This window comes from Coffea arabica, chromosome 10c (assembly GCF_036785885.1).
Source record: "Coffea arabica cultivar ET-39 chromosome 10c, Coffea Arabica ET-39 HiFi, whole genome shotgun sequence".
Classification (NCBI taxonomy): Eukaryota; Viridiplantae; Streptophyta; class Magnoliopsida; order Gentianales; family Rubiaceae; genus Coffea; species Coffea arabica.
The window spans coordinates 6622989-6763280 of NC_092329.1; the positions used below are offsets into that span (position 1 = coordinate 6622989).

Genomic DNA, 140292 nt, shown 5'->3' on the forward strand with positions numbered 1-140292 from the left:
ACCGTGTAATTGACCGACCAGCACAAATTTTCTTAGTCAACATGGGAATTAAGTCAAGTTGAAGCAAATACAAGTCCGGAATGAGTGGCTTCTGAAGATGAGTTGATGATGAAGCCAGAAGAAGCAGCACATAGTTTCTGTATAAGTTAATGGCTGCGTGACTTATTCTGCCACTCACGACATTTCTCCTTTGCAGAAGAGTTTTTTTTTTCCCACTTATGTTCCTCATTGAATTGACCCTAATAATAATATATTCCAGACATATTTCACTATCCCATTGTCCTCTTTCCCTTCCACCAAAAAGAATCAATTATGTGTTAATCGAAGCCCTCTAACTATTTTGTTCTAATAAAAAATTTCACACAGGTACAATCCACAAGTGGAAATATTTTTTGTTTAACCCGTTTAAAATATGTTTAGAACCAGAGACTTAGTCCACGAATGGGAGTTTGTTTAATGAGATTCCTGTTTAGTTAGGAATCCTCCAAGAAGCAAATCGAAGAGGGAACTAAAGAAAAGGAATTACTCCTAAAATATGGTACATCCGCTAGCATATACCATGAAAAAGTAGATCGTCTGTGAGTAGTATTTTGATTTGTACATCCAAGTGCATGTAGTAGTGGATAACTTTTGCATTACTAGCATAGAATGATATTGCGAAGTAGTTACTCTTAACTTTTACAGTTTGAACAAGAGTGCTGTTGAAGGATCCTTGACTAGGAAACCCTGAGTGGTACACTTGTCGCACGTTTTATTGGGTACAAGTACAACATAAGGTTTACGAATACATATTTTTCCACAGCAAAACTATCACAAAGAACAAGAAAGGAGTACAGAAACAGTAGAATCACCCTAACAGGCACCGAACTAGTTCAATACAAATATTGGAAACCATACGAGGATAATTAAATTAGGTCAATAATGCACCATTTCTTGGAACAACCACAGCTGAGAGTGGCTTCTTCATCTCACTTGACAGCTTCAATACCTCAGTCAAATCAACTGGCTGAGCTTCATTGTTCTGAGCCAACATGAAATTCTGCACCAATTTAGCCACCCAAAGGCTCACAGTCGCAAGTCCTAGGTTCTTCCCTGGACAAACCCTACGGCCTGCTCCAAATGGTGCAAGCCTAAGGTCATTTCCTCTCACGTCCAAATTTACACCACCAGCCCATGGTATGAACCTCTCCGGCTTGAACATCCATGGCTCATCCCACACCTGAGGGTCATGTGTTATAGCCCACATGTTAACCATGGCAACTGTGTTGGCTGGTATGACCATCCCATTGCTCAGGTGGACATCATCCGTCGATAAACGGGCCCACGACATAAGGGGTCCTGGTGGATGCAGCCTCAGAGTCTCTTTGATCACAGCCTGAAGGTAGGGTAGCTTAGCCACGTCTGCATCTGTGACACTTTTATCTCCCAAAACATTTTTCAGCTCATTGTAAAGATAGGTTTGGACTTGAGGGTGCAAAACTAATTCTGCCATGATCCACTCAGTTAGAAGTGCAGTAGTGTCTGTGCCCCGAAAAATCATTTCCTGTAAATCATGTACATCAACAGGCAGCTAAATAGTCACTTGGCTAAGTGCCGAAGAATAAAATTTTGTTTCTTTTGTGTTGGTCACCAGCAAAAGAATCGAATTCTTGAAACCATACCTTAGGAACCAAAAATAAATTACATTTAGTCTAATGCAAATACTGCAACAACCCAACCTACCTAATCAGTCCTAAAAAGGTTAAGTTTTATTTTCTTTTAAGAAAGGTCATTTTCAGCGTGCTCTGGTGCAAAAGTCCAGGTATATACTGTCGAAATTCGTTAAGAGATAGAAAGTTATTTCCCAGGAAGACCTTCATGATCCCTTTAGAAAATTGTTTGCCAGTTGGCATTTAATTGGCATGAAAGAAATAATTTACATTATCAAACAGAAAAAATGGCATGCCATCTAGTAGTGGTAAAGAGAATTGAAATGCATTTACTAACCCATAGAACAGCGACCATATCATCTTCATCAAGCTTTTCTTCACCTTCTAGAGAGAGCAAAACATCGACAAAATCAGAATCATCGGAGACCTCAGACGACTTCCCAACGCGATGTTCTTCAATAATCTTTTTAACAAGTTTTCTAACCCGAATGACAAGAGCTGAACAACGTTGTTGAATGCGAAAAGGGTCATAAAAATTTTTCAACCAGGGCAAATGATCAGACCAATTGAATTCTCCCAAGAGCTCAAACCCTTCTCTGACCATTTCATGCAATTCTTGAGCCTCTTCACTAAGTGATGTCGTTTCATACCTTTTACCAAACACAATTTCCATTATATTGTTTAAGGAAGCTACTTGTAGGTATTTTCTAAGGCTTACAAACCCTTGCATGGTTTGCTCCTTGGAAATGGCCCTTAACATAGCTGCGCATTCTAGCTGACGTCCAGCTTCATGGGCTAATATGCGCTTGGGTGCAAAGAGGTGAGATGAGGCAATTTTCCTCAAAAGCCTCCAGTAGGCTCCATTGGGAGCGAAACCGATGGCTCGGCTAAACATGAGCTGCTTAGCCGACTGTTTTATGGGACGGCTGGAGAAGTGGGGTGAGGTCAAGATCTCACGAGCCGTTCGTGGTTCGGAAGCCACTACGACGGGAGTTGATCCCAAGCTGAACGCCATGAGTTGACTTGCACCATGGCTTGAAGCCATGCATGCAAGAGTTCGGTGAGCCAAGCCGTGGCTCAAGTTGAATAAGCTGCCTATAATTGGAAGGCCCCTGGGTCCGGGGATTGGAACTTGGCCTAACTCGTTCCGGCCAGCTCTCCATGCAGGCCCTCCAGAAGAGAAAGCCCAAGCAATGAGCCCTGCAGCTAGGAAGAACATGGCAGTAGAGAACAAAATCCAAATGTTGCATAAGTTCTGGGATTCAAGAATTGCTGGGAGTGTAAAGAACACCCACCAATTATCCTCCGAGACTGATGAAAAATCCATGTTTTTTGGTTGGTTTGAATGATGGAGTGGAAACGAAGAGAGTTTAATATGGAATGGAAGAGGATTTGTGGAAGGAAGATTGCGAGGATGAAGTGAAAGGAATAAGGCGGCAGTGCTGCTTAAATAGGAGGCATGTCGTGTAGTGGGAAGCAATTTGAATGGTTAAAATATTAGTACCATGGCTTTTATTTTTGTTTTCATTTTTTTTGGAAGAAAGGGTTTTTTTTTTTTGGGTGGGAGGAGGACTGAGGAGTGGTATGGTGCTCAAAATTGACTCAAATGACGTCCAAGCACACATTGGACGGACCATTAAGCGAATGGCTGTGTTTGAAGTATTGTTTACTCGGCCTTCGTCTCACCTAAATGAGTTTGTATTTGACCTTCCCTCATACTTTACAAATACCTCTTCACTTACTGATCACTTCTATACTTGGCAGAATACCCAGGAACAAGTTTTTATGTTTTCTTATTCTTAATATTTAATCTTGATCTTGTGCAAACCTATGATGCCAACATCTTATAGAATACTGCAATTTGGTAAAACTAAAGCACAAAGAATTTGTCAAATAATGATAGAATTCAGGAAAAACTCAGTTGGAAACAGTCAGCTAAGCAGAGTCAAGAGCGAAAGGGAAAGAACATTAGACAGTGAAAGAAAAGCACGCCCAAAAAAAAGGATCACATAGCTATCATGAGACATAAAAACTAAAAAATTAATGCCTCAAAAGGAACTACATGCCAAGTATCTTCTTAATCTTTTCCATGGACGGATCATCTAATTACCTGTGAAAACCTCTGTTAGAAAGAGTCTACGGAGCAGAGTCACTAGAAAATGGGAAGAAGTAACACAGGCAGTGGAAAGAAAAGGAGTACATTGGCGATCAAAAAATGTGAGACAAAAGTTTATGCCTCAAATGTAATTATTTGCAAAGTAGTAATTTCTTAATCATTTCCTAGGATGGATCAACTAAAATATTCCGTTCTTGAAAACTGACAATTTTCTTGGTAAGTTCACATTTAGATGTATACATTCAGCATCCAAAACGATTGGATTACTGAGTATTTAGAATAGTGAATAATGTGTGCCGGCTCTTTCCTAGTGAAGTACACACCACAGACACATCTCTTTCCTTGCTTACATCGATGATCTGCCGTCAAGACACGAGCATTAGCATTTTCTTTCTAAGATGTATTTCTGAAAGAATTTATCTACTATTAGTTTTCTATTTCCAGTTGGCTAGCCTAGGATAAGATGGAAAAGCATTCCAATGGGAAGTCCATTATCACCCTCTCAAAAGCTAGCTAGCATGGTGAGCTGTGTAATGGTTGACGGCACTGTCATTAACAATTGCATGGAACTCTCTCAATCAACTAATTGGTTGTATTTAATCGCGTTTGGTTTGCTTGATTAGTTTGATTTACCTTGTTAATGATGCTTTTTTGCTCTTAATTACCACTACACTGTCCATGGAGTTGGAGACTCGAAAATCTTGAAGAGACGATGATAACACTTAAAATTACTATTTGGTTTTCAACAAAGTCACTGGACATTAATTTCAATATTGGCAATCATTTAGTCATATTTATTTACATAAATATCTTAACATGCATGAAAACTTTCTTTAATAATCTGGTCTATCTCTCATACACACACACATGCACGCACGCACACATTAATTTAGGACCTCAAAGGGAAGAAATTAAGCCAAACCCTTGATGAAAATAGATACACATCTTATTGATTTAAGAGGATAGACCATTAATTTCATTTTAATATTTTGAGAAGAATTATTCGCATTATTTCCAGCATGAAGTGAGGGAATAATATTCCGTGGCAAATAATTTCTTAGAAAATCCCACCCTACTTTAATAACTTAGATCAACGTTTCAAATACTGGGATGTACGGACTAAATTTGATCAAAAACTGTACACAACTAAGTTTAATGCGAGCAAATGGCATGAATAATGGATAATTAATTAACATAAATAGAAAATTTCTAAAAGAATGATAATAAAAATTGTAGATAATAGAGAGCTAGCTGTGAGTTATATCATGACTTTCCGGTAGAGGATGAAATATAGGAATCTTTTCCACTAATTGTGGAGCTAATTTTTGTCTATGGTCTTTGCGAACAATAGAAAATGAGTTTTCCTGTAGACAGACAGCTGTGGAAAAAGAAACATATAGTTAAATATACATCTTTCTTGTCTAAATGAAGCCAAACGAAGAATGAGGTGCCTTTTCCTTAAAATGATGCTTATTCACTGTCACACACGCACGCACACGCACAAGTACCTCTGCATGCACAAAATGGCATAAATAAACTGCCAAATCCTAATATTAATTCAATTACTATCCTTTTGCTCAGAGAAATGCAGCCAAGCCAGTGTACAGTAATTAAGAACTGAGGAAATTTGTCGGTGTGTATTTTCACATTAATCTACCTATTGCGTGGCAAATAATTAAGGTATTAACATCCGAAGACTTTGCAGGCTGAAGAGACTCGATTAATTAGAGATATTTTGGTGCAACTATGGATATCGATATGAACCCTAGGTATGATCAGGTCGGATTACTGGTAAACACAGTACAGCTAATTGCTAATCACCAAGAAAGTTTAGGCACCGACCCCTTCGAACTTTGAATGTCACAGTACCCGTTGTGTTTAACCAGCTTCCTTGTTTCCTTAATTAATTTGACCGGTTGATGATTGGATATAAACCTGTCTACTGTCTTGAAGAAGGCAGATACAGCAATTAATTTTTGTTATAGCCATCACAGAATAAAGAAGTAATTAACTAATGGGCGCACTGAATAAGAAGTGGGTCTAGTCACTAGTGTTATTTTTTCTGTGGAAAAAAAATTCTAGTGAAAGTATTGCAATTCAGAGGGGCGGCGGGTGGTAGTTTTAAAGTATCCATAATTAATCCACTTTCTTTTTTTTAGTGTGCTTATCATAATTGAGCCATTTAAGGTGCAGTATTCGGCTACTTCACCTAGTAGTGTAATGCTTGTATTGAAATTTTTAAGAGATGAAATCTAAAAAGAAGTTTTTTAACATGTGCTCAATGGGCATTCGTTAACATATTTGAATTTCACCAAACTGATCATGTGTATACACGTATTAATAATTATTACTTCCCATTATATTTATACATACCTGAAGTATATCTTGATAATTGTCAAATGGGTACCCGTTAGACATAACCATCTAAAAATTAGTTACCTTTTAACGCCCTATGAGGTAACGATTAAATTGATGACCAAATGCAAAATAAAATAGGAGGTTTCGAGGGTTTGGATCGTCTCCTCCCAAGGAAATCAATTACATCACCTAATTTTGTTCACAGGATACTTGTTCAGACATTATGACTAAAATGTGTGTGTGTTTTTTGGTTATCCTGCGTTGTATAATCTTTAAGTGATCTACTGATCTCTGTTGTGGTCTCGTATAGTGGTGGCTAGAAACAAATGGAGGCAGACTACTGAGCTGAACTAAAAAGAAAGCAAAGGTATTTGCAGATCTTTTGCAGGAACTTAAAAGTAGCAAGTTGATTAGTCCAACGAAGAATAGTAATCCCCAGCAATCTAGGCAGCACAACACTTTCCACCCCGTTAATTACTCTCCTTTTACTAATAATTGTCCTCATAAACATTCATCCGAAAGCACAGAAGATCACACGATCGAGCGTTTCATCAATCTCAACCACGCAATCAGCACTTCACGCAAGCGCGCGCACACACATTTACAATTCCAAAGTTAGATCCCTAACCTAATACACAAAGTTTATCGTCAAAATCAATGTGTGTGTGCGTGCGGTTTGGCGGGAAGCCAGGAGGGTGGGTGGGGTGATTAATTTGCATAATCCCAATTAAACTCTCCAAATCCATATGCCGAATTCGTATCTTGCTTACGAGGCTTCTCGTTGTTGATGCAAGTGTTCGCCTGACCTCCATTCATTGTTGCATTTTCACAAGGTTAATAATTTAGTAATCTCGAAGATTTGACACTAATCATGCTAGGTCACTGATTTGCGCCGCCGTCCTATTTTGTTCTGCGAGCCTACGCTAGGAGCTGCACCGGGCTAATTGGTTAAACGAGTCTGAAATTATTAAGTACGAAAGTCAAAGAGATTTTGAAAAATTTTATGCAACTATAATGTTGTTTATTATAGTTTTTGTTAAATTTTGTGAATGTTTGTTGTCTTGGGTGTCTTGCATTTCCGGCTGCAACTGTTAATCGTTGGTCGACCGTTGACATGCATGCCCATGCACGCCCGTTTAGGTCGCTTAGTAAGAAGCAAGAAGCAAAAAAGGCGCCTTGACGTTCTATATCACATTATGTTTGGTCATATGCACGAGGGGGCATTGTCAAAACGAGGCAACAACCAAAAAGAGCCTTGATGTTTACTACTAATACAAAGTGGATCGGAGGTTCACAAGTTGAATTCTGTTCATTTCAAAGCGTTTCGTGTAATTCTTATTATATTGAGTATAAATTCGTACTATTTTATTATAATTATCATTTTAATTATACAAATTGACACATTTAAATTTATGCTTGACACTCAAATGGTATGAGTTTCTACTAAAAGTTGTAAGAATCTCACAAATTTATTGAATTCAACAGAACTCAACTTCTGAGACCTGAATTGTACTCTCTCCGTCCCATTTTGATAGTCCTAGTTTTTTTCTCACACAGTTTAAGAAAAAGTAGTTAATTTTGTTAGAAAAATAAATGCAAGTTGCTATTTTTCTAAAATACCCTTATATTAAACAGAGTACAACTTTATATTTATGGTTTATGGGAACTTGAATTGATGGTCAAGAAGAATCAATTCTCATTCGTATATCAATATGTTTTGGAAAATATAAATGTATTAAATGGGGTAGGTTATATTCAATAACAATCTATATTAAATAAGGTAGTTTATACTAATAACAACCTACATTGAATAAGGGTATTTTAGAGAAATTTAAAAATAATTACATTCTTCAACTGAACTACAATTTAGGACAAATGAAAACAGGACTATCAAAGTGGGACGGAGGGAGTAGTAAGTTTATTTATGGTGTTTGACGCAAATGGCAGATAAGCAATAGGTTGGGGCTTGGGAGATACTCAAGGAAACTCGATTTATGGGTGCACTTGCAAATTATTGCATATGATGTGGTCTATACACGGTAAAATAGTCATTGTAATTTATGATAATGTAAAAGAAAAATATGATATGTCATGTATATGATATAAAAAAATTATGTTATTTTGAAATAATGATCAACCATCACAATCATAAATCAGTCTCTACCCAAGTATTAACCCTTGTGGTCTTGGAGAAGTTCAATTTGGATCTTGACATTTGGTCATGCGTGCAAGAGTGTCTATGGTAATGCAAGTAGTTGTGTTTGCAGTACAATCAAATTTACCAGTATATCATAGTCACGAGTATCCTGTCAAATTGGTTAGCCGAACCAATATACATATATATATACACACACACACACTACCAAAGGAATTTTTTCTCATCGTCAACTTTATTCGAGCGCAAAACCATGGTTGTAATTGGTGGAAAGCATGTTGCCTAGCCAATCAATTTCTTGCCATGATGGGGAAGAAGCTATTCTTTAGTTCATCTTTGATCGTTGCATGAAGCTCTATCTTTGATCGGCCTATGGGTGTGTAGGAATAAAATTTTGTCTGAATATATAGTAATTTGCTTATCATCTGTTGAACATGCATGAAAAGAATGACAAATATCTCTTACAAATGGTTCCACATCTTGCAACAATTAATAAATTGCATTATCATCAAAGCGTGGTTGCAGACTCTATCTACCGAGTGATCAGTTCTGATAACGAATGATAAAATCTTATTAAAATTCGTAACACATTAATACAGTCACCTATTTTATTTTCTCATCAACTCTGTCCAAGATTACTAGCAGTAGACATATGACAGGACATCTCATATAGAATTAGGTTTTATCATTTTTGAGATTATCTATTACAGTTAAGAGGTCTTATAAGAAGACCACATTATCATAAAACATTAATTAATTTGCCCTGTGCAACAGTTGGTGAGAGTCGATCTTCACATTCACTATCTCCTCACTTAAAGAACTGATTTGCGCATGTAACTAGTTGCTTAATTGCTTATTAATTTGTAGATCTTTCTGTTCTTGTCGCCTCCATAATTAGGTATGTTGGGAATACAAAACAATAACTGATCAAAGAAGACAATGAGTAATCTTCAAGAAAGAGTACGATGCTAACTTGTATAGAAGATGTTAGAAGCAAATTCTCAACCAAAAAAAAAAAAAAGATTACAAGTATTTCTATGCGTTGAAGATTTACAATATTACCTTTTGTTTAAATATACAAAGAGTACTGTATAATAGGAATTCTTCCGATAATTTTGCTGTTGCAAGGTATTTTATTTCATATCTTATTAAACATTTTATGTTTTATTTGGTAGAATTCTCGTGTTTCTGTCTTACATCAATGTACTTAGACCATTATTTACAATTTGAACTAAAATGGCTAGCCGGCCACAAACTAAAAATTTTAGCTTCATTCCCATCAATGATTAAGCATAATTAAATACTTTCTCATGTAAGACATAATTTTTCTTGCCTTGCAGCAATTTCTGTAGGTACTTAATTTTCTGAATGCCGTCATCCTTCCCGTCTACTCTTGCTTTCTTCTTCAAGTATGGTCTCTTTGTTTTCCACCACCAAAAGCACCAAACTTCTTTTACGAAAACCGACAAATTGCTAGTGCCATATGAAAGAATTCTTTTGCATGACTTCTTTTTATATATTGGAACAACAGAATTTCTTGATGGAGAACGTAAAAAAATCAGCAAAAAGAATTGGCTGAAGAAACTTTGGAGCAGATTGCCCCAGTGCAATTTGCGAAGTGACAAGTCTAGCATGTCTTGCAAAAGCATGCGCTACATTATTACATATGAAAGAATTTCGTACGAATTAATCTACCTTTAGGGTCTGTTTGGTTGGAAGTAAAATGTTTTCCTTGGAAAAATATTTTTCGTGGAAGTAATTTTCCATAAAAATCATTTCCCTTCCATCATTTTCAGGTGTTTGATTAGCTTATTGAAAATATTTTCTTACTTCATTTTTCTGGTGTTTGTTTAACTTTTGAAATATTTTCACTTTTATCTCTATCTTTACTTTCTACACATTATAACTACATACTTCTTCCCATGCAAAATAAGAAAATTTATCTCATTGTTTAACTTTAAAAAATCTTGGAGAAATGTATATATGAATAAAAAATATCTCCTTAAGCAATAAACAAATTGCTGGCCATTTAGTGTCAAATATCAATCACATGCAATGCTTATTATGACATATATCTTGCACTCTCACTGCTGAAAGTTTCTCTAGAAAAGAATGTCCCTATTATACATAATTAATTATTAGCATAGGATGAGCAGGATGAGATTTTTTTTTTATTTTGAATATACTAGGGGGACGGTTGGGTTGGGTTGGGTTGGGTTGGGTGGCACGGGGGAGGGAGTGTAAGGAAGAGCTCTTGGGTTCGAGTCCTCCTGTTTACACTAAAAAAAAAAAAGAACATACTACAAGATGTTTTCAGTAAGTTTGGAACATACTACAGGAGGGATGCATGCATTTCGGAAAACAACTTCAATAAGTTTAGAAGGGAAGTTGTTTTCCATAAGATGAGTGAAAATATTTTACATAGGAAAATGTTTTTAGTAACTTTTGTGCAACCAAACACGGGAAATTAGGAAAATATTTTCCTGGAAAACATTTTCACCCGAAACAAACGGACCCTTAATGTGAAATACCTGCGGTCGAGAATTGAGGAAATCACTAGTATATATCTACTTTTTTTTCTTCTTTTCTTTTCTTGTTTTTCATAAGAAGATCAACTGCGATTCTTTATTTACTTCTCGATGACTCGAATTCATGACCTATTGTGAAGCGTCTTACCATATAGGTTGCATTTCATTGTACGTCCACTAGTTATCTATTGATCAGAAATTAGAGAGGGGTGATTTAAATAAAAAAAAAAATGGCCAAACGTAAGAACTCTAACTTTTGAATTTTATTAAAACACCGACTGAAACTACTAGATGGAGGGGACACAGGCCTTACACTCGAACAAATCAAGGACCATATAAAATGATTCACTAGATTAATATTACAGCTTACAATTAATGGGATTGCTTATAAAATAATGACCAGTATTTATCCAGCCCATTGGACTCCTAAAATTAGTAATGGGCTACTTGGAAAATTGGATTGTTTTAAGTTTGGTCTGAATTGATTTGCAAAAATTGCATTAGACAAAAAAGTATCTTACACTCAAAAGTTTTTAAAAAATCAAAGAAATTATTATTATCATTTATCAAAAATACTAATAATAAGGAAAAACATTTTAACGAATCATAATCAAACTTGAAAGTGGATATAACGGATAGCAATTTACCATAACACAAAGGCAGATAAAGATTGCACAGAACATTTCAATTGAGGCCATGTATGGTGTACGGGCAGATGCTTGAACAAACACCATGAGCCGCAATTCCGCAAATTTGAAACCATATTTGTCGCTTCAAATGGTAATCAGTTCCGGCCTTTTCAAGTTGGTCTTGACCCCGCTTCACCGGGCTTGAACAATGAAGCTCTCGTGCTCAAATTCGAGTTCGTACTTAATCTAGTTCGAATAAAATGAAAGCTAATTATATATTTTTTTTCAAATGAATAAAATAGGTATTTTACTGTAATAAATATAAAAGCACAAGGGACTTGCATTGTAACTTCACAACGAATAAAAATTTATAAAAAATATATATATTAGATTGATCCGGTTTGACGAATCAATGAATCGAATATTGATATTCAGTCTCAATTTGGCAAGTCGAATCGAGTTTTGACCGATCAGTTTGCAAGCGATCGCAATGCAGCACTAAGTACGGTATAAAATTTCATCTAGATTGTTTGTTGCATCAGATTTCTTACTTGAAGTATTGAATTGAATAACTTTTCACACAAATTCAATTCTAAGTAACCTAAATTACTCGTACACAATACATGTGCTAATATGCCTACGAAAGTTCATGACATTTTTATCCGTTAAAACCATACATGCCAAGCGCACATGCACAATCTTGACATAGAAAATGTAAGATAGATATTTATTTCATCGAATCCAATGGTTCAAGACAGGAATTGCTGCAAAAACAGTTCATGGCGACCAATCTAACACAAGGGAAATGTTCAAGGTGACAAATTGCAGTTTCTCAATCAGATATGAAGCACGGATTGACAATCTTGACAACTAAAACACAACTTCAATAGGCTCAAACCCCTTGTCAATAGAAGCCTTAACTGCATCAATAACAGCCTGTGTCTTTCTACTGATGTTTGGCCATTTCTTCTCAGGCTTTGAACCATGTAATTTTATACCACCAACCAAAGAAGAGAACTCCTTCACCATCAGGGCTTCCTGAGGAAGATCCGTTCCCACAATATGCTCATTAGGAGAAGGATCACACCCTATAGCGAGCTCAACAAACTTGGAATTTGAAGTCACATAAAATGGTGCAGCACTTTCTTGGTATGGAATGACAAAATCATGAACCCGAAGATTTCCATTTGTTCCAAGAACTGTGATGTCCATTGTCAAGTTGGTGATGAAAGAACAATAGAAAGTTGCAACTTTTCCATCTTCCCAGCGCAAGGATGCACCACAGGACAAGATCACGCCTGCTTCATTGAATTCAGGATCAGGCAAAGCTGTTACAGTTTTAGGGAGTTCGTATTCTGCAGCCCACAGAATTGCCCTAGTGCAATACCAGCCAGTGTCACCCAAAGCACCAAGTGCATCAAGATCAGGTTTTACTCTGATATCATTCTTGAGAAATTCAGGGCCCTCAACGTATGAGAAAATGCTGTGGACCTGTTGAAATTATGAGAACACTAACATCTATATATTAAAAAAAAAAAAAAAAAAAGGTAGTCCAATGGGCACTCCAATAGTCTTACAAAACAAAAAAGGAACATTAGCATCTGAAAAAAGGTTGTCCAATAGTCTAATTTAAGCTTTTAATTAGGCAACCACCGTATATTGTCAATTCCACTATTGGTCGCATTGTTGCTTTTGAATTCCCATTATTGGTCCTTTTGTTGCTTTTCACCCAATGTGGTACGTATTCATTGAGTGAACCTATGCATCAAGAACAAGGACTATTTTATATCAGTACCAAAAAAGTCATGGCTTAAAAACTCCAATTCTTGTAGTTACATCAACAATTAGGCAATAATTCATTCGTGAACTCTTGTATAACATGTATACGTCTTTAAAAGATCACATCCAGCTTGATTAAATTTGGATTGGAAGGACTAAATAATCAAAGAAGAAAAAAAAAACATGTAAATGGTATCAATGATCCACTTTTTGGTTCAAATTAAAACTACAAATTCAATACAACAAGCGAGAAAAAATTTGGCTGCTGTTCATGCCCCAGTCTAATTTTATTTCCCATGGTAATTTTTTGCACAAAATTGCCTAACTTGCCCTTCACAAATCCAGTGCAGTTTACATTAAAAGATTTTTTTTGGTTATTTTAACAAAAGTTTATGCAAAAATAAAGTGCGGGCTATGGCAATATCATGATAGAAAGAACAAAATTAAACACGCAAAAAGGAAAGAAAAAATTCAAAAAGAGGAGGAAAAAATTTAAAAAAAAAAATTACCGCCTTGAGCTGACCGAATTTTTGAGGATCAGAGAGAAATTCCCTCATCTGAGTGGTGCGTGGATGGTGCATCCACATGGTAGCATCCATGAACTGCACCCCACTCGATTCACAGGCCTCAAGAATTATATCCAGCTCCTTCACGTTCAGCGCCACCGGCTTATCCAAAAGCACGTGTTTCTTCTTTTGAGCCGCCAAAACAGCCCAGCGCAAGTGTAAGCTCGTAGGCAGCGGAATATAGACCGCTTCCACGTCCGGATCGTCCAACACACCGTCGTAGCTTCCATACACCTTGGCGGAAGCCGGGAAGCCGTTCTCTCTTGCGAAGCTTATGGCTTTCTCCAGTGAACGGCTCCCAATAGCTACAATAGTTGAGTTTGGAGCCAGAGTTATGGCTCGAGATAGTTTTCTTGCTATCTTTGCACAGCCTAAGATTCCAAAACGAACCGGCGGCTCGGCCATTTTTTCCGAATCTGTGCTTCTTTTTTTTCCCCCCTTTTTAATAGCTGTAGGCTGTGTGAATTTAGATTACTCTCAGGCTCAGCCAGCATCCATTGAAGCTTTATATAGTTGTCGTAGTTTTGCTACAAGTAGAGGGCTTCAAGTCATCGGTCGCAGGTCTAGCCGTGGCAATTCAGTCACTTCACTAAGACTCTTCTACGTGGAAAATGTTGCATTGATTGGCTCACTATGTAATTAATGTACTAGTATTTTTTTTTTTTGTTTTTTGTGACATTATATGGCAGGAGTAGGAGTTGTTTTGCTAAAAATAGTGCATTTGTTTCATCCAATGATAGTTCAATATCCATCGATTCGTTCAATGATGGTTCAGACCTTGTTTGAAAAAAAAAGTTTCATCAAAAAAATGTCTACATCTTTTGTAAACATATTTTTCAATCACATAAATATGGGAGAAGGGACCAACCGACCAAGTTCAAGTGGACCAACAGGGACTTCACCAGAAGAGGGGAAAGATCTGACTGAAACTTATAACAAACTAGATTTGAGGATAACCATTTCATTAATTGGCATGGTTTGGTTCTTTTCAAAATTTGGGATCATCTTCCTCTTTTGATTCTATGGGTAACTAGAGAGAAAACAAGACCTGAGAGCCATCCAAGTTTGTGAAAGATCTCCTCGCCTACAGTGAGAAAAATTAGGGAAAAAGAGAGGTGAGAATAAATCCCAAGATTAGTGCTTCTTGGATCACAAGCCTGAATTGTTTTTCGTGTCTGCAAACTTTTTTCAAGAGAGGCAAAGGGTTTTTCTCGACAATTAAACATTCCTAAACAAAATGTTAGCAGCCAAGAAGTATTAGTAAAAACGAAGCTTATTAAACATATGTTAACCATTCCTAAACAAATAACTACGTTGTTCCGCTGCTTAATTTAACTCTTTTCTCTTTCAGCAACTCAACTGTGTCGTCGCAGTAATTTTAGTTTTGACTATAGTGTTATTACATTTCATCTTGTAAACTATTTGTCTGAATCAAAATAGATCTTGTTGTAGAACCACAATAATAATACTGGTTCTTATTTTCGAATTGGGATTGCCTCGTAATTGTCCTGATACGTAAAAATCTGGTTCTCTAAACATCATAGGAGGTGAACGCAATTGCAATTTGCAACTAGGAATGTCAATTGAACTTTCTGAGTTAAGTTTGATAAGTCTCAGCTCGGCTGATAAATTATACCGGTTTTCAGGTTTCAAGTTTTGGTTATTTGAGTTGAAATTAAAAAGTTCAAACTTAGTTCACACTATAATATGAGTCTCGAGTTCAAATCGGATTTGAGCTAAACTCATATTTAAATGCATATTTATTAATTATATATAATATATATTTTATAATTATGAATTACTATAAATTTATATATAAATTATTAACATTATATGTTATAATATGTATAATTATAAATTATGGATATTATAAATACTATATATATATATAATTATACTCATATATGGGCGGGTCTTAATTGAATCTGAGTCTAGTATAACCCAACTTCGATTCACATTTAGTTTATGGCTAATATTTAAGTTCAAACTATGTTCGATCCAACTAAAATTTGTGCTTAGAAAACTTTTTTTGAGGTCAAATGGGTTGGATTTGGGTTAGCCCGACCCCATTTTCAGTGTATTCGCAAAGTTCTATTTACACGTCATTGGGAATATTACCTCCTATTTCCAAAGGGAATATTACCCCCTATTAATGTGAATTATCGATAAGGACATCATTATTATCATGCTAGATGAGAATTATGATTCTTGAGATGGAATCCAGCATGAGGTAAATTAATAGGAGTTTTGTGACGGCTCCGCTTCTCGCAAGGGCGAACCAGAGGGTTCAGCGGGCCGCATGCCCGACTCTCGCCGGGACTCAGTCGTTCACTACATTCCTCAAACATATTACAAGATAAAACTTCAAATATTACATCAAATTCTCCAATAAATAATTACATATCAAAAGCGAAGTGTCCATGCTTCCACTGCGCCACTCTGATCCTTGATACCAACCATTCACACGGAGAACTTTAATACAAACGTTTCCTTCGCCACGAGCCCTGTGGAAGGGAATAAAATATTTTTGGGGTGAGCTAGAAGCTCAGCGAGTAACCAGTAAAATCATTAAATAAATATATTTCACAATGTTGCATTTCGATCATTTCGATGATGTCATGATTCAGAGATCAAATGTTCGTTTAGTGCTCTCGTGAGCCAGGGAAATCATAGCACTTGAACACCCAACGCTCAAATAGATCATTTAACATTAACATTAACATTAGGAGGGAGCCCCTTTTTGAGCTCCGGAGCCATTTGCTCCACCATGTCACGAACTCACGAAAATGGTGGAGACGTTGGTGTCCAGCACAAGACTCCCCAAGAACTCATTAAAGCCAAATCATGTCATGAATCCACATGCAAGCACGCATGAGATGCAATCGAGTACATAATGCAAGAAAAATTTCACAAGTACTTTGGAAATAGTTTAGGGTCACTCACCTCCATGGCTCAGGAACCATCCATCATATAACATTGCCTTACTCAAATCCAAGTCTTAGATCACAAACTCAATGCAAACAAATCCCTTCAAAGTTCGGACAGCACTTCCCCTGAATTTGCTAACTTTTCCAGCCATCATGGCTTCATTATTTCCTCATCCAGTCCCAAAGGTACACACACAACAACAAGTTCATCCAATAGCCATTCAGCAAGCTCCAAGTAGTACTAGTACAAGTCAAGCTAGGGAAAAGTCCGGAAATGAAAGTTAAGCTCAAAATCAGAAAAATAGCTTTTGACATCCTTTTGCGGTAATGGCACCAAAGGTACTACGACTGTCGGATGAAGGTGAAAGATACACCGTTTCGAAGCTAAGAGATAGGGCTACAATATTGCAGAAGGTCACTCAACCCAGTTTCGAGTGTAACCAGGTAAAAAATGCAAGATACTATACCAGAATCACAAAAACAGATTCACAAAACGCATTCTAGCGGAAACATCATAAAGCAGGCTATTCAAATCCAAATCCAGAAATTCCAAAACCAGATGAAAGATAAGAAACAGGGGTAAATTTCATCAGAAGACCTCAACAACCAATTCGGAAGGAATTCCAGCCAAAACAACCAATTATAGGCGCAATTCTTACATTCGGGTAAAACCAGAACAGCAATAGTAATTTCGACTTTTCTCGTTCTACACTACTCCGATTGACCTGAAATTTTTCAGGCACCTCTAAAATGTCATTCCCTACAACTTTCATGTTTTAAGCCAAGGCCAATTCGGCCTCTATCTATGAGCTATAAATTCGGGCAGAATGCACAATCATAAACCCTAACTTTCCAAAATTTCTTCCAAAACAGAAATTGTTTGCAATTAACCACTTTTTCCACCTCATAGAGTCCTTAAATATCATTTCCAATCATCATATATAACCACACAATCATATCCATATGAAAACAGAAAAATCCCCAATAATTATAAAACTTCACCAATTCAACCAAAACCAAGATATAATCCATAAAAGTGCATCTTATACCACCACCAATCATGAATTGAACATCATTAGAGGAAGGAGAGGGGTCATTCACAACTCACCTTAGCAATACAAGAGATAGAGCAACTAGTCACCTTAGCTTTCCAAACAACTCCACAAAACACCTCAAGACCACTTAGCAAAGAGATTTTATGGAATGATTTGGAGTTTTATTGATTGGATTTGAAGATTGAGCAAGAAATAGAAGGAAGAAATTGAGAGCTTTTCTTTCTTTCTTGAGCAAGAACATTCGGCCAAGAAGCTTGCAAAATGAATCTTATTTTGATCAAATTTTTTGTATTTATTTGGTAAAGGTAAAGGTAAAGTCAAATGGTCAAAGTCCAAGATTAAATCACAAGGTGACACTTGTCACCTTTTTGGTTTAAAACTTATCTTTTTGTCTCTCCAATACAAATATCTTAACACTTTGTAAAATAATATCACTTAATACAAAATTCCAACAAGTTGTCAAAAATATAATGCATTTACCGCACTTGCGGGTCCCACGTCCAAAATACGCTTTTAATTTCTCAAAAACTAACTGATACTAGAAAAATCATTTTTAAACTATCTTTGCTCATAAACTTTATCTGGGGAATTTTTCTAATAAAGAAAATGTAGAAAAGGCGGGCGATTAAATAAAATAAACCCTAGAAAATTAGAAAATTTTCGAGTTCTCACACTCATACTTTTCGGGGCGTCACAAGTTTAGACTCTAGAGGCTTCTGTTGTTGCCAGTTGCAATCGCACCCAGTAATTTTTTACACTTTTCTGTAAAACCAAACAATTTTTAACAGATAATCTACATCAACTTTTGGAATTGCCAACACTAACCTTTGCTGTACTCGTGATTTTTTATATGTTTACAAAAGCAAATATTTCGACACCAATGAAGCTAGCTAAAGCAACTTTTTGAAAGCATTTTACAATCTAGCCTATTGCTTCTTTTTTTTTTTTTCAATCGTCATCCTTACTCCTATTCCTACTCTATCCTAATCTAATTACGGGGAGATCCAACTGGGTCTATGGGAGACCGATGGAGACAGAACCACCACCGAATCAGACAGGTGCACCACGCATCCGTTTGAATTTTTTGAAGAACCACAAATGTGGCAAATCAAACCTTACCTCCCACCCCAGCAAAACTTTTAAGGTGGTGGCCATCAGCCTAAGGCTGATGGTTCTAGCCTATTGCTATTTGGATCGGAGTTTTTGAGAGTTTTTTTATACCCAAAAAAAAAATGTACTATAACTAGTAAAAAAGATAAGTGAAGAATATATGAAGAGAATTTTTTTAAAAAAATTTCGTGCAAAACTCGGCAATCCAAACGGGAGCCTCTAAAACTTCCAGTACAAGTGGAGAGAATTGAACTGATTGTCATGACTCATGTGATGGTGACAACATCTGGATGGATGATTTTCGCAAAGCTGGCCGGAAGCAGAGGTCAAATGTGTCCGTTCCGTGCAGGCAGTAGCCACCATTATTATTAATTAATTAATCTTACAAAAGCCGGGGGGAGTAGTTGCGGGTCAATTCTCTCGTCCACTTCCAGTCTTTCTCCGGTATCCGGAGTCTGGCTAGAATACGACTCTTTGTTCTATCTATAGCGTTCGTACTTTCTTAACGGTTGTGCATAATCTCTACGAAGAGTTCAGTGAAGACCAATCAGTGTACAATAATTGTCCGTCAAAAACAGGAAAGGTTGGTCAAAATATACATCGATAATCCATACATTCATTATACTTAGCTTAATTACAGCTAGATTCTTTTTTTTTTTTTTTTGCTAGATTCATAAACGAATCAAAAACTTGACAAACAGTTTGGACTCAATTTGAGTTTGACTTTTAATAAGTTTGAATTCGAATCGAATTCGAACTTTTAAATATTCTACTCGTAAAACTTGAATAATATTTTATATTTTTTAGTATTTAACATATTATTAATATTTTATAGAAAATCACACATTTATTAGTCGGATAAATCTTGCATACATTGGCTATGTATATACTAAGGCTTTTGTTTGGATTGCATTTTTGTAGAAAAATTATTGTAACGATTTGATATATGTGAGGTAAAAAGATAATTGAAAAATATGTCTACGAAAAACTTAGCAATTTTTCAAGAAAAATTGCAATCCAAACACACCCATTATGTAAATTAATGTTCAAGAATGATTAATCCAAACACACCCTTATGTAAAATTTCAAGAAAACTTGTCTTGATACATGCTACATATGTAAAATTTAATGTTCAAATTTAAACTGAAATGATTTGGCATGCATCTAGACATATGTGCTAACGGTATAAGAAAAATTAATCGTTATTATTTTAGTATGTACATATTATATATATTATTGATAATATAATATTATAAATTAAAAAAGTTAAATAAAAATTCGAACTCTTGAATCAAACTTGAGCCATTAGATCATTTAATTGAATCGAACTTAAGCTTGAAACTTAAACTCGTATAGGGCTTGAGCTTAAATTCAAGTTTGGGCCCAAAAAGTAGAACCGAGCATGACAGTTTAAAAGTTCGAGGTTTACTGCCCTAATTACAGCATAGTTATGACTTATGAGATGATAAAAGGGCGTGCTTGGTAGTTCAGTACTAGAGGAATGTACATCCATGGCAATGAGCCAATAAACCATACAGGATCTGGAAGTCACTTTCTTCACCAGAATCACCAGCCTTTCGAATATAATTCTGGGGCTTGCACCAATATTGTTTTGGAAGTACATACCTGCAAATGATATCATTCTGTCCAACAAAATCCAGCAAGATACCAACACGTTGTAAGTTCCCGCTTCGTGAAGAAACAAATTTGACGCTGTTAATAAATCAAAGCTCGAAATGAAATCCAATGGCAAACAAAGAAGAATCTTCTTTACAAGGAGCAATCAACATCTTATTCAAGATAAATGCCCAATGGGCAACGCAATACAGTGCAATCAGCTAATAACTTCAACAGATTCAAAGCCCCTGTCAATCGATGTCTTGACTGCATCCAAAACTAGTTGAGTCTTCCTGCTGAAGGTTGGCCATTTGGTTTCTGGCTTTGCACCCTCAGCTTTGATGAGTCCAACCAATCTTGAAAACTCCTTTACCATTTGAGCCTCCTGGGGAAGATCTGTTGTGACAACATGCTCGCTCGGCTTGGGCGCCCACCCAGTCACAAGATCAGTGAAACCCGATTCAACACTGGTCGAAAATGAAGCCTTTTCCTCTTCAAAAGGGATAACAAAGTCACAAAGGTGCAGAGAACCCTTTGTTCCAATAGCAGTTACATTCATCGTCATGTTGGACAGGAAAGAGCAGTGTAAAGTAGCCACTTTCCCGTCTTCCCAATATAAAGAAGCTCCACATGATAAAACTACCCCCGCTTTGTTGAAGACAGGACCAGGCAATGCAATTACCGATTTTGGTAGCTCAAAATCAACAGACCACAAAATTGCTCTGATTGTGTACCACCCAACATCACCAAGAGCGCCTAGAGCATCCAGATCAGGCTTCACCCGAATATCATTTTCCAGGAAATCAGGATCAGCAGTAAATGTGAAGACACTGTGAACCTGCAAGGTTAGCTAATTAATAGAAAGCTAGTCCTTCTGGCAGGATTCATTTTTATTTCTTTCAGTTGGTGCATGTATCTACTAAGATAAGATGCCACAAACACAAATAACAATTCATTTATTTCCACAAAATACTCATCCCATCCATAATTCTATCACATTACTCCTTGTACCATTGATTATCTCAGAACCATTCCAATATGCATACAGACTCAAAATTTTATTTGCACTAGGAGTTTATTCTTCAAACAAAAGCTCTATATCTGCACCGGTGCACCTGGAATGAACCAGCCGGTAGTTCTTGAATTACCACTAAATCTGCTAAAAATCTTTCAAGCATTTTACCCCTCAAAGATCACTAAAAAACCAAAGGTTAGCGTGCGACATCACTCTTATCTGCATCAAGAAAAAGTAAATCAACCCCTTTATACCCGTCTAATGCTAATAGAAGTCGGGGGAGATCATTGCATCCCATCATACGGCAAAATAAAAGAGAACCAATATTACATTTGATCTTTCAATTAACAGCACAAAAATCCAACCTCTAATGATTAATTCCAGACAAAATTCCAATTATAACAACTAAGAGAGGATACTTTGATCATAAATTGCTGTACTTGAGAAAAATGCGTCCAAATGTTTGACTCAGACTGACAACTTTGTCAAAATCACACTCAGATTCTGCACAGAAAAAAGAGCAAAGAAACCCACAAACAAGACTATTCAATTTGATTAATCAAGATATCTAATCCCATAGGGGAAGAGAATATAAAGAACTGCTAGTGCTACTGAAAAATATTTGCTTGGGGGAGAATAAATTATCTATACCGATTTGAATTGACCAAACCGTTGAGGGTCATTTAGGAATTCTCTCATTTTAGCAGTACGAGGATGATGCATCCACATGGTAGCATCCATGAACTGCACCCCACTGGATTCACACGCCTCCAGGATCACATCAAATTCTTTAACGTTAAGGGCCACTGGTTTCTCCAAAAGCAGGTGCTTTTTCTTCTGAGCAGCCAAAACTGCCCATTTTATGTGCAAGCTGGTCGGCAACGGCACATAAACAGCGTCAACATCTGGGTCATCTAGAAGGGCGTCATAACTGCCGTATACCTTTGCTGAAGCCGGAAAGCCATTATCTTTCGCAAAGTTTGAGGCTTTTTCCACCGAACGGCTGCCTACGGCGTAGAGGGTGGAGTAGGGGGAAAGTGTAATGGCCCGGGAAACTTTCCGAGCAATATCGGCACAGCCCAGAATGCCAAATTTGATGGGGATTCCGGCCATTAGTTTTTCTAGGATTTTTGGCGTAGGGATTGAAATGATAGTCAAGTATTTGTGATAATGTGTGAACGGGGGAGAAGCGGATGCTTCTCAGGCTTTGCGGAGTGAGGGAGCCTGGGAGTTGGCAGAGAGTAACACAGCGGTGAGTGGAACCAGTGAGTAATGAGTGGGACAACAAAAGTGAGCAGTGACGTATTGCTGTTTGGATTTTGCCAAAATAAATATATAAATCAATAAGTTTTTTTTTGAAAAAAAGCAAAAGAAAAAAAAAATTGTGTAATAGATCCAATTAAACAGGGGCCATATTGCTGGGGCCTGCTAATCGTGCGAGTTGTCAGCATTAATTTATTATGATATCCAAATGGATTTGCAAAATCATTTGGATATGTTGTTTTATTTACCAATCATCCAATCGGAGGAAGAAAGGTTCAGATCATAAAGTCAAGAAGAGTGGAGTATAGGGATTTTAAATTTTACCTTCATTGCGAGACAAATTTTGGAAAAAAAAAAAAAAAAAAAGTCACTCATTAAAATGTAATCATGGCGTTAATATATTAAAAAAGCAAAGTTAATAAGGAAAAATTTATAAATATAAAATAAGATAATAATTGTTATTGTATATATTTATATAATAAATTAAGCGTGATATACATGTCTCAACAAGTGTTCATTAGACATCTGTTAGGGAAAAAAAAAAAGCACATGTTTGGTAACTAGACTCAAATGCCATGTTAGGATCTAATCAACAATGGCCATGTTAATTGAAACGATTTTTTTATTAATTTGAAACCACCTACAGCAATCCAACAAAAAAAAAACCACCTACTAATAAACAGTATGTTTTTTTCAAAGAAATCATCATAATAACAAAAACTGAACCTGCAATTTCATGCTACTTTTAGAGGCTTATTGACTAAGTTTACAATTCAAAGGTGGAAATGAATTCCAAGCAACATTCACAAAACTTTCAACCAGATTTTTGAAGGAATAAATTAGAGAGTACTCACTTCATACCATTGCCCAGGCAAAGATAGGAAGAACTGCTAATTCAAGATGGATGCCAAATGGGCAACAGGAAAAAGTATAATCAACTAATCAGTTCAACGGATTCAAAGCCCTTCTCAATTGATGTCTTCACTGCATCCAGAACTAATTGTGTCTTCCTACTGAGGGTTGGCCATTTCTTCTCTGGCTTCCCACCTTCAGCTTTAATGATTCCAACCAACCTTGAGAACTCCATGACCATTTTAACTTCCTGAGGTAGATCAGTAGCTACGACATGCTCATTTCGGTCGGCAACCACCCCCCTCTGAAGTTCAGCAAACCCTGGATTCTCACAGGTAAAAAAGGAAGCCTTGTCCTCTTCATCAGGGATAACAAAGTCATGAAGGCGCAGATATCCTTTTGTACCAACAGCAGTTACATCCGTTGTCAAGGTGGACAGGAAAGAGCAGTGGAAAGTAGCCACTTTCCCATCTTCCCAGTACAGAGAAGCTCCACAGGATACCAGCACCCCTGATTTGTTGAAAACAGGGCCAGGCAATGCGGTTACCTTTTTCGGTAGCTCATAATCAAAAGCCCACAGACATGCTCTGACGTTGTACCATCCAGCATCACCAAGAACACCAAGAGCATCCAGCTCTGGCTTCACCCGAACGTCATTTTCCAGAAACTCAGGATCAGCAGCAAATGTAAAAACAGTTTGCACCTGAAAAATTACAGAGTCAATCAACTATGCACTAAGATTTAAAATTAATCATCAGTGGTTGCCGCAAGGAAAGTGAGACCACTGAGATGAAACCTTGATTTATTGCAATAACTAATACTACCAATACTACTGAAACTTTTTGTGTTTATGTTCAAATATATGGATATCACCAACATATAACTTGCACCCACATACCAGAGAATGGACTAGCCAGGAGCATTTCTTTTCAACTACCAGTAATTCTGTAATCCAGCTTTACACTTAGAGCATTTTACCCTCGATGACCACGAAAAGTTCACAAAGCTAAGTAACATCCTAAAGTAACCGAGGAAAATAAAGGGTGATTGACATCTATACAACTAGAATAAAACCCCGTGTATTGTTGAATCCCAGTGATAGAAGACAGAGACATCTGCATTTTTCACTATGGGGAAAAGGGAGAACATCATAACTAATCAACTTTCACATGGGGTATCATGTAATATGGCAAATATAAAGTTCACCTAAGATGAAGGCTCAACGTTGCTGTCTTCAGCAGCTGAAAACATCATGACACGCATAAGAGGGATCAATATCATCACTGATTTCTAACTTTAGAACTTATTTTAACCAAGGCAACGAAGAACTAACAACAATATTAAGGGTTCGTTCCATGGGGTTACAATCACCTGATTGTGCTATTCTCAACAATATCTGTTTTCAGATGCTCTCGAGTTGGACGTCCGATTTTAGCTTATTTTAATCTTAAAAAAATGATTATGAGCTAACCCTTGATGCTTCTGAAAACAACAGTTTCAGGAACTAGTGTCTTTGAACTTCTACTGAACCTTTTGAAGTTCTGAAAGCAAAAACATTACTCTACCTACTAAAACAGGTTTTCCAGAATACTTTTCCATAATCAGCTTCAGGAAAAAAAAAAAAAAAACCACAATCTTGATTGACTGGACCAAGAGCATACTGGTACTTCAGAAGTATAACCGAATTAAGTAACAAAATAAGTCCAAATTTCTACTCAGATTACACGACTTGAAGTTAGGATCAGCAGGGAAAAGGCCCACAAAGCAAAACTAATTGATTAATTAGTCTACCTAATTTTAGGATGACAAAAAAGAAACTGCTAGTACTAAACAACATTTGTTTGGGGGAATGGAAAGTATATAGTATTACCGTCTTAAGTTGACCAAATCGTTGAGGATCATTAAGAAACTCTTTCATTTTTGCAGTACGAGGATGATGCATCCACATGGTACCATCCATGAACAGCACCCCGTTAGATTCACACGCCTCCAGAATCACATCCAGCTCCTTAACGTTAAGGGCAACAGGCTTCTCCAGAAGCACGTGCTTTTTCTTCTGGGCAGCCAAAACAGCCCATTTGACGTGCATGCTAGTGGGTAACGGGATGTAAACGGCGTCGACGTCTGGATCGTCCAGAACGGCCTCGTAGCCGCCATAGACCTTAGCTGAATCCGGAAATCCATTGTCTTTAGCAAATTTTGCTGCTTTTTCGACGGAACGGCTGCCTACGGCGTAGAGTGTGGAGTTGGGGGAAAGTCTTATAGCGCGGGAAACTTTCCGGGCTATTTCAGCACAGCCCAGAATGCCAAATTTGACTGGATTTTGTTCGGCCATGGATATTATTGAGGTATGACATGAAGAAGAAGAATAAAAATAAGGATTGGTAAGTGCTTGTGAAAATGCCGCAAAGAGGAGGGCTCCATTATATAGACGCCGAGAAAGGAGATTCCCATTTTGTTGGAGCCCGCAGAGGTCACTGCTATGAATAAGTGAGGCATCCCCGTGAAGCAGGCGTAGAACAAAAGATCTTCTGTCCTTTCCATTACAGAATTGTTACACAAAGGCGGGTCCTGGTAGGCGGCTGCGGACAGTCTTGGACAAATGTGTACTCTTATCCGTTACTCCTCCTGTCCTCCATCTAATATCTTCTCAATAGTGACGGTATTGCCAATAACAGCATAATAATTTTGGAGGTTGAGTGGATTTTCCAATGTAAAAGTGGAATTTTTATTTTTCTGCAATCTTTTTCTTTTCCAAAAGTACAAGTGGCATTCCTATTTTCTTCAAAAAAAAAAACAAAGAAATTTGGAGAAAGTATTGAAATGAGTAGCAGCTAACATAGTTCTTCAATTCAGTACAGTTAATTGTATTTCATCGGAGTATTACCTATTTGAAGGAAATATAACGGATAACTAAAAATTTGTTTGAGAATTGTAATTCAAAAACGTTTGGCTGGAAGTTTAGGGGTTTTTCAAGTAAAGATCTGAGCAGTGACGCAGTTATGTCGGTTGAATTTTAGTGATGGGCTTCTGGGGGAAAATAAATGTTAGCAGTGACATATTAAGTGTTTGGATTTAGAGCATAGAATAAGGCGCAATGTATTTGGATGGTCTTTGGATCTAAAGTTTTATGCTGGCCCATACAATTGTGGCTAATCGTTTTCTGAGGCTAATAATCTGTCAATCCGGTCATGTAAAAAAGGCCTTTTGATAAGTGACCACTAGTTGGGGAGGTCCCTTGAGTTGATAGGTAATAATCACAAAATCCAAAGGTCAGGACGGCCATCCTCTGTGCTACTATTCGATATCAAATCCAGTGTCAATCTCACTTATCACATGATGATAGAAGATATTTAAATAAATAGCACGTGACAAATTAAATAAACATGACACTTGTCATAAATATAGAAATGACATTGAATTGTCACTGAAAAAGTAGCACTGAAGATCCTGTATGTAGACGGCTGGTCACTAACATCTTAAAGAAGTTTCAACGGGGAGGAGGGTTAGGAACAACCGTTCCTGAAGGTTGATAGTCAAGATTTTACAATATATATACACACACACACACACACATATATATATATATATATATATATATATATATATATATATATATATATATATATATATATATAAGATTCAGATTGTACCTTGTACGTTATTTTTCATATCATGTGTGAGACACATAAAATTTTGTTTTATAGTTATACGTTGTTGAAAGTAAGTTACACCATGTGCATACAAAATTATATCTTGTGTATTTTGCAAAAAATCGACCTAAATGATTTTTCTGACAATCGTTTGGGCTAGGGCCTCGTGTCCTTTCAATGGGTGTGTTTGGACAGAAAATTATTTAAAATATTATTTAGAATAATTATTATAACATTTTTTTGTAATATATGTGACAAAAAAATATGTTGAAAAATGTGTTTATAATACAAAGAAATAATTTCTATCCAAATAGGCTCAATGCTTCTATGCTTCTGACGGCAAGTACGCTTTCAGTGTGCTGAGACCTTGGCTGCTCCGATGGGTGGCCGCAAAATTTGTCTTCGTCAAGTTGGATTGGAAAGGATGCAAATATGCAATTAAAAGCTTTGCCAAATGAAGAAAAGATTTTTATCTTTTGGGGCTTTTTGATTTCATATTTCCCTCAAAACTTGCTTTATATTTATGGATGGTAAGAAGTGACGTATTCTTTGATTCGCTAATGTCTTAATCTACATTCTTGGATTATCACAAACCAACTACTACTACTTAGTTTTTTTTCCATTTTTAATATTCTCCTCACCCTCTTTAAAATTCCTTCCGCCCAAAACTACTCTTTAAAATTCCTTCCATGAGTCTCTTGAAACTCCTCTTTCGTTTGTGTAATAAGCTTTTACATTTCTAAAATTTCCTGGTGGGGGAGTTTCTTTTTTCCTAGAATTTTCGTTCATTAGATAATGTCTTAATCCATGCTAAATTAAGTATTTCGTATGGCTAACAACTGGATTAGTCCAGTTGGTCAGGGTGTTGCCGTAAGGTGCTCGTGCTGTCAAGGTCAAGAAACCAACGTGACCAATAGAAGTTTTTCAACCACCGGGCTTTGGTCTAATAGACCAGTTAGGATCCTCTATACCACTATTCGGTGTCAAATTCAGTACCAATCTCACTTATCACGTGATGGTAGAAGAAATTTAAATAAACAACACATGATAAATTAAATAAATAGGACACTTGACATAAATATAGAAGTGGCACTTCAGTGCCACTAGAAAAGTGGCATAGAGGATCCCGTGTGCTGGTAGACACCCTCGCGAGGTTCAGTTGGGATCCTCTATTCCACTATTCGGTGCCAAATCCAGTGTCAATTCCACTTATCATGTGATGGCAGAAGAAATTTAAATAAATAGCACATGATAAATTAAATAAATAGGACACTTTGCATAAATATGGAAGTGGCACTGAGGATCTTGCGTGGATATTGAGGCATGGAATGGTTTAAAGGTAATTTTCCCTGATGACGGGAATGGGAGTAGAATTTTGTTTACTACTCGGAGCCATGCTGTTGCTTTGGAAGCTAAAAGCCTTACTTATGCTTTTCGTCTGCTCTCCAATGAAGAGAGCTATGAATTGCTCTCAATGAAGCTCTTTAATGGAGATCCTTGTCATAAGGAATTGTCCAGTATCTCATGCCGTATAGCCAGCTGTTGCAAAGGGCTGCCACTTGCATTGGTTCTGATAGCTGGTACTCCGAAAAGGACAAAGAGAAAAAAGGATTCTTGGAAACATGTTGCTAAGACGTTATTCAGGTCATTAAGCATACAGGAACAAATCCTGGAAATTCTTGAAGTTAGCTACAAGCGCTTGCCAGATCACTTGAAGCCATGCTTCTGTTATTTAGGAACTTTTCCAGAGGGCACAACAATTTCAGTGTCAAAATTGATGCGGTTATGGAATTCCGAAGGATTTGTGCAGCAGTCAAATTGGGGCCGCAAGAACTTAAAGCAAGAGGCAGAGAGTTACCTGAATGAGTTAATTGATAGAAGTCTTGTAATGATAGCCAGAAAAAGTTCCAAGGGAGGAGTCAAAGCATGTCGCGTTCATAATGTGCTGCATGAATATTGTACAGCAAAACTTGGGAAAAGACGATCTGTGACACGAGAAGACATTTCTCATGGAATTGCAATTCTTTTGGGTAGTTTCCGACTGCATGGTTTGAATTTTTTGCACATCTCTACGAACATCTCTTCATTGCTGTACTTTCATAAACCTGATGGAACTGAACTAGTGAGTTCAGGGTCTTTGCCTCCTCATGCTAGAGGCTTTCACTCTGAATGTGCGTTCAGAGATTTTCTTTCTAAGGGCAGGCATAATCTCTCCGAACAGATAGGATTAGGGTATAAAAAAGGGCTTGTGCATGGCACCAGAACTAGCCAAAGCAGGCACTTAGATTATGGTTCAATTCTCAAGTGCAAACACCTTAGTGTGTTAGACTTGGGAAATGTTCGAGTCCAAAGTAGCGCCGACACATCTGATCTTGTCAAGATAGCCAAGCTGGTTCACTTAAAATACTTGGCTGTCCGGATTCGTACAAATAATATTCCCTCTGATATCGGCAACCTCCGAAACTTGGAAACTTTTCTTATCAGTGGTGCAATTGGTAACGTCATGTTACCAGAGACTATTTGGAAATCGGCAATGGAGAGGGAGCTTATACTGGATCATTCTTTCTTCAGTTGCGAATATTACAGTCAAGAGTTTCTTGAAAACTGTTCTGACCTGAATAATTTGAAATCCATTTCCACCATTTCTATGCAACATGCAAGTGTTGAGAAATTCCTGAGGAGGCTACCCAACATCGAGAAATTAGGATGCATATTTTCAAGTACATGGAAGGATTACTTTCAAGCTTGCAAAATCCATTTCGGATATTAGAGTTTTTGTGTGAACTTCAATCGCTCAAGATGTCGTTCCATGCTTGGGCGCCCTGTCCTTGTATCTTTAGCCTCCCTTCAAAGCTGAAAAAGTTGACAATGTCGAACGCTGGCCTATCGTGGCATGAAATTTCAGTCATTGGCCAGTTACCAAATCTTGAGGTTCTAAAATTACTCGACAAGGCATTCGAAGGGCAGCAATGGGACATGAGAGAAGGCGAATTCCAGAAACTGAAGTTCTTGAAACTAGAATCTCTGGATATTGTACAGTGGAATGCAACTAGCGAGCAGCTCCCCTGCCTTGAGCAACTCGTAGTGCTAAGTTGTGAGCAACTTGAGGAGATCCCTTCTTCCTTTGGAGAAATTCCAACTCTACAATTGATTGAGATGAAATGGTGTGGGGCTTCTGCCACCATTTCTGTTAAACAAATTCTAGAGGACCAGCGTAATTATGGCAATGATCAGCTCAATGCCATTCTTGTTGGTCCCTAATGTAATTTTGCAATTTCTTTTTTTGGTTTGAAATAAATTGGGGGTGGCATGCTCTTAGATGCATGACGAAGTTTTGTACCATTTCAATCTTGTGCAAGTATTGTCAGTTGATGATACGAAATTAAAGTCGTCCATATTTTCAAGTTTTTGCGGAGTTTAACTTTCTCTGAATGCAGGATTTGACGGAGAACCATAAGAAGTCGAACAAAGTTGTCCATGACACCATACCATTACTAGCTCACTAGTCACTGCCAATCGAAATTAGTTTGGCCAGGAAAGATAATTGACGTGGAATGAAAGATAATTGTCAATTATGAACTACAGCCTACTTCAATGAATTGTCAAATTAATCTACATTTGGCACGAGTCCCTTTAAAATTAATTTGTATCTCATATACGTATGGAGCCAACTTTTAAGAATAGCTGTGATTCATGCTAAAGCTAATTAAGCACATTATTGTATCTTGCTAAATTACCTTAGAAGAAAAATAATAAAGAAGCATGGTATCTAGCTAGATTCCCCCCAAAAAAAAAGTATCTCACCATTTCACGTACTTTTACTTTCAAATTATATATATTTTTAAAACTTTAGCAATGAAAGAAGGTTTAAAGGATGACAATAAAAGTATGAATGTTTTACAAGGACCCTTCCATATGTTAAGAGAGGGGGGGTTCTCCCTCCACATGGTAGAAAAGAATAGAATGGAGACACCTTAGAACACATTCAAAACTTGTTCATGGTTGATGCAGCCAGCATATGCTCTCACATGTAGTTCTTTAATTTGCTTCCATTCACGTATGATGAAAAATAATTTGAACGGGTTTAACTTTCAACTGAGGTATTATCAATTGAATGACAAATTTATAAGAATCATGTGTTGGTGTACAATGTAAAAGAACCATGTAAGTGACCTATGTTCCAGAGACACGGTTTAACCCATGATAGTGATCGGAGTTAAATCTATTCAAACATTTTTTCTATAAAAAAAAAAAAAAAACTAAAAATCAAGAGCAAAATACAAGTGGACTATCTAAGTGATTGCCATATAACACCTCATTTGGTTTTCATGACCTCTGTGTTTCAATCTAGTGGATTTAAGCCAATATCAGTCAACACCAATCACCATATCATTTCAACTAATGGGGAAAATTTTTGAAATCGGAAGGCTAAATTTGAAAGGATTGAAGTATGGAGGGGTCAATTATAGTATCCCAACTTTGGGAGGACTAACATTTAATTCACCCTACGGACTAATTGCCACTTGCTGATTTGCGTTCTGCTTGAATAGTTCAGTAGAGACGCAGAGTTTGTTGTGCTGTAAGACCGCGAGAGAATATGTGTATTTTGCATCATGTCATAGACTTGGAAATTAAAAAGAGAAATATTAATGTTAAAGCACTTGATTGATACTCACAAAAATTAAAGTTAAATTGCCAAATTCAGAGATTGAAAGAGTAACGTCTTAACTATCTAATGCTTAAGGGGAACTCGGCTTAAAAGTAGATTCTTTCATATTAGCGAGTATTATTTTGTAATAATAATGATTAGATTACAAGCCAAACCCATAACGGTGAGATGAATTCTGACAAATTACAATTTACTGAACGATAGTATGCACAAATACGAACATAACAATCCACACATAGTTAAAGAAATGTTATTTACTTGCCAAAATCAAGACACGAAATCCCAACCTCAACCGCAAGAGTTTAAAGAAAGTATGAAAAAGATTTCATACTAATTTAAACTCAAATTAAATTTGACTCTATAAACATAAATTCTGAAATTTGATAAAACTAAGCTTAGCTTTCCCAATTTGATGAATACTTGTTTGGAACAATTATTTGTGCTTAACCCAAACAACAATTAAGGCCTTGTCTGGAAAGTCATTTTTTTCCAAAAAAAAAAAATTACGTTTATCGTGAATATGTTTCTTAATTATTTTTTTATCTCACATACATTATATCATTACAATATATTTTTTTTATAAAAATTCAAAAAAATAGCAATTCAAACGGACCAACTTTCAATGTTATAGATTTTCTCTAAATTTTTTTTTTTTTCAGCAAGAAACGAATGGGACTTAAGAAACGGGTAGAATGGGCAGGGATTTGAACCTCTGTTTTCAAACTCGGACCGGACCGGCCGGTCGAACCGGTTGAACCGGGAACCGGCCAGGTAGCCGGTCCGAGTCACATTAGAAAACCGGAAATTTAAAACCCGGTCAAAGCCGGTCAAAAACCGGGTTTGACCGGGTTTGACCGGGAAAAAACCGGTTTTTCCGGTTCAACAGTATTTTTTTAAAAAAAAAATTCAAACTTTTTAATATTATGTTTTGACCCCCTAAATTGTTAAAACTTATTGATATACCTCAAATATTTGATACTTTATAAATATTGTCCTAAAATTTGATGTTATTTTTCAATTAAATTCATAATTTTAATTCTAAACTTGTTAATATTTATTAAATAATATAAATTGCTACTTGATTGTTCTAATTTCTTTGTATTTTCTTGTTAAATATATTTGAAACATCAAATATATATGAATATGCCTTTATTAATATCAATATATTATTAGATATTATATATATAACATTTTAATTTTAAAATAATTTTTATTTATGACGTCATCCGGTTCGACCCCTATCGACCCCCGGTCGAACCCATTGACCCCTGACCCCTGACCTCGGCCGAGTCGCTATCCGGTCCGGTTCTGAAAACATAGATTTGAACCTGCAACATTAACATTATAGCTTGGCACAACTAAATTAGATTAGTTTAAGGTTACAAAAATGAGAGGATCAAAACACCCATCTGCTCCAGAAAGTAATCCAATTCTCGTCCTCGTCATCATGGGACTGAAATCCATCAAACAACGTACGTGTCATCATTCCATGTAAACTGGCAATGAACTGAAACGTGGCTGTTACTTGAACTGAACAGCGCCGCCGTACACAGTAGTACTGCTAAGACCGACCATGCACTCGCTCCGAGCAAATCAGTTCCAAAATGGCCATCAAGCACCAACCAACCATAAAAGCCCCGAGAAAACCTAATTTGAATTCAACCTAAAACTGGTTTAAAGCAGTAGTAACAAAAAGTGGTGGTGCTAATGTCGTCATTTGGGCCTTGGCAGGGCGGAGGAAGGCCGGATTTCGTTCCCTTGCTTTCTCCTCCTCGAATATATGGGACCCTTTTGGCTATGGTGACGACGGCTGGACCACCGGCAGGGGCGGCGGTGCGACCGGGGTGATGACGTGTCTGCTCTGGCTCATGCCAACGTGGATTGGCGCGAAACTGACCATGCCCACATCTTTCGTGTTGATCTGCCTGGTTATCGACTTATCGCTCCTTTCTCTTTCATCCAATTTTCTTTTTTCCCCCAAAATAAAAAAAAATCTTTAGTTTAAAATCATGTAGTTTAAATTATAGCATAACATCATTTAAATAGTGGTCTCTATTAAATATCTCTCTTTTTTTTTTCTTAATGTTTGTGAGCATCGTTTATAATCCATTTGCTTCAACTTAAGTAACATCATTTATTTCATTGGTCTAAATGATATTTCTCTATTATTGAGACTTGGATGTAATCCAATAATTAAGAGTTTTCATCCAAATTTAATTATAGCACACTCCACTTTTCTTGAGCACTTTATTCTTTCCATTTTTTTCCCAAATTGGGCACAAGAAATGTATTTGATGACCTCAATATTAGATAAAAGAGCAAAAAAATTTATTAGGTGAACTGATTTAATTGTAATTATTTTTTTTTTGTTTGGGGTATTTCATATATATCATATAAATGGTGAAAAACAAGGAAATTGAACAAACTTTCATGGGGTGTGTAGTAGGGATATGTGCAATATATTCACAAGGGTGCATGTTAGCAAGGTTAATATTGTCTAAAATAAATGGCTGCTTTAATATTTTGGTTGGGGTCAACAGGGCAGACTTGAAGGTGCAGGTGGAAGATCACAACATGCTGGAAATCAGTGGAGATAGGGTGGAGCGCCGCCGTCGAAGCTACCGGAGGAGGTTCCGGCTGCCGGAAAATGCTGATTTGGAGGGAATCAAATGTGGGCTTGAGAATGGAGTCTTAACTGTGACTATCCCCAAGAAAGTGACTCAGGAGACTTCCCAGAAATGTTAGATAGATGTTGCTTTGTTTAATTATCTCCACTTGTTGCTTGCTTGTTTTCTAGGTAATCAATCACTCATGTAATGTTATTTGGGACGAAGTGGGTAATCGTCCAAAGTTTGGGGGATAAAGTGGATTTAACCCTGAAATTAATAATCAAAGAGCATACGTAGGCCAACAAAACATTATCCTTATCCAAAGAAGGATCCGAAGTCACGCAGAGTGGAAAAAAATACTCGTGCACATTTCGTATTTGGACTTTTTTAGTGATGATCATCCAACCACGTACGTTAGACAAAGGAAATAAAATGCACCCTTTTTCTTTTTGAAGGAAATTATGTACTAGTAATTTTCTTACCTCAAGCTAGAAGCACCCGTCACGTTGAGAAAATGAAGCGAAAAGCAATAAATCTTACTACACAAAATATCAATTCAGTCTCCTTTTCTTGCACGTCTTTCATGACATATGGAAAGTTGCCCTTATTATTACTGATAATTGCACATATCTTTCTTCGTCTTTATACGGACATAATGATGGTTGCATTTGACAAATTTCAAAAAGCAGTAAAGTTCGTGAGATTATTATATGAGTAAATTTTATATATACTGATAGTGTATACATTATCACCGTTTGATTCATGGTATACATGCAAAAGTTGAATTTCATTCATCCAATTATCACCGTTTGATTCATGGTATGCATGCAAAAGTTGAATTTCATTCATCCAATTATCACCGTTACTGTCAGTGTAGGAAAGATTAATCCTTATTATATTAGTTCTATCATTAAAATTTATATCCATCTCTCATCGATTGGCTGTATAATTAAATTTAATATAACTAAACTATGTTATTAACCTTCGATCTAATAATCTAATGATATTCTTAAATTTTGACCATTTTCATTTTGATAAACTTACGCTATCCTGCTCGAAAGAAAAAGAAATCAGAAACTCTGGCTTGTTTTTTTTTCTTTTAAAGATCTCAAGCATTAATGTTATCCGCTAGAAATACTAGTGTAATTCAATTTTAAGTTCGCTTTCAAACGGCCTACTTCATTCTTTTGGCATTTTAAACCAACTTTGGTTGAATTAAACAATCTAGAAATCAAACGCGAAATCCATGTGCCGAAAATTAAGGTCATGCTAATCTTGCCAATTTGGCAATTTTTCATTCCTTACCAAAGACGGGTCGCACTCGTAAACGCAATCTTCCGCTCACTCTCCATAATCTAGCCACGTGGCATTCGAGGAATCTAACCAAAACCGATAATAAAATGAACAAAATTTAACCAACAGAACAGAACCACTCAGCAAAAGAAAGACCGTCGCAAATAATAAAACAATGCCACTGCTCCTCTCGCCACCTCAACAGCCGCCGCCGTTATCTTACTCTATCCGCCTTAAGAATGCGGCGAATTTGAACTCTCTCCGCCGCGTTCTTCTACTATCAACAGCACCTCATTCCTCTATTTCTTCTTCTTCTTCTTCTTCTTCTTCGTCTTCGTCTTCAGCTTCCCGCGCCGTGGAAAATGTGGATACGTTCACCAAGTACTCAGGATATTTATTCCAGCTGAGCTCCTCGGAAGCGGACTCGTTGACGGAGTACAACGTTTCGAAAATCGCCGGAATTTATCAGAAGAAGCCGCTCATTGTCCTCCGTCGCCTCTTCCAACTCGCTAGTACACTCGGGAAATGGTTCGCACTTCGCTACGTGGATAAACTCACCGAGCGTGCCGACCAGATGTTTGAGGTAGTTTTCACTCCAACCTATACTTATCAAGATCTGAATAACTCTTATTGAACATTTGAACCAATCAAATTCTTTTTAAAATTATTTTAAGCTCGAATTTGACTATATCAAGTTATATTGAGATGATAAAAGCTTATTTTTAATAGTTAACTCCATGTTGGTTTTTAGAATCCATATTTTATGATCATTCAAGTGGTAGCAGGGAGTGTTTTGTAGTTAAACTGCGTTGTTCTTTGTTTAATTGTTGTTATTATTGATTACTCAGGTTAGAGCAGAGGAACTGAGAAGGATATTGGTAGAGCTTGGGCCGGTATGTTCTAGACGTATTAACTTTTTAAGCAGAAATTTATGAATTTAGTCATGCGTCTATATTTTAATTCAGGCTTTTTTTTTCTTTTCCTTTTGTAGGCATATATTAAAATAGCTCAAGCTGTTTCAACTAGACCTGTAAGTGACACTTCTCTTTCATTACCATTGGCTTGGCTTCATTTCCTATTTAATTTGTTGTCGAGATTAAGTTGCTAAGGCTTCTAAACTTCTTGAATTTTTTATACTTGTGATTATTTATGATTTTGACTACTATGAGCACAAAAATTTGGTACTAAAGCTTTCTACATAGACCCCATGGGTGATGCTGATCATTGATGGCATAAATAGAGTCCTCAATCTTTATTTCCTTAAGCTGTGAATTTTTTCTGATAGTTTTTTTTTTTGCATTTTTCTTGAATTTTGACATCTATCATTTTCTTCTTCAGTAGTGGCTCTTGGATCTTCTTGAAGGAGAGTAAAGACAAACAAGTTTTTTTTTTTTTAGCAACACTGACCTTTTATTGATTATACTGAGAGAATGTGTGTGCACAAGGTTAATCCACAGCTACATCAGATCAACACCACAAACCCACAAATGCAAATAAACTCTAGTAACCTAAAAAAGATTTATCCAGTGGCAAATCCAATCGAGTGTTAGTTCCAATTTTCTCTGGTTTTGGGAATCTTTACCCAAGTAAGCACCACATGCTTCATACTCTACACAATAGCTGCCATGACACCTGCAGTAGAATGCTTAGCTTGGGATATCCCAGAATTTCAAGCTCTCCAAATTTCGTACACAGCAACTGCAAAAATCAGCCTCTTGAATTGGTGCGCAAAAGAAGACGGACAAGTAAAATTATCTAAGATAACTAATTAAACCCAGTGGTTCTCTGTGCAGGCTACATATGAGCTTGCTTCAGTAGTTCCTATGAAGTTTCTGAATACCATACATTGAATGTTTGGGGTATTTAGGAGATATTTGCATTTGGTTAGCAATCAGAGAAAAAGAATATAACAAAGTCGAGTTGCAATTATCAGAGAAAAAGTAACAACCAAAAGTTAGAGGCAATGTCAAAAGGAGAATTCTTCACATTTTCTCTCATTGATAACTGAGCAAAGCCATGATCTCAAACAGCTCCCAAGTGACAAAAGTACAAAGAGCTCATCTACTTTGTCAAACATGTCCAAACCATCTCCTTTATGTTTACCATCCAGAAATTACATTTTTCTGTTCATGTTTGTGTATTTAATTTGAATTTAAATCAATTTGAAGGTAGTATTGAAGCTGATAAAATGTGCAGTTTGATGATTCCACTAATTAGCAGCACATTGTTTGTAACCATTAATTTCTTGCAATTTGCAACTTAAATGAGTTCGTACAGGAGAAACAATGTTGGCCATACGTATAGAAGAATTAAGGTGTTTCTGTATTCAATCAAAATAGACTTGCATCAGGCCCTGAATTAAATTCATACATCATTTGGTGATGGTTTCTCGATTAGTGTTTCAACATCTCATGTTTGAATAAAAGAGAACAATTTGTGATAACAAATTTGATCGGCCATGTTTAGTTGCTTGAGCCATCATTTCTCATGTTAACACTACTTACTGTAAGTTCAGATACACAAAAACAACGTCCTCTGAAAAAGCGAAGAAGATAGAGAGATAGTAAAGGAAAGATAGTCCTCATCTTGTTCTCCAACCTGATACCTGCCAATTTGCAGTGGACATGCATTATTGGTTATTTAGTTCCTTCTGAAGGTGGAGTATCTTTGTTTAAGTTAAAGTATCCTCCTTGTTAGGAACACTCTTGAGTTATATCATATGTGGTGATTGCAAAATCAAAGTTGATTAAAAAAAAAGTGCATGCTTGTGAATTTCAAGCATTTAAATTATTATAAGCTGGAGATGTTTGAGTAGTATTTCATGATTTTGTTCAAGAAACAGCATTTCATACATTCTAGGTCCCCTGTTTTCATTCTAATAGCATTGTTGCATAATCCTGAAAGGGACTGCATTAATGTTATGCAACTACATTGTTTTACGATATTTTATTTACTTTATTTTAACCAGGCACATCTTACACTCTACTTTGACATATTCTTCCAGGATTTGATACCACCTTCATATTTGGATGAGCTCTCACTGCTTCAAGATCGAATAGCACCTTTTTCTTCTGATGTTGCTTTTGATATGATAGAGAGAGAGCTTGAGTTACCAATAGATGCTATTTTCTCAGAGATCTCGCCTGAGCCTGTAGCTGCAGCATCTCTTGGGCAGGTTTTCGGTTATTCATGCTTATTTGTAACTTATTATTTAGATTCTAACTCATATTGAGTACTTCATATGGTGACAATAACAAAATTAATGCTGGTTGTGGTTGTCCCTAATTTTTAACCGTATAACTAAAGGTTTGTTATCTTTTCTTTATCTTTGGGTCTGGAAAGGTTTATCAAGCTAGGCTTCGTTCTAATGGACAACTAGTTGCTGTCAAGGTTCAAAGGCCAGGAGTTCAGGCAGCAATCTCTCTCGACATATTAATTTTGCGTTACCTTGCAGGATTAATAAAGAGAGCTGGCAAATTTAACTCTGACCTTCAGGTAGTCTTTCGTGAAAGAGATAAATGATTCTTTTGTGTACAAAGAAGCGGAAAATATGTAGTTTGGTCACATGATCCTTGCATTTCCTAGGCTGGAAAGTCTACAACTAGTGTTGCCAGGCAATGTAGGCTGAATCCTATGAATTGGTGCATGTATTGTGGCCTTAGGAATACTTCCTGAAAGGAGGTCTTTGTGATCTTTTCTTGTGGAGGTTATACCTCCTTATATCTAGATCCACTTGTAATTAAATTACAATAAATTTAGTTTTATTAGTGTAATATAGGGGTTTGACTGTCTGATCTTCAACTCGTAGGGTATCGTTGATGAGTGGGCATCAAGTCTTTTTCGGGTATGTATCCATCATTTTACACTTGATTGCTCATATGTAGCTACACTTCCATGGTTGCATGTATGTGACTGCTAGTTAGGGCATTCATCCAAATTCTCAGTGCTAAGACAAGTTTGAAGGTTGAGACTAAATGAATCTCCCAAAAGAAGTTCGCAGTTAGTTGCCTATGGAAATAACCTTACAAGATGAGGTAACTTAAGGAGTCCTAAGTTCATGCACGTGAACAGCATTCTTACTTATTAAAAGTGGCTTGAGTCAAAATCTTATTCACATTACGGCATCTTTTTATGAGGGGTGAGCAGCATTAGAGTGAAACTCCTATTTTGTTAGATCAAGGTAACTTATGGTCCATGCAATATTGTTCCTTTCATGTGTAATTTCAGTGTTCAGAAGCATTATTCATTTAGAAGAAGGGGAATGGATGATTTATGATCCTTTTAAGCACTAATATGAATAGAAGTTTTCTGTTATTTGAATAGATGTATCTCATGTAATTTGTGTATAAAAATGGAATCACTTGCTGCCAAAATACTATAGCAGCCACAGTTATCATACCCTGAATCACTTACTGTTTAAATACCACAGTATTCAGGCTACCATACACCATGTTTTGTTCTCACAATTTAAATTCTGCTTGTTAATCTCCATCACAAGATCAAAAGAGGAATATATTCTTAGGGCTTTGTATTGAATACAGGTAATCAAATTGAATGCAGGAGATGGACTACATACGAGAAGCCAGCAATGGAGTTAAATTCAGGTACAAGGTCAATTTCGGCAAATATGAATTCCAAAATTTTAACTCATAATCATATTGCACTTATTATGTGTATATGTATCTGTATGATGCTTCTGGAGTCTCTTTTCAGCTCATCATGAGAGCTCGTTTTAGCTTTACAGGCTAACATGAAACCTAATCTGGAGCAGGACCCAATGAATCATCTAACTGTTGAAAATCTTTGCATTGCGATTTATGAATTAATCAGGGTCGTCAGTCAACTCTTTCTGCTAAGATAAATTTGGCAAGTATCTGTTGGATTCTATAACCGTCTCACAGTATCTTATGTCTACGATGCATTGGAAAAAGTTTCGCCTTTCAACCCCTTCTTGAAAGAATGTGTGTATAAGTATCTAAGTTAATCTTTTCTTGTGACATAATTTTTTGTTTTGGGGTACATTGCTATAACGCTGACCAATCTGTAATGTGATGTGGTTGTATGGTTGCATGCCAATCAAGAGTTATTGCTAGAAATGTTGGCTGTTATAGTCAGCTTGATTACGAATGGAACTGATATATATTCAGTCAACCTTGGTTTAGTTTCTATTATTTTGTATTGGGACTGGGCTTTTTAGTCATATTTGAGCCATGAATCTCACGATCCCTTCTGAGTTCAACCTCCACAGAAATGCCTAGTTTCTCACTCATTTGTCTTATTGGTTGATTATATTGACCATATTTTCTGTCTTTGTATGTTTTAACTATTGCCCTGTTGTGCTATGCAGGCAATTATATGGTGGAATAAAAGATGTTGTAGTTCCCGAAATATTTATGAATCAAACAACTCGCAAGATCCTTGTCATGAAATGGGTGGAGGTAATATTGAAGGTCCTTGTCACAACTACCATTGATTTAGCTCGTTTTAACAAACCAATTAAGTTTTCTGCTAGCCACTGCATAAAGAACTCAGAAATTTGTTGGGGCATAAAATTAAAATAAAGAAAGGGGCTCAGTAGGAAAGCCCTGTTTGGAATTCACTAACTTTCTTGGTCAACATTAGCTTCCTACTTTAGTCCTCAATAAATTAACTGCAGAACCAACCTAGCTATTTACAAGATTCGCCCCTGGCCACCCAATAAAATTACTTCTTGCTTCTAGTTTGCTTGGTTTTTGGGTTGTCTAGAATCACGTTTTGCAAGAAAAGTGCCTATCTGGTCGTGCTTCTTCTCACTTGACATGGAGCTACCTTCAACAAAATTTGCATTATCTTAGGTCATCTAAGACTTGACATCTAGGACAACTTGTACGGGCATTTTTATTTCATTTGTTACAAAGTTAAGGCATTTTAGGATCAGGCTGAATGTTTCTGCTTGCTCATATAGCTAACTATTTATCTTTGTTCTTCACTGTTAACCACCAAATCCATACTCTGCATTTTAGAACAATACCTCTAGAAAGGGGTACTATCATAACTTAAATGTTAAATCATACATCTAGACGTGTTGTTCTCATTGTTTATTCCCAGGATTACATAGTTCAATATCTGTTCACTTGCTAATATGAAGGATAAGTGTCATATAGTATAATTTATGCATTCATCTTCCAAAACTAGTTCAATATTATCCTCGTATAATTCAAATTTGGTGATCTCTAGGGACAAAAGCTGGCCGAAGTGAAGGATCTCTATTTGGTTGAGGTCAAATCACGAAACCGTTTTCTGTTCTCTTTTTTTTTCCCCCTATGTTTTCAGATTGTCTGCCATATAGCACAATGTTGTAGACCTAAAAGCCGCACTCTGAATTCACACAGGTAGGAGTTTATTGCTCATTCAATCAACTTCTGGAAAGAGGGTTCTATCATGCAGATCCACATCCTGGAAACTTACTTCGCACATATGATGGGAAACTTGCATACTTAGGTACTCTCTTGAACTTACATCTATTATGAAGCATATTAAGATTTAGTTAACACAACTAATGGTAAACGGAAATACATAATGCTGTATTTAATTGCCAATAGCTCCTGATTTTCCTTTTCCTTTCCCCTTTTTCTTCTCGTGTTTAGGTTTTAACATTATGATTCCTTGTGTTTAGGTTCTAACATTATGATTTCCCTTTTTTCTTCTTGTGTTTAGGTTTGAACATTATGATTTTGCCTGTTTAGTTGCCTTGATTGAAGCTGAAACCTTATTTTGCCATTCTAGTGTAATCATAATTAAATTTACTGCTTAAACTAGTCAAATTAACTTCCCTGTATTTTCAACTTCAGACTTCGGTATGATGGGTGAATTCAAACAAGAACTTCGTGATGGTTTTATTGAAGCTTGTCTTCATCTTGTAAATCGTGATTATGATGCATTGGCCAAGGACTTCGTGACTCTTGGGTAGATGATCATGTTTTCATTCAATTGCTGAAGAAATTGGTTCTACCCTTGATGGCATTGATTAAACACTGTTTACTTGTTTACTTGACAGACTTCTTCCACCAACTGCAGACAAGGAAGCTGTTACAGTGGCACTAACAGGTTAAAATTTGCTTTTCATAATGTGAACTCTTGTGTATGAATCTGAAGAGGTGACGTCAATATATTATGTATGGGTTCATTGATAGTTTTCCGGCCTCCGTAGGTGTTTTTCGAGATGCCATTGCCAAAGGAGTTCGCAATATAAGTTTTGGGGATCTTCTGGGAGATTTGGGAGTTACCATGTAAAGTTCTGATTTTGAGCCTTTTATTGAATAATTACATGTATCTCATCGTAGGAAATCACAAAATTAGAGAATAGACTTGTACTATTGACTGAAGAACTAACCTAGCATTTTGAGTTTCACTTCCGTTATTTAAAAAGAAAAAACAAATCATTTAACTAGATGGTGATATTGTGAAATGGTTGTTCATGAATATATATATATATATATATATATTAGAGATTCCTTTACATGAAAGTGTTCTTTTCAATCAATATTCTCTAGGTTGCATGAGAGTTGTGCTAAACATGCTTCAATGTTTTTTGTATATTTTTTCCCATTTGATACATTGGTGCCTAAGTTGAATATGCAATCTTCAGCATACACCTTGGATAAAAGTCTGAACTATGAACCTGCAAAACGATGACATTTAAGTAAAATCCGTTGTTGTCCTTCAGAAAGCATACCTAAATATGTTCTTCTTTCTTTTTATTCTGAAAAAAATCATATATGGTTGATTTTTTCTTCTCATCATAAACATTGTTTCAATAATTGGCAGGTATAAGTTCAAATTCCAGATACCATCGTACTTCTCTCTTGTCATTCGGAGGTGCCCATCTTTTCCTGTTCAATTCTAGCAGAATAGTGTCACTATACTCACTAGAAAATCAAAGTAAATAAAGCAGATGTTTGTTGTAAGAATTTCTTGTTCTTTTAGCCCCGTACATCCTTCTAGTAACCTTAGGAAATTGATTTCCTTCTAGCTATTTTGCATTTTAATCCACCATCCAAATTCATTACTTGTTTCCGGCAAACTTCCAGCCTTGCTGTTTTGGAGGGCATTGCTATCAGCTTTGATCCAAATTACAAAGTTTTGGGTAGTACCTACCCATGGATAGCCAGGAAAGTACTGACCGACAGCTCATTAAAGCTGCAATTGTCGCTTCAAGCTATTCTCTATAAGGTAAATTTGTGGATACAATTCCTGTCTCTGCTGAAGATGCAATCTAACTGTATGTCATTGTTTTATCTGCTATATCATCTACCACCGCTTTATCCTTGTCAAAACCCACAGCCTGATTGACTAATTTTCATGTCAGGATGGTGTGTTCAGGATTGACCGTCTGGAGTCTCTGGTCACAGAGGTGAGATGGTTGCATGGGAATTTTTTTGCCCTTAAATAGATTTTTTTTTCTTTGAAAAGATTAGTTTTATTCATTTCATGTCTCTAAAGCAAGTTGTCTGCTGACCTCTCTTTGTCCCGATATTTTCTGCTGAATCATTGGCTAATCTGCTATTGCCACTAAAGATTCTATTTGCACAGTAATGTGGAGCATCTGAAGAGTATTCTGCTTTTGTTACTAATTTTTTGACTGAAATATTCTTTCTTTAGTTCCTAAATTTCATTATTCCATTCTATTCCCTCTCTCAGTTTGGTATTTTCATACCACTAGCTAATTTCTTTGAAAACCTTGAATGCTTTGGCAGTCCCTACGTGCTCGGACAGAAAGATCGATCAGAAAACAAATTGAAGATGGTGATTCCCATATTATTGTCAAGGAAGTCCTTTCCTTTACATTGACTGAAAAGGTTTGTTGCTTGTTCATGCATTATTGCCGTTGAAGGGACTAGAATTTTGCTATTCAGTGAAGAGAAAGGAAAGTTAACTTACTAAAAATTTTGCAGGGGGCTTTTGTTAGAGAGATAATTCTTGAAGAATTTGCGAAGGTATAGTAGGTTAAAGGATTTTTGTTTAATAGTTTTCTGATGCATATAAGAGATGGAACCAAGGTAGCGGATGGTCCATGAACATTTATATCTTGATTAAAATACAAAACCCTTCTCCAATCCATTACAGCAAAATAACAAACAAGAAGCTGAATTTTCTCCAAGCATGTAAATCCAACAGCTTAATTCACAGTGTTGGAGAGCCTTGACAGTCTTTGTTCAGAAAGAGGAAAGTAAAGCTATCATATTTTTTCTTGTGTTTGAAAAATTGCACGCATGCAGCAATTTATAGCATCTTTAAAAGATTGGTTCACCTAATCACATTCTGAAAGAGCTTCTGCATTATGGTTCTAAATCCACAAGATTCTAAACTGCCAAATAGTTGATGGTGTTAAAATTCTAAATCCACAAGATTCTGCATTGGTGTATAAGAACTACTTTTTCTTCTGTATCTTAACATGCTGCTGTAGATGCCTCAGGTTACTGATAGTCTTACGAATTTTTCTAGGGATTGGATGCATTTGGACTTGCAACTCTTGATTCTGTAGCATCTTCACTTACTGCAAGAGTCCCATTCTCTGGTTCTCCATCATTTTCACTAATGACTGATGAAGATAGTGCAAATTTGAGAACATTGCAGCGCCTTGTGTCGTTGCTATCAGGTCTTCAAGAGGATAGAAAAACTGGCCTGGTAAGAGATTTTCATTTCAATAGTTTAACTAGTCGAAAGTCAAATCATTACTCATCTGTTAAGTAGGACTCTAATGATAGAAATGAATGAAATGACTTGCACAACTGCGCGTATATCAACCTCTACAGGCCTCTGTGTACATGTTGAAGTGTAATGATAAGTTTTGGTACTTGCGTTGTGGGGAGAGAGAGAGTGTGTGTGAGGGAGAGACAGTTTTTATGTTTTATCATAAGTGTGTTTTTCTAATCAAGCTACCACCAAATATTTGAAAATCTTTTGCTCAAATATGTAACAGTGCTGCAAGTGAAAAAGCAATATGTCAAGCCATCTTCATTGATGATGCATAACTTTCTAGTCCTTGAGAAGTTGGATGTGTGACCATTAGAATACTTCCTATAGTCACTTCACAAATTTAAGCTGTTGCTTTGATACTTTTGGAACCCCAACTTCAATTTCATCATGATTATAACCGCCGGTGATTATGCAATTCAGTCTGTAAGAGATAGCTTAAACATGGATGAGAATGTTAAACTTGATTATAATGTGCTGTATTACAAGGATGAATTAATCAATCGAACAAGTTATTTAACACTGCTCATTGAGCAAGTGGAATTCATTGTAGCCCCACATTTGATTTATAATTTTTAAAATTTGGTTTTAAATAAGAATGTTAATTTAGTATAACATAAGGGATGAATTCACGACTGTGTCACAAGAGTTAATCCTAATGAAGTGATAATACTCTAGCTCATAAAACAGTAAAATAAGAATGAGCTACGACTTAGGACCCACTAAGGCCAGACAATATGGTACAGGTTTTCTCTCACGAAATGTTCAAATGTACTAACATGTCCAGATGGGGCATTTACATAATTTTTTGCAGGTCAGTGCTTACAATAGCCGGAAAATATCTTCAAATGGAGATTCCCTGGTTCTTTATCAATCTGTATCAATTGAGGAATTAGGGCGATTCCTTGCTGTCCTCCCGGAGGTAATTTAGCTCTTCAAATCTGAATAGACACGTGGTCAAAGGAATATCATGGCTGTGTCTACCTACAGGATACTAGTAATGAACTCCCAGATATTAGAAGCCTCTCATTGTTATGGCTCTCACAACATTTAGATATTCTTTTCTTTATGAAAGTGAGAAAAGGGGGGGTTAGATTCCTTGACTACTTATATTGTTTGCATATAAGTGAAGCCTTCCAATCTTATCAAAAAATCCCGGGCCTTTGTGATTGTTCATTTAGTATATCCTCGGATTACATTTGCTGATTAGCGTGATTGGTTTTGGGTAATATAAACTTCTATGGGAAGGAAGTTCTGATAATTATGTTCCACACCTTTGGCAGCTCCCACCAGATGTGCAACAACAGTTACTTCGGTTGCCAGCTGACCTGTTTGCCAAGTTGGTTTCTCGTGTTGCTGCAAGAGCACTTCGGAGGGTTTTCTCGTAACATCAATCCATTATTTATTGATTTTTTAATGGGAAAACCACATGATATTTATGCTTCTGCTGCCTTTAGTATTCTTTCACAATGTATTCCCAAATTCTGGAATGGGACGTCATTCAAATACAGGAAGAGAGAGCGAGTACATGTTCTCTTGAGTAGGTGGCAAAATGTAGGGCCACCGCCTTGCGTAAATTCAAAGGTTTAACAAGGAAAAACAAAATAATTGTATACAGGAGACTTCGAGGCATTGAGTCATTGCTGCATGACTCCATTATTTTTCAAATGGCTCCCAGCAAAATGCTAGTATGTGATTTGGGTTTGTTTGGATTTAAACTTATTTGCAAAATAGTTTTTAGTTGCTTCATAAACACATTTTTTAATTAATCTTTTTATTTTTCTAATTACATTTTTATCGCACATACATCACATCAAAAAAAAAATGTTACATAACTTTTGCAAATAATCTCCCATCCAAGCACATTCTACTTCTTGCAATGTTTTGTCCATAGTTATAAAATTCGGTTCAACCCGACAATCGAATTGTCTAAATTGGTGACTAAGCAATAGGATTGGGTTGGGTCATTAATTAGATCAGACAAGTAATAAACTTATTGATCAGTCAATTATTCAGCAGTTCAATCGGTGAATTGCAAAAAAAAAATTGTCAGTTGAACCGTTAACTTAAAAATGTTATTATTTTTGTAATTTAAAATATATTATTACATTATCTAATATAAATGCCGTCCAACCTGCTATTGAACCACCCAATCCACGGTTGAACTGATCACCTCATTTTATAACTATAGTTTTGCCTATATCTGCTTCCGCGAATAACCCACACATACATAAAACATTAATAATATATGTAGAATGTAATGATCTTGATACCAAATGGAAATATGCTCATGACGTATAGTTAAAGTTTACAATACCAGAATACCAGTTTAAGTTTGGTCTAGTCGATAGAAAGAACAAAATTACTAAGAATTCTTCCCCCTATCAGGTTCAGAGTTCGAATATTGGATCATCTGATAGTTGAAGATAGAAAGGGTGTGGAAAGAAAAAAAGAAACTTATTAATCTTTTAACTGGTTAAAGGTTTATATTTATTGATAGCGACAGCTCATGTAAAGACTTCATATGTGAACAAATACTAAGAAAGGTGTTACTTACTAATTCCGAATGTTGCCCCCTTTTTTTTTTTTATAAATGGTGTAGCATGCTCTGAATTGATCTTGAAGCGATTTTTCAAATCTGTAGTGCATGTACGAGTCAGGCAACTTTTCCACCTAAACTGAAACAGCTTTAGGTTTTGGTTTTTCAAATTTTTTACGTCATGCTGTAGCGCATTATTGACTAGGTCTTTGTTCATCTCCTGATTTTAGTAGGTCAATTCTCGTGCCTCAATTGACTTTAAAAGCTGGATAACATTTGCATTCATAAAACGGCAGTAAAAGCAAATTCCAGAAAGCATCTTTTTGAGAATATGCTCCTAGTTTTCTGCTCAAATAAAACTTTAATATGTGAAAGGATGTTAAACAACTAAGCGAGACATGATGATATCATCGAAAATACTAGGAAATAATAATAATGATTCCCCAAAATTAACATCTTTTTTTTTTTTTGCTGGGTAAGATATTTATTGATACCCAAAGGAGATACAAAACTACAAGGGGCATACCCCAGGAAATACAATCACAATAAACCAGTTAGCAAAAGACTGCTACAGATCCAATTGCGCAATGGTCCATGCATTATAACCATGGCGACAGCTTTTACAAGTTGGAACAACAATACATTCTGCCCAAAACAAAGGACTGCCTGCTTCCTTAGCTGTAGCTTGTGCATGCAACTGAGGGTTTTCTGCTTCAAGCTAAGACACCAAACTTGACTGCAATAGTAACACAAACGTCCATCCATCAAAGCCTGAAGAAAGCTAAGACAAAACCTGGGAGAACAAACAAAAAAAAAAAATTTTTTTTTTTTGGCAAGTCTTGCAGCAGACAGTCAAGATTCTTGCCGAAAGTGGGCTCAAGGAAAACGTATAATGAGCATAATTAAAATCAGTTTCAAAGATAGTCAAGGAAACATGAAGATCAACCCAGATTTGTATCAGCAAGAGGAACTAACTAAGATAGAGATTAAGTATCCTGGTGGCTGATTTTCAGTTGTTATAATATATAGTAGCAGCATCAGCATGAGATGGTAACAATAATGTGACTACTGAAATCGGAAGTGGGAACAAGGATACCGTAAGAGTAAGATCAACTTCAAAAGATACTCGAAGATCAACTTAGAAACTTCAACTAGCAACATGAATTAAGGTCCAGAATGCGCACTGGACAGGCTAAATTACATTTGAAATGAGAAAAAATGAGCTGTACTGCTACTAGCATAATAATGCAGTCAGTTCTTACTAAATTTTTCTTTTACATTCATCTGTTTGTGCTTTTCTATTCCTAACAAGTTATAGCTAGTTGATCAAGAAAGGTCCCCCTAAAAGATACACCAAAGAAACGAGTAACAGAGACCCGGACATCTAATGTACTTTTTTTTTTGCCCTTTTCTTCTGTTGCAAATATATCATTAGCAAACTGAGAATTCCGTACAAGGTAAACCATTTTGCTCTACAACCCCATGCTTCCATTTGATGCCCCTATCAATTTTGCAGCAGTTTACATGTGGAAGTATACTCAACATCTTACAAAATTTCATTGTGCATATGATGTAAGAAATTCATAGATGACTTCACTGGAGAAATTACTTTCTTTCGCAAATTTTGAAGACAATGTTGCTGAACATATTATTCTTTACCATACAAAGATTTTGCGCAAACATTTCAGAGATGTAAAGCTTGAGGATAGACTATTAGACAAACAACCCTAATAAGCTTTAATGGAGATTGGAGCTTTACCAAATGATTGCCTCCTCAATTCATAGCTTGATCTAGGTTAGAAAGACGAAGATACGTTAGTACACAAAATGAATGGACAGGGAATAAACGTAGGAGCAAACTATTTACAACTTCTCCAAATAACAATCAAATCAAGTGAAAGACGACAACATTTTCTGCTCTCGCTAATCTCCTTTAGCCAAAGAAGACCAAGTTCCTTGAGCCCAAACATCCTCGCCATTTTTCTCGTAGCACTTGCGGACTTTGCTGCTGGCAGAAGCTGTTGGTGTAACATCGTACTCAACTAGTCCAAGTGTTGGGATAGTACAATAAATCCCTCATCCTGGGAACGCTCAAAGCCTACTGATAAATCATATAATGATAAACTACAATTTTTTGAAGAAATGCAGATTCCTTACAATGAGACGGGAATTATACAAATTCATCTTTCTAGTTACCACATGGAAAGAATGCTATGCTAAAGTAAGACAAAATTGCTGAGTATTGCTGAGTAAGACAAAAATGCTAAGATAAAAGAATGCTAAAGTAAGACAAAACAGGGCCACTGTTTACTCTTTGCAATTCCTGCAGACGAGGGGCTGCCAAGGTTTAAGAATTATATGATACGAGATTCTGCAACATTCATAAGCTATGTTCAACTTGTATAAAACACTTTTGAGTAAAACCAGCAAAACTTCAATTTACATTATTACTAGGCTATGCATCTTCCCAGGACTTTTACAGATGTTCCTATCAACATCCATAAGATGGCACATAACAGACCAAGCAATGAAAAACAGAAAAATCCACTCTTACATTTGACTGAACTACTTGAAGTTGCTGAGATACTACCTGCAGCAACATTCGTGTTTTTACTATTTATTCTTACCCTACTAAAGCTAGACATTCGCTCAAAGGCCCGATTCGCACTTTCTGAAGCTGAAGCAGGAGTGGTGGGTATAGACTCCACAAAAGACCAGAGAGCAGAAGAAAACCAAGAGTCTGTACCATCCTGTTTGCCACTCTGATTTTGATCAGCTCCAGAACCATGATCGGAAAAGTTACCATCATAACCCATACCTAAACATGCCAAAACTTATGAATATTAGCAATTAAGTCTTACACCACAGTAAAAGCAGAAGAGCTCTTGAAGCTGGCTCAAACTCTCCCATATCCACTTGGGCAGTAGAGTTTTCACCAAGTTGAAGATGACATGGTCTTCCCATACCATCCATCTGACCAAGAGCTCTATAAGATTAGCCGAGAAAGACAACAGTTTTTGTACAAAAATTAAAATACGTAAATGAGACTACAGATACTGATGCCAACCAAAGATGTCAACACTGAATTTGGTTGTTCTTGCAGTACCTGAGATTGCTGGCTGTATGGTCCCCTGATGAGCTTCTGTTGCAGCAAAGACACTGCTCCTTTGATCATGTGACCATGGTTGAAAACTCACCTCCTCTGGATTGCTTAAATAAGTCTGCTCACAGTTTATAGTTTCCGTTAAACCATCGTTGAAATAGAAACTTGAAACAGGATCCACAACTTCAGTGCCCATATTATTCATATAAGGTTGAGCAATCTGCCCCTGTTCCCCTGTTTCAAACTCATTAAGAAATAAGGGTGCATCCTTATACAGGTCAAGCTCGCTCAACCCATCGAACTCATCAAACTGCAGATTTTCAACAGCGGATTTTCCAAAGGCCTGAACAGTTGGTTGTGGACCAAGAAGATCATCCATCTCTAGAAAATCTTCCAGGAAATCCCCTTCAACCGCATGAGGAGCTGATGCATAACTCTGTGGAACAGATGTGACCTCAGATGCCTCGTGCAACTGTAATTGAGATGTACCTGACTGTGTCAAGTCAAAGCTAGGCTGCACATTGTACTCCTGACAGGCTGGGTGAACAGCTGTGCTTTGATCATGTAAATTGACTTCCCGTGAGGATTGATCCACTAGATTACTCTGGGCCTCCTCCTCGCACAAGAGCTCCTCTAAAGAATATCCATAGTCCACTGCAGGAGATGGAACAACTACAGGCTCATTTGCCATTCCATTCATAAACTCCTCGAAATCATCTAAATGGGACTGCGGCTGAGACACAATTCCATTCTCACTAACAGGAGCTGTTTCATTAACCAGCTTCACAGGATTCTCCTGGTCGTTGTGGTCAATAAGTCCATTGGTCTCACCTCCTTCATCATCCCACTCCTCCTCCTTAAAAGGTGCACCATATTGTTCACCATTCTTTGGACCTGGTCCACTCTTTTTATATACCTTGTAAAGTGCATAATAATCCTTCACAGCCTGACATCTTTTTAGCTCTTCTTCATCCAAGGTGTATTCATGCATCACCCAGTCTGTTCGCACACCTGAAGGTGCACGACCTTGATAGTAAACCAAGGTTTTCTTCACCCCAACATCACGAGCATTACATGTAATTATCCGATCTTTCCCCGTTGCTTTCCAGTACCCACGCCTGGTTGCCCTGTTGGACCTCGCTCCATTGGGATACTTCCTATCTCTGGGACTGAAGAAAAACCACTGCCTGTCCCCAGTTTTTAATTTAGACAATCCTGCAATCAAATTTACAAAAGTAATGTCAGTAAATTCTTCAGAACTGAAAACCAATTTCAAATCTACAACTCATTAACCAATAAAGTAAATATCCTCAAACATTTTCTCAAACAAACTGAAGATGGAAAACTTAAACCATTCAGAATATTTATAGAACTTGTTCCATGACTAAAACACTGCAGAAGCTCAGTCTGCAATTAAAGTACAAGACCTACAACCATGCATCTACCATGTTAATTATCAACTTATTGAAAACAAGGAACAATAAAGGAGGCAGATAAGCGGCCCAGCCAAGATTTTAAGTCCTAATAACTACTAGGGGCAGGTTCATGGTCCATATTCTAATAACCAGGTCTCAAAAAATAAAATAAAATCCATGCATAGATAACTGCACTTAGGATGCAGCATCAATCCTATCACTGCTCCTAATTTAGCTTTTGTCAGAAAGCTAACACACAGATGAAGCAAATATAATCCCTTGATAAAGAGTTTAACAGAAGACCGACTGACCAACCAGATACATGTATAAAACCAAAAACAAAAACTGTCAAACTTGAAAATTGCCACCACATGAGCTAATCACACAAAGCTTCAGCCATGACATTTCCAATCAAAACCATTCAATGACTAACGAGACAATGGAGAATCAACCAACCAACAAATATTTAGTTCCAAACAACAGTCCAAAACCATTTGACAATCAACAAGAGTACACGTGGACCATAATCCCAGGAACAATCCAAAGTTTCAAACACAAACAACCTATGAACCATAAATAACCATTGATCTACTCAGATATCACACATAGCACACAATTAAACAGAACCCACATGAAAAATCAATCGACGCACTCAAGTCAACCATCAAATACACCCAAGACATTTATCGAAACCCCCAAAAACACATCAAAAGCCTCCCTCAATCATGTAAACCCATCAGACAAAAAAAAAACACCAAAAGCAGAAAGCACAACCAAAAATTGAACGGCCAACCCGAATGACAAATCAAGTCAACGCAAGAAAACCCCTATGAGCAAAGCTAAACCAAAGCAGGAAAAGAATAGTAGTCATATACCAGGCAGCTCTTCTGGGTCCCACTTGTAAACATCAGTCTCGCCGATGACGTCGAGCAGATGAAACCGGCGACACATCTTCTTCTTCAAATAGTAGAGGACCAGCTCTTCATCGGTGGGGTGGAACCGGAATCCGGGTGGAAAAATTTTACCACTCCCAAAACAAGACGAGATTTCCTCTTCAATTACCTTCATCTTTTTGGATCTCGCTTTAACAATCAAAAAATTACTCACTACTCTGAACAAATAAGTTCAGAATTAAATATATAAATTGAATATTCTACCGATCAAAGGACAAAAATTTGGATGAATGGATGAAGATAAGAAGGAAAACCCTAAAGGGACCAAGGCGACGACCCAAAAGGCCTTGCTTGGAAGAGTAGAAGTGATGGAGTAGTAGAAGAAGGGCGAGAAAGAAAAATGGGATTTAATCAAAAGAAGGAATAATTAACAAGAATAAAAGAGTTGACGGGCTTTGGAAGGCTGAGGGGGTAGGGCCGGGCTCCCTCTAGGGGAAGATTCCAGGAATTTGGGTATATGGAAAATGGTGATCAGGTTAGGTTTGAACGGATAAAAATGAGCATGGGTGGAAGTAGCAGGGGGTTTGAAAGTGGACTTAGAGGGACTTTCCCCTTTTTTGTGTGGATTTTTAATTGGTTAGTCCATTAGAAAGTTCTTCAATTTTTCTTTATTTTCTAAATTTTTTCATGTAATTGGAGAATTATTTTTTTTACAATTATAATTGGAGATTTTGTGTTAAGGGGATGATAAAGTGAGAGTGAAAAATAGGAGTTAAGAACTTAAGAATCAAATTTGATAAAATGAATAATTATGTTTCGAACCACCGGACCATTTGTCCAGTGCCCACCAAATGGATCTTTAGAGGTGTCAATTTGTCCCAAGTCCCAATGGATTACCCATGTTCATAGGGACTTTGGGCGGGATGAGTACTGGAATTTGATATTGGATTTACAATGGGACAAATCCCAATTGTATCCATTAATTGATGGAAAATTTTGGAAAAAACTTGGGTACTCATTGGGCTCAAATAGCAAGGGCCCAGTTTGGATTAGTTATTTTTTGGGGTGTTTTTGAAATATTTTATTATAGCAGTGTTTATGAAAAATTTTTACTATAAATTTTTTTTGAAATATTTGATATACTAATATGGATGGGATGTTTTTTTAGTTATTGTATATTACTATAATATTGTATTTCAAAAAAATTATTTTTAAAAAAAATAGCCAATCCAAAGTGAGTCTTAGATTCAAAAATTATCTTTAACAATTGTTATAGTCATACCAGCACATATAATCTAGAGTCTTCCTAGTCATTATCCACAAGAATTTCCAGCATTTCAGTCAGTTTAGACCTGTCATCCTTGGACAATGATGAGGATAAATATTCAACACCCTAAGTGCCTTGGCCATCTTTATATGTGTTGGAATATGGTTGTATATCTATCTTTTCCTTTATTTGTTAATCCAATTTTTTGTGGGAATCATGAGTATAAAGCACTTGCATGTTTATTTAATAAGACAAAAAGAAATTTAATAAATAAAAAATATTAAAGTTATATAAAAAATTAAAAATGAATTAAAGGAAAAAAATATGTAGAAAATAGATTTGGGTATTGGGCGGGATCAATCTAAACCCATCCTAAAGTGATTCTGCCCAAATTAGTCCCAAAACACATATGGATAAGGTTAGACCCAAACTCATATGATTCGGTTACATCTCAAATCCAAGCAAATCCCGCCCATCCCGCCCATTTTGCCACCTCTACGGATCTTTAAGTCCCTCTTGGAATGCTTTTTGGGGGGGGGGGGAATCAAATATTCTTGCCAACAAGCGTCAAACATTAGTATTAGATGTGTATTCGAGTCGAGTTAAACTTGAGTAATATTCGAGATAAAATTACTAAACTTGATCTCGTCTACCTTACTCGAACTCAAGTTTAATTAAATCTAATCAAATTTAATCAAGTTCAATCGAGTTTATTCGAGTCTAATCAAGCTTCAGGTTCGAGTTTAATTAAATATAATTAAGTCAAATCAAACTCAATCAAACCTATTTGAATCTAATTGAGCTTACCTAATAAATATTAATTTTTTACATATAATTTTAAATAAAAACATACAATTGACATCTTATAATAATAAATAGAAAATATATATTATAAAAATCTCAATTAAATCTGTCGAGATTTGAGTACAAAAATTTGGAACTCGATCTCGACTTGTGAATTTGAACTCGAGCAAAACGAATTCAAGTCAAGTTATTGACCGAATAGTTCGTGAGTTCAAGTCGAATTATTTGATTCACCATTATCCCTAGTCAGGATTTCTTGACTTCTCAAATTCAACAAGTACATTCGTTTGGTTCAGCAGTGGTTCCCTTTGGGTTTCCAGTGGCTCTGTTGGGTAATGTGTGGACAAAAGAACAATAACTAGTATGTTCCGGACAAAAGTTGGCTAAGTTAATATTGACCAACGAGAGATAAAATTGTCCGTTAAGTAAAAAAAAAATTTGCCTCTTAAATTGTGTTCTGGTACCAGCAATTAGGGGTGGCAATTTTCGACACGACCTGAAAACACGACACGAACCTAACACGAAATTAATGGGTTTGGGTTGAGGTTTCGGGAATTCGGGTCAGAATCGGGTTGGACCCAATGAACCCGAAAAGAAAACAGGTCGATTTCGGGTCAACCCGTGGTGACCCGATATGACCCGTTTACGAATTAAAAATAATTTAATAAATATAAAAATAATTTTATCTAACTAAACTAAGTTATTCTTTTTTTCAAAGGCATTAATTACTTAATCCTAAATGAATTTATTTAATTTGTGTGAAGTTGAAATTATTATATTTGGACAAATAATATATTATATTATTTTTTACTTTTATATTGTTTTAATTTATTTTATATTTTGTTTGGGATAAAACACTTTTACGGTGTTTAATTTATTTTAGATTTGGTTTGGAATTATTTATTTAAATTTTTATTACTTGATTATGTAATTAGTTTTGTGAGAAATTGATTTTATTAGAAATTACAGTGATAAATTAATAAATTAAAATTAAGTTTCGGGTCATTTCGGGTCGACCTGCCAACCCGCAAACCTGAAATTTTCGGGTTCGGGTCAGCATACCTGACCCGTCACGGGTTGGCGGGTCGAGTTCGGGTCAACAGATTTTCTGCCGGGTTGACCCGGACCCGACCCGCCAACCTGATTTGGACCCGAATTGCCACCCCTACCAGCAATAGCTGGAGTTGGAAAATAAACCTAGAATAGGAGTATTCAATTTGAATTAAATATACGTAGTGCACAATGCACAATCATAGTACTAGGTGAATGCAACGTGCCCCAAAACAGGGAGAATTGACTTGCTGAAAAAAAAAGAAAGAAATCCATAATACCTAGGAAATGTCTACAGCAGGCATGATTTTGATTTGCAACCCTCTGTGAATTTTATAAGAATTTTCTTTCCTTTGCCACTAAGAATTACGGATTATATGTTAGTTTTGGACCACTATTTTTTTTTTCGTGGAAGAATTGGACCACTAATAGTTTACATGACCATTTTCCTCCCAAAAAAGAATAGTTGGTATGGCCATTTGGTGTTCTTTATTGATTGGACTTTAGCCAATCTATCTAATCCCGTTTGGATTGCATTTTTCATGATTTTTCATAGAAAAATTACTGTAACGATTTGATATATGTGAGGGAAAAAGATAATAGAGAAATATGATCACGAAAAACGACACAATTTTTCGGCAAAAAATGACAATCCAAACAGGGCTGAACTGCTTTTGTTTTCGTACAAATTAATTTTATATAATTAATCCTTGAAAATTAGATTTTTTTTAAAAAATAAATCATGTATTCTCGTTTGTTGTTACAAAAGCTATTTAAATGTATGCATGGGTGTTCTCAAAAGAAAAAAATAGAACCCACAATCAGACTCCAAAAGTAGTATGATACAGCCTTTAATTTGCATTTTTTTCGTCCCCGACAAATCTAAAATCAGAATACAAAAAGTTGAAATAAATTTTAAAAATGAAAAGCTGAAATAAAATCATAGAATTTGCTGAGAATAAAAACGAGCTGATCGAGTACGAATAGGTATTATTGATTGATATAAACACTTTAAAATTTTAGAAAAGATTGTAAAAAAGAGAACAAAATCACTTACTAGCATAATGGTTTAGAGTAAGATAATTAATATAGATTCCAACCAAGTAAAAGCCTAGGATTAGAAGACTAGGCCAAAAACAGAAGAGATCACGGTAAGCTTATTCCCCCAAACCCATGCTAATTTTTTTTTTTTGGTCAAAACCCAAACCCCTGCTATTCAAAGGTGCCACTCATCATTAATGTACTTTTATATGGTAAAATGCTGGTCAAAGAAGTGGTTTAACTGGCATTTATAGGTAAATTTAAGGGTTTAAATGTGATAAACACCATTATCCTCGTAATAAAATATTCATTTGGAATTGCTTTGTTACTCTTTTTAGGCAAAATAAGTAAGTAAATAGATAAAGCCCTTTAGATGAGGGTTTGGTTGGACGATAAAATAGTACGAGGGATTATAGATAGAAAATTCTAGTTCAAAATTTATTACTTAAAAAAAAAAAAAGAAAACATTATTGACTTTGCAATGTGGGTGGTCCTCATTCAACGATTTCTCTTCTCGTCTTTCTTCCTTCCTAAGTTCACGCATGTCCATGTAATAAATAACTTTCAACTATAGCAGCCTAAGTGGCTAACCACTGAATTTTCATCGTATTAAACAAGTCAATCAGTCAGTTATACGAATTTCACTGAACTTCTATTTTTTACTAAGGTATAATTTCAGAAACCTCCCTTGAAGTTTTTAACAATTTCATTCAGCTCTCTCAAGATTTTAAAAATTACACGTGCCTCCCTTATCATTTGAAATCACAATACTACCCTTAAATATTTTAATAAAATTCCTTTGTTTTGTATGCTTATATACTTAGAATGACTTTTAAAATTATTATTTTTCATTCTTTTTCCCGCTTATTCTTTTTTTTTTTTTGCCAATAGAGCTATAGAACTACTACTATTATCTCTAACTTCTATTATAACCAAACGTCGAACTATTGATTTTTTTTATGAGTTAACTTTATATGCAATTTAATGTTTTTACTGATCTTTGTTTTCTATTTTTTGGTATTAAAATTAACAATAAATAAAAAATAAATAGCCCAAAATCACTACTAAATTATGATAATCCCACTATTCAAAAAATTCATAAATCCTAAATGAATTATTTCAACATTTTCTTTTCTATCTTATAAATCTAATTCATAATAAAAATACCATTAAAAGTATCTTATCATAGTGATAAAATTATTATTATAGTTATTTATCAAATAGTAAGTATTGACATGAAAATTTTGGCGCCTTTTCCTTATAACTATACTAGATAATCTTATAATTATATGGGAAAATAAATTAAAACTCATTACACAAGGGCATTTTTGGATATTCATTTAAAAATTTGATCAATTCAATAATATTATTTTAAGATTTTATTACAAAAACTATCAAATCAAAGGAGGTAGGTATAATATTTCAAATCTCAAGGGAGTTTAGTGAAATTGTCAGAAACCTCAGAGATGGTTTCTAAAATTATCCCTTTTACTAAAACAAATTGTCTATTATTAAATAATGTTGTTGTAATTAGCTTCATTCTTTCTTGGGTTTTCTTTTTGGCAAGACTATCTTCCTCACGCTGATATGAACGTAAAGGACGGTAGGTCGACTGTGCTTGTCAGAATAGAAGAGTCATCATTATAGTTCTCAAGAGATGTGTGCTCTAAGGAGGAGGACCCTTCTAGGAATGTGCAAGGATGATTGTGACACTTGATTTTGATCTGCTTCATCTCCTCTTGTTTAGATAGTTATGGGCAAATCTGATGATGGCATATATTTTCTTTTCTTTGGGTAGAAATCCGATAGCCTATTGAGAGGATCTTTCTCTGATTTCTCCTTCTATCCATGGCCAGCCTGGCAATGGATCAGCTGCCTTTTTTTGGATGGTTGAAGCAAACAGCCCGCCTTATTAACATATATAGCTAAATGTGTGAATGCCATTCCCTCAAATTGAACTCAATTGCTGATGTGGCGCTCTCCCATTGGTCAATTGGTGGTAGTCCTCCAATTGATTCCAATTTGATGAGTTGTCGTTCTCTGATTCGTCGATTGGTGGTAGTCCTCCCAATTGCATATGAAATTGATGAAGTGGCGAGTTTTGATTGGATGAAAAGTGGTAGTTCTCTAATTGCATATAGGATTGTACTAAAATTTTGCTTCTTTCTTTTTTATCCAACAAATCACATTAACAAAAAAATTGGATTCCTTTTTTTTGTTGTCCATCAAATCACATCTAATTACCATTCTTTGCACTTAATTGTTAATAGCTAATTTAATGTCATGTTTTTTGTCATACAACAAATCACGTTTAATTAACAATTTTTTTGCAATTATTAGCAAAAAATTGACTTCTTTTTTGTGGTGGCCCAAAAACCACCTTTAATTATCAAATTTTTTTCTGGCTGTCCAACAAATCACATCTAATTACCAAATTTTTGCAATTAATTGTTAATAACTAATTAATAATGTCAAGTTTTTGGTCACCCAACAAATCATGTTTAATAACAGTTGTTTGGAATTATTAAAAAATTGGCTTCTTTTTTTGTGGTTGCACAAAAAATGCATTTAATTATAAATTTTTTTCAAATGTCATAAAAAATGTCCTCTTTTATTTTGGGTTGTACAACAAATTATAGTTAATTATCAATTTTTTGTAATTAATTGTTAATTAATTAATTAATTAGAAATTTCACTTTCTATTGCCTAATAAATAACATTTAATTGCTAGCCTTTTGCAATTATTAACACTTTTTTTCTGTTGCTAAATGAACCACATCTAATTACCAACTTTTGCAATCAATTGATAATTTTTTTTGGAAGTGAATTGTCACTTTTTATTGCCTAGCATATAACATTTAATTACTAGCTTTTTGTAATTATTACCTCTTTTTTTGGTTACCAAATAAATCCCAATTATTTGTCAACTTTTTTGCGATTAATTGTTGATCTACTTATTACCTTTGGAAGTCTTTTATATTGAAGAACTTTTTACCTTTGGAACTTTTTTTTGCATATGGTTTGAGGATTTATGGGTCTTTTGCCCTTTTTACTTTTGATCAATCAAACGGCATCGTATGCTGATGGATCTTCAATCCTTTTTCTTCCGCTTTTCTCTCTCTCTCTCTCAGTCAAACGCACAACTATCAGTCAGTGTCAAGAACTCTTGAAGACCGATCCCTATTGCTGTTATCCTCCAGACAAAATTCCATCTTCGTGAGACCCATAGTTCTCCCCTGAATTTCTGGCATTTGATTGTACTTGAAACAGGTTGTAATCTCAATTGGGGTCCAAATTTTTTTTCTTCTGACAGAGTTGATGGACGATGGGCTCAAGAATGCAAAGCGACTGGTAATCTTCCTCTCCTCCCTTTGTCGATTTATCCCTCCTGTTCTCCTTCATCTCCCTCTCTCCATACCTCAAGTAATTATAGCTGATTTTTTCTATTTCTCTGCCATTTTGCCTGATATTTCCTTGGCTAAAAACAATCAATTCTTCCCCCTTCTTTTTTTTTTGGTCCTTTTCTGAAACAACGAGGAAGTGAAAGGTTAATATTTCATCTCTACTGTCTATATGAATTTGTAGAATACAGATATGGTATTTTTCTTCCCCTTTCTTTCCATGGTTAACGTCTTTGTTTCGTTTCAGTTTTATCATTAAATTTTTATTTTTAGTTTCAACAAAAACCTTTTAATATGGTCGGAGATGGTGAATAATTGATGATTAGCTGGCTTGTAGATATTTATTTACTTTATTTTTTGTACCTACTTGGTGTTTTATTGTCCCATTTTTCTTTCCATTTTTGCCTTTCTTGGATTTCTTCTGCAACAGGGAGGAAAATTGGCCACCCGTGAAAGACAACTGCTGAGGGGAAAAACGTAAGCTTTGTTCTATCATTCTAATTTAATTTTTACTTTAAATTGCTCTTTTCAGAGCTCAAATGATGGTATACTTTTCTTTGGCCTTTGGTCTTTTCAAACCTCGTTTGAGTTTTCTTTTTAGTCATTTTTTTGGTGTCTTTCGTGCAGGTGTTTTGTTGATCTCTTGCTCAGAAAAGCAATCCAAATGGTAACCAAAAAGATTCACTTGTTTAAAATAGATTTCTTCATCTTCAAAATGTCTTTCTATTTGCTCCAGTTCTTCCGATTCCTTTTTCTTCATTGGGTTTTCAACATTTGAAGAATGAATAAATTTCTTCTCTGAGAATCAGGAACTTCCAGGTCACATTGGTCATTGGCCAAAACTTTGAGTTACAAAAGATCGTGTGATGCTATTCTTTTGATTGCTTTGTGTTGAAATTTTTTGTTTTAGTACATAAATTGTCTCTTGGTAAAACCTCTTGAATATTCGTTTTATGAACCTTAAGTGGATATTAAACTGAGTATCTTGAGCAATATATTTTTTTGTTACAATGGCAATCTAAATGGTTTTCCTATTTGTAGGTGGTTAAAGGTTTGTCCAAGACGAGGATTCTCAAATATTATATTCTAAGCACCTGCTTGAAATAATAAGTTACTGTTTTAATAAAACACCTTAAATTTTCTATTCCTTGATCAAAAAAAGAATTAAATTGCTACATAATTGTAGTTTTGCCTCTTGAATCATGGACTACGATGTTTAATAGCTTGGAAATTCTTATTAGGAAAATCAGTTTTGGTTAACTTAAGTCTATATTTACAAAACATGATTTTCTCTTAGATTTGTAACATTTCAGTAAGATTAAGTCTGGAAAACTGAACCTTATGATAGTTTTTTTACTTGTAAAAATGAACTTAATTGAGATAAGCCTAAACAGAAAATTTTGTGACAAACATGAAGACGGTATTCCAATTGATAGGTTCAAAAAGGTGAATGTGATGCAGACCTTCAATTTATGTTGAAGTTTTTTATGCAGGAAAGAACTTAAAGGAAGGGCATGTTACTTTTGAAGAAAATTTGGTAGAACTCCTAATTTGTTTTAACTGGATGGATAATTTGTACTAAATATAACACATTTGGATGTTCAAATATGAGGACAAGATGCCTCTACTTTGAGATAAATGGCATACAATTCTTCCTAGAATTTGAGAATACAATCACTTCTTTGACACATCCAACTATTTTTGGAGAGGTGTTTTTGGAGTCATCTTACCTCAGATTTTTTATGAGAAAAATTGACAGAAAGACCTCAGAGCCATCTCTCTCCTATCTTTTGTGTCAAAAAAAAATCTCTCCCATTTCCTTTCTGTGCAAAAAGTAATTGTTTTCCTCTTTGCTGGCGAGTTAAAGTACTGGGAGTTACAAAACCAGAGACCTTCCCTCAAATTCCTGCAATAGAGGAGTTTGGCTCAATGCTAACAAGACTAATCAATTCCCATCAAATAATTTTCCATATCTCAATCCCCTCCAACTCAAAGTTTCTATTTGAAAAGTCCCTTCTGTTCTTATCTTCCTTTCTTTCTCTCTAAAAACTGCTGGCTTCTCCACTCTTGTTCTATGTATACTTTTTCTCTTGATTAAATTTTATTTTATTCTCTAATAAGTTTTATATGTTTGCTACGGGTTGAGAAATAGGGATTTGATACCAAGTATGAATGATTGGAAATTCTTTGCTCAAGTAAATACTTTTAGGATCTCTGTTTTTCTATTTTTTTTTCTTTCTTTTTACCCGAAGTCAACTGTAATCTTCTCCTATCTTTACTCCTCTTTCATAGATGTTCAAGAAATGGACTATGGAGAGGACAATCTGCCTCTTATTGAAGTATTTCCTAAAATTCCAGTGTAAGTCATGATTAAGAGGTTGTCAGGTCTTTTTAAGCAACTCCATTAAGTAATTATCCTTACTTAAGATCCAATATTTTATGCTTTCACTTTTTTGCATTGAAACTTGTGATTATTTCCTTAGATGAAATGGTTTAATTTCTTTCTTTTTTTTCATGTTCATAGAAATTTTTGTTTTCCAGTTGATATTGCCAATAACTCTTTATAAGTAAAAAATTCAAAGTAAGAGGGTGTGGATTGACTGTTTCTGTTAAACTCTCTTAGTTAGTTGGTAATGATTTTGTCATTTTTTTTCTTTTTGCAGCCAGCTAATGCGCTTTTTGGACAACTTTTTATAGCTCAGGTGAGTGAAATTCCATCTTGGGGTCTTTTTTCCTTGGATTTGGATCAAAATTGTTTGATTAACGACTAGAATGTCATGTTTGCTTTGCTAAGCATGCTATCTACTTTATTTATTCAATGCTTAGGGTTAAATTCTAGGCTGTTAATGGTTGAAGTAGTTAAATTTCAAACCATGTAAGGTTTGTGAACCATTAAATGAAAATATTGAATTCTTGAAAGGGCTGTGAAATCAAAAGGGTCTTACTCAGAAAGGAGAGGAAAACTTGTGATATTAATCTACATATCATCTTGCTTCATGTAACTATAGACTTTTATTTTAATGTAAAAAAAGCAAGGAAAAAATGGTGGGTTGTATATTTCATTTACAACTGTTAATCATGTTGAAGAATATGGAGAATAAGTTCATTAATTTTCTCTGAATCATTCTCATGTTATTACCATGAGGTTGTTTTAATTATATTCTTCATTTGGCCGACGCTTGTTTACACTAAATTTTTGTTAGATGAAGGAAGAACGAAATAAGGAGGCTACTTTTCTTATTTCAGCCTTCAAGGTATGTGCAGGAGTTATCGTTTCAGTGTTTTTGTTCTCTCTTTGCTTTCTTTTTTTTTCAAATTTATTTAGCAGTTTATTCTTTGCACAACTATTGATGGATTTTGGGTAAGTCATTGGAGGCTGTTTATGGATTTCAAGGTGAAGAAGTGGATAAAGAATCTAAACTGACACCTTATGGTGAAAAAATTAGTCGAGATATGTGGTGATGGAAATATCACAATTAGCCTGGCACTATTGTCTTTGAGCTACTGGAAGATGATCAATGTGGTTCTTTACAAACTAAAATTGAAGGATATAGCAGTCCAGATGCCAAGTCAAACCCTTTACAAGACCCTCGAACTAGCTTTGGATTCGGAACGCAAGTCTTGGTTTTCTTTTGAATTGATGTAGTTCAGAATTTGAGTTAAATAGGTACTTATTTACCTTATGCTATCCTCGGTTACTTGTTACTTTTTCTAAAGAAACTTAACTGATACAAATTCCCCAATTTATTGAACCAAAAAAATTTTTGCTTTTGTTTTTAATTGGACCTATAATACAAATTTCCCAATTTAATCAAGATCTAAGAATTGTTACATTGCAGCCCTGTTTCTATTTCAAAAAGGCATATTTATGGAAGCCTTATGGAATTGTATTAATAATTTCTGCATTAAAAGCTTTCAGTTGATCTTGACTTTACTGATTGGTCCAAGATTGCATGTAATGATCTTATGCCTTTTCTTAATGAAGATGATGTAATCCATGGGAACTTCAACTTGCTATTTCATTGATAGTTTAAATAGTTCATATCAAGTTGGTCGGTGGTTTACATTTTTTCTTGGTTTTAGGTATTCCTGTTAGCTTGATTTTTTCTTGAATTCCAAGTCATCCTGTCCGCTCATTGCCTTTCTATTAAATGATGGAAACCACATGGATGACTTGATTGTGCTTGTTTCCAAATAATGTATAGGTATTACTGTCATTCTTGATGAATAGCAAGTTTTCGCCTAAATTCAACATCTCTTGGTTGAGGACTGCATGTGCTGAACCCTCTTAGGTTCATTTGCTTTCATCCCTCAAATTTCTAAATCCCTTTGCATTTCCTTCACTCGTTGTTTTTTGAATAATCACTTGTTGCTATGAATCATATAAGTGCTTACTGAATTTGCTTTTGAAATTTTGGGAAGAAAAGTGAGAAAGTTGATGAATTGCTTGAGTTGGCTGGCTACTACAAGACTTTTCTCATGAATTCTTATCAAGAAGCAAGGTATGGTTTTGCAACCACAAATAGTTTGGATATGAACTATTTTACTATTTGCTATCATTTATCTTTCCCTGGTATAGTGATCAATAATTGTGAGATCGATTGGCCTCTTTACTTAATCAATAATTTCTTTTTCATATTTGTTTCCCATGGAAATGTTTGTTCTTTCATTTTTATTTCTCAAATTTCAATATTTTTGGCTTCAAAACTTATCACATATTTCGTTCCTATTTTTACATGGTGTTATTCTTAATTTTGTCTAATGTGTAAAGTTTTGGTTTCAGCATACAAGAGCTTAATCTACAGTTGATTTTGACACATACAAGGCCATGGCAGTAAAGAACGTCATCACCATTGCATGTGCACATCAAGCATAGCTACCAGCAAATTGCATATTTTATAGCGGAGAAAGTAGTTTTTATTTGCTTCTTGCTGGGCCAATTCTAACTCAATTTATACTGTAATATTATATTCCTTTTAGTTCCATCAGAGTAGTTCATTTATTACTCTGTCCAGATTATATCTTTAATGATACATAAAATTCATATGGCTTAAACATAAAATTGCATTACCTCTTGTGCAGGATAAAAACATGACAGTAGGAGATTATTCGAATAAGCTCTGGGAAGAGGAAGACAAATAAACTCTTGAACGATATTCGGCATTGTAAAGAGATTGAGAAATGCAAGCTTGAGCCATAGTTAGTAAACACTTAGTATCCAATCATGCATACAACTTGTAATAATTTATAGAAGTTTTTTTTAAACTGTATTCTTGATTAATATAGTTGGCCTTGATTCAACATATTTGGCCAATATAGTTTTATAACTTATTTTAGTCATTACTCCTAATTATGGATTATCTATTTTGTTTTAAAAAAAAACTATTATAATGGGCTTTACACTGGGCATACTACCTATTAATTTCACACCGCGCATTGCGCGGTGATCCCCTCCTAGTAGGTTATAACCGCATATAGACAAAGTCAATATGCATGCTAGCTGGTCTCAACTATCACAACGTTAATTTTCAATTTATGTTGCTTGGATGATTTTTATCAAATCTAAGTGGTAATTGATTGAGTAAGTAGGAGTACTTAGAGCCCCTCACTCACAGGCACCTCGTTTGGTCACGATTGCTTCCTTAAGGCCGTTGTTCAGCCACTCGCAAGGATTCGAACCCCGTGATTAACGTGTTCGGAGGGATGGGGCCTCTCCTTCCGGGCCGAAATGGGATTAGTCGGACCCCGTAAGAATTGACCCGGACACCCATTCCGTCAGCCAAAAAAAAAAAGAAAAAGTAGTAGTACTTAGAAAGTTAGAATAGTATTGTATGAATTTTTTGATAAAAAAAAAAGTTTAGATAATTTTAATCTTGTCATAATCATAATCATGATTCAAAATATATCTCTAAAACTCATATATTTCTCTTACGAAATATTTAGACAGTATTTTATGTTGATGTTCACATTTTATACGTAAATAAACACTTAAATAGATTTCTTTTCTTTTCTTTTTTCAAAAACAAAAAGAAAAATCAAAGATAATGTAGGTTAAAGGAATGATCTTTACCCTTCAATTTTGTGTCAAACTTGAGATGGAGATGTTTGTCTCAAGTTGTACTAGTACACGATTCTTCTTGTCTTTGACTCAAAACTTTTTATATTGACTTAAAACGTTTTGGGGAATGAATAGTCCTTTTCAATAAATACTTGTTTATGAAAAGAATAGCCCAATCAAATTAATAATCTCAATTTCTCTTGTCATTTTGGTTGCTTCTACAGCAAATTATTATGTAGAAATCAAACAATTGTTATTACTTTCTAATAATTAAGTCAAATTATTAGTAGTTTAGAGTTTCACCAATAATCAGAATGTAGATGAACATAGTTTAGTAACAAAAAGAAGATTATTCAATCTGGATAGATTATTATACTAAGATGGACAAACAAAACCAAAATTGACCTCTTTTATCCTTCCTCATGAATAATACTCACATTATCATCCTCAAAAATTAACGTTCTGACTCATGAATTTATATTTTGAAGGAAATGATAAAATATTTAGGATTAATCTTATATACATTGTTATTGTCTACACCGTCACAATTAGATATATGATACATGTGTAAAATTTAAATTTGAAATTTGAAACTTACTTTTGTGTCATCTATGCAATCGTGATAGTGTATACATTGACACTGTCTATAAAATTTATTCAAATATTTATATAAATATATAAAACATAAAAGATAAAAGAATTTCATGAAAGCTTGCTAAAACTACTGAACAAAAAGTTGAAATAAGAAACAAGAATCAAGAAAAAAAAAAAAGAAAGAAAAGAATAGCAATCATTAGTTTTGCTCTGGTCCAGTGTCCAGTGTCTCTTCGTCCTCCTTCCCTTCCCAGCCCATTTCTCCATTTTTTCTCCAGCGAATCTCCTCACTTAACTACTCCCTATATGCAAGAATCTCACAACTGTCATCCACATTGCCTCTCCCAGAAAATTAATTCCTGAAACACCAAAAAAATAAAAGGAAACAGATTAGCCTAGACCAGATCTGTTTGACAGAAAATTCCAGTATCCTACCTGCTCATTCATCACATATGTAAGTCTCCAAACTTTTAAAGTTTGAATTTTTGCATCATAATTGCACATCCCGGATTTTTATTTATCCTTTTCTTTCTTTAATTTTCAGGGTATACGTTAAAACTATCTGTAGTTCTATGTATGCATAGATCTTGGGCTTAGAATTGCCAAAATTGAGAGTATCGAATTGAACTGGGAAAAGGGAAAGAAAAAGAAAGAAAAAAAGCCTTGTATTATATTTAAGGTTTAGAGAATGGTGTTTTGGGAGGCGTATGTGAGTGATGAATCAATGGGGACATTTGCTCCAATAGTGGTGTATTGGCTGTATGCTGGGTTTTACCAGCTGCTTCCACCTCTAGACAAGTATAGGTTGCATACTAGAAAGGAGGAAGATGAGAAGAATTTGGTGCCTTTGGGGTCAGTTATTAAAGGTGTCCTTTTGCAACAGCTGGTTCAGGCTGTAGTTGCAGAATTGCTTTTTCGGGTAAGAGCTTTTCCGTTTCAGTTTGTTTCCATTTGTTTCTAATTCTTATTAATTTCAGTTATCTATTTTTTTTTTCATTCTTGATCTTTGGACTGTATTCTTTTGTTGTTGTTGTTGTTATAATGGTCTTCAAAAGCCTCATTAGCTTAGTAGGAAGAAGGTATAATGTAATGCAGTTACTTTTCCTGCCATAATTCTGTAGGAGTAATCGAGCATTATTATGTTAGTGACCATTCTGATGTCTTATATTGCTTTAAGGGATGGACATTGGTATTGATTTTTCTTCAAGGAAAGATGAGATGATGCTGAATATTTGAGGTCAGAGTTGGTAATTTCAGTTAATATTTGATCTAAAAGGAAAGAGTTTGAGAAGTTTGGTTATTTGACTTTCATGAATAACTATGTTCAAATGGCTATTTCTGAAGGTTAGACACAAATTTCGAGGGCTTGCTCTGGCAGCCCTCTGGTTCTGCTAGCTATCCAAAAGGGAGTGCTCAGCCTGATTTGCCCAATCATTTGACCATCTCATCTTAGGGAAAGTCAGATGAGCTTAAACCAAAATGTTTCTGAACTTTTCCTTGCCCCCAAACGTACTTCTCTTTTTCCTTGTTTAACTTGAGTAAATTAAGTCCGCGGGCAAATAGCTGTACATTGGACAATTGTCATCCTGAGGTTAGCGTTTACTTCTTATCTTTGTCCAGATTCGGAGTTCACAACCGCCTTTGGTAACCTTCCTCCATTATTCAGGATGCCCTTATTCATTATTTTTGAATTAAATGTTACGCAGTTAAAGTTCCTTGCGTTTTGTGCTCCATTATCTACTTATGCTCTTCGTCAAGTTTGCATGTATGACCTGCCACCTCTAACAGCTTACCTGAATTGGTCATTAAAATCTAAAGTACTAGTAGCCAATATGTCCTTTAATGGAAGAATCATGTTCACATATGCTAATAAAATTAAATGTGTTTGATTGTTGCACTGTGTTCCTTGAAATACTTGGACAGTTTAGCATTAGATAATCAATATCCTCAAAAGAAGCTGGAGATTTGTTTTTGATGGGTAAGAAAAATTATCTAATCAGTTGTGCATGAAATTGATTTGTCTATGATAAAATAGGTTTAAATTTTTGTTGGATAAAACACCTGATAGTATAGTAAACGACAGAGATTTGAACATCCTTGAAAAGTTATCTAGTTATGTCAAATTTTAATGGGAAACAGTGGAATATTTTCCATATAGCATCAATTTAAGTCTTAAAGTGAATTTATGTTAAACTGTGTAAGAGTTAAAGAACATATATGGCAGACTCGCACTCTTAGTAAACAAAATTTATAACAGCCTATTACTTAATGAAGGCCAAGATGATTCCCCAACGAACAGGCAATGAGTGCCATAACAAGAATACATGATCAGATTTGCGACATCTTTTATTTTTATACAAATGAAGGTAAAGGCCCAAAAGAAAAGTAACTTTACTTGGGTGGTTACTGCTTTGGAAACTAACCGATGAAGAATGTGATAATCAGTCTATATTTTGTACAATGAAAACCTTAAAGGGATTTCAACTGGATTTATCTGGCGCGTTCACAGACTACCAATGGTGGAGCTGCATCAGTGCAGCTGCCCCCCCCCCCCCCTCCCCTCAAGATATTAGAAATTGTTCTAGTCTCCCTTTTGAATGTAAATTTTTGAAGAACTATATCATTATGAGAATTAGCTTCTGCCCATCTTTCTGAAATTAGAGAATGTTCTGTTTGCTTGGTTTGAAGTTGTCCTCCAGTTTTGTGTCTGGGGGTTTGGGTATACGTAAAGGTGCGGGATCAAATAGAATGCGATGGAACTTCTAGAAACTGCAAAAGGAAAGGTAGTTATAAAAAGTGCTTATCGATATAATGCATCTGCAAGCAGATACAATAGGAAGATTAGCTGCTAATTGGTATCATTCCTGCTACCTTTTGCATTCTGATACCATTGTCAAGTGCCATCAGTTTCAAAATTTCCCTACTATATTGGTGAGAGACGATGAAGCTCCTATTTTCTACTGCAAAGATTTTAAAGCTATCTGTTTTAAGGAACTTACTCAAACCATACTTGAGTATGTTAAAATAAAATATTACTGTGCAAATCAAAATTGGCATTTAGATTCGAAAAGAGCTCTTATGTGACTCTATAGTTTCTCAAGCAATCCTCATCCCCCAACCCCCACCACCACCACCAAAAAGAAAAAAAAAACCTATTTAAAAGGAAAATGAATGATGAAAGTACCAGAAATGGCTACTTTCTTTTCATGGTAGGGGAGGAGTAAGAGACAGAGAGGAGAGAGCAACTGACCTTTCATTTCTTCTTGTGATCCTTTAATCTTGTTCTTGATGATCATTAAGAAAGTGAAAAATATTGGTTTATCAGGCCGTAAAGATGTTTATAGTGGTATCATGTAGACTAAAAAACATTTTCTGGTTTTATTGATTATATTAGTGTACTTTCTCAGGAGATTTGATTATGAATGCTAGAATCTTTATACCTATCCCCTTAGAAGTTCTTCGGTTCACGTATTAGTATTCCTAATAGGATGTGTATTTCCAAACCATAATGATGTAAAGTCTGTTGTAAAACTACAGCACAATGTCTAATGACCAACATATGTGAACAACTCATGGAAAGTCAAGATTATGTTGCTTTTCACCTCTATATGTGAAAGTTAGATTCTTACCCCTCTTTTTGTACCAGAGAAATGCCTCTGGTACTTTTCACCTCAATATAAGTCCTCGATCTGTTGTTTGGCTCATAGAATTACCTTGAATTGTTTCATGCATTTATATTCAACAACTAATCCCTTTTACCTTCGTTGCAGTTGACCTCAAATATGAATTCATCTGGAATCATAGTTCAGCCTTCAATTTTTATCCAGATTGTGCAGATAATCATTGCAATGCTGGTTATGGACACATGGCAATATTTTGTGCACCGGTACATGCACCAGAACTTGTTTCTATACCGACATATCCATTCCCAACACCATAGGCTGGTTGTCCCTTATGCCATTGGGGCCCTGTACAATCACCCACTTGAAGGTCTTTTATTAGACACATTTGGTGGTGCTATTTCCTTTCTCATCTCAGGAATGACTGCAAGAACTGCTGTGATATTCTTCTGCTTCGCTGTAGTGAAAACTGTGGATGATCATTGTGGACTATGGCTTCCTGGTAATATTTTCCATCTACTTTTCCAAAACAATACTGCATACCATGATATTCATCATCAACTCCAAGGCACAAAGTTCAACTACTCTCAGCCATTCTTTCCCATCTGGGACAAGCTTCTAGGAACATACGTGCCATACAGACTTGTCAAGCGACCTGAAGGGGGTTTTGAGGCCAGACTGATCAAAGACTGATTGCATCATTTATTCAGTTTGTTATGGTAAAAAGCTTGCACAATTTGGACCGTGCGACAACCTTGTAAAGGCTGCCTAGATGATTTCTAAGACAATTTATTTGAGCTCAATTGAAGCTGCCAGCTCTTATGCAGTGATTTTGTTTATTCCTTTTCCCATCTCTTAGACTAATTCCCTTCTGCATAGATTTTCAGTTCAAGTTCACTAACCTACCTTTAAAGTTGTATGTTTATCCCTGAAGCATGTGTTGTGCAGTATTAGTTGTTCCATCATTCATAACTTGCTCGTACTCTGGCAGGTTGACAGTTCTATATTGCAGTTTGGTATTTGTAGGACCTTTCCTTGCAGAGGCAGGAACTGTAACTAGAAAGTCTGATGATATTTACATTAGATGTAATTGTGGTGTTTGCCTTTTAATCGCAAATATATTTTTTCATTTTTTTCCTCCTATGTTTACTTTTATGCTAATATTTCTTCTTGTCATATGCACGTCTTTTGTAGTATATTACAGGACCTTCCTCGATCCTGTTTTGTAGAGCTCTATAAGCCCCTAAGTAAGTTCTCTTTCAAAGACTAAAATGTGCACCACTGAGCTTATAGTATATCCCTGACAACAAGCCTCTCATTGGCACAGCTGAGTCACTTTCTTGCAGGCTTTGCTGAAATGTTCTGAAGTGGATCATTGTCCAAGCTTTTCGAAAATTATTGAGCCCCTACTTTCTTTTATTTTCATGTGTACAAGATTTTCTTCTTTAGGAAAACTGCACGTAAAAACAAATCACCTGAATCTTTTGTGTGTGCATGGGGGGAACTGGAGGGAGGGGATAATGGCGGTAGGGAGCAGCAGCCCACAGCTTCAAGTTTTATTTATCAGTAGCCAATGGTTATGGCCAAATTCTTTTATTATTTGATACAAGTCGAAGTTTTTCATTTTTCCTGTCAAAGTTAGGTTATTGGTTATACTTTCGACAGTAAATTTCAGAAAACTCTGAAATCTTTGAACTGATCTCTATTCAAATTTGATTTTCAGTTTTTCCATATATCATATACATCTGCACCTGTCAGTGTAAAATTTCTATACACTGCACAAAATATTAATCGTATCTTTAATATCATTTAATGTCATCATAACATGGTTAAGCAATCAATTCCCTTTGTGTCTTTTTTTTTTTTTCCCAATTGCAAGAAAGAGGGCATTGGCAGTAGTAACTAAGCAGAGGGTAAGATTCAACAACACAGAAAAAAAAAATTAAAGAGGAACTAATAACGCTTCTTGTCACGAACAATTTTTGGAATAAATTGGGAAACAATCTCTCTTTCGATGAAAACTTTTAACACATAGAAAGGAAAGAAAACTAGTTCAATATCCTGATTACGTAGAGAAAAATCCTGCTGCAGGCAAGTTCTAGACTTTCACAAACTATCATTAATCCTCACAACTTTCACAGCAATTTCCTGTTAGAGTTTTTGTGCTTTTCTATATACCTATTAGAACTAAATCAATATTACAGCACTAATAACCGTCGCTAATGAACTTTGGAAACAACGGGGATTTGAAACAATTTGAAAGGGGACAACCTAATGAACAGAAAAATATACCGTCAAGCAATGATTCCACTTTGAACCTCTAAAGTTTTAACTAATTCCACAAATACTGCAGGCGCTTAACTCTCATTTAAATAGGGATGGCAGCGGGGCGGGGTTGGGGTCCTACAAACTCCCCCCGCCCCGCGTAATAAAAATTTGTTGTATAATTTTAGTATGGTTAAATTTTAGCAAATAATCAAGTACTAAAATATCAATACATCATCAAATTATTATTCATTGTAATTTTACAATTGAAACTTATAAAAACAATCAAATAAAAATTATTTGAATACAATCCAACATGATGAAATAAATATAACTAAAGTAGTCAAGTTTTCACTTTTGGCACAAGTACAATCACTAATTCATTATTGTGCTTGTGCTTTTTTTAAGAAAAAAATGTTATTGTATTAAGTGTAATTAGGGATTTAGTATAAATATATTAGTAAATTTAGTATAACCAATTAATAATTTGTATTAGTACACATATATAATTATTAGTATAATTAATAATATCAATTATATTATATATACTAATAAACATTATATAATGCATATAACTAATAATATCATTATCATAAGTTTGTAACTAATTAAATTATATATTATATACATATATTTATTTTATATATTTATTTTTTTAAAGCGGGTGGCGGGGCGGGGGATGGGGCGGGGTACACTCCCCCGCCCCCCGCCCCGTTTCTAAGCGGGGGGAATTTTTTTTCCCCCCGCCCCAACCCCCTCCCCATTAGCCCCCCGCGGGGCGGGTGCCCGCATTGCCATCCCTACATTTAAACATTCGACAAGAGATTATTTTAAAAAAATTATTTGAAATAATATATTGTAGCATTCTTTGTGATACGATACAATGTAAGTTGAATAAATTTTTTTTTTTGATTGCAAATGATGCTAACCAAATGAATTCTGTGCGAAATAATAAAAATGAGTGTTTGATGTATGTATAACAAAATAGTTGGCAACTGTATTGAAAATCATAAGTAATATTTTAGAGTAATAAATATTATATATTGTGAGATAAAAAAATAATTTAAAAAGCGTAATTTATAATACAATTAAAATTCAAAAATTAAAGGTGACAATTGTTTGAATTTTGAAAACATTGAAAGGGGCATGCAGTAATTAGCCCTAAAATGGAAGCGTAAAGTTGTGAAGGCGTACAGGAAAGCATCTAGAGCTTTCCAGCTTCCACTGCTTTTCCTTCAATATTTACCCTTTTGCGTCTTCGCAATTATAAGTTCCCTCAACTCTTCATTACCCATCATCCTCATAACCTAGTTTAACGGTACAACTTCTCCTACCACAGATCAACAATAGCAAAGATGAGGTACAATTATCTTCTCCTTTTGTCCTATTCTCTTTTGTCAATTGTGTACTATTTTGCTTTTTTTGTTTTGTTTTGGATTATAGTTATTTTTTCCATTTTGTGTTCTTTTTATTCTACTTAATTTTGTCCTGTACTTTTAATTAGTGAAGTGCATTTTTTTAGTTCATTAGTTTGGTGGTTTTTTTTTTTTGTGCCGTTCAGTTTTATCTCAAGTTCTAGTGGATGTTCGAGTCAAAACCCTAGGGTTTAAGACTGCTACTTTAACTCCAACTGAAGCAATCAACTCTTTTCCCTGGAGGGTTTTCATTTGCTGTTTAGTTTGTTCCCCATCTGTTTGGAATTTTAATGCAACAAAATGTAGCGATGACTTGGGGCTTTAACTTGTGAATTTGCGTTTGGGGAATTTTCTGTAAGGTTTTGATGTTTTTCTTCGATTTAACTGAATACGTTTTGGGATTTGAAATCCAAAATAGTTGATGAATTTTCTTGCATGTTGCGATTGCGGGTTGAATGCTGTTTGGATAGGGTTCATGGATAGAGTTTGCAAATGAATGGTGATATCTTAAATAATAGTGCGGTGGTGGCCTCCAACCCAGGGCATAGAAACTGAACCAACTAGGAGGTTTTGTAGTTTCAAAAGGTTTATTAAGGAGACTACCATGAATGTTAATGCTTGTATAGAATTGAAAATATTCCATTCATGTTGTTTTATAACCTGATTCTGTATGGTGGTGTGATTAACGAATACCATTTTTCTTGCTAAATAATTCATTAATGAGCACAGCCTGTGATTTTCTATGGGAGTTGTTATGAAATTATCTAAAATAAGCACGACTCACTTGGTGAGGACTTTTTACTTGTTATGTTACGTATTTACATTTACTTTTTCTTATTGATTTTCCTTCCTTTTTCGGTGCTGATCTATATTAAGAGAGTTTGTGTTCTTTGTACAGCCGACATCCTATGGTAAAGTGGGCTCAGAGGTCTGACAGGTTGTTTATAACTGTTGAGTTACCGGATGCTAATAATGTGACACATAAGCTAGAGCCAGAAGGAAAGTTTTTGTTTTCTGCCACAACTGGAGTAGATAACACGCCTTATGAAGTTGAATTCGATCTTTTTGACAAGGTCGATGTAAATGTAGGTGTTGCAAAATCTCTCACTTTGCTTCTTGTATATATACACATTGACGAAGAATGACAATATTTTAAAACTATGTCTTTTAGGAGAGCAAAATTAGTGCTACCTCCAGGAACATTTGTTATCTTGTAAAGAAGGCTGAGAATAAATGGTGGACTAGACTCTTAAAGCAGAGTGGAAAGCCTCCTATCTTTCTGAAAGTTGATTGGGACAAATGGGTGGATGAAGATGAGCAAGACGAGAAAGGTAAATGACAATCCTGAATCCTATATCTCCCGCTCCTTAATTGGTTCCCATTGAAGATATCTCCTGCTTGTTATTTGGTAGTCATGGTTGCCTTTTTATTTTCAGTTGGATCTGACATGGATTTTGGTGACTTTGACTTCTCGGTAAGTATCAAACTAGAATATGTCATGAGTGATTCATCTATTGTTTTTTTGGATATTAACCTGCTTCCATATGTTCAGAAATTAAATATGGGCGGAGGTGGAGATTTTGATGCTGATATTGCTGACAGGGATGAAGGCAAGTGTTCTTATGTTGAACCTTTTGTTTATATAAACTTGCTGAACGGCTTTTGGTTGACAATTGTGGTTGGTATTATGAACTTGCAGGAGATGATGACAGTGACACGGAGGATGAAATTAAGGAAGAAGGAGCTGCAGCTAGTGGTGAACCACATACAGCACCTGCTAGCAGTGAATCAGAAACAAAAGCTTGAAAGGACGGGGAGGAGCAAGAAACTTGAGAGGATCTGAGCATGTCGGTCTTGGTTTTTTTTAAAATTTATTTAGTCATATGACATATGCTGGGATACGCCATCGTTTGACATGTTTAGCTTGTGTGCTTGTTATGGTGTTTTGAATATAATGAATTTAGGCCTTTTAACATGAAGTAGGCTTGTATTAATGTCACTAATCCACTGTGGTTATACTGCTTGTTATACTCTTGAGATCATTATCCACCTTCTTCCTTCTTCCTTCTTCTGGCTCAGACGAAATTTCAGATCATTATCCACCTCCTTCAACATATGGAAATTATTGTATTGCTTTTGTGATTTTTGCTGGCAATGTGTTTTTGGGTTCAACAGCAGGCGTTGCCTTTTGAAGATTGAACTGGCTTACGCCTGACCCTTTCTCTCCCTTTCTAAAGCCAAAGACGATACCATTAGTTGGTCATCGGATTGATAAAAAAGAGAAAGAATAGGGCAACACTTGGTTCTAATCTTGAATTGACAGGTGCTGTTTTAACTTCTAACACGCGGTAAGTTTTTCAAGTGCTCGTAACTTGACGTTCATAACTCGGATTGGGAATGGAAGAAGATGGCAAAGGCAAAAGACAATCAATACCAGTCTTTAATTAAAAAAAGTAGATGTGCAATCGAACTTTTGTTCCTTCCTTGCACTAGAGTCTCAAGAGTGAAGACACGAAACAAGTGCTCATTCGTCTCTGGACCATGAAGAAAGAGAGAGCAAGCAAGCCTACATGAATACAGTGCAGTTACCCTTTCCAAATAATGGTACGATCGCACTTGATAGTTTTGCCCCCTTCTCAGACTGCACTTCTCGATTGACAGAGTAAAAAGAATTAGCCTAATGCTATTCAGCAGTTGCAATAAGCTTCTTGCGAGGACCTGCACTTGTTCTGAAATGCTGTCTGTATATCCATCAATGCATGCGTACGTAGGTAGGTATGCATAAGAGCTTATCATCTGCTTCCAAAATTGTAGTAATTCAATCTTCAAGTAACAAGAACTATCCAGGGACACTTGTACAGCCCACAGACGAGAAATTAAAACATTATGCATTTCACCAATAATCTCTACAAGTACAAGAGCCATTCTTGAATTTGTGAAAGCGAGTTCTGTCACGAACAATAATTTCCCTCTTATAAATCTTCGAAATGAGTTTAATCGCTGTATGACAGTCTCCGCATATTCTTAGATTCTTGTTTACACTAATAGGCACCTCAGCGCTAGTGCTTATCAAAGCAAAGGCCACAGCCAACTTCTCACTGTGATAACCCAAGACATTCTCCTTGTCCTCATGACCTATATCGTGCAACACATTATTGGTCTCTGGCACATATCCGCATTCACTAATCCTAAACCTAATCTCATCAAGCTTCTGATAAATATCCCTCCAATTGGGATGGCTCTGATCACCGTTAATAAATTTATAGATCACACCACCAACTTCAGTATAACTGAATCCTGGTATTTTTTTGACAGCCCTATTTTTCATGGCTTCCCTCACCCTCCCCACATCATTCCACCTCCCATGTGAAGCATAAAGATTCGACAGTAACACAAAGTCCCCACAACTACGTGATCCCATTTCTACAAGCTTCCTGGATGCTTTCTCTGCCATCTCCACATTCCCATAAGTTTTACAAGCCCCTAACAAAGTTTGCCAAAGCACAACATCTGGATATGTGGGCATTGATGCTATAATCTTGTACGCCTGCTCCAACCGTCCTGCTCTTCCTAACAGGTCAACAACACTACCATAATGTTTCACATTTTTATCCACCCCACTTTCCTCCATTGACTCAAACAACTTCAACCCTTCATCCACCAACCCTGCATGGTTACACGCGCACAATGCTGCTAAATAACTCACGCTATCCGGCCCCAAACCATCTCGTTCTAATAGCTTGAACAGCTCTAATGCTTTAACTCCATCCCCATGCATTGCATATGCCATAACCATTGTATTCCAAGTAATAAGTGTTTTCCTACATTTCATGCCACTGAACACTTCAAACGCCTTGTTAACAAATCCACATTTCCCAAACATGTCAATAACTGCATTGCAAACGTTTACATTGTCATCAAGCTTTTGATCTCTAATATAATCATAAATCTTTTCTCCCTCCTTAAAAGCACCAAGCTGTGAACATGCAGATAGTGCTCCCAGGACGGTAACCTCATTTGGGCTCAGCCCATTCTCCCTCATCCGCTTAAAAAACTCTAGAGCTTCATTTGGTCGGTTCCCCTGAGCCATCCCAGCAATCATAGCATTCCAACTCGCAATATCCCTACTAGTCATTTCTTCGAACATAACCGACGCGCAATTCAAATCCCCACATTTTGCATAGGCATCAAGCAGAGTAGTCTGCAATAAAACATCAGCACCCACCCCAAACTTGACAATCTCACCATGGAACTGAAGGGCTTCAATCCGGGCCAATGCGCGAGCGCAGGCCTTGAGGGTGAAGGAACAAGTTAAGGCATCAGGGGTGCAACGGGCACGCCGCATGGACACGTAGCAAGTGACTGCATCTAGCGGTTGGCGGCTTTGGGCGAGGCCGCGGATAATGGCGTTCCAATCATTGGTGGCAGGGTGGGGGATGTGGTTGAAGATAAAGGTAGCGTAAGACAGGCTGCCGGCGGAGGAGGTGGCGCAAAAGTCAAGCAGCTTTGAACGGGAAAAGTAGGATTTGAAAAGGCCGGTGGTTATGAGGTGGGCTTGAAGTTGCTTGATGTGTGGTAGGGAATTGCATTTGGTTAGGAGCTTTTCAGCATAGGCCATGCAACGAAAGAAGCGTCGTTGTGAACTTGTAGCCGGAACTACGCAGAGCGAATTTTTTATGTTGCTGAAATCCCAAGCACCACATTGATTTGATCTTGAGGCTCATTGCAATAATAATAGGTCCAATTTAATGTTTATATGTAGATCTGAAAACTCTCTATTTTGAGCGAATATAAAGATTGACTTCGGTCTCCTTTGAACAGAAAGAGTAAGGACTTCCTGTTCTTTTTCATTTCTTTGACGATTCAAATTTCAAGTTTACGATTGCAATTTATGGATGTATACACAGATATGGCCTGGACTGTGGACATAAAATCTAAGGTCATTATAAACATCAAATTTACTAATAATCAATAGTATTGACAACTTAACAACAACAACATTGATGTAATGCATATTTGTATGATTCTTTGATCTGATTAGAGAATTAATCTTGTTCAAGGCAGAGGAGTTGCTAAGGATATTGAAGTACTAAGGATCGCCCCGCCAAATTTCCAATAAATAGATGAGTAAACAAATGGACATATTCAATGAAGTATGTTATACTCTAGAATCAAGGTCAGAAAATCTATTTGACGGTAAACAAACTTCTCTTCCTCAAATAACCGCAGATTTACGCCATGATTAATCACAAGAGTGACCTACTACCTACTACTTTTATAGAGAAAAATGAGGGCGAAATGGTTTACTAGAATTGGTGGAAGACAATAAATTTATAGGGTAGTGTCAAACTATTGGTACAGATGAAGAAAATCCATGTGCTTAAAAGCACATATAACAGAGGCAGAAAAGAATCTCAGCTATCAGGGAGTCTCATCTGCACCAGTTCAGCTGGAGGCCGCAGGGTACAAACCATTTCTTTTGTTTTCCCAAAATAAACCTGCAGATTCGTGAAGATTTAACATTTTAAGTTTTGTGTCTTTTGAGCAAACCAATCAACAGAAGAGACATTTAAGAAATACAAATATCATGACAAGAACTGAAGGTAACAAAAATCTTCTGGTTCATGTACACCAAGAAAATGACGAGTGTTGATGACCTATTGTAAATAGAATTGCTATACCTGATCCAGAGAGTTTCTAAGTTTTCCCTCCATTTCTTCAATCATTTTTCCCATGTTGCATAAATGACCTTCTGCAACTGAGAGGTCCATGTTCATCTGTTGCAAAATGAAAGACAGTCAAAATCATGATATAAGAAACCTGCATAAAGACCCCTTCTCATCTCTTTGCATCATTTTATACACCTGTGGGATGAACTACGTCATAGCCAAAATGTTTGGCCAAAAAAAAAAATTTTCAAACAACAAATAGCAGTAACTTGAACCTCATAGCTTAAATACCAATTTTTACGGGAGGAAAAATCCAGTCATAAATATACAACCAAATGCAAGCATTAAGATTAAAATAAAAGATATTCCAGTCATCACAACAATAATCATCAAGCCCAAACAATCGTATATAAATTACCTGTCTTCTAATTGATCCGGACAAATTAAAGGTGCCTGATGACTCATCATTTGTGGTCAATGACAACATAACTGTACTTGTCAAACAGTAATGGGCTTTTCCTTCTTCCTCGGGACCCACCTAATTCATATGTATGAGATTTACAAGAGGCATGAAAGAGTAAGAAAAAAAATGAATGGGGGCTTGCTCCCTTTTAATTAATTTATTCATTATAGAAGGTTGCGGGAAAGAACTACCTCAATAACGTGTATGGCATCCCAAGCTCCTTCCTGCAGGTAACCTCTTTTACCATGTGCAGTCTTCGAGCCATCTTCAAGATATTTCAGAAATCAGTTCAAAGAAAGAGCATTTCCCTTCTCCCTACCAATTCAATAGAAACAATTACCTTTCTTTATTAAGAAACAAGCTACAAACCCTTCATTTTCATCTTCCCATAGATATACGGATGAAATTCCACCTTCATAGTACCTAACAACAATTTGATCAATTGAAGATCAAGCTCTAAACAGAGTCAAGATACTATTTATGGCTTGTCCTTTCATGAATCATCCAGAACGAGAAAGAATCTTGCACAAAGCTACTATCAAGGAAACAATTTCTCCTGGGTCTTTCTCAAACATGGAAATTGTGGGGAGCATGGTGTCTTAACATAGAACAGTTCTTTTATTCTCTAACTATAGGATAAAGGAAAAACGAGATAGGTAAAGGTTCTCACTGCTCACGATAGATAGCAAAAACTTCATTTGCTTCAATCTCAAGTTTTCTCAATTCTGGTGATGGATGAGGTCCATCTTCTAGTGGTGGATGATATTTATTTGACCAGGGCGACCTGCAAGTGAAACCAGGGATTTGTAAGACAGTACTTCAGAATATAAATTTACAATAAAAGCTAAAAGACAATATCAGCAAAGGGTTGAGTAACTGAGTTATGCATCTTCAAAAGCCCGATAAAATTCAAATAAGGTACCTAATGCACACTTAATATATGGACTGATGGGGCTTGTCTAGACATGTTACCATCCCAAATACTAAGCTCTAGAACTGGCAGTACAAGAACGTAGATATTTAACCATAGGAAAAACAAAAACTGTGTACTCAGGATGGCATTGATAATATAGATGACAAATAGCAAAAGCAACCAGATACCTTGGACAGGGCATTTAGAACAAATGTCAACAGAGTAATTTCCAATCTGAAGTGTATAATATTCCATTTTATAACAGTGCAAGATAACAAACAGGGAACTTTACCTGTAAGAGTCAGCATCTCTGTTGTATTCACACAATATGAACTCTTTCCCACAGTCCACATCACATAAAACCTGTCTTTCCGAGTAAATGATTAGCATTTGTTCTAGATGAATATAAAGCCCAGCAATAGAGAAGCACCAAATACCTGCATAAGAACAGCAGCTTATAATAGAAAGAACTTGCAAGATGAACTCTTTGCAAAAAAGAATGGCATACTGCAAATTGCTCTATTCTAACAAATACAGCTTCAACCAAACTCTAAAACATCTTTTACTAACCAAAATAACATTTTATTGAGCACGATAAGATTTACTTGAAATGCATGTTCACGTAGAACATCTTATATTAACCAAAGAAGAGCCTTAATCCAGTTCAATTCAAAGGCAGTATTTTAAACTTCTCAATAGAACTGAACCACGAAATTGCATTCAACCTACCCTTAAAAGACAGAAACTATCACTAGAAACAACACACAATGCCAATAATACGTCCATTCATTTTGCTCCTCTTTTAAGTCAAGCAAAAAGCTACATTCTTTGAAGTTAGAAGAGTCTCTGCTTACTACTTACTCAACATGAAGCAAACATAGCCACAGAAAGTGCAGGAAACGAGCACAGAAGATTAAAACCCTAGCAAATTGAACTGCTCAGAAGGAATAGGTGTTCTCATTTCAACCTAATCAGCCGTAAGGCCTCACCAAAAACCACAGTTAGTGTAAAAGGAAAAGCATAATTAACACAAATTAGTTGCAGACTCCATAAAAACAATGACCCCCCAAATAAAAACCAGTAAATACTTCAATTATCTTCATATATTTTTCACCACACAAAAGAGGGGGTAAAAAGCAAAATCGGAATGACCAAATGCAAGAGAAATTTTACCTGGAGAGGCTGATCGACCTGAGAAAGGAGATCGGAGGAATGGTGAGGCAATAGGCTGAGCAGTGCAGAAAGCGCCGTTTCGGTATGCTTGGGCGGAATTCTTCTCATCAACCCCATTGCCGCCTCCATTTTTCAAAACCAAAACCACCACCTCCACTTTCTCTCTCTACATTCAACTGTATTGCTTAATAGCCCTGTATGTACAGGTAGATAGAGAGAAAAGTATTTTGCTCTTCTTCTTAACCACCCCCCCCCCCCCACCCACACAAAAAAAAAAAAAAAATCAAAATCGTCGTTTTGTTTTATTCCAATTATTGTGATTTTTAATTTTCGGCGATTTGTTTGATCCGAGCTTCCCTCGCGGGAACCATTTTAGTGGAGAGAATGCTGCTTTGATTACTTGGGAAGGTTACAAAGAGAGCCAGCTTCAGCCTAGTTATTGGACATTTGGACCCCTGTTGATTATAATGGAAATTCGTGAACTTCTTTTTATTCATTTTTCTTCCTACTTAGGAGAATCATATTTGGTTTGGATGTTGGTTCTGATTTTATTTCTCTTTCTTTCCCTGAGAATTTAATTTTCATTTTTCAGAAAAATATTATTGTTTTTTGGAGTTTTTTTTTAAAAAAATGTACTGTAATGATTTAATACATGTTAGGAAAAAAGGTGATTGAAAAAATATTTTCATGAAAAACATATAAATTTTTGAAGAAAAATGGCGATCTAAACATAATAGTTAATTTAACAAAAAAATTTTCAACGAGAACATATTTAACGTCTTTCTTGATTTTTAATATTAATAATCAACTTACCATGCAAGTTTTTTTTCCTTTTAAAAGTGAAACAACGAGCATTTTTTTTTTTAAATGTTACTTCGTTTGTATAGAGCACTCTAGTCAATGTTTAGCAAAAGTGATGCATTGATTAGCTAATCTAATTGGCAACGTTGCAAGTTAAAAAAAAAAAAAACAATTTGTAACTGGTCAAACGATAATCATTTCAATCAAAATTATTATTATAAGCACTTGTACAGTATCGTTGGCAATTATTATAACCACCATTTATGTTAATGACTTTTGGCTAAGGTCATATGTGAACCCTCGTGCCAGTTATCATCAATCCACGGCCACCATTGGGTGATGGTGAGCTGTTTTGGGACCTATTGGCTCTACTTTTAAGCAAAGATATGATAGCTGTTATGGACGTGAGCGTTGTCAATGAGTGACCATGGAATAAGCAATGGTTGAAAATGAGACGAAGAGGGTTTCAAACCACACCTTTCTTTTGGAGTGTTGTCTTGTTGGACTTGTGCCCAAAAGAAATGGGATATTTACTGAGGCAGATGAAAGGTGCTGTTTATGTTACCTTGACTTGTCATCGGACTAGTCATTGTCGCAAAGTTGTGTAAGACCGTTAAAAGTGCACATCCATCGAACATTTTACGTACGGCGTAACTCTATTTACACATGATATAATTTATTTTCAACAATGTGTAATTTTAAAATAAAAATTTATAAATTCCACACGTGTTATTAAAAACGAGATATAAAATAAAATCTCGCACAATTTTTTTTGGCCAAATTCTAGCCGTGAAGCAAAGTTCCTGCCCCCTCTTCCATTTAGATAGGAGGTTGTCTGAAATATTTATTTGAAATAATTATTGTACCACTTTTTATGATGTAATATATGTACGATAAAAAGATAATTGAAAATTGTTTCTATGATAAAAAGGCAGAACAAAATTTCAATATTTTTTTTTTTTTGCAAATCTTGATAACAAAACAAACCCTGAAATTTAACTTTTAAGAGAAAATTTAAATTTGATGAAAGTAAATACTTGACTAATAGTCCAAGAACTGCTAATCACTTGTAACCGCACAAGTTTTTTTTTTTTTTTTTTTTAAAAAAAATCATTTAAATAGCAGCAATTAAAAGTACTGGATGCAAAACAAGCATTAAGAGAAGCAGCAGCTGCTTGTTCGGTGTACTTATCTAGCTGCACGAGGATCCGCATACCTGTAGATGACAGACACTGCCTACGGAATTTTAGGTAGCTTGCCCGCTTAACCCAAGTTCGACTTTAACTCTCTGACAAGAATGCAGATATGACTACAAAGATTACACTACATTTGGCACCAAAGGCATTAGAAATTCGAAGTACTCTTTTTTAAGTCACTGTTACGACAACAGGATAACCAAAACTAGCAAAAGGAAACACGAGCGGACGCTTGAAATTCTGCAGTCTGGAATAGGCTGGCGGGGAGAGTGTGCGTGCGTGCCTGTGAGTCCGCTAAACTTCTACCCTCATGTTTTACCTGCAGTGCTAAATTTAGCACGCCGCTCTTCATAGGAAGCTGAAAATGTTTCTGTAGTATTAGTTAAAAGGCAACAACAAAAAACTTCGAGCACACAGCATATGCTACTAACATCATGTGAAAACGGAGAGAGGCCCATGGAAAGAAATATTTTGTCATACGTCACTAATAGAGCGTATGCATGAATATTAGCTAACCTGTCAACTAGAAGATGGCTTATAAAAGAAGAATGAAAACAACTGGTTAGCTTATTAGTGTTCAGATTGACATATGTTCAACTGCATTGGTATTGTACAGATTAGCATGAACTCAGGATGCTACTCAAGATTTGTGCCAGCCATATAACCAAAGAAGTCACCTTACTTCCATTTTCTGATAGAATGGCTAAAACCACTAAAATAAAGTTTACATGTTTATGCATCTATATGTTGAAAATTGTTTAGTCTTTTCAACCTTTTTTTTTTTTTTTTTTTTAAGTTAGTATATTTGGGTGGGTGAAGCTAGGGATGACTGGTTGATCCACTGCACAATAAGCATACGCCGCATTATGAAACAAAGATCTTTGATGAATTTTTCAGTTATTGACATCATGAACGGATATCCCTCCAAATAAACTTGATAGAAATGATAAATAAGTCTAGGTTTAATTGTCAAATAGGTGTGTAGACACACAAATATGCGCAGAGAAAAAAGGTGGAAACTTAAATGTCAAATGCATTCTTTTCCTCTAATAAAGTCAGATATTCCTTTGAAGCGCAAAGAGGTTATATAAGATACCCAGGGGTTAATTTTGAAACTCGCATCCATGTTAACCAATAGTCTTCCTTCTATTGTATTGATTTGGCTTTTAAAAAACTAGGCTGGTTTTTTTTCTTGTTTCTCTTTCCAGCAATGAATCAGAAGTGCTCAAATTGCACAAGGAAAGAAGGTGCCAAGTCAATTCAAGCGACCATATTTATCCACTAAAATAATAACTTTAAAAGTGGCAGACTATGCTACAGGTTGGGAGATAATGGAACTTACGTTCGGTGGGCCTTGACATGATGGGAACATAGACAGCTTTCCTATGTTTCAATCTAACATTATTCAGCAAACTGTCATCTGAAAAATGAAAGTTAACTAAGTAATATAACCACGGTTTGGAGTTGTTATTAGGGAAGAGGAAGTAAGAGGGTTACTCAAATCAAACCAGTTTCAATAAGGGAACAGCTCTGTAAAGCCTCATCATATATTGCAGCTTGAAGCTTGTAATTAAGGCATTCCTTCTTCAAGTGCTCATCCAAAGCTTGTTTAGCACCTAAAAAGAAACATTTCATGCTAAGCAAACAAAATTTCCAACACCAACGGTGTTTAGGGTAAATAAATTTTAAAACCAAATACATCGTCGGCTATCATCAGTAGTTCAACTGAAGATGAGTCATGTTTAAAGCACCTTATTGCAGACAAGTATAAGTGAAAAGTTTCACACTTGGATTTCTTTTAGATGTGACAATATGCCTTGGTTCAGCAATGCAGAAACAAAATACTACAAATGTCATAACATACTCTTTAGTGTTAAGTAGCCAAGCTGCAATAACACGCTTGAACATGAACAAGTATGACACAAAATGTATTAACTGGAGCTGAATTAGCATAAAAGAGTCCAGCAGTAGTTGCATATATGTAAAGATAAAACAAGTAGTCCTCAAGTAGCTGATCATGTAATGCTAATCCAGCATAAAGAATTCCAGCTCTAGCTGCATAAGTATCAAACAATAAAACTAGTAGACCTCAAGTACCTGATGAACAAATGAATCTAAGACCTTCAAATTCACAAGATTGAAGAACTAGTGGAATTTCCGAAGCCATTGTGTATTGAGGTTTCCTTGTTGTCTTCTCAATATCAAGTAATAAATCTATAACCTACAAGATAATGCTGTCAGAATGCCTTCTAATTGTAAAAGGTTCGACAATGGAACTCAGTGTATCCTGCTGAATCCCATCATCAGACTCAAACCACATCATACTATCACCAGCACCATTTGAGATTTAAGAAAATTCATAACTTTCACACTGCATGTTTTTACGCACATTAGGAGTTTCAAGGCCTTCTCCGATCAGAAATAGTAGAGCAGCCATGCATCGGATTTGGTGCCACAGGAAAGCACTACCTTTAATTTTTATCGCCCAGAGTTCATTGTCCTCAAAACTGCAAAATCATGGGGACAACAGTCAATGTGACACAAGGTCTGTGGATAGGCACCAGAACTAAGAAAACAATTGTGAGCTTAACTCTCACTTATGGACTCTAATGAGCAAAATAAATGTTCCAAACATACATCTTATTTAAGTTTGCATTCGGTATTTGGGTGGTTTGCCAAGGGGAGTACAGGGATGGACATATAAGGTGAATTCATCCAAACTATAGAGGAAGAAGTGATGCCTCACTCAATGCAACAAGACTTAAAATTATACAATGCCAGTGACTTTGAAACAAAAGATAGCCAAACTAAAATCCCACACACGAATTTGCTACTTCTGATAGCAATATACTCTTAAAAAGTTCCTTCAAGACCTTCAAGAAGCCAAATCCAATCAATCCGAGGGTATCAATTTTGTATGTATCAAAGTGATATTTTTCATTTCCAAAGGAGATGGGACGAATAAGGTTCTTCTACCTGAGGAAATGACATTAAGCTATACCTTTAGTTAAAAATACTAATCTCATTTCTTTATATAAGAATATTTTCTTTTGAATATCTCCACATTTAGTGCAATACCTTTCTTGATGTATTTTCAAAATGCCTTAGGGAGTGCAATTGTTTTCTCCTTCCCCTCAAAAGCTACTACAGAACTCAACTACAGAGCACCATAGAATGTATGAATTTGAAGTAAAAGTGGAAAATTTTTACATTCCGTCGTTCCCTTTTCATACTATGTTGGAGTTCAGACTCAAATGCATACAGGTTTTCATATACACTCAAAGCTTCAAAGACAGCACATGCTTCATCGTTCTATGGAATTAATATCATTTCTTACATATGGATGAAGTATAACTCAAAGAAAATACTCAACAACCAATCAAGCAAATGAAGTATAGATCAAAAATCTTGTACTATCTAAAATTAATATCAAGTTGATGAGAACAAATGCACTTTACATTCTACTACAAAAAAAAATGAGGTGAGAGCCACGGGTTAAAGAGTCAAAAGAGTTAAGAATACACAACCTTTCACTGCAATGGGAAATCTCAAATAGCGTGATGCAACGTCTGAAATTGTGTACATTAATGGCATCCATCTTGCAAAAGTTTCGGAAATCATGCTCACCAAGAAATTTCTTCCCAGCAGTCTCCATTGCCTAGTAAAACATGGTATTGGGAAACATATTCAGAATCCTTCCATCCAGCACAAGGAGCAAACAGCTCAAATAAGTCTCAGAATTTGGATTCAAGAAAATGGCACACCATTATATTAAGATTATCCCTCCAAAAGAAGTACTTATATTGTCTACTTAAACAGCTGAACCTGGAGAACAGCACCAAAGAAATAATCAGAGCAAATTGGGCAGCACGTGGTGTAGAGTCCAATATATTGTCAATTTTGAAATTCCTTGAGATAAGCAAGTTACCATTCAAGGATGGATATTATTGTCCTTGGAATAGGTCCAAACCAAAAAATGACAAGAAAAGAAACACAACTCCCTCTTATCTCCCCCACACACAAAACAAAAAATAGACAAATAAAAAGAGGAGAAATGAAGGCAAGAACAAGAACAAGAAATCCCAAAATTTTTAACCCTCTCTTCTTAATTAAAGCTAATTAAACCTTCTGCATTATTATGTTTAGGCCTTAAGGACCACAACAAGCATAACATTCAGCCAATTAGTTCTCAGCCCTTCATCTCATGCAACATAGTGACATCCTGGCACCCCTAACTTTGTTGCATCATGAAACATGGAGTTAATGCCCATATACATTCCAAATCATCCAATAGTGAGGGTGCTGTTATAGCCACAGAATGGACATAAGAAGCGAAGACCTATTCAGGCCATGGCTATCCTCATATTTCATCTCTTTTATATTGGTCACCATACGATCTCACCCGTGCAAAGCATGGGAAACGTTGCTGTTTTCATGTGCCTGTTCATAACGTACTCAACAAGGTAAATAAATAGTTGCAAATTATTTGAATTCTCAGAAATCCTTATCATGCAATGAAGCCCTTCAACTTGACATGTTCCAAATGAGAATAATTTTTTTTTAATAAAAATACGCATAAAAGTGTAGACCATAGCTTCCATCAGAAAGAGAGAGAAGAAAGCGAGCTTTGCTGAGCTGTAATGACCTTGCACTGAAATCAACTGGAGCAGGAGACCAACCCATAACTTGAATATCTTTTGGAAGGACTTTATTAATCATGCCAACATAGTCCATTTCTCCTGTTTATTAATCATTAGAAATGCTTATTAACTGGCAAGGAAACATATATAGCTAGAAAGGACGTCTACAGTTTGACATTAAGAGTTCAAACTAAGGTGGTATTAAGAAATGATTGCATAAATGAAAAACCTATATCCCTCTTTTACGAGTAAAACTCTTCATTCTATTAAATTTGACAATATTTTGACACACCCAAAAAGTAGAACTTTCCTTCAAAACAAAGAAAGTAACATAACGATCTTCTAAAAACTTGATTCTAAGGTACGATCAAAAGCAAATACTATTCTTTCTGATACATAAAAAAAAAAAAAAGCTGACCACATGATTCTTCCGGCCAAATATCTCCAGCATATTCAGTGTTCCCTCTTGTTTGCTTCAGGTTTGACCGTAAAAACAGAGCAATTACCTGCATCCATATACTTTGAGCTTTCAACGAGTAGAACAATTAAGTGGAATACCACCTTCCAACCAAGAGAAATTGGATGAGTAGTTAAATACAGAAATAAAACAGAGAGAGGTCTTCCAGGCGAAAAAAAAGTAGTCAATCAAAGATGTGGAACTTTATTCAGATCAGGAGATGAACCACAAATGTCAGATATATACAGTATTCTTTACAAAAGTCTGATGTAGAGCCAAAAATATTTCTGTCAAGCTGATTGACCTGTGAAGTGGCCAGCCAAATGAACAATAAGATAATTTCTTCCTTTCTCCTTTTTCTTCTTATTTTCTTTTTTTTTTTTGGGGGGGTGGGGGTGGCACTGGCAAAAGAGGGGAAATATAAAGTAGTTTTCACATTATTTGTGTGACTATTTAGATGAAATATTTTGCCAATCTTCCATTTATCACACTGAAATGCAGCTATCTGTTACTAAAAGGTAACTTGAAGCATTCTAAAACTTAAAAAGGTCAGACAATATGGAGACAGCTATACAAGAACAAAGTGCTTTGAGACAGCTGGAGTCTCATTCACAGAATCATAGCAACAGATGGAGCAAAAGGATTGACAACATACTTGCCCAGTAGAAGAAACTCCTTTGTCTGTTCTACCGCATCTTGAGTATTGTAGTCCCTTCTTGTCTACTCTATCAATGAGCTTTGTCTTCTTAAGAGCTCTAAAAATTTCCGACTGTAAAATCACAAAATTCAAAAGCTAACTACTACATATAAACCACAATCCAATATTGTCTATCAAGTAGTTTCTTTCCCAAAGTGTGCATAAATGGAAAATATCAGGAAAGAATTCTAAAGGAAAAGGAGAAAGGGATAATGCAGCATAAAAAACAGCCTTTTCTACTCTTAACAATTGATAGATCCAAATTCTAGTTCAAACATGCAGCGTAATTGGCCTCAAATGGCAGCAGAACGCTTCTGTATGAAAAAGCAATTTCACAGTTGTTTTAACAGGGAACAATTGCCAACATAGAGCATATTTCAGAAGAACCATACGGGGGATAACCAACCCAATCATTATGGATATATTAGAAATCAATCTTTCTTTGCACTGAGTGGAACTCAAGATTCTACAGTGGACCACAAAGGGTATGAAGTGCAAAACTTGGAAAAAGGAAGGAAACACCCATCATCTTTCAATTATTTGCTGTAAAATGGTAAAGACAATATGCAATTAAACCATCCCACAGCAATCATGCGTTGACAATTCAATATCTCATCTTCCTAGACCTTCCCAAATTAATAATCTATCAATGACAATAAAAGCAATAAAAGCAGTAAAAGAAAGAAAGATGAAAGAAGATGAGAAAAAACAGATTGACTTGACTCATGGATAGAAATATGACAATGTCAATTAAGGAACATGAATCATCAAGTGCTGTTGAAATGAGGAGAATGACTAGGAAAACTAGTGAACACACCTCCACAGTTGGATCCATGTGTGCCTCTGAAGCAAAACCATAAAACCTAAAAGAATCATGTCAAATAGTTATGTTCAATCCATTGCTCATATACAAACATACTATTACGTATACTTCCTATATGGTAGGTAAGAGAAAATTTAAGGTAAAGTGCACCACACCAGATCTAACAAACATACACTTGTAAATGACTAGTTCCTTTTTATTTCAGCCAAGCATTTACACAATTTCCAGCAATAACTCATCAATCATTGTATGGACATCATTTGACAAAAAAAATATTGTATGGACATCAAATTGATTCTTGAAACCACTTGACACAACTTTAGACCGCAGATGCACCAATAAGATTGACTATGAAAAACATGAAAGTATAGCTTGTGCATAGCTTTATAAGGGAATAGTAGAAAAAGGTCTCCTGTAAATATGTGTGCTATTATGTTTTCATTTTTCTTTTAATAGAAGAAATGAAATAAGCATCGAGTTATATCCATCCCTGGAACTCGTACCTCTGACCGAAGTACATAACTTTTAAAGCAACATATCTCCTGGGGAATTGACGCACACCACTTGTCTGGGGACCTGTGTCCAAATATTGAATCAAATCTTATTGAAGAAGGATAAGATTTCATCACACTGCCAAACATGCAAAAGAGGGCCGATGCATCCTAATTGATTGAGGTACAAAAAAAAAAAAAAAAAAAAGCCCTGAATATTCCTGCTAAAGATTCCTTTACTTCCCCGTTTAAGGATGTAACTAGGACAATGAGTTGGATTTCAGTGCTTAATTTCCATAATGGAGAACTGAAGACTATTTCACTGGGAGGTAGTTATATTTTAGCTAACATTGTAATGCATTTCACAGCGATAATTTTGAAATATCATCCATCACAATGAATAATCACAGAAAATAGGAAGAGGAAAAAGAGCATTATTCAAACTTAAAATGCAGAAACCTGAATCTTTCTTCGTTCCCCCTTTGTAGGTTGCCAAGTCACCCTCTATTTTTAATTCCTCTAACTCCTCAGCTACAGCACTGGCACTAACATTTTCCTTCCCCTGCAAAGTCATTAAAAAAATCCCACTTCAATTATTCACCTATATACAGAAACAAGGGTAAAATAAAGAAAGAAAGAAAGAAAAGAGGATTGTTAAAGTAAAGCAAACCTTTTGACAATGGCAATTTGATAGCAATGACGACAACTTAGCCTTTTCTGATTCTAACTCCTGAGTTTTACATGTTGCAGACACTTATAGTAGACACAAAATAGGAAAAAGAACAGCAAAAAAGAGCAATCAATTAGTATTCTGACTTCTGGGTACCTTGACTCTTTTCTGGAGAGAGTGGAGCTGTGCTTGTAGAGAGCTGATGAGGTCCACATCGGAGTCGGAGTTTGCGAGATCCATCGTATGTTGCTGTGACTGCTATCTTTTGAAGTTCAAGTGTTCGACGATATGTTTACAAGGAAATGCCTCTATGAAGAACAAGAAGTCAACAACAGAGTACCGGAAGTAGGCTTTTCAAATGTTTGAAAACTGGCGCAAAAAGCTTATATGTATTTCACGGCTCAAGGATGGAGCATAGAAGGCGCGACCTGTAATGCTGAGCTACTTTACGCCTTTGGGTCAGTGGTAGAAAGGCGTGGCTGCATTGATCATTTTGAAGTATCTTCTAATAGCACATAATTCAAAATTGGTGTATTATTGTTTAAAATTTGACACAGCATTTGAAGGGTTTTTTTTTCCCTGAAAAGGCATTTGAAGATTATTCAAGAAAATTCATACCACATTGAGACTTTTAATTTCTCTTTGGTTATAGAATTCCACTATTTTATTTATTGGGGCATCCAAAGTAGGTATTATAATTCCTTTTCTATAAACGATTTCATGTATCAAATTAACTTATGTATCATAGTGTGTTGATATCTAGTTTTTTAGGAATTTATATGTGTCATAATGTGTGTTTGATGACTTATTTTAAATTTTTAGAAAACCTAAACTTAACAATCTTGTAGTTGTGTACATCACTAGAATATTGTAAAAATATGTCTTTGAGCACTTAAAATAGAGAATATGCTTGTATTACATATCAAACATATTTATCTTGCAAATTATTTTTTTCAACTTTATTCATCTAGAATAATGATTTACAGGTATGTTATATAAAATTTGGCTACATGTCAAGGATTGCTTTTTCTGGATATACTCGAACCGAGAACTAGATTGTGTAATGATGATACTAAAAATGAATATTTTCCTAAAATGTATGATCCTTTTCTTAAAAGGTGCATATTGTGGAAGAATCAAAACTATACTTTCACTTTCTAAATTGATTGATTGATATTCTATCAATTAGTACTAATTACTATTTCCCAATGTTATCTTCGATACTAAGGTTCCGTTTGATAAAACTGAATCTGAATTCTGAAGTTTGAATTCTGAAATCTGAATACTGAAACAATTAATTTGCTGAATTTTAAACACTGAAAAAATATATATGAATGTTTGAATTTTAATGCTAAACTTATTTATGTTGTTTGATAAATATTTATAGCTGAATGTTTAACAAGTTTAATTTGACAATTTTGCCCTTATATCCTTTCATTCAAAAAAGAAATAGAATCTATGATTTAATTAGTTTAACATTGTTAGGTATGAAAATGACAATATTTATTTTTAAATCAAATTAATATAAAAGATGAAATATATTATATGAGGAGTATGGAGAAGATGTGAAAGTCATTAAAAAGGGAGAAAAGAGAAACTAAAAATCGTTAAATAGAGAATATTATGTTGTTTAATTAGATAAGAATTTTGAACATAATTAACAAACAAGGGTAGATAAGATAAGGTAGTTGAAGTAATTCTATTGATTCTTATTAGAATTAAACATTCAGTTAGGATTCTTGTGCTGAAAAAAATACACACAGGTTCAGCACTGCTTAACAAGTTCAGCAAATAGATTTTTCTTTATCAAACACTCAAAACATCTGAATGTCTGAAAAAAATTCAGATTCAACACTTTTTTATGTTATCAAACAGACCCTAAATAAGATTGATATTCTGATTGATTAGTTGATATTCTATTGCTTATTTAATTTCGCAGAGGTTTATTAATGGCAAATACTTGGCCATAATTTGTGAAGAAGGGGCATAGTATTAGAGCATAACCAAGTATTTGCCTTATTAATTCGTGAAGAAGGGCATTAATTTATAGCCAAGTGTAGAGCTCAATTACCGTTTAGAGCTCAATTACCGTTTCAGTTACTTTGACCACCGAGTTTCCCGGGCATAACGTTTCAAAGGCCATTCCCAAAGTGCTCTCTCATTCGTTGGATGAAACAAAAGAGAAACCTCAGTGGTCTCCGTAGGATAACTGGACTGATTCCAACGACCGATTCATAACTCCCACCGAAATGCCTAAAACAACTTTCTTGAACCCCAATAAACTTGTCAAACAATAATTTGTGACAGAACTCTACACTGTCCAAAACTAGACAAGACAATTCTCCAAAATTCTCCAAAACCTCATTGAATTGGTGAGCTTCACTATTTCCTTTTCTTTTCCTACTATTTGTCCGTGCTCATTTTCTTTATGGCAAACTTGAATTGTGACTCTGATTTTGTAACTTATACTTTGTTTTCATCTCGAATTAAGAGAAAGTATAAAACACATATGTTTTTGGTGGATCCCAGATAGTATTTTCTTGAAATTTTTTGTGCACCATTTCCTTTCTGAGAAGTTTGATGCATTATTCGTTACAGCATAATTTCTTCTAAAAAAACAGTGAAAGAAAGATTCTTTTGGTAGGAAGTAAAAAGGTTCAAATGAGACTGCTGTTGAGAAGGAACAGAAAAGGATGAAATCTAATTTCATCCATTTCTATGAAACAGTATTCAGGGGAAAGGCTGCGCTGTTTTATGTGTATGCAATACTGTGTGATTGGACTGGAGATAAAGCAGTGCCTCGACGAAAACATTAGTACTGCTATTCTGAATTCTGGAACATGATTATGCTTTAAAATTTAAACAGTTGATGCACTCGATATACATCCTTTTTATTTTATTTTTTTGTCTCCTTTTCTTTTCTTAATCTAAGGATACAAATTACAGATATGTAGGAGGGAAGAGTGGTGAAATTTTAGTAATGTAGTACAGGAGAAGCAGGGGAGGTTGAGAAAACAAGAGAAGAGGAAATGAAGAAGAAGTGGATGTGCAAGAAATCGACTTCCCAATATTTTTCTCCTCATTTTTTTGCCCTGAAGTCATTAGGTGTTCGATTTCATTGATCATTTAAAGGTGGATCTGAATATGAGAACTCATAGATGACGTGATAGTAAACAATATGTAGCATACAAATGCTTAATTTAGCATCAGTTTTTCTTGCCATTTATCAGCTAGAAACTGCACGAGTCTAGTAAGTGCTTCTGATGTTGATAATGCCTGTTAATTTCAGGATTCCAGGGAGCCCGGCTTTCACGCCATTCCGGCAGTGGAATACGCCTGTCACTGGTGCTATATCAATTTTCTCAACTACTTCCTGTAATTATTGTAATCTTCACCTTAATCACAGCCTAAGTGAAGTCAGACATTCCAAAGACTCAGCTTCCTATTTTCTCAGGAGATACTTAAACTACCTCTGATTTCAAGATTCTGAAATCAAGTTGAACGTTTGCTAGCTTTATATACGCTGCAAGTCGACTTGGTTCTCTCAAGTTGTTAGTGCAATCAGAACTCACCCTGATGGACTTCAGTGATGGGAATATGTCAAAGAAGCACCGGGAACAACACCAATCAGCTTCGGAGAGTGTAGATCTTTTATCTCTTTCCACTTTGCAGATATCCACATCTCGAAGGTCACCACGATCTCCAAGGTCTCCAAAATCTCCAAGTTCACCACGATCACCTAATTCTCCTAGATCTCCTCATGGTAAGCATGGGACAAGCAAGAAAAGTCCACTCAAAAATCTGAGACAGTCACATTCTAAAGGAGATGGCCGTCCAAAAAAAGGTTGGAACATAATTTTTTCTGGCGTTCTAAGTTGAATCATGAGTTCATAACTTGAGGACAATCGTTTTTAATTTTTACAGTATAATTTGAATGAAAACCTGCTGAAAACCTTTTTTTTTTTTTTTGCATGGGGCAAATCACTTGGGTGATTTTAGTAGTGCATTAGACATTTACAATAGCATTTGTTATTTCTCTCTTGCTTGGTTCTAGATTATTTGCTTTGTGATCAATTAATATATGCGGCTTCTATTGGTTAGACACTTGTTAAAGAAATTAGGCTTTAAAGCATGCTTAAAGTTATTCCCTTCATACTTCGGATCACGCAGGTGGTTGTGGAGGAAAAGGAACATGGGGGGGACTACTTGATACGGATGATGGCCATGTCCTTGACCCAAATGATCCAAATTACAGTAGCACTGAGGTAACTGCCTTTATAATGCTGCATATTGTATTGTAGATCAAATTCTGTTCTCTGTCTCCACTCTTCAGTCCACTAGTAGTGTTTTGCCAGTAATCGTTAAATTCTTGATGCCAATCATGAAATGAAATTCTTGGTTTCAGGAAAATGAGCAGTCATTTGCTACAAAAGTAAATACATCATTTGAGGAGTACAAAAAGAAGGCTACCATAATAATCGAGGAATATTTTGCCACTGATGATATCACCTCAACAGCCAATGAATTAAGAGAACTTGGAATGCCAAACTATGATTTTTATTTTGTCAAAAAGCTCATCTCTATTGCAATGGATAGGCGTGATAAAGAGAAAGAAATGGCTGCTGTTCTCTTATCCTCACTTTATGCTGACATTATTGATCCTCAACAGATGTACAAAGGTTTCATTAGGCTATTGATGGCTGCTGATGACTTGATTGTAGATATACCAGATACAATTGATGTTCTTGCATTGTTTCTAGCTCGTGCAGTAGTTGATGAGATACTTCCTCCTGCATTCTTGACAAAGGCATTTGCGTCCTTGCCTAATGACTCAAAGGGATGTCTTGTCATCAAACGAGCTCAGAAGAGTTACTTGTCAGCCCCTCTGCATACAGATAGCATAGGTCGGCGTTGGGCAGGAAACAAGAATAATACGGCTGAAGATTTCAAAAGCAGAATTAACAATCTATTGACTGAATACGTATCAAGTGGTGACAAGAAAGAGGCTTACAGATGCATCAAGGATTTGAATGTGCCTTTTTTTCACCATGAGATAGTCAAACGAGCTATTATAATGGCAATGGAAAAGCAGCATGCTGAAAGCTACCTTCTGGACTTGCTGAAGACAGCTGCTGAAGAAGGTCTTATTAATTCAAGCCAAATTTCAAAGGGATTTGGTAGAATCATAGACAATGTAGATGACTTGTCACTCGACATTCCGAATGCTAAAAGGATATTGCAGTCATTGATTTCCAAGGCAGCATCAGAAGGTTGGTTGTGTGCCTCTTCTCTGTCAGCCCTGTCGCTGCAGCCTGGAAGGCAAACAATAGGAGATGGTGTTGTAAAAGCTTTCAAGGTGAAGGCCCAGTCAATAATTCAAGAGTATTTTCTCTCTGGTGATATTTCAGAAGTAATTCACTGTCTGGAATCAGCAAACAGCTCCTCTTCAGGAGAACTGAATGCGATATTTGTCAAGAAGCTAATTACTCTAGCCATGGATCGGAAAAATAGAGAGAAAGAAATGGCTTCTGTTTTGTTATCGTCCTTGTGCTTTCCAGCTGATGACATTGTGACTGGATTTGTGATGTTGATAGAATCTGCAGATGACACAGCCCTAGACAATCCTGTTGTCGTTGAGGATCTAGCACTGTTCTTGGCCCGAGCAGAGGTAGATGAAGTCTTAGCACCACAAAACTTGGAGGAGATTGAAAATCAATTTTTGGGGTCAGGCTCAATCTGCAATAAAGTTACTCAAATGGCAAAGTCCTTGCTGAAGGCTCGACTTTCTGGGGAGCGGATTTTAAGGTGCTGGGGTGGTGGAGGAAGCTGCAGAAATGGGTGGGCAGTTGAAGATGTCAAGGACAAAATAGGAAAGTTGCTTGAAGAATACGAGTCTGGAGGGGACACGAGGGAAGCTTGCAGGTGCATTAAGGAGTTAGGGATGCCATTTTTTCACCACGAGGTTGTTAAGAAATCACTGGTGATTATTATGGAGAAGAAGAATGATAGGTTGTGGGGTCTGCTTAAAGAATGTTTTAGCATGGGACTAATAACCATGAACCAGATGACGAAGGGGTTCATGAGAGTGGCTGAATCTCTTGATGACTTAGCTTTGGATGTACCGGATGCTAAGAAACAGTTCAAACATTATTTTGATCAGGCAATGGTTGAAGGATGGCTTGATTCATCATTTGGTTTATATCGATCAGAACAATCTTTGGAGAATGGATTTTGTTAGTGCTATGAACTTATCTTTGATCTTAGTTAATTAAAGGAATTCATATGTGTAAGAGACTGCCCCACTCTCACTGATTCTCAGCTAAGAATCACAGGACAAGATCTAGAACAATACTGGATTTATGTTTTTTCTCCTTATAGTTTCTGTTTTATGCTCGGATACTTCTTCTTTATTCTTGTTTCATGGTTTAATTGCGAGGATTTGCGGAGTTACCTCTACAACTAGACTGGAACATAGGATTTTCACTTTCTTTTCTTGTGTTAAATTAGGGATGGAGATTTAGACTCTGGATTGTTGAATTTTCTTCCCAGGTGGTATGCTAATCAGATATCTTGAACCTTTAGCATAAAAGTTGGCACTGTTGCTGTTTAAAGTTCAATATGCACCAATGAAAAAAAATTAAATTTACATTTGCATTTCTGGCAACTAAGGATTGATTATCTACTTGATCATTATGTCACTAATAATAGAAAACTAGCAAAATGAGGAAACACCTTATTCTTTCCTGGTAATTGATCTCCAGAAGTATAACCGTAGAGCCTAATGCATGGTTGATTTCCTCCAATTGTTTGTGAAAGCAGGCGTCAGCGTCAAAGCAAACTTGACACCTTTGCTCCCTAGAAAAGATGAGGAGAACTTAAATTAAAGTTTTGTAACCTTAAACACTATGATGGAACCTTTTTTCTTAGAAAAAGTGTAGTTGCATCTTTTGAAAAAGATGATGCATCGAAATCAAGTCTTAACATTTTCAGCAGGTAGGAGATTTCTTTCTTTCTTTCTTTTTTTCCTTTTTTTGGGTGGTGGTGTTGCAGTTAGAACGGTTTATTGGCAACACTAGTCATAGTAGAATAATTATGAACAATATTTTGTCCTTGGAGGCACCCTGCGTTTTTCTTTCCAAGAGATTATTAAATTCATTGGAAATTAAACAGGTACAAAGTACTTTAATCGGATGGATTTTTATAATAAAAAACTTTAGTCCTGCCTTAATACAAGGCAGGCGGTTTATAATTCTTTTTGGAATACTTGTTAACTATTTTGACATGTGGATGAAAGTTATAGATCCTTCATAAAAATTTGCAGAAGCTAATTGCAAGGTCCTAATCTTCCCGTATAGTAGATTCACTGTTGACAAACGAAGCAGTTATACAATTCAAAGCCTAATGCATCTCCTTAAAACAATTGTTGAATCGTGTTATATATCTAATTCACCCTCTTCCTATCTATAATCCTGGAGGGGATTGCTCAAAACTGTTAGATTGAGAAAAAACAAAAGCTTCGGGTTTTGGCGGAGCATCAGGTGATTCTTGAGCACTTGGCCCTGAAGGAACAAGCCTCTTAACCTTAAATGCAGGAGGAGAATCCGGTCATTCTTTTGGATTTGGTCCCGAAGGAACAAGTCTCTTAACCTTAAATGCAGGAGGAGAATCTGGTGTTTCTTGCACATTTGGCCCTGAAGGTACTAGTCTCTTAACCTCGAATCGACTGGGAGGTTCAGGTGATTCTTGACCCTGAAGGAACAAGCCTCTTAACATCATAGCTCGGGGGAGAATTTGGTGATTCTTGCGCGCTCGGCCCTGAAGGAACAAGTCTCTTAACCTCGAATCGGCTAGGAGGTTCAAGTGATTGCTGACCACTTGGCCCTGAAGGAACAAATCTCTTAACATCATAGGGCGGGGGAGAACTAGTGATTCTTGCGCGCTCGGCACTGAAGGAACAAGTCACTTAACCTCGAATCAGCTAGGAGGTTCAGGTGATTGCTGACCACTTGGCCCTGAAGGAACAAGCCTCTTAACATCATAAGGCGGGGGAGAATCTGGTGATTCTTGCGCGGTCGGCCCTGAGGGAACAAGCCTCTTAACATCAAAGCTAGGGGGAGAATCTGGTGGCTCCTGGGGATTTGGCCTCGAAGGAACAAGTCTCTTGACCTTGAAAACATTTGCTTTTGGGAGGGAGTTGATTGCAGGGGTACCTGGTGAAGTTTCTGGATTCGGTCCCAAAACAATGCCATTATGAACATAGAACTTTTTTATCCCCCAAGAAACTAAAAAATGTGAAGGAAAAATATAAAAAATTTTTTTTTACAGAAGAACACATGCATTAATAAAGTTTTAAGACTTGTAAGATAAAAGAAAATGCAAAAAGAGAAACGATAAATTAAAGCAATGGAGTATACAAGTGAATCATATAGCATATTTTAAGTTCTCTTAATTAAACAAATTGTATGTGTGTGATTTACTAGGTTCTCCTTTTCTTTTATTTGATAAATAAATTTAACACACTTTTTGTGACTTTTGGCACGATGGTGATTGGTGAATTACATTATTTTGGCGACAGAAGAATAAATGTCATTGGAAGATTTGTAATATTTACTTTTAATTAGGAAAAATGTTAGGTATGTCATTGAGGCCCCTTTAAAATAGTTGCGAAATATCAAAAAAATTAATGCATTTATTAAGAAGATTCTTTCTTATTCATAATAACGTGAACAGCCCATAGAAATTTCCTTATAAAAAAAAATAACACATGAGGCCCTTCTTAACCCCTTGGCCAAACCAATAAATGCTCTATAAAAGATATGCATAGTAGATTAAGAATCAATGATGATCGAGAAATTTTAGCAAATTAATTAAAAGAATTATTATTGCAAATATATTAAAAGGGAAGGTAATAAAATAAAAGTTATCCACGTTACTCTCCAAGAACTAATACTGCACAATCTAACATTCTCGGCTGAAATTGCCATTAATTATTTCTGATTTGCTAATGTAATGTAGTATAAGTTGGATTTTTTATATGTTTTCCTTAGTTAATTTTATATTTCAAAAAATCTAACACATGAAATATATCTTGATGAGTATCCGTTAGATAGGCCGATTTTCTTTATTTGGATTGTGCAAAATTAACAAGTTGATATATAATACAACTTTGGCGCAGAAGGAACTTCATGATCAACCTTTGACTTATCCGACAGAGACGTGCCTCTAGGAGGAGTACCTGGCGATTCTTCAGGATTTAGGCCTGAAAGCATGCGATTTCAACAGCGACCTGATCCGACGACGACCGCCAGGTGACTTCTCTGGATTTGGCCCTCCAGGAACAAGTCCTCCAACCTCACAGGCATTGGATTTTGTTAGGGAACCATGTGTAGGTTCTGGCTGCTCAACACTATCCAGCTCTATTCGAGATGGCCATTGCACCATAATGGGGTGGAACCAAACATATCAGCAGAAGAATCATTGCTGTAAACATATGGGATTTGACTTCGACAAGATCCATTGATTTACACGGAGCTCTTGCCTCTTTCTTACCTTGTCAGATTTTTGTAGCTGTTCTTGCCAAGTTCACCGTCTGATGGTAAAAGTTTCTAAGCCAAAATGGGAAGATCTGCTTAGGGAAATGCTTTCAAGTTATATATCTCTTCACTTACCAGTTACCATACAGTAATTGGAAAATAGAATTGATTTTATGGTTTTAATCACTACTATCACCGTACAAAAACGTACGTATCTACCGTTTATGCAAACTCACCTTACTACTATTATCACAATCATTTCCCAAAATGTGCCATTAATTATTCCTCTGTCATTTGTTCACCATAAAGCCAGTTCCACCCTTTTTAGCCAATCTAGTTTAAATTTTTTTTAAGATCTTTTTTTTTTTTTCATAACTGCAAGCTGTGTCAATCTTGATTTTGGAGTTTTAAGTATTGAATCCTAATTAATTGCTTCCATTTACTATTGATTTGATTTATGCTATAAATTGCTTTATGTTCCACTTTACAAATACTAATTGAAACTTGTTCCACGTTTGCTTAGTCTCAAATAATTTATATTTAATCCACGAACAACCACTACTACCGTCTATCAATTTCTTTGCTAAATATACATTTTGAGTCAAGTCAAATTCCCCCAAGAATGAAATAGAGATGGGAAAATGCCAGTTTTTACTCTTAAAACTCTGGGTCATGAACAAATTTTATCATTGCACTTTTTAGCATAACATTTTTAGTATTTGAACTATCAAATTTTGATCAATTTTATCCTCAAATGGGAAATTAATCAATTTAAAGAAAATTTAGAGTTGCGAATAAAGGTATTTGAGTTGGGAAAGTGAACATATCTATTCAATTTTGCTGATTTTAAGTTGTGTAAACCTTTTTAATTAATGGGCAAATTTTCATTCAAATTGATTAATTATCCGTTTAAGAATGAAATTGATCAAAAATTGATAATTCAAATACTAAATGTGTTGCTCCAGAAATTTCAAGGATGAAATGTATCCGTGATCCAAAATTTAGGGACCAAAATTTGCATTTTCCCAAACAGAGACGTAAAATATGAGTAATTGTTCACCCAAAAAAAAATGAAAAAGAAAAAATAGTAGCAATGTTAGTTTTACCACCTCTCAGCTTAAGTGGGCCCCCGCACGAACCAATTCGAAAGGCTTTATAAAGTAGTGACAAACAGAAAACTCCTCCTCTCCGACATCGGCTTGCCGGCAGAAAAATAATTTCGGATGGGAGAAATCGAAGAGGAAGCCGCACCAGCAAACGCCGACGAGTCATCACCGTTATTATCGGACCCGAATTCTCCCCATAGGATCCGGTCGGTTAGAACGAAGGTGCCCGAGGTCGAGGTCCACCTCTATAAGCTTGGGAAAGGCCCCATCGACGTCTTCAAGTCCAGCCTCAGTGGGTGGGACCAAGACCAGTTGGAGGTCCGCGATATTCTGGACAAATATGGGTTCAAATCCGTCTATGCTTTCACTCCTGGGTCAGGTCGCGGAGCCCCGATCCGATTTAATCCCAGAAATGGCAGATCTTTGCTTTCTTACAAAGATGGCTCCGTTGTTTACCTCGATGGACAACCCAAGGTAATTTAAACTACAATTCCAGTATTACTCTAAATTCTCGTGCATTGCTTTTTGGGATTTTTAAAATTTTTGTTGTTATTAGTATTATTACTATTTTCATTTTGTGATTGATGCCTTGATGGGCAGTAAAATTTCGTATAGGCATGAATTGGGATTTGAAATTAAACTGAATTTGTTACTGTTCTGGATGTGGTGTCTATCTTATCAAGCATCAAATTCGAAATTTTAGTGTTAAAAAAACCATGCTAGAATAGATAGTGTTTAGCTCCTTAATATGTGTTGACAGGTTGCAGTGGAGTATAGCGAATGTAATTTGGGGAAGGTTGGCAGATAATTATGCAATTGCTATCTTAATGAATAATTTGATTGATGATTCTTTAGAAACAAAATTTCAAATAGTCTAAATAGCTCAATGGGTTAGAGCTTGGGCCTACAATGAAACCTGTTTTTTGGGTTTTAAAGGGCAAAAAAAAAAGAGAAGAATTTTTGGAAGGGGAAGCATAAACTTGGGAGGGAGAATAGGGAACAATGAGGAAGAAAGGCCCTTTAGCTACTGGGTAATACTTGACTCTCCACTAAGAAGCCTCTGTTTTGCAGCTATGCCACATTTACTGAAGGTTAATTGGAGAATTGTTGGCTTCCTAAAGATTATTTTGACCTTCCTTCTATTAACATGTAGATACATGAACATTTCAAAATCTTGGATCGATATGTTTGGTTAGTATCCTCAGAATTGCATAATACAATTTTTATTTATTCTAATTTCATATTGTTTCACGGAATATTAAAATTAATTTTTTTTATGAAAATCAGTGGATCAAGAGACTGGAAAATAAAAAAAATAAAGAGAGAACAGCGGTGCGGTTCCCCTTCAAAGAGCAGAAATCAAGTAGAAGATTCAACACCCCCGCCCTTTTTTTTTTGGGGCGGGGGGGGGGGGGGTGCATAATTGTAGTCGTTTTTAACCTTATGGTCTTACCTCATCTATTCATGCTTAAAAAAGTTGATATAGCTTTGAAAATCATTATTCATGTGTGCTCTTTTATGAGACTCTTATGGATAGGTCACTCGTGAACAAAAAATTTCTGCAACTTAAGTTTCTGGTTTATGCGTATCATCTGGTTTCTTAAATTTAAATTTTCTTTCAAATGGTTTGGGAACTTCTCAAATGCAGAATTGACATGTTACGTGGCCAGGGAGTTGAAATGATGTAAAAAAGTTTCACTTATATAGGACTACTTTGAAGATGGTGGCGTGTGTCTATGGCTAAGTTGGAAAAATGGTTCTACATCAACTTGTTTCATTCTAAATGGAGCTAGGGGTGGTCATACAAGCCTCCTTTGTGCTAGGACAAGGAGTAAAATGAAACATTACTCGAAATATAGCAACAAATGAAGAGAAGTAAAAATAAAAAAGATGCCTAGAGTAGTGCTAAATATCATTTAGTCTTGTTCAACTTGGAGTTAAATTTTCATGTTCAGCTTTTGAACTTCCGGTTGTTCAAATTTTGATTGTTATTTATTCTAACCATGAAAGACAAATCCACATTAGATTGGAGATAGGGGCATGATTGAGGGGAGTGGGCAACAACCTCTTTCTCTGTGGAAGAGGAGGAGGGTGGGGGGGGGGGGGGGGTTGGTCCTGTGGTGAATTGAGATGGTAAGTGGACAAGCACCTCTTTTCTGGTGGGAGAGAAGCAGGAAAATACGAGGAGGACACAATAGGACCGACTTGCAATTTCTTGATCCTTAGACATTTTGGGAAGGACATAAGTTGTAGCAATGGTATCTCGTAATAAAGCTCTTAGTTTGATGTGCGGTTGGATAATCATACAGCCTTTAAGATGTAATCTCGTGATTTCTTTTCTCTTGCAGGATACATTTCTTGTCATACCAAAATGTGGTATCTGCTAAAATAGCATTAATAGCATATGTAGCTAACGTTTTCATTTTGGCCATATAATCACCAAGGAGCAAAGCTTTTCTTAACTTAAGAAGAGAGCTTTGCTCTGTTTCTACCTTCCCCCCCAAATCATACTGAAAATTAATATTTGGTGCTTTGCTTTTTGAAAAACTTCCCATATGAATTTTGTGTTTTTTGTTGGAATCCATGCGTTTGCAATTGTTTTTTGAGTGCTATTCATCTTGAACATCTGATAAGCATGAAACAGATGTAATAATTAAGGATTAATCTTCCATATACTAACGATTTATACACTTTCACCATTGGATGCATGACACATAATTCGAATTTGAATTTAAAACCTAAATTTTGCATGTGTGTTGTGCATCTAACTGTAATAGTATATACACTGTCAGTGTGTATAAAATTTACTCAATAATTAATTGACATGATGCTTTTATAACATCTTATTTCAGGACTCTTTGGTCAAACCAGTTACGAAAATAGTGTCCGGGGTTGCATTTATAACCGCTTTGATAGTATTTGCTATCAAGGAGGCCCCGCCAGATTGGGCAAGTAAGTTGAACCTTTCAGGTGGTCGTATTCCCCCATGGATCCTTGCTTGCGTGGTTATTGTGTTCACCCGCATGAGGAAGAGAACCAGGGATTTTCTGGAAAAACGTGGCAGATGAATTGAAGCTTTCATGAGTTTAGGCAAATTTTATTGGCGCGAAAATTTTCAGTTCTTAAACATTTCCATGTTCCAGCTAGTACTAACCATCACATGGTGCTGTTGCTTAGATTTCCTCAGAAAATACAGAGAACCTTCCCCTGTTGCACTCATTTACGTATAAATAACTAGTTTGGGTACTTGCAGATTGATAATTTATTTTTTTCCCCGAGATTAATAAGCAGAAGAAAAGTTTAACCACTTGTGCTACTTTAAAGGTATTAAGTTGATCGATAATTCTTTTATGCCACACTTAACCGGTACATAAGCATGGCAAAGGCAATCAATCATGCGTTAATAATGGCAAGAAAATCGCGAAGCCATTGGAATCTCAGGTTCGAAACCTCTCACTTGAAAAAAAAAAAAAAGGGGGGGGGTTGATGATAAATTGATATTCTCATGATTGAAACGTAATAATCACTTTCAAAAGGATCTTAAACCTGAACTATCTCGTTGGTATTGTATTTGCCCTTTTTAATACACAGGATGACACAAGTGAGGTGGGTTCCTTTGAAGTATAACTTACACTAAGGAATAAGGCAAGTACTTACTTGCCTTCCACATTTGGTATAAAAAGAATGGAAGTTAAAGCATAATGATAATGCATTCATCCAAATCAAGTGCCTCTTTTATCAATTATTTCTAAAGATCTCAACAAATGTTTAAGTATTTCCTTCTACGAGTTTAGGAGCAATATTAATCGGTTAATTGTTTATTTACATGCCTTGTAAATTTTATTTTTCCGCTTAGTATCGATCATAATGAAATTGCTTCCTACAAGTTCCCTACGGGCTTGTTCTTGATTGATCACTTTAACTAATTATAGATTCTGATTAGTTTAGGATAATTAGTTTTTGTGATGTTCTTAATTAATTATATATATTAATTATAGAATTTTTAATGATAAAAAAGTTAAATTTATAATCACCTAAAGATTAGTTTTTTGTTGATTCTAAATTTTTACGCAATCAATTTCTATAATCAGATTTTGTAACAATCGAGAACAGGGCCTACACATAGAGCTTTCCTCTGAGAGTCCTGAACCGTAGCTAATAAGGCCCTGAAAACGTCATTTTCACCTATCGTTCTTAACTTTAACAATAATGGTCCCCAATATTGCTCACGAAACTGGGTCTTGGGAATGCATTCTTTGGACCTACTGGGAATGATACTGATTTGATCCAATCAGATAACTCATCAATTCTGTCTCAATGTATTTGAAGTCATTGGATTACATGTCTCAGAATGCTAAACAATTGTGTGTATTAGAAGTGTTGGGCTATACGCACCATTATCTGAAAAGTAAGTTCGGCCCAAATAGCTAATTTACTCTTAAGTTGGGCGAGGTCTTTGTCCTTTGTTTCTCCGTTTGATGAATTGCAAATAACTCCCCTCACAAAAAATATTCCTAAAATGATTCCTTCATACTTTATTAATTATTTCCATAATAGCCTTTTCTGCTATCCATCCGGTCAGACTCAAACGAAAATGAGAAAAAGGGTAAAGTAAACCCCTTTATTAGCCATTAATACAGTGCAAAAGAATCCATCTTCCCCTTTTCGGACTATAAGACTCTATTTTGTTTCTATTTGTCACTCTTCTGTAACTCTCCTCACCAAAAAAGTCTTGGTTACTTAACATAAAACTGATGATACAAAATCTAAAATTTGATTATTCATCTCCATACCAGTTGCAATAATTTTCTCTTTGTGACGCTCTCCTTCTCACTAAAAAAAACAAAAGAAAAACTCATTCAGGGAAATTGGAATTATCACCAAACATGAGGGAAAAATCTAAAATTTTGATTATTCATCTCCGCTCCAATTATGGTGATTTTCTCTTTCTGATGCCTTCATTCCTATTGGAACTATTAGTATATTTACATAGAACTCTCCTTCACTTATTCATTCTATTAACTCTTTTTGGAGTTTTAGTTTTGATTTTGTTGTACTGCATTGGACGGAAGTTCGTTGTGCATGTGGTTATGTGGGACGAATAGCAAGTAAGGTTGGGGAAAGGAGCTTATGCATTTATTTTGGATGAACACTCTGTGAGTCTGGAATCTCCTGTATTGCCAATGGTGGTGACAAGAATCTGATTGAGTTTGTAGAATTTGATTGGAAAAACATGGAGGAGGTTTCTACTTGTTAGAGATAAGATCAGAAGATTAGATTAGTAATAAAATTTGGAGTTGAATCATTGTAGGAATATTTTCTAGGAAATCATTGTAGGTTATTTTGGCAAAGGACTGCTGAATTGAGTAGGAGCAGGAAAAGTCTCAAAAGCAATTCGAATTGGTAAAACTAGCAACCTCTAACTAGAAGTATCAGATAAAAAAATTCTTGATGTGGACGATACGAATAGAAATTAGATGAAGCAAACAAAACGACATCCAGTTTCGGTGCATGTCACTATTAGTTTGGCATGCATAATTATCCACTGTAAATAATGAGTCTCTAGAAAACCTGGAATTGACTAATTTTGAAACTAACAAACAATTGGCAATTGATCATCACGAGCCTATAAGCGGGGATGTGGACCTCAGGCTCGCATAGTTGGGTTTATTCAATTCCTTGAGATTGTTTTTTTTTTTTTAATATATATATAATGATTCCTTGTGATTGTTATATTTGCCCTCATATTTAATCTAATGTACAATCACATTATCTTAAAATACTGAATATAATATGAAATATTTTATTCAAGTATATTAAAATTTTCACGAATAGAATAATATCATGTGCTTGTATAACAAAAATGCAAGCGCAACTGTGCCTGTCCAAATTGAGTCAACCCATGCTGTATACATGAACGATAAGAACCAAACCTGATTTTATTATACTATACTTATTTTTATACAAGTTTTTTTTTATGCAAATTAAAATACCCATACTGGCTCGAGTCGCTCATTTTCCATCTCAACTTTTTCTCAAGTATCTGGAACACAATTCTTAATCTGAACATTCTTTCTCATTACAGATAGGAAGGAGAATGCGTAGGTGGAAAGAAGCATTGGACAGAGTCCGATTTATTCAATTAATGTGTCTCATCATTGTTCCCAAATGATGGCTAAGTGGCTGTGTGGAGGCCAATTGTGGATTTGTCCACCTCGGCAGGAGAGCAGCCTGGGGAGCAGGGGAGCCTGGACTCCCTGGTGGTGCTTGGAGGGGGGCCTCCCCAGGATTCGAACCCTTGACCTTAAAGGTTCTTGGGTTGAAGTCCTGGTACCCATTGAGCACAAAAAGGCAGGCCTTTTTGTGGAGGCCAATTGTGGATTTGTCCACCTCGGCACCGTCTTGGGGAGCAGGGGAGCCTGGACTCCCTAGTGGTGCTTGGAGGGGGGCCTCCCCAGGATTCGAACCCTTGACCTTAAAGGTTCTTGGGTTGAAGTCCTGGTACCCATTGAGCAGGCTCCCCTACTCCCCAAGACGGTGCCGAGGTGGACAAATCCACAATTGGGCTCCACAGGCTGCGCATAGGTTTATTAACTTGAAAAAATTGTATGCAATTCATGCTCCAACTGCTAATATTATATTAACCAAGAAATGGTTCTTCTTGGCAGAATGATTAAATATTTAAACCACTCATATGAGGGCTGCCGGTTTTCTATGCAAATACTTTACATATAGCAGTAGGAGAAGATTGTGATATTTACCATTCCATCCATCTTAAAGGACGAAAAGGCAACTGATCAGAATGAAACAACAAAGGGCCTTTGCTCAAAAGGTGTATGATTTTACAACCCTTTTTGAAGTGTAAACACTCATGGTGGTTGATGGTCCAAGTGATGAATCATGAGGACCCTAAAATCTTCTTCGTCCAGGTTTGATCCTTTCACATTGAAGTTATGATTGTAGCCATTGGAAGAGGAAAACTATATCTATTTTGTGTTTTCCTTTTTGCCCAGATGCTCTTTTTTTTTTTTTTTTGGGGTTACTAGACTTGTTTGTTCATATGCAGGGAGAAATTTGAGAAGCTTCACAATTCAGTAACTGTATATACATAGATTTGAGGCTGAGTCTCGTTTTCGTAATCGGTGGAATCAGTATTTGAGCCGCCCATAACCAGTAGAGTTTTATGCGAGTAATTTTGTCGTCCTTGGAAGGGAAGGGGCAGGAATAGCAAGAGTTGATCATGTATCTAATTACCGAGCTTGTAGGCCTATTATGGCACCAAATCATGATATAGTTTTAAGGTTTATTGGTATTGTGATTATTTGTTACAGTAATATGAGTCTTGACAGGTATCGAGTATGTGTAATTATAATAAATATCTACTCAAATAAAATACAAATTTTGTATATAGCAGTAAGTAGGGTCGAATCCACAAGGATAGGGGAAAATTCGTTTCTTCTAGAGCACAGAGTAAGGGAAATTTTTATAAAGATGAGAATAAATAAATAACTCAAATAGAAAAGACTAAGTGACAATTTATTAAAATTGAAGTAATAATAGATAAACTCTAGCCAAGAAATAACTCTGGAGATGATTCACTTAATTGATCATCGATGCAATGATAATTTCATTTACTCATTGATAAACAAGTTATAATTATCAAACAAGCGATGATAGTCAATTTCTCCTTATTGTATTAGTGATTAAGGTACGACCGTTAACCACAACCTTAATTAAGAAATAACCCTAGATACGACATTAAAGTTCAATTTTTTAATTGCCTTAAGAATTAGAGAAACTCTGTTCTAATCCAATAACACGCTACGATGGTTATTTTAAATTAACTCATATATCCCCTTACACGAACCCAATCATACTAGTTACTACTATTTTAAAGTAATTAAACAATTACGAATTTAACTACTCCAATTGATTTTATTAGATTGAACTAAATATGGGCGACCTTGATATTTAAATAAAATAATAACTATAAGAAAGTAAATCAGAAAACATACGAATACCAATAAATAAAAGAAATAAATATAAACAATTTGATCTCATAATTTAAGTTGAACCAAGTCCTCCGTTATTTCTTAACTAGAATGAGAAAATTAATTCATCTTCGTTGAAGAAATCCCACGCAAATTAGTCGAACTAATTAACATGACTATCCTCCAAATATGAGATAAAGCATCGCAAGAAAGAAAAGAAGAAAGAACGTTGATTCTTGTTTCTTTCCGAAAAGAAAAGATACCTACTACACTTGTTTTGCTTGGAGAAAGAAAAGATAAAGAAAAGCAAACGTCCTCCTGCTGTTCCGTTTCCTAATTCTACTAGACTACTTCTACTTCGTGAAATCCAATTCCAAAGCGGCCTTGATTCTTTTATAAGAAGTTAAAATAGAAAAGAATGGACTAGTGTCCTATTACAAACGAAAGACTATCCATTCTGTCAAATCCAATCAGGGCTTTGATTCAGAGTTGGACATCTTCCTACGTGTCAAATATCGAGCTTCCTAGACATGCAGAGTAATACTTTGACGTGTTTATGTTGAAGAGCACATCTAGTGAGAAATCACATGTCTTTAATTCTCTTTTTGTTTCGAATTTCTATCACTAATATCAATTATAAAAAATAAGTAAAATCTTCCAATTAATGTAATATTAGATAAAATTCAAGAGGAAGACAATCATAAAATTAATAACAAAAATGCAACCTATCAATTCTTTTCTGTGTCACAAAGTTAATGAAATTACTCGTCAATCCATCTGGTTTCGGTGGAAGAAGTTCACGTAGAATCACCCATATTCACTTCCTTAATTGTAAACTCTATATACCCCCACCCACCATGGATTAGGATCCTTTCCATTTGAATTCTCTCCATTTATTCATATCTAACTTTATATAATGTTATAAAATTAAGCAATTGTGTCCTTACTTTTCTTTTGATCTCCAGATCAATTTATTGAAAAATGATATTTTTTGAGAATATTTTGACATTAATTTGCACAAAATATTTGTAACGGAGAAAAACAGTTCAAAATTGTGACAAAATTTGCAATGGTCATTCAAATGGCAAAACTCGGTCAATTTCATATGAAATTTTATGTATAACCAATACAAGTAATGAAATATATTATGAATGGAGTCGATCTTTGAAAATAATTTTTAAATTAATTTGATTATGGCATAATAGACAGAAAATCTCTCCAATGCAATGGAGAGGAGCCTAATCCCACCCACCACCCTCCCCTCCAAGAAAAAAGAGAAAAAAAAATTATGTCTAAAAGTCAAGAACTTTAGAATGTTAATCAAAGATTTTTTTTATTGAATTTCTATCATTAATCAACTAAATATGCGCTACATATGACACAGGATGCATAATTAGCACAATAACAGAGACGATAGTTATTTAAGGGCTACAAAATTGCAGACGGAAGTTTAATCTGTAGTAATACAAATTTGATCATAAGACTAGTAATACAAATTCACTGTTTTGGTTGACAAGTTTGGGAAAATATGATTATTTTGTGGGGGGTTGATTATATGCATGGTTGTGAAATTGGTGTTTCTCTTTCCTTTGAATATAGAACTCCTTTAGACTTGGATATTTTCGTTAGCGTCCCATATTCCAATAATAAATTCCTCTATGAAACTTTGCGTACGCAATCATTCTTGTTAGGAGACTCACCCACGACAGCCAGGTGTACGACCCGGGTCGACCAACGGATTAGTCAGGACAAAGCCCTGGATACCATGGCAGGCAAACCAAAAAAAAAATATTTAGATTTAATTACTAATAACATCTCATAAAAATAAGGACATAGACAGAACAATAGAAAAAGTAATACGAAAAAAGCACAAATAGAAAACTATTGCTCATGGTCATGGATATCTACAGAAAAGCACTTATCACGACAGGACAATCGTTTTGACAACATATGTTTAAATAGTAAATTAAGAATGCTTATGGGTAGTTAATCTTGACAATATATATTTGGATAATTAAAGTAAAATTAGTTTTTTTTATAAGGGCAAAAATGAGGATATATAAAGCGACAATAAAATATTTATACCAACCCTTTCCTCTCTCTACCTATATGGTATAGATATGAAAGAAAAGGATCATTTCAAAACATTTTACTTTGTTAACGATTTTATTCTGAAAAAAATGGCTTAAGTTTGACGAGGTAGAAACCAATTGAATACTGCTGGATCTTTCAAATTTCTCATATTTGGGAAAAGAAAAAAGATAAACTAAGTGGAAATCGTGATTATTTTTCTTTTTTAACGATAAACTAGGAATGCGCTTTTATGAAATAGTATGGAATAGAGAAAAATAAATAAAAATGAGTAAGTTTTCTCTTTTTTTTTTTTTTTTCTTTTTTGTACTACCTACACATTAGTCGCATAGTAGTTGATGCACGCATAATTGATCGTTTTTGGTTTAGTTGTGGCATTCTGCACAATTGGAGATGTGTATTGGATGATTAAAAAACTCCTCGTTTTTTCAAATATCCATCAGAAAGAATACCCTCACTAATGTATTTCTTGGCAATAAAACATTGAATCATCAATCTCATGTTGCAAAATATGCACTTGGACTGAGTTTTGAGGATGAGCCAATCATTATTCCACAAATGAACTCGTCAATTGGCTAGTTGCAATTACCTAACTAATTATGAAATTTAGACAAATTTCTATTAAAGCAACATGCTGTGGTTGCTGCCAATCAAACTTCGACATGAAAATATTGAGGCCTTGTTTGGATTACAATTTTTTACCTAAAAATTTTTATATTTTTTAATCATTTTTTTATCTCACATACGCATTTCTCAAATTTTTGAGCGTGCAGCATGTGTCTAAAATCATTTCTAGAATAAGTCACGTCATCTACCAAATGCGTATTGCCTAACTACCATTCTAGTTTATAATACTGTTCCAATTCCAAAGCTCACTTCTTCTGACTTATCTAATTCCTTAGTCTTGCATTACAAAAATTTACAGAACGTACGACATACATTCCTTTAGGAGTTTTTTTTTTTAATATTTTTTTGAACAATATGACTTTTCAAGGTTTGATAAAGTCCCAAGTCGCGTAAGATAATTTGCTATCGAGATTAATTAATGACAAATTGAAAGAGTTTACTAGTCAAGTAGAACATGATTTATTATAAAACTGCAAAAAGAAAGAAAAAGAAAAATTACACTCGACTATACTCAATAAAAGAGTATACTTTCTTTTTTTCTCTTTTTGCAAGTGGAAAGTCCTGTATTCAGTACCTCTTACCTACTTACTTATTTCTGGGTAAACGAGTAATTTCGAAGAAGGTTTACCTCGGTCCCCAAATGATGGCTAAGTGGCTGGCAGGTTGTGGAGTTTTCCTTACATGAAAAATCTGTGGGGCTCATATTCCAATATCCAATAATCGTACTGTTTATTCCTTTTCCTTTATTATAAATATAAACTGCTATATTTACAGCTGTAATTTGGTAGGTAGTATTACAGAAGCAGGACTGGCCTGTTTGATCATGAAGATTGTGATGGTTGCAAGGTCCATCCATAGGAAATGGCCAATGGCAATTCATCACAATAGATAAAACAGGGGCCTTCATGGTTATGCCTCCCCTCATAAGTTGTAACCAAATAGCTTGGATCTTCGACATCTCTTTCCACTCTTTTCTTTACTTTGCACCCTTCAGTGGAGCACTTGTAGTAATTCCTGTGCAACCATTTATTAATCCGCTATTAGATAATTATTTTTAGATCAAGTAATAGATACACGTAAATAAGATCTAATAATCAATTAACCTCTTGCATCTACTGATGAGTTATTTAATCACAAAAATCTTATATCTATAAAGGACTTACTTTGTCATGTGTTGTGTGTCTATTAGAGAAATGCCTGCTTAAAAAATGTATGAATTATCCATTTACTATATGCGTGCATGCGAGCAAGGTAGTTGAAATTCTGATTGAGCCCAAAAATCTTCTTCATCGAGAAATCAATCATATCATATATGCATGTTGATCAGTGCAATTCTTGGATAGGAATCACTCTGATTTTGTGATTACGATGAAAAGCAACTCTTTTCATCATTTGTTATTGTCCACAAATATACTTGTGAAAGAAACTAGACATGTAGGTTTCCAAGAAAGTAAAGAAACTGAGGAGCTCCACATGTTTAATTGACTGGAAATCAACGAAGAGCATATGAAAGACTTCCAAGGTAACAGGATACTCAAGCAACTTAAGCAACACCTGAACTGCACCCTTCCTCCCTCAATTCCCCCCCCCCCCCCCCCCCCCCCCCCTCTCTTCCCCTACCGGAAATTGAAAAAAAAAAAAATACAACAACACAGAATGAAAAATAACATAATCAAATCGACAAGCTTAATACGTGTGATAATTATTAATTATCAGTCACCTCGATCTTGTGCATTGGAGCATGCATGCAGATTTTCATAAGCTTTGATAAATACTCTTCATTATTTACCTTGGATTAGGATTACTCTTCACCTTTTTCTTCCCATACTTCCTCCACTTAAATCCATCATCCAAGATCTCAAGCTGAGTCTTTGTTCGAATAGCAATAACATTTCCTTGATCCACCTTAGCCCTCTTCATCACCCTCTTGCAACTTGACCTATGGAGAAAAAAAATCTTAATTAAACTGCAAAAATACATACTACCAATAGGTATTTGGGAAACGACAATATGAATCACTTTTCTTTCTTATTTTGTGGATTTGAAAGAAACTATATAAAACTTTGTGTACTAACTGATCTTCTTCCATGTAGCTATTGATTGGCATGCCATCCATACAGCTGGCTGAACTTCCAGTAGTACTAGTCATTTCTTGAGTGAACAGAGTTGGATGAACACATGCTGTGAGGCTAGAATTGGAATCTTCATGAACATTGTTGATTAAGAGCTGTCCATGATCCGGTATGTCAAGATAATGAGAAAGTTCTTGGCTTCCTAGATGATCAGTGAAGTACTTGTCAAGTAAATAATCAGAAGTATAAGTGCTTGGAATAACAGTGTCATGATGAATACTAATGCCTGGCTCTGGTGGTGGGAGGAAAGGGGAGTTGAACATGGCGTGGTAGAAAGGCAAAGACTTGGAATGTATTGAGTCGTTGAATTGGCTTTTGGTATGAAAAAGTGGGATCATCATCCATACATATAGTAGAACAGTGAAGATGTCATTTTCTGAAAGAGGCTTCCTAACCTGCTTCCTAGCAAGATACTGGGGGCTTCTTTAGCAGTCTATATTATGTCAGATTAATTGTTTTGTACTGAGACTTCTTACCCTACATGACGAAAGAAATTGAGCTAATAATTTTCGAGATTTAATGGTCTGCATAGACTACATGTGTCCATTTAAAAAAAAAAACAACAAATTATGGATTTGTAAATGTCGGAATTTGAAGGAGTGATGTATAATTTCGATGAGAATGGCTAGGAGTCACCATTAGATTTTGTAATATGGCAAGTCACTATTACAATAATAAATGAATCAGAAATTTTAGAGTTTGTCACTAAACTATGCAGAATGTCCCATTTTGTCGCTCTATAAATTCGTATTTTGTCCAAACGGCCCCTCAACTTTTACTACGTTTCAAATGAATCCTTCTGTCTATTTGCGCCCTTATGCCCGCGGAAGTAGCCACTCTGTGCCCACATTGACTTGTAGCTAGGTTGAGCTTTTGCAACAAAATATCATTCTGGCTGCATATGGAATAGGAAACAGGGCATCTCCAGTTGAGTCTTGTGACTGGTGCAATTCTTACATCATTTGGTATATATTCACATAGATTTAGCGTAAGTATGAATTTTACACCACTTAATCGCATGAGTTTATAAATTTCGTGATTACACTAAATTTTACGAATTTATACCAAATGTATTGTAAAAATTACGTCAACTAGACAGAATTGAACTAGAAAGGCCCTAGATCCTATGGTATAAGGGGTAGACTAGCAACTTGCTTTAATTGTTAATATATCTCATTGCTGTTTTCTTGTTGGTTTTGTGTTTTCTTCTTTGCTCTTTTTTCAATCTTCTTAACATGATTATCACACATGTACAGGTCTTAGCTGCAAAATCATTTTTATGGCTTTTTTTTTTCCTATGTCGTGCAAAACAACAAACTTACAAAACGCACCTACTATTGGCGGCGTGGAAAGGATGGTGGTTGAATGATTTCTGGCATTCTAGTTTGGTATGTAAATCGAGTCTTGGCTTTTGTATGTTTTTTAATAAGGTTATCCTTTGATCTCGTATTGCACTCCTAATGTTAAGAAGAGTGCCTTGGTATAAACTACATGAAGCTTAGTATAAATACCAACGCATGTTGGTGCAAGCGACGGAACTATGAGATCTTGAATTCGAAACTTATGGGAATAGAAAAAATAACGTTGGGAGAGCTTTCCTTCGTAAAGGGGTCCAGCGTGACTTGAACAGGATTAATTGTAAACCGTAAAACGGATGCGGATACCTGTGGGTTATACCAAAAAAATTTATACAAAAAAAATTAAGTTTAGTATAAATGAATTTATTGGAATAGTGGAAGAGGTATCATATAAAAAGGATATATTCCTAGAATTTTAACTGTTGAAGATTGAGAAAACTAAGATTTGAAATTTAGGTCAGGATAGGGATGAAATAATAAGAAGAAGAATTAACCAGAAGAAAAAGCAATAGGTTAAGAATCTTAAAGGTTAATTACGAGAAAGCAAAAAGAAAATAACTCTTATTTGAGAAAATTTCCCTCTGCAGAAGTTAGGCAAAACATAAGTTACTAGCATGCCCTTCAAACTATCCACAAAACGAAATCGATGGGCAATGTGAAAACGTAGTAAAAATGTGGTGAATAAGTTATTAAAAGGTAAAACAACTCCTAAGACAAAATTGAAGCATCACAGAAACAGTACGTTTTCTTGGCAGGATTGATTTGAGCTTTAATACGGACATAGAAAATAAGGGATGTTCAGCTATATCATGTTTTTCTTATAATTATCGCAGTTGAACAAAAAGAAAATGTTGAACTTGATTTTAGATCATTCTAAGTAAACCAATGGTTGGCTCGGATGTTGAAGCAAACAAGTGTCATATTTCCCCTCAAGTTTTATCTGGAATACTTTGAAGCGATTGGAAAACCAAACATTTTTTTTTTCTGTTGGTGCCATTTTCTAAGGCATTAATTAATTAATTCAATACCAATCCACATATTAAACAAAAACTCTAAAATTTGCTGTTTATCATTAGAGATCAAATCACATATGGCATCAAAAAATAGTATATTATTTTATATTTTTCACTTAATATAAGATCCAAATTATTCTTTTCATTTATATACCCATTGTCAAACATGATCAGTAACAAATAATAAAAAAGTTTGCAACCAAAATATTACAAAGATCAAACTTTAACATGATAAATATTCTTGTCAACATATTAAGATTAGTTATTGAGATTTTTATGGTATTAAAATTTACTCTTTGTAATATTTTGGTTGCAGTTTTTTTTAATTATTTGTTATTGATCTTGTTTGATAACGGATTTGCAACTGAAAAGAACAATTTAGATCTTACATTAAATGAAATATATAGAATGATATACTATTTTGATGCCATATGTGATTTAATTCCTGATAATAAACAATAAATTCTAGTATTTTCTTTAATATTTTGGTTGGTATTAGATTAATTAAATAGTTTAGTAGATAAGGGGCAATAATGAAATCATATTATCTCTCTCTTCTACTATCACTTTTTAATTATTGGTTGGATTTAAATGTTACAAGATAATAAATCTTAAGGAAGGTTACTGTAATTTTCAAAACCTAAAGGGAGGACAGTGAAATAATCAGAAACCTTAGGAGAGGTTTCTAAAATTATCCCAACTGACCAGAAAATCTCCTATTGAGATTTGAATATCCGTATTAAGAAAGAAGTATGAGCGCATCATGATCAATTGTATACATCATGAAATCCTTCTTTTGAGCACATTTGTAAAGGAAAGAAAATCTTTTCATGGTAACTGAGGCACCTATCTATCATCAATTACTGCGTTACAGCAATACATTCACATATCTGACCGTTTGGACCCACTAATACATGAGTAGCAATTAGCATTTGTACGTATTCTATGTGTCGTATATACATGCATTTCGAACTATTATAAAGAACGAGAGTTTAATAGAAGTTGAAAGTATTGTTTTATTTAATCCCGTCTTATGGAACTTCCCTTTTTTTTTTTTTTTTTGTAATTTGATTCTCAATACTGATTTTAGGTAGATGTATATCTTTTTAGGACTTGAAGTTTTTTTTTTTTTTTCCAAGCTTTCTTATATGTAAAGCTTGAAAATTTTAAAAAACCTATAAAACTGAACGAACATGTTATAAGAAGAAATTTCTAAAAGAAGAAACCAAACGGAGATAGTCAAGTAACCTAAGAGATCCTATATAAACAAAAGAAAAAGTTGAAGAGGTTTTTTTTTTTTTTGGTCTTTGTCTTTTAGAAAATTGTAGACATTCGATGCCTTTCCTGCTTCTTTTGCTTTTAGCATTTGAATATTCTGGTCAACCCTCCGCATAAGATTGTAAGCAAGACAAGAACAGCAAAAGCAATCTTCAATTCTTTAATTCTAAATGTTCAAAGCAGTCTCAGTTGTGCATGAGGGGGTATTGTGATTGGCTTCTAAGTTGTTGTCAACTTACGGTTATATAAGGAATAAAAAATGAAATCTAGTGTATGGACCGTGTGCTATTTGAGCTTATCAATTTAAACGTCCATTCCTTTATCTGAAAAAAGTCTAATTCAATGTTATCACAAGTTATAGGTTCAATGCATAATATGTTTGAAATTGCTGCTAGCTAGAGAATATTGATGACCAAGTCTTACATCATTCACCAATCACCGTAGGAATTAAACAGGTGTTTGGCTTTTATTCGAAAATCAGAATCATAAACCTCATCATGTGTATGGGTTTTGGTCATTTTTCTTTACATATTTGGTTTAGAAGTGTGATGAATTTCATTCTATTTTGGTGAGATTAATTTCTCAATTTATTAGTTTGACGTAACGGAAGCATTAACAATAAAACTTGACTCTAGTTCATAAAGGATTTATGTATAGCAGTTTAAATCATGGGGAGGTTATGTAATAAAACACCAAATCATAGGAAGGTAAAAGGTCATTTTCCCTAGATTTTTAGCATTTGTACCTATTTTGTGTTACATATGCATGCATTTGAAACTATTATCAAGAACGAGAGAATAAAAGAAGTTGATAGTATTGTTTTATTTAATGCGGTCTTATGGAACTCTTTTATTGTAATTTGATTCTCACTACTGATTTTAGGTAGTTTTATAGCTTTGGAAGACTTGAAGGTTTTCCACAAGCCTTCTTAACATATAAAGCTTGAGAATTTCAAAAAAACCTATAAAAATGAACGACGAACGTGTTATAAGAAGAGTTTTCTTCAAGAAGAAACCAAACAGAGATATTAAAGTTACCAAAGGGATCCTATTATAATTAACAAAGGAACAAATTGAATAGCCTTTTTTTTTTTTTTTTTTCCCTTTTGCCTTCTAAGAAATTTTAGACGACAGGGGAGGCCTCCCTTTACCTTTTGCAGGTCAATATTTTGGTCAACACTTGTTGTAAACAGGAAAACAATAATAGGCAAAAGAAATATTCAAGTCTTTAATTCTAAATCTTCAAGCTAGTCTCAGTTGTGCGTAGAGGGGTGATGTGATTGGCTTCAAGTTATTATCAACTTATAGTCGTATGTGAGGGAAAAAAAAAAAAAAGAGTGTATGGACCCTGAGCTATTCGAGCTCATCAATTGAAATGTACATTCGTTTAACTTTATTTAACAAAAAAGTCTATTCAATATTCCCACAAATTATAGGGTCAATGTATAATTAAACGCGTTTGAAAGCGGTGCTAGAGAATGTTGATGGTCAAGTCTTACATCCTTCACCATTATGTTTTTGCTAGAGACCAAATTAATTAAGGAGGTTTTTGGTTCTTACTCAGGAAGCAGAATCATAAACCTCATTATATATGTGCATGGATTTTGGTTATTCTCCTTGCATATTTGGTTTGGAATTGTAATGAGTTTTGTTATTCTACTAAGATGTTAATCAATTTGAAACCCATGAACAACGACAAACGGAAATATTTAACACTTCCATTCCTATTGAATGACTCACACGCATGAGGATCTATCAAATAATTGGTATGGGTATCATTAATTTGATACCCATTCATGCACCTCATGCACATGTGCCAAACACCCTTAATTACATTATTATATTCTCGGTATGAAATGTAATTAATAGAGGTTGAAATGCTTCCCATCATCTTGAGATCTTATGTGAGAAGATTATTTCATTATTTTTTTTGACGTGGCATTCTCGAAGATCATGTAAAAATAATAGTAGCATTGACCAAATGATTAATTTTTCCACAGGCACAAATCAGTCTTAGTCACCACTTTCACCAACGCATTAGAAAACAGAAAATCAAGGGATTAAAGTCTAACAATCGGAATCCTAAATTAATGCATCATACGTGGTCATGTTGCCTTCTTCTTGGCTGCTATGACTTGTGAGTGATTATAACTATAAAAACACAATTTCACCTGCTTTCCGAATTAATGCGACATTCTTAGGCCTAGGAGATTGACTGGCAAACAAATGACCGGTCCGTAGTCTGCCAGGCGGCAGAAAGTATGTAGAAAGTGGAGAATTTATGATGGACGGATGCCTTTATTCTGCTAGATACACGTCGTTTTTCTAGTTTCTACCCTTATTTGAATGGACTGAAGGAATGCGTTAGTAGTTATTGCATTGAATTATTTAGGCACGCCGACCAATTAAGGTGGTGATTGGAGTTGAATCTCCTATTTGATAATATCTCTGGAAGAGAATTAATGTCTTAGATTTTCTGTTTCTAAATTGCACCGGTCAAAGTGGATATGTGTGAGATAAAAGGTGGACGTCTTTAGGGTTTTAAAGCTAATTTTCTGGCGAACAGAGATAATCAAATAAGCAACGTTACATAGCAAACATCTAACTGTCACCATTATTTTATTGCTAGTTCTCAAAATTAATTAAGCAAAGAAGAAAAAGATAACGGACGATGATCATTTGAAAAGATAACAGTCTTTTCAAAAAAAAAAATGAATACTCAAAATCTTAATTTGCTATCTTATTTATACTAAATTGATGTGGTTTTGAACATATAGGCAAGTGGTTCATCCTAACTTAATGGCCTTTATGTTGTCTAATCTAAAATTATGTTAAAAACTTAAGACAATCTCTTTATGCACTACATTAAATAGACCACTTTCTGTTTTCCAATTTAAATAAATTTCCAATGGGATAAAAGTACCAAACTTCAAACCAAAACCAATTTTATGATTCCACTATTTGTATCTGTGTTCTTCATTAGTCCCCCCAACCAACAAAAAAAGGGAAAGAATTTTTTTGTTGGAACTGTTAGATTTGCAGAGTCATCTTTGTGCTTAAAATAACGAGTCTCGACACACTCCAAAAGGGTTGTCCAATCCAAACATATTGGAACATTAGGTTTGATATTCCATATTGGAAATACATAGTAGTACAATATTTGAATTTCCGCAAAATAAAAATAATAAAATTGGATTGATAACAGAAAATTTTTGCTTTGCATGCCCCTTGCGTAAGGATGATACCGATATTGAGAAATGGTCCACTGTGGACCCTTCCACAAGAAAGTACGGCTGAGGATTTGAATTACCTAAGCACAAATTCTATAATAATATTGCTATGTTTGGATAGCAAATTTTTTCAAAATTTTTTTTCCTTTGTATCATAAATACATTTTTTAATTTATATTTTTATATTCCCAATCACCATTTTATCTCACATACATCACATCAAAAAAAATTGTTACAGTAATTATTCTACTCTATCTTTGAAGTAAATTGGAATAATTATCTCACATGCACTTTGAATTAAATTCAATTCTAGAAATCCATGTCCACTTTGAATTAAATTGAATTATCTCATGTCCACTTATATTTGGTCGGTGCAACTTTGTCAAGTGTTTGATTTTCGAGAAGTCAAAGTTAAAATTTGACAAAAAAATGAAGTCAAAGTTGAAAAAATCCAACAGAAAATTAGGAGTTGATTCTTTTTTTTTTTCTTTTGATAAACAATAATTTTCACTTTCATAAACTTCGCTAATTCCAATTCCTTTCCCAAGGAATTCTTGTAGTTCCAAAAGGATCTATGCATGTACGTAGTCAATAATCCGACTCAGTATATAAAAAATTACAAGGCTAATTATCAAGTTTAAATCTTTTTTTTAATTTTTTTTTAAATTTAGGATCTCTAAACCTTGAGACCTCAATTATAGCCACTAACAAACCAAACCTGAAAAAATTGCAGATCTTACCCAAAAAAAATACATCAACTAATGCCATTACAAATTGACTTATACCACCAACAAATAAAATACAATGTTGTCTCTCTCACCTTTTTACACGTTTTCTGGCAAATTTTGTTTCTTCACTTATTTTATATGATTTAAGAAGGTGAGTGGGCAACAACCTCTTTCTTTGTGGAAGAGATTAGGGAGAAATCAATGGGGCCCTGTGATAAATTGAGATGGCAAGTGAAATTCGGGGAATATTAATGTGGGGTTCGAAACTTTTTTAATATTGTGTTCTGACTCCTAGGGTGTTAAAAAATTATTAATTTACCTAGAAATGTTTCATAGTCTATAAATGTTGTTCTAAAGTTTGGTATTATTTTTCGAATAAGTCCATCAATTTAACTTTAAACTTGTAAATATGCATTGAATTATATAAATTGCTATCTGATTGTTCTAATTTCTTTTTATTTTCTTATTAAATAGCTTTGAAACATCAAACATGTATGAATATACCGTTATTGGTATTAACATGCTTTTAGTTATTTTACATAGCAATTTAGTTTTAAAAGAATTTTTACTAATGACATCATATTGATTTTATCCTCAATCCATCCTCATCGTGATTGGTACCTATGAGTATAACGTCTATATGTCAACCACCGTTTTGGAGTTATAATTTTTATGCGAGAGTTGAGTCCTTTTGGACTAAATCTAAACTTATCAAACATGTAAGTGAAGTTATAAACCATCAATTTAAGAATAACTTGTATATATTATTGTAATTACATATCATTAATACGTAATTATGATGTATTTATGATGTTATCAATATCCACCTTGACACTCGATCTAACTGGTGGAATCCATTGATCCTTAACTCGACTAAGTCGCTACTCGGTCTTGAGTTTCAAAACATAGATCCATGCATTTGCAATTGCTTGCGTTTGGAGTGCTATTCATCTTCAAAATCTGATATATTGCTGCAAGCAACAGGCATGAAACAAATCTAATGATTAACTGACATGATGCTTTATTATTTCAGGAATCTTTGGTCAAATCAGATTAACCAGTTACCAAGACTGTTTCTGGGGTTGCATTGACAGCCATTTTTTTGATAGTATTTGCTATCAAGGACGCCCCGCTAGAATGGGCAAGGACGGTGAACTTTCTGGTGGTCTGGATCCTTGCCTCTGTGGCTATTGTGTTCACCCGCGCGCATGAGGAAGGGAACCGCAGTTTTCTGGAAAAACGTGCAGATGAATTGAAGCTTTCACGATTCAGGGCAGAATTTATTTGCGCGAAATTTTGCGAGTATTGAACATGTTCATCTTTCGGCTAGTGCTAACTATCCTATGGTTCTGTTGCTTAGATTTCCTCGGCAAAAACAGAAAATCTTCCCCCTGCTACACTCTTATATATAACTAGTTTGATTTTTTCCACCGTCAAGGTTCAAATATTTGATGTGCACAATCCAATTACAAATTAGGTGAAGAAAACAAAAAGACGTCGAGATTTGGTGGATGTCACTCTTAGTTTAGGTTGCCTGCTGCCAGCAATCAGCAATGCATAGCTACAACAAAACTGGCAGTTTTCGAAAACAAAATATAGAGAGAAAAAGGAAAAGTAAAAGAAGTGGTTCTTACTTCTTAGTCAACAGTCAACGAAAGCTTAACACTGTACTGCCCCAAATGGGGGGGAGCTCGCGGTGCACACGAGAACGATAAGAACCACTCCTGATTTTTCTCAATTATCAAATTTATACTATAATGATTTTGACTTAGGTTTTTTGGCAAATTAAATGCTTGCATTGCATAACAGATCTTCTGTCTGTCTCACCGAGTCTTACTTTTTATTATGCTGTCATTTTTCCTTCATAAACACTATATTTTAATTCTTTTTTATTTACTTAAGTTTAAAAAACTCCTAACAAAGTAAAAAATAAAATATAACAATTTAAAAAATGATTATAATAGAGAAATAAAAATTATAGTAGAAAATTCACAAAAATTTCATTTTTCTATGAATTTTAATTTTCTATTTTTTTTGTTGAATTTCATGTATTACTTTATTAATAGTTATTGAAACTTTAAAAAATAAAAAAAATAAAAATATAATATTTACAAAAGAGAAATAGTAATATAATTAAAAATGAAGTAGAGAATGACACAAAATATCCGTTCCGCACGCACACCCTGGCTCGATTCGTCACTTTCGAGCCCAAATCTCGTCAAGTTTCTGGAAGACAATTTTTCATCTGAACATACAGGAAGGACCATGCATGGCCGTCGAGTTGCAACTTGACTTATTATAAAGCAAAAAAGCTAAGAAAGCAACATTAGATGTGTAACGCACTATGACCATATTCACAAATGATGGCTGTGGGTTTTCTAGAGGTTGACTAATGGACACTTGATAAGAGGCCTGAATCATATTAAATTTATTGTGTGAATGTACATACTAACAATTAATATTTCATCAGATATTTATAAGTTTTTTTATTTAATTTTATATTTTTAAAATATTAACACTTGAACTACATCTTAGATTGATTGACATTTTATTAACCCAGAATTTGTTCTTTTTGGCAAATTGATTGATTAGTATAAGCCACTCATATGAGCATTGGTGGTTTTTTATGCTACTACTTCATATACATAGTAGCATAAGAAGATTGTGATGTTTTCCAACGTCCATCCATCTGAAAGGACGAAAAGGCAACTGATTAATTAGAATTAAACAACAAAGGGCCTTTGCTCGAATGGTGTACAATTCTACAACCCTTTTCTGAAGTGTAAACACTATTTTTGTTTGGATGGGAGTGTTTTTCAAAAACTAGTTTTCAAATACAATAAAAATTTTTAAAAAGTACTCTAAAAGATAATCTAAAAATTAGTTTAAATTTTTTAAAAATTTTAAAAAATATCTCAAAATATATTCTAGAAACTCTTCTACTCTTAAATATCCAAAAATATTTTCTAAAAATATTCCAAAATATACTCTAAAAATTTCACTACAGGAAAATTTTTCAAAAACACCTCCAAAATATACGTTGTCTTTTCCTCGTTTCCTAGATGCATATTTTTGTTACTAGACGTTGCCGGTTAATATGCAGGGAACGAAGTTTGAGAAGCTCCACAAGCTCAGCTTTGATTGAGGTTGAGCCTCGTTTTCCTAATCAGTTGAATCAGTATGTAAACCTCCCATTTGCATGGGAGTTACTAAATAACCAGTAAATTTTTGTGTTAATAATTTTGTCGTCCATGGAAGGAAAGGGGCAAGCATACATAATTCAATATGTACATCTTCTTATCCAATTTCCTGTCCCACCTTTCCTTATATTACTACACAAATATTCTATTTTAAATTTTTTTTTTGTTTCCTCAAGTTCCAATGACTAATAGCAAGGTAAAAAAAACATAGTAAAACAACACTATATAATACAAAAAAAAAAAAATCCAACAGAAAATCCATAAAAATTTTCATTTTTCTTTGATTTTTTTATTACTCTAATGTCTTTAATTGTATCCTATTTTTAGTTATTGACGCTTAAGGAAACCAAAAAGGATTAAAATAGGATGTTTGTAAAGAGAAAAAGTACAATATAATGAAAAGTGAGACAGAAGATGCATTTAATTACAAAGCTTATATTCCTAAACACATATTGTGTGGGTTTGAGTTTTATTAGTTTTATTTTTGCTACACTAAATATGATTCGTTTCTGTGTCACAAAGTTAATGAAATAAGTACATGTCAATCCGCCTGGTTCCGGTTGAAACAAGTTCGTCTAAAATCACCCATATGCACCTTCCTAAATGTAGAACCTATACACCCCCAACCCCAGACCAAAAAAAGAAAAAAAGAAAAAGAACACCATTAATGGTCTTGCTAAAACTTCATGCTTAAAACGCAAGACTTTAGAATGCAAATCAAAGATTGAAAACGTAAAAGATTAGACTAAACTTCTACTATTAATCAAAGGGAAATATTAGTTGCACTCCCTTTTTCTAATTCACACTTTCACCATCATTTTAATCATATAGTTTTTATTTATTAGACTACATGATAAAACAAATTATGAAAGTGCAAAAAACAAAAAATAGAGAGTAAATAACATTTCCCTTAATGAAATGAATATGCGCTCCATATAACACAGTACGCGTACTTAGTAACATAGACTGATAACTGTTTAATGGCTATAAGTAAGTTTAATTTGTAGTAAAATAAATATATTCATAAGATTAATACTTTTTTGTTTATTATTTTTTCTGGGTAGGTTCATAAGATTAATAATTCATTGCCTGCTTATTGCAGGCAATTCTCTCGATTGAAATCTCGCATAATTTTTATTTTTTTTCCTTCAGCAATAATTAGTGCGCCTCGCGATTGTGACATATATATTTTTTTTTGTTTATTTGATTGTCATACTCTCTATGATTACTTGTAGTTTGCAGATTGCAGCCACAAAGCGCCGCCGCAGCAATTCCTACCTTCGTCGAAGAGGAGTGAGGTGGTTGGAATGTCAACTCTCTAAGAGGCCAGAATACGGTGGAGTAACTGCAACTTTTTCTTACTTCTATTTTTTTTGGTTAGTTGAACTTGGAAAAGTCTCAGCAGCACTAGAGCAGAAAAAAATACTAGTGGGCCAATTATTTCTTCCCCAATAGGGATTTTGATGGATTTGGAGGACTTGAATGTGGAATATGTACATAGATAATTTTAGCTGGAGTTTTTTTTTTCTTTTTTTTAGTAAGTAACGAATGTTAAATCCAGAGCCTCATATTTATAATTTTTTTCACCTTAATATCTAACCCAACCTCTCCTCTCAACAGGAAGATAATTTAGTTGGTGCATGTCCTTATCTGGGCAAAAAAAAAAAATAGATAATGGAAGTCAAACTAGGAGAAGGTCTTGGGTACAAATCACTGGTTCAACCGGATAACCATTGGTTTAACCAATAGAGTGAAATCGAATGAAAGGATAAATGCAGAATAGTAAGCAAGAAAAAGCTAGAGCGTAGTTTTGGCGAAATTGCAGTAGGGTCAATAAGACCCGTCATAAGTATAGTCATTAAAGTTTGAAGAAATTAGCGTGACAGAATGATATTATGTATTACTGTCATTGTAATCATTCAAGATTTTACTTCCAGCAATGTACAGATTCTGATTACTGTCACTAAAGGTATTTGAATTTGACTAATTTAGTACCTCCAACCAACATACAGTGCCATATTATTTAACTTTTCAAGCAAATATTGAAAAACATCTTAGAAAGTTTCTTTGCTTAATTGCAATTTCTTTCATGTGGTTATGAAGGTTAGGGATGGAGGTAGAAGAGCTTTTTTCTTATACGAAAGAAAAGGATCATTTCATAACGCTGTGCTTTGTCAACGATTTTATTCTCAAAAAGTGGTTTAAGTTTGATGAGGTAGAAACTAATTGAATGCTACTGGATCCTTCAAGTTTCTCATATTTGGTATAAAGAAAAAAAAATAAAAAAGCTTGTGTATTTGTAGTATTGCTAAATAACATGAGTGGAGATCTTTATACGACAAATTAGGGCCGTGGAATTTATAAGACAGAGGAAGTAGTGAAAAAAACAAAAAAAGAGAAGTGAGTTCATTCTTTCATCTTATCTATTGTTGCATGGTAGTTTTTTTTTTTCCCTTTCACCCCTCTCCACACCTTTTTCATCCTCAATTGTCAGATACAGGATTGGAATCCTGAACTTGGCATTGAAAAAACTCTAAAAACTCTCCCTTAACCATTGAATTGACCCCAGTGGTTAATGCCTTACTACTGCTATTGTAGTTTATATTACTGTTCCAAAAGATCTCTTATTCTAACTTAACCAATTTGTTTTTCTTGCATTCCAAAAAGTTACAGAAAGGTTTGATCAAGTCCCATATTAAGTAAGATAATTTCTGGTTGAGATTATTTGAAGACAACCTTAAAAGATCTTATTAATGAAGCTGGAACTTGATTTATTAGAACAATGAAAATATCAAAAAAGAAAAAGAAAATTTGCACTGGACCATACTCAATGAAAGAGTAATTTCGAGGAAGGTTTGCCTTGGTCCCCAAGTGATGGCTAAGTAGCCGGCAGGCTGTGTAGTTTTCTACAAGAGAAATCTGTGGGGCTTAAATTTCCGATTTCTAATCATCGTAGTGGTTATCCTTTTTCCTTTATTATTACTTTAAACTACTATATTTGCAGCTGGATACTTGTGCAAATAATTTGGTAGATAGTATTAGAGAAAAGGACTAGTCTTGTCGATCAAGAATATTGCGATGGTCGCAAGGTCCATCCATAGGAAATGGCCAAAGGCAATTCATCACAGTAGATAAAACAGGGGCTTTCATGGTTATGCCTGCCTTCATAGGTTGTAATCAAATAGCTTGGATCTTCGCCATCTCTTTCTACTCTCTTCTTTACTTTGCACCCTTGAGTGGAGCACTTGTAGTAATTCCTGTGTAACCATTTATTAATCCGCTATTAGATAATTTGTAGATCAAAAGACCAAATAATTAATTTACCACATGCATCATCCAGTACTGATGAGTTATTTAATCCCAAGAATGTTAGATGTATTGGGGAATTACTTTCTTTTGAGTGTGTGTGTGTGTGTGACTGATGGAGAAATGCATGAATGATAATCTTAAAAAGTGTATAAACCATTCTTGATGTGCATGCATGCATGCAAGGTGGTTGAAATTCTAATTCAGGCCAAAAATCTTCTTCATCAAGAAATCAATTATATCATATGTGTACGTTGATCAGTGAAACGCTTTGATAGCAATCACTCTGATTTTGTGATTACCATAAAAAGCAAGTCTTTTCATTATTTGTTGTGCTGTCCACAAGTATACTTGGGAGACTAGACATGTAGCTTTCCAGGAAAGTAAAGCAGCTAAGGAGCTCCACATGCTTAATTGACTAGAAAACTCTGAAAACAGTACTGAGAAAATTCATCAAATTCTAAACTAACTTCAAGAGGAGAGTGAAGTTGTAAGAACCTCCTTACCCAATCCAAAGATGGATGTAGCTATGCATTCAAACACCGCCCCTCCTCCCTCATCCCCCCCAACCACTAAGTCCCTTACCCAAAATAAAAAAAAAACAATTATACACATAAAACAACAAAAAAAAAAGGAAAACAAAACAGGAGGAGGATAGAAGGGGTCAGCCATAATACGTAATCAGGTTGATAAGCTTAACATGTGTGATTATTATTCCTGATTAGTAGCCTCGATGATCTTGTATGGTTGGAACATGCATGCAGATTTTCATGAGCTTTGGTAAATACTATTGTTTACCTAGGATTAGGATTACTCTTCACCGTTTTCTTCCCATACTTCCTCCACTTAAATCCATCATCCAAGATCTCAAGCTGAGTCTTCGTTCGAATAGCAATAATATTTCCTTGGTCCACCTTAGCCATCTTCGTTGCCCTCATGCATCTTGATCTATACAAATATCAAAAGAACCAATTAAATCATAATTAAACTGAAAAAAACATAAACTACCAATAGATGTCTTGGAAGCTACAACATGAATAATTTTTCCTTCTTATTTTGTGGATTTAAAAGAAATTATACATAACTTGTTGACTCACTCATGCATGTTGCAATTGATTGGCATGCCATCCATGCAGTTGGCCGAGCTTCCAGTAGTATTCGTCATTTCTCGAGTGAATGGAGTTGGATAAACACATGCTGTGAGGGTTGAATTGGAATCAGTATGAACATTGTTGATTAAAGGCTCTTCATGATCTGGTAAGTCAAGATAATGAAGAAGTTCATGACTCCCTAGATGATCATTGGAGTACTTTTCAAGCAAGTAATCAGAAGAAGCATAAGAGCTTGGAACAACATTGCCATGATGAGCGCTAATGCCTTGCTCTGGTGGTGGGAGGAAAGGGGAGTTGAACATGGTGTGGTAGAAAGGAAAAGTCTTGGAATGTATTGAGTAGTTTAATTGGCTTTTGGTATGAGAAAATGGGATCATCATCTATATATATAGTAGAACAGTGAAGTTGTCATTTTCTTTAAGAGGTTTCCTAACCTACTTCCTAGCAAGATACTGTGGGCTTCTTTAGCAGTCTATGTTATGCCAGAGAGCAAGCCACTATTGCAATAACAAAAGAATCACAAATTTTACTGGTTGGCTCTAAACTATATTGAATGTCCCATTTTATCCCTTTGTAGACTCAAAATTTTTTCCAAAGGGACCCTCAACTTGTCCTATGTTTCAAATGGTTCCTCCTTACGAGTTTTGTCCGCGGAAGTGGCCACCTGATTGTCCAAATTGACTTTGTATTTTGACCTTTTTGCAATAAAGTATCATATGGCCTTATCGGATAAGGGGTAGACTGGTAACTTGAGCTACTTATTCATAATTTTCATTGCTGTTCACATTTTTATATTCTTCTTGGTTTTGCGTTTTCTTATTTTCTATTTTATCTCTCTTCTTTAGTTATTTTCTTATGGCTTTTTTTTTTAAGTCTTGTAAAACAATAAACTTATATCAAAATAAGATGCCAGTTTGTACAAGTCATCAACTTGTACTTCAAGGTACGATTACCCTACTCACCAGTAAATCACTAAATCTCTTCATTGAGATTTGAATATCCACATTAACAAAGAAGTCTTACTGCATCATAAGTGCTCTTATGCATCATCATTTCTTTCTTTTCAGCACATTTGTAAAACAAGAAAAAAAGATATTTATCATCAATGACTGCATTACAGCGATACGTACATTCGCATATCTGACTGTTTCGAAGCAGTAATAGATAAGTAGCAATTAGCATTTGTACCTGTTCTATGTGTTATAAATGCATGCATTCCAAACTATTAGCAAGAACGAGAGTTTAAGAGAAGTTGATAGTACTATTTTACTTAAATCGGTCCTATGGCACCTTTTTGTTGGAATTTGATCCTCAATACTGATTTTTAATTTGGTAGTTTTATGGCTTGAAGGTTTTTTACAAGCCTTCTAATAAGCAAAGCTTGAGAGTTTCAAAAAGCCTATAAAAGTGAACGAAAAACGTGTTGTAAGAAGAATTTTCATAAAGAACATACCAAACAGATATAGTAAAGTTACCAAAGAGAAACAAATTCAAAAGATTTTTTTTTTTGTTTCTTTTGTCCTTTTGGAAATTATAGACAACCGGAGAGACCTTTCCTGCTTCTTTTACTTTTTGCAAGTCATTATTTTGGTCAATATTTTTTTCTTTTTTGCTTATTCTGGTCAACACTTATTGTAAACAAGAAAACAATAACAGGCTAGGCAAAAGACATCTTCAAATGTTTAATCCCAAATCTTCAATCTCGTCTCAGTTGTACAAAAAGGGTGATATGATTGGCATCAAAGTTATTATCAACTTATGGTCATAGATAAGGGGGGGAAAAAGGTGTGTATGGACCGTGTGCCATTCGAGCTCATCAATTTAGACATGCATTCTTTCAACCCTGAAACAAAAATCTCTGTTCGATATTCCCACAAGTCATAGAGTCAATGTATAATTAATACATTTGAAAGTGATGCTAGAGAATTTTGATGATCAAGTCTTACATCCTTCACCACAGGAATTAAGGAGGTGTTTGGTTCTTATTTTAGAATCACAATCATAAACCTCATCAGGTGTCTTAGTTATAGTCATTTTCCCTTACATGTTTCATTAGAAAGTGTAATGGGCTTCATTCTATATGGTGTTACTTAATTTGAATCCCAAATTATAAGTGAATAATGGCAAAGAAAAATATCTAACACTTTCAGTTTTATTGAATGATTCACATGTATACTTATCTACCAAATAATAGGTATCATAGGCATAACTCATTTTAATTCCCATTCATACACACCTCATAGCCATATACCAAACACCCCTAAGTTAGAATCTTATATTCTTCGTATTAAATGTAATGAATAGAGATTGAAATGCTTCCCATCCTTTTGAGATGGTTATTTTTTACCCAAAGAGAAAAGTATGAGAAGATTCTTTCTTTCTTTTTTTTTTTTTTTGTGGCGTGGTATACTCGAAGATCATGTAAGAATAATTTTCAACAGACGTTTAATTCCACAGGCGCAAATTGGTCTTAGGCAACACCTTTGTCAACTCATTGGAAAACAAAAATCAAAGGATTAAGGTCTAACAATTGGAATCCTATATCAATGCATCGTGTGTGGTTATGTTGCTTTCTTCTTAGCTGTAACTTGTGAGTGACCGTATTGCAAAACTGACAATTTCAAATGTTTTCAGAGTGGGGCATTTTTAATTCATAATTCAGATTAAGGAAAAAAATGGGATCTAGGAGACTTGACTAGCAAACAGACGAGAGTCTGTGGTCTGTACCAACCAGCGGGAAGTAAGTAGAAAGTGGGGAATTTATGGTGGACAGCTCTCTGCCTTTATTCTGCTGGACATGTAGGGTTTCTAACAATCCTTGTATGGACTGAAGGGGTGGATTAGTTACTGTGGATTGGCACGCCACCGACCAAAGTGGTGATTGGAGTTGAATCTTCTATTTGACAAAGCAATCTTCTTGCAGGATACAATAGAAGAGAATTTTGGATATTTTGTTTGTAAATCGTAGCAGTTAAAGTGGATATGTATGAGATAAATGGCGAACGTTTTGGGGTTTTAAAACTAATTGTCTGGTGAACAGGGCAATTCAAGCAGATGAAACCAAATAAACAACAACGTTACATAGGAAAGATCTAACTTTCACCACTATATTGCTAGATCTCAAAATTAATTAAGAAAAGAAAGAAGAAAAAGAAAAAGATATATAACAGACAATGATCATCTGAAAAGAATTAAGCCTTTGAAAAAAAATATACTCCAAATCTTAATTTGCTATCTTATACTAAATTGATGTGGTTTTGATCATACAAGCAACTGGTTCATCCTAAACATAGTTGCCTTTGTTTTATGTAACCAAAAATTATGTTAAGAACTGAGTATATTTATCAGGTTCAGATGATCTCTTTACGCACTACAACACTTTTTTTTTTTTTGTTTTCAAATTTAACTAAATTTTGAATGGGAAAAAATACCAAACTCCCCCCCCCCTCCCCCCCAAACCCAAAAAAGGGATAAAAGTCATCTTTGTGCGTCAGATAACTAGTCTTGACAAACTCCTAAAGTAGTTGTCCAATCCAAAAATATTGGAACATTATGTTTGAAAGTCCATATTGGAATATAATGTTTGAATGTCCTCAAAATAACTACATTACATATAAATTCCCCTGTGGTCCTTCCCCAAGAAAGTAACTTATCACAAATTCTATATATTGTTTGACGCACTTAGGAGTAAATTAATTCTAGAAATCGTGTTTGACAACTGAAATTTGATTGGCCTAAAGTGACTTTATCAAGTCTTTGATTTTCCAAATGTCAAAAGGTTAAAAAGTCTATAGAAAATCTGGTGTTTGCAATTGTAACAACAATAAGAATTTAAAAAAAAAAAAAAACATGGCTAAGAATTGGTTGGCCAGGTTGAATTGCAACCAAAGTTGCCTTAACTAGATGAGAGATTTCAAAATGGATAAGAATCGGAAGGCTCTGGTTGAATTGGAACTAAAGTTACCCTAACTAGGTGAGAGATTTCAAATTTTAATTAATTAAATACAATACTATTACAAACTAACACACATAGAGAGTTGTATTACCATCAGATTGATGACATATATGCAAAAATTGAATATCAAATTGAAAATTTGCATAATTATCATTCATCTAAAGGTAACAGTGTATACACTGTCAGTATATAGAAAATTAATCCAAACTGATTATGGAGGAATATCAAAATCAACAAAAGTTACTTTTTGGCTGATTATAGATTTTAGTCTTTTTTTGTCATTAAAAAATCTATAATCAAAATATAAAAGCAACCAAAAACATTAGAAAAACTGATTTTTCAAAATCAAAATCTATAATCAATCGAAATAGTTTGAATTGAGACCTGTCTGTCTTACTTCTACTGTTAGAGTCCTTGTAATCTTATCAAATTAAAAAAAAAAAAATTAAGCACGATATTGGTTTGAGAGGACAAATCAGTTAATTAGCCACGGGCGAGTTGGGCTGTGAACTCACTTTTGAAAGTTGGGTCGTAATATACAGCCACAGGTTTGAAAGTTGGGTCGTAATATACAGCCACAGGTTCTTTCTCTCCCATTTTGCATTTAATGAGTGGTTTGGAGTTTCTCATTATTACTCATATTTCTGGGCACCCATTCCAGCCAACCACTCACGCATGCCAATTGATGACAACAAAATTGACGTTTTTTAAGGGTTGTGGTTTTTGCTCAAATATATGAAACACAATAAATACCAACATCCCGGGTTCCATACTGGGGTTGACAAATCAATAAAATTTTAAGATTTTGGTTCAGGGTATTTTTCCTTGGACTTTTTGTACCTATAAAATTCTACTTCTCTTCAGCTCATTATTGGATACAGTTCAACAGATCTTTCAGTCGGAACACGAAGAATTGGTTCCAAATTCTGACATGGTCCGGCAGAATCATAAGTGCAAATCCCATGTTCTTCAAATGGTCAGAATGTCCGCTTAACAAATAACTCCTCTTACCAACATTAATATATTTCGTTTTCTTCATCTTCCCCTGGAGAACAATGAACCTATAGTTAATTTTTTGCCCTCTTTTATAACAATGAACCATACGAGTTTTATAGCATGAAAATGTCACTGCATTTAAAGTATTAGGTTAAATGGTGAAAGGTAGAGCATCTGTATTGACAATAATGTATTCGTGTTAGGCCAATGACCACTTGACTTGGCAAAGCTACATGAAGGTGTATGAACTTAAGACCCCAATATTCAATCGTCGAGTGTATATTCAACTTCCTTCTGCGCACGTGTGTCGTGGGATTGACCTTTCTCTGTTTCCTTTCTTTTTCTATAACTAGAATGCTTCTGTTGTTAACTTGAAATAGCAAGTCAAACTGTTTTAGCTTCATACTCATTTTATGTTGGTTTGGATTAATTTTTTTGAATGAAAATAGCCACTCTATTTCTCCCAATTTTGGAAGTTATTGTAAACTACAGTTCGAAGATATTTTGTGGTAGAATTTAATTTTGTTCTCAACAAAATACGTCAATCGATAATATATTGCAATTACTTAAAACACATACTACTATTAGAGTGGGGAGAGGGTTGAGTGGAGTGGTAAAAGGAACATAGTACTAGTAGAGTCGCATTTCTCCTCCTCTGTCCCTTCGCACCTCCATTCCGCAAAGCACCCCTGTAAAGTTTTTCCCTCCAAATGGGCATTTTCTTCTTTATATAAGTTTTCTCTCTTCTAGAATTTCCCTCCAAATTCTATAGATTGATTCATGCACTTTGAAGTAAATTCAATTCTAGAAATCGTGTTTGTCCACTTATATTTGGTCGGTGCAACTTTGTCGAGTGTTTGATTTTCGAGAAGTTAAAATTTTGACAAAAAAAAAAAAGAAGAAGTCAAAGTTAAAAGAATCCAACAGAAAATTAGGAGTTGATTCTTTTTCTTTTTTTTTTCTTTTGATAAACAATAATTTTCACTTTTTAAAACTTCACTACTTCCAATTCCTTTCCCAAGGAATTCTTGCAGTTCCAAAAGGAAACAAATACAATTAAAATAGAATATTTGTGTAGTAATATAAGGAAGGTGGGACAGGAAGTTGGATAAGGAGATGTACATATAGAATTATGTATGCTTGCCCCTTTCCTTCGATGGACGACAAAATTATTAACACAAAAATTTACTGGTTATTTAGTAACTCCCATGCAAATGGAAGGTTTAAGTACTACACAAGTTTTCTCTCTTCTAGAATTTCTTAGTCGGGTTTTTCAGTCCTATGATAAGGTTCCCTAATGATACTTTTTAATCTCTTTTGTTCCATCTCGTCTTCTTTTGATCTACTTGTTAAAGGCATGCACAGAATGTTGGGGTTGTTAAGATTAAAAGAAGAATGAAGATTTAGCACTCGAAGATATTACTTTTTTTTTGTAAATTTTTCAACTTGGAAGAACATAATCTTCCATTTATTATATCTTGTAGGAAATTAAATCAAGCTATTTTAGGATTTAGTTTCCTAATTCTTTTTGGTGTCTTTTGTTTAGTTTCCATATTAGATTAGAAAATCTCAAATTAGTTTCCAAGTAAGTTTCGATTTACAATTGTATTTGTTTTAGGAAATTTTGGAGTGTATAAATTGATAGGTTGCAATTTTATCATTTATTTTATTATTAATTTTTCCTATTACCTGACCCGATGTGGATTAATTATTGGATTCTACTCACTTTTCGTAATTTACATTTATTTCAGGGAGTAGAACGAAAATACCACAACTAATGCCAATTTGACCGTCATCGGGAAAGAGTTCAAATAGCAGGCATTCAGGTCATTTTTGGAACAAGAAGACGCAAGCCCTTTCCGGTAATTTGGCCGAAGACAAAAGGATGAAAAAGGGGAGTCTTCTGAGGGCATGAGTGGCCGGACAGATTAGAGGCAATGAGAATAGGAAATAGCAGAGGCCATTGAGAGAGGAACAATTTTACATAGCAGACATGGAGCACTACTTTGAATTAGCTTTTGACTTTTCGTCTTAGTAGCTTTCTTTTCCTCCGTATGTCAGAAAAAGCAAAAACAATCAATTGCCTCCGATAGCTTGCTTTTCTTACTGAATAGAAGGGTTAATTCCACTTTGTCCCCCCAAACTTTGGACGATTATCCACTTAAGTCCCTAAACTTCAAAATGAGACACTTAAGTCCCTAAACTTATAAATACCTCTCACTTAAGGAAAATTGTTAACAAATCCTGAATGTCGTTAGAGGTCGAAGTGTCCCATTTTATAAGGATTTAGGGATTTAAGTGTCCCATTTTATAAGTTTAGGGACTTAAGTTGGAGGTATTTATAAGTTTAGGGACTTAAGTGTCCCATTTTGAAGTTTAGGGACTTAAGTGGATAATCGTCCAAAGTTTGGGGGGACAAAGTGGAATTAACCCCTGAATAGAATGAATTGAATTTTTCCAATTCTTGGACACGATGGCCGCAACTTTACGTAGGTTTTTCGCATCAGATATGAACTAATTTCTTCACTCTAGTCAAGGAACAACGGAGGTTTTGGTTCACCTAAAAATTGTGAGATCGATTTAATTTTATCTTTTTATTTATTTATTGGTATTCGCATATTTCTTGTTTGCAGTGCTTGTGATTATTTAATTAATTGATTATCTTGAATCTGGATAATTAGTTAATTTGATAATCTAATGTCAATTAGGACATTAAATCCGTAATTGTTTAATTGCCTTGAAATAGTGCCAACTGGCATGATTAGGTTTGTATCACGGGAATACGCGGGCTAATCTGAAATAACCCTGGTAATGCGTTATTTGGTTAGAATAGGGCTCCTCTAACACGTAAGGCAATTGGGGAATTAAATCTTACGGGTGTACCTAAGATTATTTCTCAATTAGAGCAGTGATTAACGGGCGTACCTTAATCACCGACACAGTAAGGAGGGATTGACTGTCATCACTTGTTTGGCAGTTATAACCTATTTATTAATAAATAATTAGAATTGCTTGTGCATCGATGATCAATTAGGTAAACCATTGCTGAAGTTATTTCTTGGCTAGACCTTTAATTATTATTTTCTTGATTTTAGTGAATTGTCATTTAATTTCTAGTTAGTTATTTATTTTTATTTTTTTATTTGAATTTCTTTGATTATCATCGTTTCTACAAAATCACCCCCTGTGTTACTTTGGACTTCTTAAGAGACAAATATTCCCAATTCCTGAGGATACGACCCTACTTGCCCTGTCTACAAATTCATAATTATTTGTGAAAAAAAGTCATTCCATTCGGGTATATCGGATCAAACAAACTCTTCGGGAATAGGGTGAATCAAGTAACCCATTGCACACCTAGAATCCCTGCTCCAGTACTTGGAATCGGGTTTTGGCTACTTTAACTGGTAATTAGGTTTATTTTTATTATTGTACAGGCTTCGACAACCTGTCATAAATAATACTAGTCTAGTAGGTTATTATTTGAAGAGTTGAGTTGAATCTTGAAAAATAGACTTGAGAGAAAATCTCATAGTTGAGATTTGTGAGTTGTTCTAAGCGAAAGGTTACGATTTGATATTATTATTATTGAGTTTGAGTT

At 35.2% G+C, this 140292-nt stretch overlaps 17 protein-coding genes and 1 long non-coding RNA gene across 43 annotated transcripts; 8 read left to right on the plus strand and 10 right to left on the minus strand.

The window, feature by feature from the left end:
* Positions 1–712: 712 nt before the first annotated feature.
* Positions 713–3076, minus strand: LOC113715024 (cytochrome P450 78A7-like). Its single transcript, XM_027239172.2, has 2 exons — positions 1987–3076; positions 713–1543 (listed from the first exon to the last, which is right to left on the minus strand). Exons 1-2 carry the CDS (start codon positions 2974–2976, stop codon positions 911–913), a joined length of 1623 nt encoding a protein of 540 aa, XP_027094973.1. The 5' UTR covers positions 2977–3076; the 3' UTR covers positions 713–910.
* Positions 3077–12135: 9059 nt separating this feature from the next.
* Positions 12136–14285, minus strand: LOC113713398 (uncharacterized oxidoreductase At4g09670-like). The gene is made up of 2 exons (XM_027237120.2): positions 13724–14285; positions 12136–12926 (listed from the first exon to the last, which is right to left on the minus strand). Exons 1-2 carry the CDS (start codon positions 14183–14185, stop codon positions 12306–12308), a joined length of 1083 nt encoding a protein of 360 aa, XP_027092921.1. The 5' UTR covers positions 14186–14285; the 3' UTR covers positions 12136–12305.
* Positions 14286–20566: 6281 nt separating this feature from the next.
* LOC113715072 (uncharacterized oxidoreductase At4g09670-like) lies at positions 20567–22808 on the minus strand. The gene is made up of 2 exons (XM_027239226.2): positions 22156–22808; positions 20567–21327 (listed from the first exon to the last, which is right to left on the minus strand). Exons 1-2 carry the CDS (start codon positions 22615–22617, stop codon positions 20707–20709), a joined length of 1083 nt encoding a protein of 360 aa, XP_027095027.1. The 5' UTR covers positions 22618–22808; the 3' UTR covers positions 20567–20706.
* A 670-nt stretch (positions 22809–23478) lies between these two features.
* Positions 23479–26154, minus strand: LOC113715061 (uncharacterized oxidoreductase At4g09670). The gene is made up of 2 exons (XM_027239212.2): positions 25490–26154; positions 23479–24322 (listed from the first exon to the last, which is right to left on the minus strand). The coding sequence occupies exons 1-2, from the start codon at positions 25952–25954 to the stop codon at positions 23702–23704; spliced, it is 1086 nt and encodes a 361-aa protein (XP_027095013.1). The 5' UTR covers positions 25955–26154; the 3' UTR covers positions 23479–23701.
* A 1946-nt stretch (positions 26155–28100) lies between these two features.
* LOC113715026 (putative late blight resistance protein homolog R1B-16) lies at positions 28101–30042 on the plus strand. The gene is made up of 2 exons (XM_027239173.1): positions 28101–28142; positions 28612–30042. Exons 1-2 carry the CDS (start codon positions 28101–28103, stop codon positions 30040–30042), a joined length of 1473 nt encoding a protein of 490 aa, XP_027094974.1.
* A 3559-nt stretch (positions 30043–33601) lies between these two features.
* Positions 33602–34868, plus strand: LOC140016164 (uncharacterized). Its single transcript, XR_011822526.1, has 2 exons — positions 33602–33869; positions 34482–34868. It is a non-coding gene; the product is annotated as an uncharacterized lncRNA (long non-coding RNA).
* Positions 34869–35955: 1087 nt separating this feature from the next.
* Positions 35956–47296, plus strand: LOC113713232 (uncharacterized aarF domain-containing protein kinase At1g71810, chloroplastic). The gene is made up of 21 exons (XM_027236907.2): positions 35956–36426; positions 36692–36736; positions 36835–36873; positions 38848–39018; positions 39186–39338; positions 39652–39687; positions 40404–40447; positions 41191–41281; positions 42060–42101; positions 42215–42323; positions 42674–42788; positions 42880–42929; positions 43033–43111; positions 43650–43700; positions 43913–44054; positions 44191–44235; positions 44579–44680; positions 44777–44818; positions 45327–45509; positions 46393–46500; positions 46862–47296. The coding sequence occupies exons 1-21, from the start codon at positions 36019–36021 to the stop codon at positions 46964–46966; spliced, it is 2160 nt and encodes a 719-aa protein (XP_027092708.1). The 5' UTR covers positions 35956–36018; the 3' UTR covers positions 46967–47296.
* Positions 47297–50496: 3200 nt separating this feature from the next.
* On the minus strand, positions 50497–54091 carry LOC113714523 (NAC domain-containing protein 17). 2 transcript variants are annotated; one of them, XM_027238408.2, is made up of 3 exons: positions 53511–54091; positions 51224–52435; positions 50497–50935 (listed from the first exon to the last, which is right to left on the minus strand). In XM_027238408.2, exons 1-3 carry the CDS (start codon positions 53701–53703, stop codon positions 50568–50570), a joined length of 1773 nt encoding a protein of 590 aa, XP_027094209.1. In that variant the 5' UTR covers positions 53704–54091; the 3' UTR covers positions 50497–50567. The 2 variants fall into 2 exon arrangements, with proteins under 2 accessions (XP_027094209.1, XP_027094210.1); XM_027238409.2 differs by having other exon boundaries at positions 50497–51090; positions 53511–54064.
* A 6719-nt stretch (positions 54092–60810) lies between these two features.
* Positions 60811–66441, plus strand: LOC113714398 (uncharacterized). Of its 24 annotated transcripts, none has more exons than XR_011822636.1 (8): positions 60811–61041; positions 61522–61568; positions 61719–61758; positions 63755–63793; positions 64295–64345; positions 65514–65593; positions 65875–66050; positions 66174–66441. XR_011822636.1 is itself a non-coding variant. In XM_072069799.1 (8 exons), the coding sequence occupies exons 2-8, from the start codon at positions 61009–61011 to the stop codon at positions 65927–65929; spliced, it is 345 nt and encodes a 114-aa protein (XP_071925900.1). In that variant the 5' UTR covers positions 60825–60906; positions 61004–61008; the 3' UTR covers positions 65930–66076. The 24 variants fall into 24 exon arrangements, 2 of the variants coding, with proteins under 2 accessions (XP_027094010.1, XP_071925900.1); XR_011822652.1 differs by lacking the exon at positions 66174–66441 and adding exons at positions 62133–63286; positions 63384–63450 and having other exon boundaries at positions 64295–65593; positions 65875–66076; XR_011822639.1 differs by lacking the exon at positions 66174–66441 and adding an exon at positions 65297–65383 and having other exon boundaries at positions 65519–65593; positions 65875–65937.
* Positions 66442–67922: 1481 nt separating this feature from the next.
* On the plus strand, positions 67923–72500 carry LOC113714927 (very-long-chain aldehyde decarbonylase GL1-9-like). The gene is made up of 3 exons (XM_027239073.2): positions 67923–68197; positions 68288–68662; positions 71514–72500. Exons 2-3 carry the CDS (start codon positions 68432–68434, stop codon positions 72054–72056), a joined length of 774 nt encoding a protein of 257 aa, XP_027094874.1. The 5' UTR covers positions 67923–68197; positions 68288–68431; the 3' UTR covers positions 72057–72500.
* Positions 72501–74809: 2309 nt separating this feature from the next.
* On the plus strand, positions 74810–77110 carry LOC113713311 (co-chaperone protein p23-1). The gene is made up of 6 exons (XM_027237007.2): positions 74810–74988; positions 75942–76128; positions 76215–76374; positions 76480–76517; positions 76596–76653; positions 76743–77110. Exons 1-6 carry the CDS (start codon positions 74984–74986, stop codon positions 76847–76849), a joined length of 555 nt encoding a protein of 184 aa, XP_027092808.1. The 5' UTR covers positions 74810–74983; the 3' UTR covers positions 76850–77110.
* An 804-nt stretch (positions 77111–77914) lies between these two features.
* On the minus strand, positions 77915–79792 carry LOC113715172 (pentatricopeptide repeat-containing protein At1g34160-like). Its single transcript, XM_027239411.2, has one exon. It carries the CDS (start codon positions 79659–79661, stop codon positions 77937–77939), a length of 1725 nt encoding a protein of 574 aa, XP_027095212.1. The 5' UTR covers positions 79662–79792; the 3' UTR covers positions 77915–77936.
* Positions 79793–80285: 493 nt separating this feature from the next.
* Positions 80286–83498, minus strand: LOC113715173 (F-actin-capping protein subunit beta). Its single transcript, XM_027239412.2, has 8 exons — positions 83262–83498; positions 82381–82451; positions 81846–81959; positions 81516–81598; positions 81367–81440; positions 81131–81250; positions 80725–80820; positions 80286–80541 (listed from the first exon to the last, which is right to left on the minus strand). Exons 1-8 carry the CDS (start codon positions 83388–83390, stop codon positions 80458–80460), a joined length of 771 nt encoding a protein of 256 aa, XP_027095213.1. The 5' UTR covers positions 83391–83498; the 3' UTR covers positions 80286–80457.
* Positions 83499–85190: 1692 nt separating this feature from the next.
* On the minus strand, positions 85191–93403 carry LOC113713802 (uncharacterized). 2 transcript variants are annotated; one of them, XM_027237592.2, is made up of 15 exons: positions 93193–93403; positions 93037–93096; positions 92826–92928; positions 92379–92451; positions 91870–91915; positions 91011–91124; positions 90317–90404; positions 89904–89997; positions 89023–89083; positions 88786–88916; positions 87648–87765; positions 87356–87479; positions 86767–86874; positions 86601–86678; positions 85191–85616 (listed from the first exon to the last, which is right to left on the minus strand). In XM_027237592.2, the coding sequence occupies exons 1-15, from the start codon at positions 93274–93276 to the stop codon at positions 85567–85569; spliced, it is 1332 nt and encodes a 443-aa protein (XP_027093393.1). In that variant the 5' UTR covers positions 93277–93403; the 3' UTR covers positions 85191–85566. The 2 variants fall into 2 exon arrangements, with proteins under 2 accessions (XP_027093393.1, XP_071924395.1); XM_072068294.1 differs by lacking the exon at positions 93037–93096.
* Positions 93404–96336: 2933 nt separating this feature from the next.
* Positions 96337–99549, plus strand: LOC113713351 (MA3 DOMAIN-CONTAINING TRANSLATION REGULATORY FACTOR 2-like). Its single transcript, XM_027237066.2, has 3 exons — positions 96337–96880; positions 97207–97301; positions 97442–99549. The coding sequence occupies exons 1-3, from the start codon at positions 96613–96615 to the stop codon at positions 99272–99274; spliced, it is 2196 nt and encodes a 731-aa protein (XP_027092867.1). The 5' UTR covers positions 96337–96612; the 3' UTR covers positions 99275–99549.
* A 4190-nt stretch (positions 99550–103739) lies between these two features.
* On the plus strand, positions 103740–106921 carry LOC113714914 (uncharacterized). The gene is made up of 2 exons (XM_027239056.2): positions 103740–104149; positions 106528–106921. Exons 1-2 carry the CDS (start codon positions 103793–103795, stop codon positions 106741–106743), a joined length of 573 nt encoding a protein of 190 aa, XP_027094857.1. The 5' UTR covers positions 103740–103792; the 3' UTR covers positions 106744–106921.
* An 8175-nt stretch (positions 106922–115096) lies between these two features.
* LOC113710968 (probable WRKY transcription factor 51) lies at positions 115097–116841 on the minus strand. Its single transcript, XM_027234076.2, has 3 exons — positions 116460–116841; positions 116174–116323; positions 115097–115398 (listed from the first exon to the last, which is right to left on the minus strand). The coding sequence occupies exons 1-3, from the start codon at positions 116777–116779 to the stop codon at positions 115206–115208; spliced, it is 663 nt and encodes a 220-aa protein (XP_027089877.2). The 5' UTR covers positions 116780–116841; the 3' UTR covers positions 115097–115205.
* Positions 116842–130244: 13403 nt separating this feature from the next.
* Positions 130245–132062, minus strand: LOC113713528 (probable WRKY transcription factor 26). Its single transcript, XM_027237266.2, has 3 exons — positions 131726–132062; positions 131427–131576; positions 130245–130579 (listed from the first exon to the last, which is right to left on the minus strand). The coding sequence occupies exons 1-3, from the start codon at positions 132040–132042 to the stop codon at positions 130387–130389; spliced, it is 660 nt and encodes a 219-aa protein (XP_027093067.1). The 5' UTR covers positions 132043–132062; the 3' UTR covers positions 130245–130386.
* Between the last annotated feature and the right edge of the window lie 8230 nt (positions 132063–140292).

What these genes read in the sequence shown, in the direction of transcription:
- LOC113715024 (XM_027239172.2), bottom strand. Translation starts at nt 2,976, where the DNA reads ATGGATTTTTCATCAGTCTCGGAGGATAATTGGTGGGTGTTCTTTACA. An exon ending in ATATGGTCGCTGTTCTATGG is followed by an intron (nt 1,544 to 1,986) that starts GTTAGTAAATGC and finishes CATGATTTACAG; the next exon opens with GAAATGATTTTTCGGGGCAC.
- LOC113713398 (XM_027237120.2), bottom strand. Translation starts at nt 14,185, where the DNA reads ATGGCCGAGCCGCCGGTTCGTTTTGGAATCTTAGGCTGTGCAAAGATA. An exon ending in AATTCGGTCAGCTCAAGGCG is followed by an intron (nt 12,927 to 13,723) that starts GTAATTTTTTTT and finishes TAATTTCAACAG; the next exon opens with GTCCACAGCATTTTCTCATA.
- LOC113715072 (XM_027239226.2), bottom strand. Translation starts at nt 22,617, where the DNA reads ATGGCCGGAATCCCCATCAAATTTGGCATTCTGGGCTGTGCCGATATT. An exon ending in GGTTTGGTCAATTCAAATCG is followed by an intron (nt 21,328 to 22,155) that starts GTATAGATAATT and finishes CTAACCTTGCAG; the next exon opens with GTTCACAGTGTCTTCACATT.
- LOC113715061 (XM_027239212.2), bottom strand. Translation starts at nt 25,954, where the DNA reads ATGGCCGAACAAAATCCAGTCAAATTTGGCATTCTGGGCTGTGCTGAA. An exon ending in GATTTGGTCAACTTAAGACG is followed by an intron (nt 24,323 to 25,489) that starts GTAATACTATAT and finishes GTAATTTTTCAG; the next exon opens with GTGCAAACTGTTTTTACATT.
- LOC113715026 (XM_027239173.1), top strand. Translation starts at nt 28,101, where the DNA reads ATGGCTAACAACTGGATTAGTCCAGTTGGTCAGGGTGTTGCC. An exon ending in CAGTTGGTCAGGGTGTTGCC is followed by an intron (nt 28,143 to 28,611) that starts GTAAGGTGCTCG and finishes AATGGTTTAAAG; the next exon opens with GTAATTTTCCCTGATGACGG.
- LOC113713232 (XM_027236907.2), top strand. Translation starts at nt 36,019, where the DNA reads ATGCCACTGCTCCTCTCGCCACCTCAACAGCCGCCGCCGTTATCTTAC. An exon ending in AGGATCTCTATTTGGTTGAG is followed by an intron (nt 42,102 to 42,214) that starts GTCAAATCACGA and finishes GAATTCACACAG; the next exon opens with GTAGGAGTTTATTGCTCATT. An exon ending in TTCTTGAAGAATTTGCGAAG is followed by an intron (nt 44,819 to 45,326) that starts GTATAGTAGGTT and finishes GAATTTTTCTAG; the next exon opens with GGATTGGATGCATTTGGACT.
- LOC113714523 (XM_027238408.2), bottom strand. Translation starts at nt 53,703, where the DNA reads ATGAAGGTAATTGAAGAGGAAATCTCGTCTTGTTTTGGGAGTGGTAAA. An exon ending in GGACCCAGAAGAGCTGCCTG is followed by an intron (nt 52,436 to 53,510) that starts GTATATGACTAC and finishes ATTTGATTGCAG; the next exon opens with GATTGTCTAAATTAAAAACT. An exon ending in CATACAGCCAGCAATCTCAG is followed by an intron (nt 50,936 to 51,223) that starts GTACTGCAAGAA and finishes TGGCATGTTTAG; the next exon opens with GTATGGGTTATGATGGTAAC.
- LOC113714398 (XM_027238209.2), top strand. Translation starts at nt 61,009, where the DNA reads ATGGACGATGGGCTCAAGAATGCAAAGCGACTG. An exon ending in TCAGAAAAGCAATCCAAATG is followed by an intron (nt 61,759 to 63,754) that starts GTAACCAAAAAG and finishes TTCTTTTTGCAG; the next exon opens with CCAGCTAATGCGCTTTTTGG. An exon ending in AATTCTTATCAAGAAGCAAG is followed by an intron (nt 65,594 to 65,874) that starts GTATGGTTTTGC and finishes TTTTGGTTTCAG; the next exon opens with CATACAAGAGCTTAATCTAC.
- LOC113714927 (XM_027239073.2), top strand. Translation starts at nt 68,432, where the DNA reads ATGGTGTTTTGGGAGGCGTATGTGAGTGATGAATCAATGGGGACATTT. An exon ending in TTGCAGAATTGCTTTTTCGG is followed by an intron (nt 68,663 to 71,513) that starts GTAAGAGCTTTT and finishes CCTTCGTTGCAG; the next exon opens with TTGACCTCAAATATGAATTC.
- LOC113713311 (XM_027237007.2), top strand. An exon ending in TTGGTGACTTTGACTTCTCG is followed by an intron (nt 76,518 to 76,595) that starts GTAAGTATCAAA and finishes CCATATGTTCAG; the next exon opens with AAATTAAATATGGGCGGAGG. An exon ending in TATTGCTGACAGGGATGAAG is followed by an intron (nt 76,654 to 76,742) that starts GCAAGTGTTCTT and finishes ATGAACTTGCAG; the next exon opens with GAGATGATGACAGTGACACG.
- LOC113715172 (XM_027239411.2), bottom strand. Translation starts at nt 79,661, where the DNA reads ATGGCCTATGCTGAAAAGCTCCTAACCAAATGCAATTCCCTACCACAC.
- LOC113715173 (XM_027239412.2), bottom strand. Translation starts at nt 83,390, where the DNA reads ATGGAGGCGGCAATGGGGTTGATGAGAAGAATTCCGCCCAAGCATACC. An exon ending in AGGTCGATCAGCCTCTCCAG is followed by an intron (nt 82,452 to 83,261) that starts GTAAAATTTCTC and finishes TCGGAAAGACAG; the next exon opens with GTTTTATGTGATGTGGACTG. An exon ending in ATGCCATACACGTTATTGAG is followed by an intron (nt 81,251 to 81,366) that starts GTAGTTCTTTCC and finishes CATATGAATTAG; the next exon opens with GTGGGTCCCGAGGAAGAAGG.
- LOC113713802 (XM_027237592.2), bottom strand. Translation starts at nt 93,276, where the DNA reads ATGGATCTCGCAAACTCCGACTCCGATGTGGACCTCATCAGCTCTCTA. An exon ending in TTGGCCGGAAGAATCATGTG is followed by an intron (nt 89,998 to 90,316) that starts GTCAGCTTTTTT and finishes ATTAATAAACAG; the next exon opens with GAGAAATGGACTATGTTGGC. An exon ending in GGGATAATCTTAATATAATG is followed by an intron (nt 88,917 to 89,022) that starts GTGTGCCATTTT and finishes ATGTTTTACTAG; the next exon opens with GCAATGGAGACTGCTGGGAA.
- LOC113713351 (XM_027237066.2), top strand. Translation starts at nt 96,613, where the DNA reads ATGGACTTCAGTGATGGGAATATGTCAAAGAAGCACCGGGAACAACAC. An exon ending in AGATGGCCGTCCAAAAAAAG is followed by an intron (nt 96,881 to 97,206) that starts GTTGGAACATAA and finishes CGGATCACGCAG; the next exon opens with GTGGTTGTGGAGGAAAAGGA. An exon ending in CAAATTACAGTAGCACTGAG is followed by an intron (nt 97,302 to 97,441) that starts GTAACTGCCTTT and finishes TCTTGGTTTCAG; the next exon opens with GAAAATGAGCAGTCATTTGC.
- LOC113714914 (XM_027239056.2), top strand. Translation starts at nt 103,793, where the DNA reads ATGGGAGAAATCGAAGAGGAAGCCGCACCAGCAAACGCCGACGAGTCA. An exon ending in ACCTCGATGGACAACCCAAG is followed by an intron (nt 104,150 to 106,527) that starts GTAATTTAAACT and finishes ATCTTATTTCAG; the next exon opens with GACTCTTTGGTCAAACCAGT.
- LOC113710968 (XM_027234076.2), bottom strand. Translation starts at nt 116,779, where the DNA reads ATGTTCAACTCCCCTTTCCTCCCACCACCAGAGCCAGGCATTAGTATT. An exon ending in AGCTACATGGAAGAAGATCA is followed by an intron (nt 116,324 to 116,459) that starts GTTAGTACACAA and finishes TTTTCTCCATAG; the next exon opens with GTCAAGTTGCAAGAGGGTGA. An exon ending in AAGAGTAATCCTAATCCAAG is followed by an intron (nt 115,399 to 116,173) that starts GTAAATAATGAA and finishes ATGGTTGCACAG; the next exon opens with GAATTACTACAAGTGCTCCA.
- LOC113713528 (XM_027237266.2), bottom strand. Translation starts at nt 132,042, where the DNA reads ATGTTCAACTCCCCTTTCCTCCCACCACCAGAGCAAGGCATTAGCGCT. An exon ending in ATCAATTGCAACATGCATGA is followed by an intron (nt 131,577 to 131,725) that starts GTGAGTCAACAA and finishes ATATTTGTATAG; the next exon opens with ATCAAGATGCATGAGGGCAA. An exon ending in AAGAGTAATCCTAATCCTAG is followed by an intron (nt 130,580 to 131,426) that starts GTAAACAATAGT and finishes ATGGTTACACAG; the next exon opens with GAATTACTACAAGTGCTCCA.